This window comes from Triturus cristatus, chromosome 6, assembly GCF_964204655.1.
Source record: "Triturus cristatus chromosome 6, aTriCri1.1, whole genome shotgun sequence".
Taxonomy (NCBI): domain Eukaryota; kingdom Metazoa; phylum Chordata; class Amphibia; order Caudata; family Salamandridae; genus Triturus; species Triturus cristatus.
This window is the reverse complement of record NC_140589.1, coordinates 758,828,078-758,972,256: the sequence shown is the minus strand read 5'-3', so window position 1 is coordinate 758,972,256 and position 144,179 is coordinate 758,828,078. Positions and strand designations below refer to the sequence as shown.

The following is a 144,179-nucleotide window of genomic DNA, read 5'->3' as shown; positions in this document are numbered from 1 at the left end:
TTGATCAGATAGATGAAGTTAAAGATATTTGTCGTTGTACAGTTCGTTTTATGCTTGTGAAAGACTTATATGTACGTAGGAAGCAGTTTCCGTTTTCTCTAGCATATGCTGTAACTATCCACAAGTCTCAAGGATTGACTGTAGATTGTGCATTTGTGAACATTGGTTCAACTGTGTTCAAAGAAGGTATGGCATATGTAGCTTTGTCACGAGTCAAAACATTATCAGGTTTATTCATGATAGACTTTGATGACTCAAAAGTTAGTGCTGATACAAACTGTGTAAAGGAGTATAATAGATTAAGAAGAAGCTATGCTCCTCATTTAGGTCAGTATCCTGTGTTGGAGAAACGTGTAGTTTCTCGTAAAAGGAGAAATGAGAATATCTGTAATGAAGATATAGAGAAGAGGAAAAAAAAGAGGAGTGATGTAATTGCAAGCAAAAAGAAAAAGGACAATGAAGAACAGGTTGTAGGATGTCATTTTGAAAATAGCTCTGGTGTCAACTGCTACGCTAATGTAGTGCTGAATGTTGCATTTTATCTGGAAAGTTTGCAAGAGCAGATAATAGTAAATCAGGGAAAAAGATTCTGTTCAGAGCTGAGTCTCCTTTTTCAAAAGCTGAGTAAAGATAAAACTCAAATAGAAAGTGCTACTGATATTAGAAAACTTTTAGATGTATGTTCAGGACGAACACAGTTTTCTCAAAATGAACAGCAAGATGCACACGAATTTTTGATGTATTTTCTTCAGGTAGTGGAAGAAGAAGGAGTTCCCATTGACATTTTTTTTGGTCTCTCTTATAAATGGGAACATAGTTGTGATAATTGTTATAATATATGTGGCTCTATTGTTGATAATGAAAGGTTTATTTATTTGACATTGCCAGAGAGTAAAACAGTCACTTTTGCAAAATTAGTTAAAGATGCTAATCATAGCATGAAATGTGGTGAGTGTAATTCTGACATGTTTTCAACATTAATTTTAAGGGAATACGGACAGTATGTAATTTTAATGATGCAACGATGTAGAGCTGATGGTTCAAAATTGGATACTTTAATAAAGAAGTTTACAGGACAGCAATTATCAATTTCAGGAAAAACTTTTGTAACTGTTGCAATAATTTTCCATGATGGACCTACTGTTACTTCTGGACATTACACAGTTTATCTAAAATGTGAAAAAGGCTGGACACTGTGTAATGATTCCCAATTGATTTTCAAACAACGTTTGCCTTTTGATTCAGCAAATTCCTATCTAATCTTCCTGAAACCTAAATTTTAGAGAGACTTGGCAAGATCTGGACAAAATAATTTTACCATTTTACTGGATTACCATTGCAATTTTGTAGAAAAAATATTTTTAAAATTATCATTTGGCCTAAAGGAAAGATAACCAATTGTAATGTGGACTTTTTTAATTTTTAATGCAATTTTGAAAAACCAATAATTTATAGATAATCGGTAACTTCTGCACATTTTAAATTTTGGAAAGCTATTGGACTGCCATTGGAAATTTTTTCAAAAATGATTTAAAAAATTACTATTTGGCCATGTGGAAAAGTAAGCAATTCTATTGTGGACTAAATAAATTATTCAAAAAATTTTCGTGAACCAAAATGTTACAGAGAATCGGTGAGATCTGGACAGATTAAACTTTAGAATTTTAATGGATTTCCCTTGGAAATGTATTCCAAAAAAAAAAAAAAAAATACTATTTGGCCTAAAGGAAATGAAATCAGATGTATTTTGGAGTTATTTGAGATATAATATTGTGATTATACTTCTGAAACAAACATATCAGACGGTATTTTAAAGAAATAAGTATTGTTTTTAGATGATATTTTTTTAGAATAATATGCATTTCTGTAATGATAAGTTTAAGTGAGAAGAGATTCTGGGCTTTTTTAATACAATCTTTGAGATTGTTATTTTTTTTTGCCCGCTGTAAAATGATGAATGCAATTGCTTTCACAATTTATAGTGAAATGCAATATATTCTGAAAACAGCAAAAATAAGGCAAAAATATTTTTTTGAAAAAAATGTAAATATGTATACTGTATTATAAATTGTTAAAAAAATATTAATACTTTTTTCTTTTTTTTCAGATCGATATAGAAAATTTTCGAAAACTACAACCATTTTTAAAACTATTTTTTAAAAAAACAAATGAATAAATATTTTTTTGAGTGAGTATGGTAAGTCAATAATAATAATTGTAGTCTCTCAAGGACCTTGTAATGTGATAATTGATTTTTAGTGTTTTTTTTAAAAAATAAAAAAAAGGTACGCGCACCGTACGCGTACGGTAAAAAAAAAAAAAAAAAAGGTTTTAAAAAACATATGTAAAAAAAAGATGAAAGATAAGGTTGGCTCTTAAAAGAACCGTTGTGTTCATGCAGGGACAGAGGAAAGGAAGCATGGGAAAATCATTCAAAGCTACAAATGTGCTGATCTATTTTGTTGTTCACTAGGGAAACACTGGTCTCCCTATGACAAATTAGACCTTTACAAAATGTGCAATGAATATCAACCTTCCGAAATCGAAGGTTCATTTCCAGAGGGCCAGCAAAAGGAGATTCTCCCCCCACAGATGAAGGGCTCACCTGACCTGCAGAAGAAGGAGTCAGCCCTGCAGATGATGGTCCAGGCTGAGCTGCTGTGGATGTACTGGCTCGTCTTTCTGAAGAGTTACCTCCAAAAAGATGACCATGTGTCCTTCTGTGTACATCCTGGAGGTGTCTCTTCATGGTGTGATTCCCAAAGGAATACTTCCTGTTAGGATTACCTCTAGAAAGTACACGCTTACACAGCTTGCAAGTAACTAAGGGTGCATTCACCTTTTGCTGGCCTTCTGGAAAAGTAAAATAATCCCAAACATAAGAAGGCTTTTGTTTCCTCGATCTCTGCCTCAAGACAGTGCTGCTGGTGCTAGCCTCACTCTCAGAAGAGCTCTGCTGTTCTGCCATCGTATCCCAAAGACAAACCAGCTCCTTCTCCCAAGGGATCACAAGCAGAAATGAGGGGAATGGGTGTGGTGTAGGAGAGTTCTAGAACTGAAAGTAGTTTCAACCAATCAAAAGTTGTGTTTCAAGATCACATGACCTACCGTACGCTTACGGTACGCTTACGGTACGCTTACGGCAAAAAGTACGCGTGCGCGTAAAAAAGACACGCGCTTGCGCGCATGCGCATAACAGTCACTCCCCGGCACTTCCGCGTAACGTGCGCGTGTGGCGTAAGCGCGCACGCGTCCCACGCGCAGTACGCGCGGCTACGCAAAGTGCGTAACTATACGCAAGCAGCGTAGATAGATTACGGACGTTGCGTAAACCGTACGCTTACCGTGAGCTTACGGTACGCGTACTATAAAAAAAAAAAAAAAAAAAAAAAAAAAAAAAATCTGGTAATAAATTTTACATGTTTATTTTAAAAAATATATTAAAAAAAAATATTTAAGGATTTTAAAAATTTAAGCATAGTCTTTATAAAATGAAAGAAAATTAAATTAAAAATATGTTTGAAAAAAATGAAGAATAAAAAAAAAAATTAGCATTTAAAAAACCTTGCAAATTCACTGAAAAAACCATGGGTTACACACACGTTATAGTTAGGAATTAGCATTTAAAAAACCTTGCAAATTCACTGAAAAAACCATGGGTTTCACACACGTTATAGTTAGGAATTAGCATTTAAAAAACCTTAGAAATTCACTGAAAAAACCATAGGTTTCACACACGTTATAGTTAGGAATTAGCATTTAAAAAACCTTAGAAATTCAGTGAAAAAACCATAGGTTTCACACATGTTATAGTTAGCTGGACATTTTACTCGTAAAAAACCAATGAAATTGCCCCGTTATAGTTAGTTCAGCTAACTATAACTCACGCGCCCGCAATGCACTGCTGATGACGTCACATATTACATCACTCATGACATGGTCAGTGACATCACTCATGACATCACTGATGACATCTCAAATGACATCACTGATGACATCACTGATGACATCATCCTTGTGATAGAGTGGCAGACCTCCTCTCACCTTAATATAAGCTTTGATACACACATTCAAAAATAGAGACTAAAATTTTCAAAACAATGGACATACCAATACCAGTTACAACAACCTCTTCAGTAATTCTAAGATCCACATACACATCCACTCATTCACCAACAGTCCTATACAGTCACTCATACATGTACTCACTCATCATATGTACTCATACACCTATACATCCTGTTACATAATGCCACTCATCCACAGAGTTACTCACACACATAGTCACTCATGCTAATAAAGAATCAAACATACATTCACCTGCATATACAGTTATACACACACCACCACACTTACTTCTACGGAAACTTACACATACTTAGTCTTTTAAACAATCACTTATAGAAACACATACTTATTCATACAGGAACTCTTTCAATCTCTCCCTCTCACATATACTCACATATATACACCAATAGTCACATATACTAGTTTAAAACATATGTAGTTACTCCTGAAGACACTATTGGGACAGTCATTCACTCACTAACACACCCATACACACACTCATCCACCCATACAGTCCTGCACACATGCTGTCTTCAACACATACAAACAGTGAGTCACTCATTCATGCACCTATGCACTACGTAATACCCCCCACCGAACCATACAGACACTCAGACTGATACTCAAAAAAACAACTACTAACCTATATAGACACCCATGTAGCTACTCACCAACCCATGCAGCCACTTATACACAAAGTGAGAGATACACTTAATCAGTCAGTTACACAATCAATTTTTTAAAAACAAATCATCCATTTAGACACTTATATACCCATTTATTCTTCCATCGACCTTGAGATATACATATATAAAACATATTTAATTTTCAGAAAAACACACATTCACTGGATGATGTCATCAGTGAGGTCATCAGTGATGTCATTTGAGATGTCATCAGTGATGTCATGAGTGATGTCACTGACCATGTCATGAGTGATGTAATATGTGACGTCATCAGCAGTGCATTGCGGGCGCGTGAGTTATAGTTAGCTGAACTAACTATAACGGGGCAATTTCATTGGTTTTTTACGAGTAAAATGTCCAGCTAACTATAACATGTGTGAAACCTATGGTTTTTTCACTGAATTTCTAAGGTTTTTTAAATGCTAATTCCTAACTATAACGTGTGTGAAACCTATGGTTTTTTCAGTGAATATATATATATATATATATATATATATATATATATATATATATATATATATATATTCACTTAAAAAACCATAGGTTTCACACATGTTATAGTTAGCTGGACATTTCCCTCGTAAAAAACCAATGAAGTTCCCCCGTTATAGTTAGTGCAGGCAACTATAACTCACGCGACCGCAATCCTCTGCTGATGACGTCAGATATTACATCACTGATTACATATGTGTCTTTCTGAAAAATAAATATTTGTAATATATGTATAGCTAAAGATTAATGGAAGAAGACATGGGTAAATAGGTGTCTAAATACAGTGATGTAATATCTGACGTCATCAGCAGAGGATTGCGGTCGCGTGAGTTATAGTTGCCTGCACTAACTATAACGGGGGAATTTCATTGGTTTTTTACGAGAGAAATGTCCAGCTAACTATAACATGTGTGAAACCTATGGTTTTTTAAGTGAAAATATATATGTATATATATATGTATGTATGTATGTGTGTGGATATATATAGATATATATATATTACCTACTGGCGGTCGCCAGTAGGTAGTTATAGTTAGGACCACGTTTCCATAGGAAAACCTCAACATTCTATTTTGAATAACTTTGGCGCCGGTCGACGAATCCTCGCGAATTTCTCAAAATAGGTGGGGCGCTACGCTCCGCTCCTACCCTGAAAGTCTCGGGGGGATTCGTCAAGCGGGGGCTGAGATAAAAGGGGGGTCCCAAAACGCGTTTTTCCCATGCATTTTTCCATAGGACCTTTAGAACGAGCTACAGCCCGAACGGCTGAACAGAATTACTAGAAATTTGGCAGAGAGGTAGTCCCTAGGTCAAGGAAGTGCCTTTTGTAGGTTTGGTGTAAATCTGTTCAGTAGATTCTGAGAAAATAGCCTTTAAATCAATATATATATCTGAGCCCGCTTACGGTACGCTTACCGTACGCTTACGGTAAGCGTACGGTGGCGTGCGCGAGCGCGATTCTGATTGGCTCTTAGATCTTAGTAAACATTCGAATCGGCCGAAACCAGGAAGCGGCGTCCGCCATTTTGTCTCTCGCACTGAGTGTTGTTTATCAAACATGATGGCCAAAAACATGTTACGGGGCTGTTTTGACAACTCCCTCCCACATAGTCATGTTGAGGGAGTCCCCAAACATCCCCCAAGAGCAAAAACGGTTTTATTTTTTTTTCGGCAATTTCGCGGGGTACGCTTACCGTACGCTTACCGTACGCTTACCGTAAGCTTACCGTACGCTTACGGTAAAAAAATAAAAATAAAAAAAACACTATCCACACTTACCCCACCCCCTGTGCTTTTGGTGGCCGCAGGCCACCAAATGTGCAGGGCTTATTAATAGAGAAAAAAAACGTAATTTTGGCAACATGAAATTATAAAATCGAAATAATAAAAACACTATCCACATTGACCTCACCCCCTGTGCTTTTGGTGGCCGAAGGCCACCAAATGTACAGGGCTTATTAAAGTTGATAAAAACCGTGCACGGAACGAACTGCGTTAAGTGGGCGCGCACGCCACAAATGGCGTAAAGTAACTTAGCATTTAAAAAACCGTACAAATTCACTGAAAAAACCATAGGTTTCACACACGTTATAGTTAGGAAATAGCATTTAAAAAACCTTGCTAATTCACTGAAAAAACCATAGGTTTCACACATGTTATAGTTAGCTGGACATTTTACTGATAAAAAACCAATGAAATTCCCCCGTTATAGTTACTGTAGGCAACTATAACTCACGCGACCGTAATCCTCTGCTGATGACATATGTGTCTTTATGAAAAAAAAATATTTGTAATATATGTATAGCTAAAATTAAATGGAAGAAGATATGGGCAAATAAGTGTCTAAATACAGTATTAGCATCAGCAGAGGATTGCGGTCGCGTGAGTTATAGTTGCCTACAGTAACTATAACGGGGGAATTTCATTGGTTTTTTATCAGTAAAATGTCCAGCTAACTATAACATGTGTGAAACCTATGGTTTTTTCAGTGAATATATATATATATATTCACTGAAAAAACCATAGGTTTCACACATGTTATAGTTAGCTGTACATTTCACTCGTAAAAAACCAATGAAATTCCCCCGTTATAGTTAGTGCAGGCAACTATAACTCACGCGACCGCAATCCTCTGCTGATGCTAATACTGTATTTAGACACTTATTTGCCCATGTCTTCTTCCATTAAATTTTAGCTATACATATATTACAAATATTTTTTTTTCATAAAGACACATATGTCATCAGCAGAAGATTGCGGTCGCGTGAGTTATAGTTGCCTGCACTAACTATAACGGGGGAATTTCATTGGTTTTTTACGAGTGAAATGTACAGCTAACTATAACATGTGTGAAACCTATGGTTTTTTCAGTGAATTTGCAAGGTTTTTTAAATGCTAATTCCTAACTATAACGTGTGTGAAACCTATGGTTTTTTCAGTGAATTTGTACGGTTTTTTAAATGCTAACTTACTTTACGCCATTCGTGGCGTGCGCGCCCAGTTAACGCAGTTCGTTCCGTGAGCGCACGGTGCGCTTTGCGCACCGTGCGCGCACAGTGAGCACGCGGTGCGCTTTGCGCACCGCGCGCCCACTTTACGCAGTTAGTGCCGTGCACGCACGGTGGTCACGCGGTGCGCTGCGCGCACCGCGTGCCCACGTTATGCGGGATGGGCCATGTACGCACGATGCGCTTCGCGCACCGTGCGCACATGGGGGACATATTATGCGCATCGTTGTGAAATGTATTCTTTTTTATTTTCAATTAATAAGGTCAAGGAAGTGCCTTTTGCAGGTCTGGTGTAAATCTGTTCAGTATTTCCTGAGAAAATAGCATTTAAAAGCATATCAATATCTATACGCGCGCAGGGTGCGCGCACCGTGCGAGCACCCTAACGTGCGCGAGCGTAATTCTGATTGGTGGTTACATGTTAGTCAACGTTCGAATCGGTCGAAATCAGGGAGTGTCGGCCGCCATTTTGTTTGTTTTCAGTGCGAGAGTGAAAAAGGAAGGTGGCGAACGTGAAAAGGGGGCAGGGTAGAGAGTTCCTGACCCCCTAGCCTTTGTCAGGGGGTCCCTGAAGGACCCCGAAGGCAGAATTGTTTTTTTTTTTAAATCGCGGGGGTAAAAACCAAAAAAAAAAAAAAATTATTTTATTTTATTTTTTACAAATTTTTAATACGTAGTTTATTGTAAAATAAATATAATAAAAAAAATAATAATACATAAATAAATTAGCATTTAAAAAAACGTACAAATTCACTGAAAAAACCATAGGAATCTATAAACAAATTTAAACATGATATGCAGAGCAGACTCCACAAATTGGAGGAATCTATCAAATCGAGAAAAGCACAAAAATTTGTGCGAGATAAACTGGATTACGAAAGAGGCCAAATTTACACTTTCGCCAAAAAATTCGATACATTGCGGCGGCAAAAAATGAACATGGGAGGAAGAGATCAAAGCCAGAGCCATTCAGAATTGAGCAGTGTTCCGAGCTCAGAACTCGATACTGACGGTGACGAAGGTCCCAGTGTACGAATTGGCCCTGCACCTACGATACTTGAGAAATTTGGTTTTTTAGAGCAAGAGAGGAGATTCAATCTCCGACCCAGACCACCAACTCAACACGCAAAACCACCAAGAGGAAAAGGCAGAGGCAGAAGAGGAGGAAAAACGCCAAACAACACAGAGGGCGGATCGCTTCCCAAGAACAGGCCGAAATGAATTCAGAAGATAAAACCTCTATCATCAATTTGACGAATATCGTTCTAACCGAGAAAGAACAAAATATTTTGAGACTTGGTCTATCCTTTTGTCCCATAGAGGAGTTTGATTACGTTAAAACGAGAGTTGATACTTTCAAGTTCATCAGATCTTTGAAATTAAAGAAACATTTTGCTAACAAAGAGAACTGCAAACCACCTACCAAGTCAGCCTTAAGATCTGTAGAAAATAATGAGCTAGTGGTTGATGATATGAACCTGATGCTGGACATGTTCCATCTGCAAGAACATTCTGAATCCATTGAATTAGAAAATTCGCAGGAGAACACTAACCAAGCATTTCTCATTGCAGAAGAAGAAGGCATTAACATCATGAGTAATGATCCCACTCCATTCAGGCCCACCTCTAGATTCACACCGATGTCAGGAAGAGATGCCATAGACATTTACAATGATTTAGTAATTAATGACCTTAAGCAATTATGTACGAACACACTATCTTCACATAAAAAATTCCACAAAATCAACGGGATTATTTTGCTTTGGTCAGTAAACTGTCTAAAAACTCAGATTGTATTGTCTGTAATGCTGACAAGGGAGGCAATGTAGTTTTATGGGGTAAACAGCAATACCTCCAAGAGGCTTATAAGCAATTGAGTAACCGGTTGAACTATGTAAAAATATCTGAGTCTGTATTGTTGCACAGTCATGAATTATTCAATATCAAACTAGCGGAATGGCATCTGCAAGGTCTGTTGAAAGATGAGGAATTGGCATTTTTGAAAATCAGTAATCCGGTCACTCCTGTTTTATATCTAATTCCTAAAATTCATAAGGACCAAGTTAATCCTCCAGGGAGACCAATAATTTCGGCTATTAATAGTGCTTTAGCCAATACATCTAAATTTGTTGACTCCTTCTTGTGTCCTTTAGCCAAATGTCTTCCATCTTATATACAAGATACGGGAGATTTTTTGAAACAGGTGTATGATCTACCATGGGAAGAGGACTTTGTGATGGCTTCTATTGATGTAACAACTCTTTACACCAGCATCAAACATTCAGATGGGCTAAATGCAATAAGACACTTCTTGGGCAATAGACCTGTCAAGTTTTGGGCTCATACTCAAATGTTGATTGACATGACATCCTTCTGCCTCAAGAACAACTACTTCCTCTTTAATGGTGAATTGTTTCACCAAATATGCGGTACAGCGATGGGAACCTGCTTCGCCCCCAGCTTTGCGAATCTGCATATGGGCTGGTGGGAGGAGCAGGTGGTCCAGAAGCTGTACCCCAATGAATGGCAAAACAACGTAATGCAATGGAATAGATTCATTGATGACTTATTTGTGGTATGGAAAGGCTCAGAGGAGTCTCTAAAAGAATTTATCATGAGATTACAAAACAACAATCTCAATTTAAAATTTACTAGCACAATCAGCAACTCCGCCATTAACTTTCTAGATTTGACAATTTTTATTAAAGATGGTAAACTTGAAACAGCCCTATACCGCAAACCAACAGCAGGTAACACGTTGTTGCATGCCAAAAGCTTTCATCCTGAGAACTTAATAAGAAGTATCCCCTATGGTGAGAGTCTGAGGACAATTCGCAACTGCAGTAATCAAGAAAGTTGTGATGAAGAACTTTTAAGACTACAGACTCGCTTTAAGGCAAGAGGATACTCAGAACATTGCATTAAAGCAGCAATGTTGAAAGCAAAAAAGAGATCGAGGGAGGAAATCCTTTTTAACAAAAGTAACACCAAAAAGAAAAAAAGAAATTTCTAACAGCAGTGAGTGCAGAATGATAACCCCCTATAATGCCCAACATAAAAAAGTGAGAAGCATCATGTCTAAACATTGGCATCTAGTACGTAGTGACCCAGTTCTGAGCAAAATTGTCCAAAAAAGACCACAGCTGACTTTTAGACGAGCTACTAGTTTCAAACAAATGCTTGTTAGCAATGTTTTAAAAACTCCCCCTACTAAAACGGCAGCTACTATGTGGCTATCAAAAAGAGAAGGTTTTGTTAAATGCATGAAATGTAAAGCTTGTGTACATGGCACCAATACTGCCAATTACACAACTGGATTGTCTGACAAGGCGTTCAAGATCAGAGGACACTATACATGCAAGACTGATCATGCTGTATATGTGTTACAATGTCCTTGTGGACTAAGATATGTGGGCAGTACGATCTTACCTGTTCACAAACGGATACTTCAACATCTGAGAGCCATTAAAAATGGCGACAAAGCCTACCCAGTAGCTCGACACTTCGAGCAATTCCATCAGAAAAATATAACTGGTCTGTCGTATTTTGTAATTGACTCTGTGAAATGCAGCATTAGAGGAGGAAATCAGGAGAAAACACTGAGAAAATTGGAATCCTCATATATAATTAAATTAAACTGCAAAGTACCATCAGGTTTAAATATGGAGGAGGATCTCCATACACATTTGTAGATTATGTAGAGTATGAGAGCTTCTTTCCCTTTACGGTTTTTATCCATTTTGTTTATTTATGTGTGCGATAGCATGACATGAATATTATGTTTATTTAAAACAGATTGTTTTTTACACAGGGTGGAACACACTAGAAGGGTCATATAAATTGTTCATTTAACTACCTTTACGATCAAGCCCACTTGGGCTTTATACCACACGTCACTTACCGATTTGCTAAACAAAGTTTATAACTTTAAACATTTGTGAATGGGTGAAGGCATTGACAATTTACAAAATTATTTGCTCGTTGTTACTTGTGACATTCACATGAGTATAAAATTATATTACTTAATATAAACGAGGACAATAACACGTATAACTTGTATAATGCATTTGTTAATTAATTTGTATTTTTGAAATCGGTTATATTGATGCATTTAAGCATTGAATGTGTGAAAACTACGAGTCTGTTTTCTAATACACTATTGTGGTAGTTTCAATCATGTGACAGGACCCTTCTGTGTTCAAAATGGTGATGAACTTTATTGTAGACTGTTGGTGAACAAGCCTGCAGGTCAGGCGAAACGCGTCCAGCAGCTGACAATTAAAATCGTGTTATTCAGCAAGACACGGCGTCGTCATCTTTTCACTTGGATGAATTGAACTTTTGAGATATATATATATATATTATCTACTGGCGGTCGCCAGTAGATAGTTATAGTTAGGACCGTGTTTCCATAGGAAATCCGCAACATTCTATTTAGAATAACTTTGGCGCCGGTCGACGAATCCTCGCGAAATTTTCAAAACTAATGGGGCGCTACGCTCCGCTCCTACCCTGAAAGTCTCGGGGGGATTCGTCAAGCGGGGGCTGAGAAAAAAGGGGGGTCCCAAAACGCGTTTTCCCCATGCATTTTTCCATAGGACCTTTAGACACAGCTACAGCCCGAACGGCTGAACAGAATTACTTGAAATTTGGCAGAGAGGTAGTCCTCAGGTCAAGGATGTGCCTTTTGTAGGTCTGGTGTAAATCTGTTCAGTAGGTCCTGAGAAAATAGCATTTAAATCAATATATATATATATCTGTAAGCGCGCTCCGTGCGCTTACCGTAAGCTTACCGTACGCGTACGGTGCCGTGCGCGAGCTCAATTCTGATTGGTGGTTACATGACTGTAAACATTCGAATCGGTCGAAATCAGGAAGTGTCGGCCGCCATTTTCTGTCTCTCGCACTGAGAAACAAAGGTGGGGAACGTGAAACGGGGGCAACGAAGAGAGTTGCAGACCCCCTAGTGTTTGTCAGGGGGTCCAAGAAGGACCCAAAAGTACGAAAAATAAATTTAAATTTTTTTTTAAAAAATCGCGGGGTACGCGTACGGTAAGCTTACCGTACGCGCACGGCCAAAAAAAAAAAAAAAAGAAGTAACAATCACATTTATTAAATAAATTAAAGGACCCACAAGGGAGAAAAAAAAAATGTTACTGCGTAAAAAAAGGCGAGGCGCGCACGGCATGGACTGGGCATACGTGGGCGTTCGGTGCTCGAAGTGCACCGAGCGCCCACAGCGCGCGCACGGTGCGCAAAGCGCACCGTGCGCGCAGGGTGTGCGCATAGTGAAAAACCAGAAAAATAAATAAAAAATAAATACATAACTTAGCATTTAAAAAACCCGTACAAATTCACTGAAAAAACCATAGGTTTCACACACGTTATAGCTAGGAATTATCATTTACAACACCTTGCAAATTCACTTAAAAAACCATAGCTTTCACACATGTTATAGTTAGCTGTACATTTCACTCGTAAAAAAACAATGAAATTCCACGTTATAGTTAGATCAGGTAACTATAACTTGCGCGACCGCAATCCACAATGTGTAATTTCAGATGTCATCATTGATGTCATGAGTGATGTCACTGACCATGTCATGAGTGATGTACTATGTGACGTCATCAGCAGTTTATTGTGGGCGCGCAAGTTATAGTTACCTGATCTAACTATAACGTGGAATTTCATTGGTTTTTTACGAGTGAAATGTACAGCTAACTATAACATGTGTGAAACCTATGGTTTTTTAAGTGAATATATATATATATAAATATAAATATATATATATGTATATATTTATATATTATCTACTGGCGGTCGCCAGTAGATAGTTATAGTTAGGACCGTGTTTCCATAAGAAATCTCAAAATTCTATTTTGAATAACTTTGGCACCGGTTGACGAATCCTCGCGAAATTTTCAAAACTAATGGGGCGCTCCGTTCAGCTCCTACCCTGAAAGTCTCGGGGTGATTCGTCAAGCGGGGGCCGAGAAAAAAGACGGGTCCCAAAACGCGTTTTACCCATGCATTGTTCCATAGGACCTTTAGACACAGCTACAGCCCGAACGGCTGAACAGAATTACTTGAAATTTGGCAGAGAGGTAGCCATAAGGTCAAGGAAGTGCCTTTTGCAGGTCTGGTATAAATCTGTTCAGTATTTCCTGAGAAAATAGCATTTAAAAGCATATCAATATCTATACGCGCGCAGGGTGCGTGCACCGTGCGAGCACCCTAACGTGCGCGAGCGTAATTCTGATTGGTGGTTACATGTTAGTCAACGTTCGAATCGGTCGAAATCAGGAAGTGTCGGCCGCCATTTTGTTTGTTTTCAGTGCGAGAGTGAAAAAGGAAGGTGGCGAACGTGAAAAGGGGGCAGGGTAGAGAGTTCCTGACCCCCTAGCCTTTGTCAGGGGGTCCCTGAAGGACCCCGAAGGCAGAATTATTATTTTTTTTAAATTGCGGGGGTAAAAACCAAAAAAATAAATAAATTATTTTATTTTATTTTTTTACAAATTTTTAATACGTAGTTTATTGTAAAATAAATATATAAAAAAAAAATTAAAACATAAATAAATTAGCATTTAAAAAACCGTACAAATTCACCGAAAAAACCTTAGGTTTCACACACGTTATAGTTAGGAATTAGCATTTAAAAAACCTTGCAAATTCACTTAAAAAGCCATAGGTTTCACACATGTTATAGTTAGGTGGATATTTCACTCGTAAAAAACCAATGAAATTCCCCCGTTATAGTTAGTTCAGATAACTATAACTCGCGCGACCGCCACTCTATCACAAGGATGATGTCATCAGTGATGTCATGAGTGATGCCACTGACCATGTCATGAGTGATGTAATATGTGACGTCATGAGCAGTGGATTGCGGGCGCGCGAGTTATAGTTATCTGAACTAACTATAACGGGGGAATTTCATTGGTTTTTTACGAGTGAAATATCCACCTAACTATAACATGTGTGAAACGTATGGTTTTTTAAGTGAATATATATATATATCCACACAACACCTCCGAGAAGGGGAGCCTCCAACCCTGCAGGGCAGCTTCGGAACATAGGCAGGCACGGAGTAGCCTGTCGAATTCACACACAAAAGTGCCGAAACCCAGTTCCAGACAACAGTGCATTTATTTTAAGTGCAGAAGGCAGCATGATGCTCTTATTCCTTACGTGTTTCAGCTCCATAATTAGCCTTGATCACAGGTGAGGCAGCTTGCCTGTAAGGAAATCATGTGCTTATTTATTAAAATCAGGCTACCACGTGACTCACATAGTTGCATGGCATACATGTCCCAGAATGCACTATTAATGTAAGGTATTCTGCAAAGTAAATTCAAATACAGCATAATTGCCTCTTAAAACATTCCAGTTGTATATCTCTTGGTTTTGTCCTTTAGTGCAATCATGTGGAAAGTTCCTCCAAATATGCAAAGACACGTGCACTCTCACTTAACCTGGCACAGCATATCGTGATTCTTTCTAACTGGCCTCTTGCTGCCAAAATAATGTCTTAAATTCTGCAAAGCGTCCAGGAAAAGTCAAGAGGAGAGAGGTTTCCCTACTCTGGTATCCCTTTCTCACCTCTGCACTCGTAAATCCGGAAAATCCTTTGGTTGGCAGAAGTGAGCGGGCCCTTACAGGCAAGCTGCCTCACCTGTGATCAAGGCTCATTATGGAGCTGAAACGCGTAAGGAATAAGAGCATGCTGCCTTCTGCACTTGAAATAAATGCACTGTTGTCTGGAACTGGACTTCGGTACATTTGTGTGTATATATATATATATATATATATATATATATATATATATACGCACAAAAGTACCGCAGTCCAGTTCCAGACAACAGTGCATTTATTTCAAGTGCAGAAGGTAGCTACAGTTAGGACCTATTATCCATTGGAAATTCGTAACATTCTTTTTCCAATAACTTTGGCGCCGGATGACGAATCTTTGTGAAATTTTCAAAACTGGTGGGGCGCTCTGGTCAGCTCCTATCCTGAAAATTTGGGGGTGATTCATCAAGCAGGGGGGGTGAGAAAAAAGGGGCGCCCCAAAACGCGTTTTCTCCATGTTATTTCCCATAGGATATTTTGGAAAAGGCTACAGCCCGAACTGCTGAACGGAATTACACCAAATTTTGCAAAAAGGTAGCCCTTGGTTCAGAAAGAGACATTTCTTTTAAATGGTGTAAATGCGTTCAGTAGTTCCTGAGAAATTCAAATAATAGAGGTCAAAAAATCAATTTCCGACAGGAAACTTTAGACACAGTTATAGCAAAAACTGCTGAACGGAATTACACCAACTTTGGCAAAAAGGTACTGCTTTGCTCAGAAAGCGACATTTTAAAAATTTTTGTAAATTCCTTTGAGTCGTTTTTGAGAAATTAAGAAATAAAGATAGTGATATTTATGGCCGCGGTGAATCCGCGCACCCTCCCGATCATGAGCTTCATGCTAATTGCCTGTTAACACTCCAAACCAGGTAGTGATGGCAGCCATCTTGTGCCTCGGTAGAACCGAGGCAAAAGAAAACAGAAAAACAAATGCGCAAAACAGGAAAAGGGGGCAGGGTAGAAACACCATGACCCCCTAGGTCTGCTCAGGGGGTCCCAGAAGGACCCCCAGGCCCAAAAAAAGCATTTGTCTTTTTTTTAAATCGCGGAATGCGCAGAGGATCCGTGGATCCGGCCGAAAACAAAACAAAAAACAAAGTGTGGGCTCCCGGGCTTCGTGTTATTAAAGCCCCCGGGTGGGCCAGGTCCCGGGGGCAGTTGAAAAAAAAGTGTGGGGGGCCCCAATCCCCCCACACTTGCCCCGGGGGCCGCCACCTCCCCGGGGCTTGATGAAATAGGCGCAGGGGCACGCAGCCCCCCCGCAGCCCCGGGGACCGCCACCCCCAGGGCAAATTTTTAAATGTGTGGGGGGCCTCTAAGGCCCCCCAAGCCCCAGGGACCGCCACCCCCGGGCTTTTAATATTTTTTTTTTTACCTGTGTGGGAGGGCTCGAGCCCCCACACACGCCCCGGGGACTGCCACCTCCCCGGGGCACTAATTATTCAAAATAGGGGGTCCGTTACAGTTTGTATTAAGTGGTAGGGGGGCCGCGCGGCCCCCCTCCTTGAGCCAATGATGGCCCTGGGGACCGCCACCCCCAGGGTCGGCTCCTGCAGTGTCCCAGGAATCCCACAACTTAAAATGCGCCACGGGGGGCGTTTGCACAGTGGTGAAGGGAGGGGGGCGGGGCCTGAGGTGATATGTGTGCAAACGCGCCCTGTGGCGCGTCTGAAGTTGGGAAATTAATTCCCCCTCATACTGGAGGTACCTGGTAGGCTAGTTGGCCCCCAGGGACCCTCAGTGTTCAAGGGGAATTAATTCCCCAACTTACAACTTGCCAGGGGGCGCATTTGCACAGTGGTGAAGGAAGGGGGTGGGGCCTGAGGTCACATGTGTGCAAACACGCCCTGTGGTGCGTTTTAATTTGGGGAATTAATTCCCCCTCAATCCTGAGGGTCCCTCGGGGCCAACTAGCCCACCAGGTACCTCCAGTAAGCGCCACAGAGCTGCGTTGCAGAGAGGTGTAAAAAGGGGCGTGGCCTCTGAACACCTCTCTGCAACCATTTAAGACTCGCGGCCCCCGCTTCGCGGGAGCCGCTCGCCGCTGTGACACTGAGGATCGTGCAGCCTGAAACTTGCTGGGATAACTAAATCTGCCACAACGGACCCTGCATGTTCCTTGGGAGCTTGTGTGCGTGGCCCTTCTACCGGCGGGACTGCGAGGACCAGCGTGCATAGCGAGATAATCACCGCTGCACCTGGGGCCTCTTCCCGCCAGCTCCTCCCATCATCACCACCATTTAAGACTCGCGGCCCCCGCTTCGCGGGAGCCGCTCGCCGCTGTGACACTGAGGATCGTGCAGCCTGAAACTTGCTGGGATAACTAAATCTGCCACATCGGACCCTGCCTGTTCCTTGGGAGCTTGTGTGCGTGGCCCTTCTGCCGGCGAGACTGCGAGGACCAGCCTGCATAGCGAGGTAATCACCGCTGCACCTGGGGCCTCTTCCCGCCAGCTCCTCCCATCATCACCACCATTTAAGACTCGCGGCCCCCGCTTCGCGGGAGCCGCTCGCCACTGTGACACTGAGGATCGTGCAGCCTGAAACTTGCTGGGATAACTAAATCTGCCACAACGGACCCTGCCTGTTCCTTGGGAGCTTGTGTGCGTGGCCCTTCTGCCGGCGGGACTGCGAGGACCAGCGTGCATAGCGAGGTAATCACCGCTGCACCTGGGGCCTCTTCCCGCCAACTCCTCCCATCATCACCACCATTTAAGACTCGCGGCCCCCGCTTCGCGGGAGCCGCTCGCCGCTGTGACACTGAGGATCGTGCAGCCTGAAACTTGCTGGGATAACTAAATCTGCCACAACGGACCCTGCCTGTTCCTTGGGAGCTTGTGTGCGTGGCCCTTCTGCCGGCGGGACTGCGAGGACCAGCGTGCATAGCGAGGTAATCACCGCTGCACCTGGGGCCTCTTCCCGCCAGCTCCTCCCATCCTCACCACCATTTAAGACTCGCGGCCCCCGCTTCGCGGGAGCCGCTCGCCGCTGTGACACTGAGGATCGTGCAGCCTGAAACTTGCTGGGATAACTAAATCTGCCACAACGGACCCTGCCTGTTCCTTGGGAGCGTGGCCCTTCTGCCGGCGGGACTGCGAGGACCAGCGTGCATAGCGAGGTAATCACCGCTGCACCTGGGGCCTCTTCCCGCTAGCTCCTCCTCCGCACCTTCCCCCTATTTAACATACCCTGTGCTCACGCGCTAGCGGGACGCGCGCGGGTCAACGCTCGGGGCGAAGACCGGGCAAAGAGCGGGCCGTTTGAGGCCGTTCGAGAACGGACGAGATCGGGCTCGGGCCATCCCCCCCTGCTTGACGATCTTCCTTGTTCTCCTGCACACACCCAATACCACACCTGGAGAATGACCTCAAGAGAGACAAGAAGCAAGGCCACGCTGGCCGCTGGGAAGCCACAAGGTACTTTGGACACTTATTTTGCTAAGGCTGGCTCCCTACTTATTGATGATATTACCACATTAGAACAACGTATTTCCCAAGAAATTGAGTGGGTAAGGAGATGGTCTCTGGGCCCCCTTGCTATCGCAACTACCCCTGAACAAAGACTCGAATGTACATCATCAGCAGACGGGGTTAGGGGAACAGATGATATGCCCGATAAAGCTGGTTTGAGCGGTTCCACTGCACCTGACATTGATTGTGTGATTTCGCCCCCGGTAGATCTCAGTATAATCTACCTCCACTAAGGCCTCCCCTACCCTTAATTGTACCCAATACTACCTTGCCCGTAATGGAGGGAATTATTACTGGGGCTCATAAGTCTTTATTGCCAAGGCAGGGGGAAAGGGAGGGAGCGATCCCAAAAAGCAAGAGGAGGGCACAGAGCCCTCGAGGGGGAAAGCTGAAAACTGCTAAAAACTCCATCCCGAATGAGGGAACCAAAAATGGCACATCTAATAAAAGGCAAACTTCGCCACTAAAAAAAAGGCCACCACCCTCCCATACATTAAGTCAGAAATCCCCCAGTACTAATTTAAACTCTGGGGAAGAGGACATTACCCTCTCTGACATTCGCAGTCTGATGAGGATAATCCTCAAACCTTTGGAAGTGCGATTGGTAAAGATGGAAATTTGCCTGCAGAATATGAAAAGGAAATGGCATATCTATCAGTTGCCCGTACTAAAGACAGCCAACTACCAGGAATAGGGTTGAGCCATAGCGATGAGATGACTAAAATAGCCCCCCCAGCTAAAGAAACGGGCCCTGTGACTAACCCCACACAAATCCAACCCCCTCTACTACAACTTAATCCGCCAGTTCCAGATCATCCAGTAAATACAACTTTGAAGGAGAAGTTGACTGTGACTGGAAATGAGGGCCAGAATAATGGTAATGATAGTAAGCATAGGATAATTAACTTACCACCAGAGGCAATCCCATACACAATCATTCTGGCAGGTATCCCCGAATTAAAACAATCCTCGCGAGAACCAGTGGAAGCCCTTAAAAATAAGGTTATCAATTGGCTTTCTACAAATAGACCCCTCCCTGAAGGAACAAGGAGTGAGGTCCTTATGGTAAGAAGAGCTCCGTGGCTTGGGGGTACTAGGAAATCCATCGCCGGAGACTGTGTCCTGGTTAATTTTAGGGACCCCGTGACTGTTTCCTACATATGTAATTGGCCATACTATGATAAGGGGACTTCAATCCAAGCGCTACCACTATCATTTTTTTATCCACCATTAAGACAAAATCAGGACGAGGAAGGCTGGGAACTAGTACAGAAAAGAAGGGGTAGATGGGGCAACAGAGAAAGTAGAATCCCCTACCCAACTAGAACACAGCAACTTGACTATTTCCCTACCCAGAACAGATACAGCAACTTAGACATGGTAGACTGACATAGTAAGAAGGGGAGTGGGGAGGACAGTGGACACCATGGCTCCAAGGTTTCTAAACCCGGCTCACCTATCCCCGGAGAGAAAGTTAACCTCGAGGAGAATTATATTACGGGTGAGATAGCCAACTGGCTTACTCCCCCTCCCCCCAGCCTTTGTAAGGGAGGTGGAGGTGTCACAAGTCGCCAATACACATACTAACACACTATTGGGGCCGCAACCAAGCAGGGGTCCGCTCTCAAATGTACTAACCGATAGTGTCACCACCCCCTCACTGAAACTACTCTCCTGGAATGTGGCGGGTTTAACTAACAAATTGCTTTGCCTAGAATGGAATTCGTACATTGAGGGCAAAGACATATGCCTGTTCCAGGAAACCTGGGTGCGCGAAGAGGTGACATACTCTGGCTATGCTACATTCTCCATGCATGCGGAATGGGGGGGTAAGGGACGCCCTTCGGGAGGACTCGCCATCTGGGTGGCCACTGATCTGGGATGTAGGGCCGCCCTACTCCCGCTCAGTAAGGAGGACATTCTTGTTGTACTACTGGAATGGCCAAATTCAAATAGGCTCCTGCTGGTAAATGTTTAATCCAGACCAGTAAATATTGGGCAAGAATCCCGTACCATAGAGGAGCTCGCGGAAGTCTTAAGCGAAATTCCAGATGGTACCCCCTTCTTAATCGGAGGCGATTTAAATTGCCACTACGAGCCGCTTTTCGGCTCATTGGACGGTCTGGCTCATGAGGAAGATGCGCTTTGGTCCATACCCCCCTTGGAGGCACCGGGCCCAAGAGCATGGACACCTTTGGCTGTCCAAATCACATCCTTAACTTTAAAATACGGTGTCCGGGCCTGCAACGGCCGGATAAAATCCGACATCCCACCAAAACATACATACAATAGAGGTGGTAGGGAATCAAGATTGGACTATATTCTTGTTCCTCTGGCCTCGTGGTCACTTATCAGAGACTTTCGGGTATTCCCAAGGGCGGATAGTGACCACCACGCTTTGGAAATGGAATATAACCTCCCCGGTCATGAGGCTAGGAGGGAACAGAGGTCGACACCTGAGATGGGATTAGTTCTTTCGAACAACAGACGAAGAGTGAAGTGGGAGAGATTGGTTTCCAACCCAGAAAATTTACCCAGGCTCTATGCCCGGGTCATCCCCACACTCGCAAAAGCCCTCGTATTATTAGAACAAGATAGCACCCACGACACCTATAAATCGTGGGGTACGCTACACGAGGATCTTATTCAAGCAGTGTCTGATATCCTTTTCTCCACCCCAAAAGGTGTTATCGGGCGTTCTCCTTGTCCCTCCTGGTAAAACTGATCTCCTGGCCGCGATAAAGGAGGGGAAGGGGAGTGATGAGATTAGGGCCAGAAGATCGGCCTATAAACGCCTGATCGGTTATGCAAAAAAGGAATGGGAGCATGACAAATGGGAGAAACTCACAACTACCCTGGCACGTGGAGACTCCCGTGCATTCTGGCGCTTCGTGAATACAGGAACTGAAACGCAGACCAACGCAATTGAGCCCAATATCTCAGCCATGGTATGGCAAAATCATTTCCAGTCTTTATACAGTGCCCCTAACGGTTATCGATCCAATTCCATCTACTTTGATAGGGATGAATCGAAAGGGGCCCCATTCACATTAATTGAGGTCCGGGAGGCCATAGGACGGCTGGCACCAGGTAAGGCACCCGGTCTAGATGGACTGCCGGGTGACTTATTTAAACATGAACCTGATGTCTGGGCTCCCTACCTACTGATTTTATTCAATTCTATTCTTGGAGGCATGGAGGTGCCAAATACTTGGTTGGGCGCTGAGATCGTCCCAATATTTAAAAAGGGATCACCCCTGCTCCCATCCAACTATAGACCTATCAGTCTTATCGACGTTCCTCAAAAGCTTTTCGATAGACTGATACTTAACCGCCTCCAGGATTGGATTGAAGAACGGGATATACTGAGCCCGTACCAAGCTGGGTTCAGAGAGGGTGTCTCAACCACAGACCAGATCTTCCGTCTTAATCTTCTATATTGGAAGACTGCGTTAATTGAGGGTGGCACTCTGTATACGGTCTTCGTGGATCTACGAGCGGCGTTCGACCTAGTACCAAGGGATAAACTATGGATTGTTTTAAAGGACTTAGGCGTTCCTGTTGATATCTTATCAATGCTGATGAGATTACACCAGGGCAATTTTGCCAAGGTGAGGTGCGGCAGGGGGGAAGCCCTCTCTGATGGTTTCCCCGTGGACACGGGGGTCAGACAGGGTTGTGTGCTTGCACCGACCCTGTTTTGCCTCTTTGTGGACGGGGTCATTAATCATCTTACGGGGTTAAACAACACTGATGACCCCAAGCTAAATGGCAGCAGGGTGCCTGCAATTATGTTTGCAGATGACACCCTGCTGCTCTCCAAATCCCCTATGGGTATACAACGGGTGTTGGACGCGTTTACGAATTTCTGTGAGAGGCGTGGATTGGAAATCAACGCGTCTAAAACCAAGTACATGATTTTCAACCCACCCCCCTCAACCCGCCCAAACCCCTTGATAGGGTCTGTTAGATTAGAGCGGGTTACCACGTTTGACTATTTGGGGGTAACTCTCAACCAAACTATGACCTGGGAGTCGCACAGAGCCAAGGCAAGCATGAAATTGGCGCAGCTATCGGGTGGTATATGCAGGATGTTAACCAGGTCAACTTACAAACCATTTGGTCCACCCCTCCAAATTTATAAAACTCAGGCTAGAGGAGCAGTAACATATGGGGTGAGATATGGGGGCACACAGCCGACCAGAAATTACAGATAATTGAGAACAATTTTATAAGGCAACTGGCGGCATTACCACCTAGCACCCCACTTCTCCCGTTAAGATTCGACCTGGGCCTAAGACCGATCACGGAGGAGTTGGGACTTAAACCTTTGACTTTTTGGTGCAAAATCTGGAGCTCGCCAGAGTTATCTAGTTATAGGGCTGAACTTGTAGAGATTTTGCGCCTACCCAAAGTGTCACAAATACCATGGTTTAAATACATTAAATATACTTTTGGAATTCTAGGAAGATCGGACCTGTGGCTCAACCCGGAAAATGTTTGTTGCAGGATCTCCCGCAGATCTTTAGCAAAGGCTTACTACGAGTATAAGTTACGGGTTACAACTGAGTCTATATGCCAGGGATCTCTATCTAATCACTTCCTTGCCATTAAAGATTCTTATTGTCTAGAGCCCGTCTTTGATGATGTAGGCCCCCCAATAACAAGGAAGCTATACATGCAGTGGTGTTATGGCACTCTTCCCTTGAGGGCACATACTGAACATTGGTCAAAAATACATTCTACAGTGAACTGCCCAGCATGTGCACATTTGAGAGAGAATGACCTGCATATTATATTTTTCTGCCCAGCTTACAATATACCTCGGAATTATTGGCTTATCCCACTCCTCAAAAATTTAGGTTTTAGGAATTACTACCCAGCATATAGAATCCTAAAGACAGATTTATCCGCCCCAACTGTATTTGCAGTCGCTAAATTTTTAACAGCCATGTGGTTTATCCGCAATCGCTATATTAAGTCTAATCAGATTATATGAATATTCTGAATCATTTTTAACACGACTGTTTTATGGTTTCTTTTATCCATCGAAATGTAATCTTCTTATTGCATAATTTATAACTGTACATTGTTGCATTCTTTTGTGGTCCATAGTGACCGAAATAAAGATTATGATGATGATGAAATATTGATAATCCCTCACAAATAAGACCATACTGAATTGACTTACATGCATAAAACATACACGAAGGAAAAAATGTCCCAATTAAACAGAGGCCATCAAATCCACCAATGTGGCTGTGCCTGGTGATAAATCTCCTAATATGTTGATATTTAAAAAAACTGTTAAAACATATACATGTGCCAAAGATGAAATAGGGCTCATACATGACATAATAGACAATGATTGAGCATGTCACCCCAACCCAAGTCTGTTTTTGATAAAGTGCGAAAAGTGCTTGAACACATAGAGCAATTTCAACGAACATAAAAAATTACGAAATTTAGAGAGGATTGGACCAATCAATTAAATAACATATAATAGCAGTGCATTTGTTTAAAACATCAAAACCGATTATAGACATGTAAAAAAATCCTCACTAGAATTTAGACCCTGTGGCGTCTTTGTATCAAGTTCTAGGATGTATTTCGTTTCAAGGGCTCGTAAACGGGCCTCTCTATTGCCTCCACGTCTGAGAGGCAAGACTGAGTCTATAACAAAATATTGAAGCAATTCACTTTTGTTATTGTGGCATTCCTTGAAATGTCGAGCAACTGGATAGGCTGCATCGTTGCCATTGATTGCCCTAATGTGCTGGAGTATCCGTTTGTGAACCTGCAACTTGGTGCTCCCAACATATTGCAGGCCACATGGACACTCCAGCACATAGATAGCGAACTCAGTTTTGCATGTATACAACCTAGAGATTGGTTTGGGGATTTCACAGAAGGGGGTCTTGTATTCAATTCTGTTCACACCATGCCTGCAAGCTTTACAGCTGGTGCATCTTCTGAAAGCCTTGCTGGAATTGAGCCAAGATTTACTGTTCAATAGCTCTGGGCTGGTTTTTACCAAAGCATTGCTCATGGAGTATGCTTTCCTGAATGTGATATCAGGACTAACTTTCATTGAATCCCCAATAACGGGATCGTTCCGTATCAGACTCCAATTTTTCTTGACGATTTTACGGAGGGCCTGATGCTGACGGTTATAAGTCAGGATTAGTCTGGTGGGCTCCCTGCTTTGTGCTGGCTTGTCAATAGATGTTTTATTTTGCAGAGCCAATGCCCTAGGGACACTATTTGCTTTGGCGATGGCTTTGTCAATCATTGTGTGTGTGTAACCTCTGGCCAAAAATCTAATTTTGCTAGCTTCCTGTGCCAGGTTACACTCAAAAATTATTCCAAACAAAAGGTTCAGAGTATACAAATCAAAGGAAATATCAGAACACAATAAAAGCATAAATTTATAATCAAAAAGAAAAAGAAAGAAAAAAGAGAAGACCCTAATAGAAAAACATACAAAATGTATTCAATAAAACAGCTCAGTGTGTTAAGCTGGTACATATAACATTAAGAACATATACATGACCAGACAAGTGGCAGACAAGGAGAAAAGTACATAACATGGGAGTTTACACTATTTTTCGTAAAACTCCAGTAGACAAAAGAGTGTGTCCTCCAATAGTTGCGGCCACAAACCTTTTGTTTGGAATAATTATTGAATGCCCCTGGTTCAGGTGGTTTGGGCTGCCCTTGTGGTGGTTAAAGGTTACACTCAAAGTCAGTGCTGCAAATACCTCTAATACGCAACATCTCACCATATGGGATGCTGCGTATGAGATGTGCCGGATGGTGGCTGGCGGCATGTAGGACTGTGTTTCCCGCTGTAGGTTTTCTAAACAGACGGGTCTCAATTCTATTATTTGAGACAAAAATCTCTACATCTAAAAAGAAAGCAGATTTCTGACTTAAGTTAGCTGTAAACTGAAGATTGAGATTGTTTACATTGATTGTAGAAATGAAGTCCAAGGCCTGTTGTTCGGTGCCCTGCCAGATTAAAAAGATGTCATCAATATATCGATACCATCGAAAAACATGTCTAGTAAAGATTGAATGATGTGTGCCATAGAGGACTTGCTCCTCCCACATGCCCATATGGAGGCAGGCATAACTCGGGGAGAAGCAAGCCCCCATGGCAACTCCTCTGACCTGTTGATAAAATTGGTTCGAGAACATGAAAAATTTGTTGTTAAGACATGTGGCAATACTGGCAGATAACATTCTGTTGTGGTTAAATAGATGGATGGATCTCTTTCCTAGGTAATAATTGATGGCTTTTAGGCCATCTTGATGGTAGATACTAGTATAGAGGGATGTCACATCCAATGTGATCAACCAATGAGAGGAATCCTAACAAACCCCTTCCAATTTCCTCAGGAAATCACCTGTATCTTGTATATATGAGGGCAAAGCCCTCACATGTTCCTGAAGGAAAGCATCAATGTAGATGGAAGTGTTTTCTAACAATCCCCCGCGTGCCGATATTATGGACCTGCCAGGTGGTTTGTCAGAATTTTTATGAATTTTGGGTATGAAGTAAAGTGCCGGAATGACTGGATGTTCGTTTTTGAGGAATTTCAACTCATCCAAACTAAGCAATCCGGCATTCCTCCAGGCTAGCAACTGTGTATAATAATCAAATTGTGCCTGTTTCACAGTGACAATGTCACACCTCTTATAGCATTGGTTGTCATTCAGTTGAGAATAAGCTTCCTCTAAATACAGATCCCTAGGCCACAAAACCACATTTCCACCTTTGTCTGATTGGCGTATGATTATACTCTCATTGGCCTGTAGCTTTTTCACTAATTGAATATAACAGTTGTTAGCCAATGAATGCGTATGTTTGACATTTGTTGTAGAAATACATAGTTTTTTCAATTCTGCAACCGACAGTTCATGAAATATATCAATATTGTCATAAAGCATTAAGGGTGTAAATGTAGATTTTATTTTGAAGTTGGTGTTGCCAGACATATTCAAATTAATTTGTTCATTAATGTTGTCCGGACCAGAGGTTTCATCATTGAGTGGATGTAGGTCTTGCAGCAACTCTAAGTCATCAGCATTTAATGTGCGTGTGGCATCCGTACTGAGGACTGGAGCGGTCTTCTGTGCCCCTTTATTAGATTCGAAGAATTTTTGAAGTTTCAGTTTGCGCGTAAATTTGTAGAGATCTATCCGTGTGTTTGTGCAGTTGAAATTGCTGGCAGGACTGAATGAAAGCCCCAGGGATAGAACTTGCAATTCAGCTGGACTAAGAGGGATGTTGGTAAGATTAAGTACAGTCAATGGTAACCCATCTTGGCTGATTTCAGCATTTGAAGATCTCATTTCCTGTTCCATCTTCTGTTGGCATTGGTTTTTCTTTTTGATTGCCATCTTTATTTTGCTTTGCGTCGTTGCCTGCGCCTTTTGTTGTTTCTTTGGCGTTGTTTGCATTTATTCTCCTGGGTCGCAAGGTTTCTCGGCGGTCCTGACGCAAGCAATCCACCTCTTGCGCTAGGGATAATTTTGTAAACCCCAACCCAGCCGTCTGTCTGCCTGCTTCAATATCCGACTCGCTATCAGGGAGTGAACTAAGATCGGAAGTTGAGGAGGCCAGTTCAGTAGTTATACTGGCGCTGGCTCCAATAGGTGAACGCTGCATTGGATTGTTAGAGGCTTTAATTGTGTCGAATTTTTTGGCGTAATCAATTTTGTCACGCTGGAATTTGTAAGCCTTTTGTTTTTTTATTATTTCCTCCTCTTTGCGCAATCTGACTAGCATATCTTCTCTATATTTAGCACAGTTAGCTGAAGTCTCCACAGCATTTATCTCATTGGTAAGATCATCTATTTTTGTTTGAAGCACCGCTCGATCACTTTCCACATATTTCACCAGAATGGTTACTAACTTGCGTGAGGACTCTAAGTTGCATTCGGCCCATTCATTCAACATGTTGGGGTCTGGCTGTTCGTAACTGGGCACCAGCATAATACGGAGCCCACGGGGAATTCGCACAACCTCCAGATATAGGGTAAGAGAGCGATGCTCCCACCATTTAGCTTGCTCGGTTTTCATAAGTTTTTCCAATCTTTTAAACATATCGCGCACATTTGGGCTATCGGTTTGAACAATGCTTGGCCGTATACTGCCTGATGACCCACCAGCCGGCGAGTCATCAAACATGTCCATGGCCGCCTCCTCTCTACTTCTCAAACCGTTGGCAGACATTTTGCTGTAACTTATGTAAAAATACGAATGTACTTTCACCAGGACGTCGGACAAGAGAAAAAATATCAATGTCCAAGGTCCGCACACTCCTTCACCGGACAATACAAATAATCCCTACCATAATGAGTAGCTTGGCATCCACGGTCATCCGACTGCAGGCGCCGTTCTCGTTGTCGGTTCCGGGAAAGTGTAGATACGGTCCGGGGGCTGCCGCAGCTAGTCCTGACTGGAACTTCAAAACATATCCGGATCACCGGAAAGGTTGCTTCCTGCTGCTTGGACACGTCAAAAGGATACCGGAGAAGCAGTCCCGGTAGAAAAGTATCAACAAACTTCGCCATCAAGATCCCAAAATTCCTCAAGGATAGAACGAGGACCGGAACAGACGATTACAGACCACGAAATAGGTGCAGGTGAATATTTTAATAAACGATCAGCATGTCTGTCATGACGCGTTTCAGCCTACTAGAGGCCTTGTTCACATGACGCAATGAGAGTAGTATGCTCATATTTAAAGTGCACGGTGCTTAGTAACAACGGACCTGATTGGTCATTCTCAAGGACATAGAAAAAATACAAGTGTACTTTTTGCTCACAATACGAGAAGAGAACATGGGTGACAGAGAGGCACATTATTTAAAATACCCAAAAAAATTTTGTTACAATTGCATTGAAAATCAATAGTAATAAACAGATAATCTGTATTTTTGAGGTAGAAAACAGTTTTTCGCAAAGGGAGATAACTATGATAAAAGTATAGAAAATCCAAACACCAAGAAAGAATGGTCGTGCAATATCTAGAAACATAATAAAGATAACAATATATATATATTCTAGCGATACTCCGGAATGAACCCCCAGCATTTAGCGTGGCAGCACTCAAAAGTCCGATGTATCACCAACAAACCCTACGATAATCTTTCTTAATTAACAAAGTAGAAAGTGTGAACCATACCAAGAGTGGGTTTTTGCTGCAATTTATTTCAGGCAGAAAGAATAATTATTTCTGCCTGAAATAAATTGCAGCAAACACCCACTCGGCGTGGTGCACACTTTCTTAACTAAGAAAGATTATCGCTGGATCTATCTATCTATCTATCTATCTATCTATCTATCTATCTATCTATCTATCTATCTATCTATCTATCTATTTTTTTTTTTAACAGAGTTTTATATAGCGCAAACTTGGCCCGAATCGGGTATCAGAGCGCTTCACATAGCACCAGTTGCATTACTTGAGGACACATTCATTTTTGTTAGGCATCTATCTATCTATCCATCTATCTATCTATCTATCTATCTATCTATCTATCTATCTATCTATCTATCTATCTATCTATCTATCTATCTATCTATCTATCTATCTATCTATCTATCTATCTATCTATCTATCTATCTATCTATCTATCTATCTATCTCTATATTCACTGAAAAAAACAAAAGTTAAAGGGACATTATAGTTAGGTTCAGATTTTATGGCAATCAAGTAACTATAATTCATGCTCTAAGGTAACTATAGCTTGCACCCCCGCCATGCACAGTTTTCTTATCGATACTTTCACTGCAAATGTTGCAGTGATATTATCAATGATGGCATAGAAGATGTTATGAGTGAAGTAAAATGGTTGTGTTTTTCCTGCATGACCCATTGTAGTTTTCCCTATGTTAACCTAACTGTGAACGTTATAGGCAGTATTTTCTTTTCAACCGACGTTACTACATAAACTTGGTTGCTTTGTGCTACAGTGTACTTTAACACGGAAACTTCATCTGTTTTTCGTACTCTGTTCTTTTCCTGGGATTTTTTTCTGAACACCTCATATAAGGTCAAGCAACAAGGTCCCTTCTTATTCTTTCTGGTTAGGCAGTAGCACCTAGACATAACACAAACATGCAGCTGTTGTGTCATCATATAGATGAGTGCAGGAGCCAAAAAACACACTTGGAACAATAGTTCTGAGACAAGAACACTGCATCTGCTGAGATGTAGAATATTTATCTGTGTATGCGAAGGTATGAGGTCCGCCACTAATCCCAGAAATCTTTGATATATAATCATTTAGCTTCAGTAGCAGGGGAGGGGGGTTTAGGCTACTTTGTCCTATATAATGACAGGGCTTTTCATGGTATACGGTTTATCAACAATGCTAACAGTATTTTTAGTATGCATTTGTTTTCTAATTGTGGCACGAATACTACTTTTCAGAGCACAATAGTTTAAATAAATATTCTAAACTGCCTTTGGGTCTCCTGTTTGTCTTATTGTGGATGAGTATAAGTGAGAGAGCGAAAGGATGTGTGCTGTTTCCGCGATCCTTGAGTGGGTTGAGAGTGTTGTGTTCTGTGGTGCCAATTCACTTCTTTCTCTTTTAGGGTTAGAGGAGCAAGTGAGGCACTATAGCTAGTCAGCCTCTGGCTCATAGATACTGAGGTGGTATGGTGGCTGAATCCCTACATACTGGTGTTCTATGGTCCAAAGCATAGTTCTGTTCCAGACCAGAATCTCTGCAACAATATGTGGGGTAATTAGCAGTGCATGGCGAGGGTGTGACTTATAGTTACCTTAGGGCATGAGTTATATGTACTTGAGATAACTATAACTGCTGAACTCCTATGGTTTTGTGTGTGTAAAATCTGAACCTAACTATAACATCCCTGTAACCTTTGTTTTTTTCAGTGAATTTCTAATGTTTTTGAAATTTTATCTCCTAACTATAATGTCCCTGTAACCTTTGTTTTTCTTCACTGAATTTGTATGGTTTTTAATGCCATTTCTTAACTATAACATCCCTGCAACCTGGGTGTGTGAGGGTGGTGTGTGAGTGGCTGTGTGGGAGTGTAAGTGGGTATGTGAGTGTGTGGTGGGTGTAGGTGCATGTGTGACTGGCTGTGTGGGTCTGTGAGTGGGTGTGGGGGTAGCTATGTGGGTCTGCAAGTAGGTGTGTGAGTAGTTGTGTGGGTGTGTGAGTGGTTTTGAGGGTATGAGTGGGTGTGTTAATGGTGTATGGGTGTGTTGTCAGAGTAAAAAAATATGCTTTCGCATTATTTTATGTAAGTTAGCATTCGCTGCACCATTTTGGGCCTGGATGCCATTTTGAATCATGATCGAAACTAATCCTTTGCCATTTCCAAGAAACGGCCTTTTCTAAGTTGTGTTTCTCCAAAGCTGAGGTTTGCTAATGATACACTGTTCTTATTAGCGCATACCTTTCCCTTTAGATATAGGCCTTCTCCCACTTGTCTAGTGGTGGGTACAGGCAGAGTGACGTTAAATAGTAGATAAAGTGTGATCGGCCTCAGAATCTGAAATTACTCCTTTGTAATTTACTGTCCAGCTGCATCTGCTTGGAAAATTCCATGGTGGGTGTGCCTTTATTGGTTTTGAAATGTACATAATGTATCGTTATGCTTGCTGATGTCAGTCCCTCTGCAGCACTCCTAAGAGACTGGCCATTACAAAAATGGGGTAACCCAAGGGAAAAAGGACCTGGGTGGATTAATGGTACCAAAAACAGTGGTCCTTAACCAATGATTAATAAATCTGAGACATAATAGTTCGCTTAGTCAATTAATTCGCTAATCATGAGCCTCAAGGAAATTTTCTTTAAGAACAAAGGCTCGCAATATTCAATAAGTAATTCAATCCAACAAAGGACAACATCCAAAACACTGAGAGCTGGTATACATACGTTTTATTTTTAGCAATTTTTGCAATATTCATAGGACAGAACAGGGTTGCTCCAAGAAGAGACGTGCATCAAAGGAAAGTGATGGAAAAGTGCGTGAATAGGACAAGGAATGGAAGATACATAGTAGTAGGAGTATTTAATCAATTTCAGGCAAAGAGGATCGGTTGTAATTCACCGTCCAGAAGCCAAGTAACCTGGTCACATTCATTGGATACAAAATTAGTATAATTCAGAAAATGACCCCATTGATGGTCTTGCACGAGAGACTGAAAATGTGTCCCAGGTGGTAAAGGGTGGGCGTCGACGTTTCGACGTTTCGTTAAATGGTTTTAATCAGGACAACCTCCTCACACCCCCTTGTTTTAATGTTTCAGGTGGTTCAGTTAAGATCACCTTCCAGTCAGGTTGCCCCCTCTTTGGTCCTGATGAAGACCCGCAAGGCCAAGGCTTAAAATTCCCAAGGCCATCAAGACGGGTCGAAACGTCGACGCCCACCCTTTACCACCTGGGACACATTTTCAGTCTCTCGTGCAAGACCATCAATGGGGTCATTTTCTGAATTATACTATTTTGTATCCAATGAATGTGACCAGGTTACTTGGCTTCTGGACGGTGAATTACAACCGATCCTCTTTGCCTGAAATTGATTAAATACTCCTACTACTATGTATCTTCCATTCCTTGTCCTATTCACGCACTTTTCCATCACTTTCCTTTGATGCACGTCTCTTCTTGGAGCAACCCTGTTCTGTCCTATGAATATTGCAAAAATTGCTAAAAATAAAACGTATGTATACCAGCTCTCAGTGTTTTGGATGTTGTCCTTTGTTGGATTGAAATACTCCTAAGAGACTGGGCAGACTGGGCTCTACTTTGAGTGTACCTGAATAAATAGATATTGGTTTGTATTCTCTACTGTCTGACCGACTCTTCATTTGGTATGGAAGGCTGAGGGGTTGTCGTGAATGACCCGAGTGACCCTATTTAGTCCATTTCCTTCAGTGTGAGTGGTTGTGTGGGTGTGTAAGTGGGTGTGTGAAAGCTGTGTGGGTCTGTGTGAGTATGTGGGAGTGGTGTTGAGGGTCTGGAATTGGGTGTGTGAGTGGCTGCATGGGTGTGTGAGTGGCTGTGTGGGTGTTTAGGTGGGTTTATGAGTTAGTGAGTGGATCTGTGAGTAAGTGTATTTTTTTAATTGAATCAACCCAAATTCTGGAGGAGGCTCCGTGGATCCTCGCGTGGTAAAAATAAAGTAGGGGTTTTGGACAATGTCTTGCCCATGAGGGGTCCCTCACAGACAACTCTATTAGTCACATGAGTTCAGAGTAGCTCTACCCTGACCCCTTCCATCACTTTTTAACTTTATTTTCTTTCCCTGCTGGGAACCGAGTCCCGATGAACATAATGATGGTTGCAACTTTCCTTCCAGGTTGCGGTTAGTCAATCACGGCATTGCTGTCGGTGAGTGGATTCATGAATTCAAGGAGGATTCAAGGAGCATCCATTAGTGGATCCACGTCCCTCAGTGGCGGTGCTGCTATGAGGGCAAAGGAGTGTCGCCCCGCCAGTGAAAGTGAATGGAAACTTGAAAAATAAAATTGTAATAAAACACATGTATTACCTTTTCTTATTCTGGCAAGCAGCTGAGTCTGAAAGGGTGGGGCTGTCAGCAGGGAGGAACAGTGGGCCAAGTGCACTTCAGTTTAAAGTGCGCATGTCACTTTGGCCAGCTGTCTTGCGATGCCCAGCCTGACATGTGCACTTTAAGCACTATCACCCAAGCTTTCTTAGACAGCTGTGTGGAGAGCAAGCACATGCCTCCAGGGACTGAAGGAGCGTCGGACCAAGGCACTCCAGCCACTCCATGCGCTGTTCTCATGCTGCCTGAGCAGCATGAAAGCAATGGCAGGATTCGTAGAGGGGAATTGGAGGAAACTGTGGGAGCTTGCTGTGCTGGAGGAGCCACTGAGTGCTGAGACAAAGAGGAGCAGTGGGTAAGTACATCTTTTATTTCTTTATTTTAATTTGAATTAACTCACCCACCAAGTGAGAGCAAACATGAAGACCTCTCCCAGCTGCCGAAGCTGTAAAAATGCTCCCGCCAGCTGGGAACGGACTTCAGATCTGTATCCCTGCCTGAAGTGATGCAGTCAGGGAAACAGATCTGATTATTGCTCCCGCCCGCACGGAGCAGCCTTTTGTGCTGCTCCCTGAGGGCCGGAGCAATCGCAACTCCTGTGGGATGTGGGCAGTCGGCTGGGGCCTTAGGGGCCTTGGGGCTCCCCTTGCGACCCCCAGACCAGGATATGGAAGTGCCCTGGGTTTGCACCAGGGCACCCACCCTTGTTGGCTGGGCCTGGGACATGGGGTTCCCGGGGCAGAAATCAACCTGAGGAGGGGGGCTGCATGGCCCCTCTCACCCTCTGATCATTGGCCGGGCCCCAGGGGATGGGGTCCCTGGTGGCAGAAATCACCCCATGGAGAGGGGCCACATGGCCTACTTGTCCCTGTAGCAATTGGCTGGGCCCCAGGGATGGGGTCCCTGGGGCCGATATCGGCACAGGGAAGGTGACTGCATGTCCCCTCTCCATTTAAAAAGCTGTTGGGTCACAGAGGATGGGGTCCTGGGGCCAATTTTGACTAAGAAAAAAGAGCTGCATCCCCCTTCCCCCTAGAAGTCATTAGCTGGGTCCAGGGGATGATATCCCCAGGGCAGAAATCGGCCCAGGGAGGCGTCCTCATGGCCCCCACCCTCTTAAGTACTGGGTTGGGCCCCAGGGCCAAAATCAGCATGGGGAAGGGGGCTACATGCCCCCCTTCCCGTTTACAATATCACCGGGCCCCAAGAGATGGGGACCCTGGGGACGAAATTGCCCTGGGAAGGGGGGATGCATGACCCCTTCCCTATAGAGTGGTTAGCCCTGGGGAATTTGGTCCACAGAGCCACAAATGACCTGGGGAGGGGGGAAAAGTACCGCCTCTCCTACAAAAATGTGCCAGGCCCCAGAGGATATATATATGAGATAATTATTACAAAAATCAGATAAAAAAATTAGAATTGGAGCTGTAAAATTCACTATTCCCACTCCAACCTAAGCAAAAGTAAGGAAAGTGTTGGACTTTGGAGGGTTCAGATTTACTAATTCTACTCCAAAATAACAATGCACATTAGTTAAAAGATAATAAAACTATTACATTAAAAAACTTAAACATGAAATAATCAACTAATATTCAAATTATTAAAAACAACAAAATAATTAACACAATCATTCATTTAACTAAATAACTAGTAAATTAATATATTACCAACATTTTAAGATTATTTGTTAAATAACGAAAAAAGTGCATAATTAGTTAACTATATAGCAAATGAAAACTTATATTTGTTTGATAATCAACCAGAAAATAAATATTTAAAATACTTCCCATTCTATTCCTCATAAGCCCAACAAATCACTCAAAAATGTAATAAAATTTACAGAAAATACAAAAAACATTTGAACTGTATTACTAAATTTAAAAAACAGTAAAAATAAACATACTTCACGTTAAAAGAATAACAACTTCTAACACAAAACTATTTTATCTGAATGAGATAATGAGAGAACAATATTATGTAAAACTCCATTTAAAAAAAACAATATAAAATACCTAAAAAAGAATATTCTTACCTTTTATATTCTGTCCTACGTTTTTTTTGACATCACAATATTGTTTGATTTACTGAAAACCTCTTCAAGGCTCATGGTTGGGACATGTGATTAAAGGCTTTGTATCTCTACCAGAGGTTTCAGGGAAAGACTCACGTTTCTCCTAGATGTTGGTCCAATTCTTTAAAATGTAATTCCAAAAGATGTTCAGTAAGTCTACTCAAAGTTGATTGGGTTCAGTAGAGGACTACTTCAATGCTACTGGGTCAGATATTTCCTGCAAGAGGTAAACAATTTTCTAATGTGCTGTGAGGTTTGATTGATTCGGATCACATAGTGCATCTTCTTTACTTTCTGGATGGCTTTTTGATTATTTCTCATGTGGACTTTTTATGTTTTTATATCCACGGGATCCTTCAATTTCCTCCACAGTTGCTCCATTTTGAAGCCTTATATTGTAGTTGAGTCAAGTTTGATTTAAACTTCTTATAGCTAATCTTGTTCATTTTTGTTTTTGAAGACTGCAACATCATTGAGGGCCTAGGTTATATTAAGATGGAGGCATTTAAGTGTAGAAGTTGGATTAGTTTCATCTGAGCTAGTAGGCTGAACTTGTTTAATGCTTCTAAGAATCATGTCAGATTAACCTTCCAAATAGTACAATTGGATGCTTTAAGAATGTTAGCACTCTAATGTTTCCATCCTCTTTCTACCTTGAAGGCAACCAAATTAATGGTCTTACTAGAAAGTTGGCATAACAGCTAGTCCTTGGGTATTAAACCCATGGCAAATTCTTAATGAGTGTGTGTCCAACTGTGTGGTCTTGAATTAAGAATGACTGAGTGACCACTAGGCCTCTGGATTTTACACAACATGTTAGCTTGATTAACCAGAGTTTGAAACCTCCTAGTCGCAGATTCTTTTTCCATATATTTTGGACTGATGGAATTAAATCTTGGTCTCCCTGAAGGAATGTTGAGCAACATCATTGTGTCCAGTACATCAGTGTCAGAATGCAGGATGAGTTATGAAGGCTGAGAAATGAGTTGTGTGTATTCAAGGGAAAAGTTGTTCATTTTTTAGATCTCGTTGCGCATAAGTGATTCATGGTAAATGATGTCTAAGACTCTACCTCTGCCATTTGCTCCTTTTTTCAATAAGAGAACTAGTTTGGTGGGAGCAAGATTTCTATGGAGGTTAGGGTGTGACATGTGAATCATGTTTCTGTGAACCCTAGAATCGCATAATTCTATTCTTCAATTAGGTTATGAATTTCCATTGAGTGCTTAGCCAGAGAATGGGCATTTATGAAGCCTGTATTGAATGGTATGCATCTGAAATTATTGTAACTGGGTTGGGGAGGGTCACTTTAGTAAGTTTCAGAACATGAAGTTGGGGACAGATTGTGTGTCTCAATGTTGCAAGGAGGTTGGAAGGGTGAGTGACATATGTACTCAATGTACATTTAATCTAGGAAATTTCTGGCCTGTCGAGGACCATATGACTGAAGAATTTATGGGTCTGATTCCCAAAGGTAAACTTACACTTTCGTGTAAGTTTACAATTTTTCCATCCACAAAGCAATTTTATGAGTAGTATCTTTAGGACTGCAGTCTCCACACTCTTTGCGGAGGCTCCGCACATAAAAATATAGGACGTTGCCAAGATACTAATTGTAAACGTGCTTTGTGAATTGCAAAAAACGCAAACTTACACAAAAGTGTAGGTTTGCCTTTTTGAATCAGGCACTAGATTTTCAGATTTAAGTGAAGGACATCAGGAGTGGGTACATGAGTCATAAGCCTATGGGCAGAGGAGGAATAATTTATTAATATTGTCGAAATGTTAGGATCATGACTGCTGGACTCTTATTAGGGGTACTGGTGAGTTGTGTTTTGTGTTTTCAGGTAGTGGTAGTATGAGTCAAAGGAGGTTAGGTGTTTTGACCTATTTGAAGGAAGCACATCGTATAAATAGATGTAACATAACATAAAATGGTCAAAGGCCCTTAAGTGGGAATGGCAACACTGGAATAGAGGTCTAAAGTATTGGAATTGCAATAAGAAGCACCAGGAAAAGATGCCTTGCTGTGGTTAATGAAACTGGAGATTAATGCAATCAGGGAGACTACAGAGTGGGAATTTTGCTTTTTCTACACCAAGATGATGGCAGTCCCTGCAGTTGGGAAGAGTGGTTAGGTTGTACACGGGCCTGATTGAGGATGTCTGATTATAAACTACTAGACATACTTGGTGCCAGGACTGTGGACTTGTGTTAACACAAGAGAGTGACAAATGATCTTCGGAGGGGGACCTAATTGTAAATTATCATGGGCATTGTTTCCCGGCCCTGGGCGTTTCACTTACAAATTATTGTTATTGGGTGTGTTTGTCTGAATAGCTCAAAATAAGCAAACCAAGACTACAACACCCAGAATGTATTAGGTTATCAGTCATAAACTCAGGAAAGGAAATAGCTATGTCTAAAGAAATGGAGTAACAATTCTAAACTGTATAAGATTCAGCTTGTCAACCTACTACAAATGGTCTCAATATTGAACAGTTTAGTTAGCAGGGGATGCTGCTCTGAACTGACAGAGAGTTCAGGAATGCCAAAATATGCCATTATCTTCAGCAGCTGCATCACTCCAGTTGTTCTTCTTTTGTCCCAAAGCTCCCCTATCATTTTTGCTTTTTGGCAAAGTGTGTTGGGCTTATTATCCTTAGGGACCATTCAAACTGCAAATGTTAAACTCTTCAGGAGCTCCCTAGGGTGTGACCGATGGAATGTCTCCCCATTCTGTGGTGTTCATTCATACAGCAAGCATATATAGTCTCTGAACTTCAAGACGCTGTCCCTATTTGTATGTGTGCCTTATTGACCCTGTAGCTTTGGACCACCGAGAGATAATGTCTGACAGATGGCTGTCATGTACTCTGCTGAGCAAAAAACAAAAAGACACAATTCATTAATAAATGAAAAATATAAGGCGTGAAAGTGGTTATTGGCACTCGAAATGTGGCTATTTTATAAATAATCCCGAGATAAAGGTAGTAACGCTGGATGACTAGAGAATCTCTAATAATTCCACTCTTGAAGCCAGATAACAGCACGTATTTCTGTAATTCCTACTGCCGGTTATGACTCATTATTTGTGAATGTGGAGTTGTAAGGTGCTGACTTTAGCTAGTTTATAGATTACTTTCAATACTGGATGAGTTGATATTGGCTGATTATTCTGGATTCATCTCCAGTGGGTGTACCTTGCTGAATCCAGAATGTTCTTTACAACACCTCATTATGTCAATCCAGATAGAGGTTGTTTTGTCTCCGATCGATACTAGGAAGGCCATTTCTCAGTGGAGTGCCCATTCTTCATAGACATCTTAATGAGAATAGCAGTAAGGGAGTCCTTCCATTGGATGGCTTTGCATTCTTAAGAGGCACAAGGCAGGGATGCTCCCTCTCCCTGTTACTATGCCCGGTAGCAGGAGAGCCACTGAAATGCATCCTCCACAAAAACATTTGCAAAAGGCGATCATCCTCAAGAGCAATACCACTCTACTGAGTGTGTATCCTAATAACATGCTAGAATATATAGCATTAATCTTTGTTCCCTAGTGGAATATGTGGAGAAATGTGGAAGTCTTTCTCGCTAGCTAATCAATGAAAGCAAACCTGAGTGACATCAGCAGATTGCATGACCTTCACCAGTGATCAAGAATTGGGATTCAGTGGCACATTGTAGAAGCTAAATATCTTGTGGGTGCTGTAAACATGATCTCCAAATGTTTGGTCAGAAGCAGATTTCTATGCAGAAAAAAGTGTGTGTCTGGTTGGACAACATCCTAGGGTGACTTGGCACATAATGGTCTGCTTGTATGGAAAGGGTTGCTTTCAATATCAGACCTTGAAATTTACTGCCCGTACAACAAGGATAATATGTTTTGTTCTGGTTCTATGCCATGGCACTGAACCCTAAACTACACACAGAATGTGCTCCACCATTCCCTGCTGCCCTGGGGCATATTATTCTTTGGAGAGTGCTTATAGCATTAACAGAGATCAATGAGTGGACTATTGTGGAATAGGCCTGGAAGCACTCGGGAGAAGGGCAGGACTGGAAATAGTAAGCTCACCCCAGATGATGTTTGTTGATATACCCGCAATGCCAGTAATGTTTGGAAAGGGATATAAGTGGTTATTAGCCGCTGGCACGGAAACCTATTCTTTAATAATTCTTTAGTTCAATCTGTAACACGCAATAGGGGTCTCTAACTCCGCATCAAAATCTTCTCTGCAATGGATTTTTGATACCATTTTAGAATGGAGCATCAATAAAAAAAATCTCTATAGACATCATCAATTTAGTCATTTAGTTCAGTCAATGATGAGAGTTTTGGATCAGTTTGTAAACCTTTATTTATCAATAAAAGTTTAGTATTTGTTTTGTCTTTTTATTTAAATCAGATAAATTGGTTAACAGAAATATCAAGGAAAGTCATTGTTAAACTCAATCAAGTAAATTACAGCATGTTCCAAAAAGGAAATGAATCCCCATTCTACTCTAAGTGGATTCTAACATACCTACCTTTTGGAAAAGAGCAAGATTGAAAGGAGCATTGAAATAGAATCAGATTGAGGCCGTACTCCTCATGAAGAGTAAATCCAGAAACTCATCCAAGTCTTTTCTCTTAAATCAGTATCAGCAAACAATCGCTGTAACAACTGTTCAAAGTTAAGCTAAAAGAATAGTCACACCAGTAACCATAACCATTAAAGCAAATAGACACCAAGAAAGTAGTAGGCGACAAAGATCACCGTCAGCAGTACCTCACAGCGAATAAGGTAAAAGTGCTAAGGTAGAAAGGGATGGTAGCAGAAGAATGGCCTGGACCAGCCTGGACTGGACTAGACTGCTTTAATTCAAACTAGGGGTGGGTGGAATTTGCGTAGTCGTGCTACGCAAAGCTCCACAAAACGGTAAAAAATCTCCGCGAGCACGCAAAAGTTCAGCGAACACACGGAATTTCTTGTTGCGCTCGTTCGCGATGCTTTTTTCCTGTTCACGAACGCTGTTTGCATGCTCGCGGAGAAATATCTTGCATACACGCATTTCAAAAGCACGAACAAGCAAAAAATTCCGCAAAGTCGCGGATCGCGGAATTCTGGGCAATTCCACGTTCTCTGCGGAACGCGAAATGACCCAAATTCCGCAACTTCTGCGAACGGAACGGAATTTACTGCCCAGGCCTACTAGGAACAAAACATATGTAACAATCCATACTGGTGTTAGGTCATCTTAAGCCAATGGGAAAAGATCATGCCATGGTCTGCTGCTTCTTCCTTCATTCCCATGGTAAATGTATGAAGTTGGCAAGGGGTTATCTACAAGTGTCAACTTAGTTGCTAAACATTCATGTGCATTAGCTTCACTCTGAGTTCCTACGAGAACCCTGCAGTCTAAACTAATAGCTATTCAGTATTCCACTGTATAACAATGAATTATTCTAAAGGCTGAAACATTCTAGTTGTAACCTACGATATTAAGTCATGAGATTCACGTCTTCATGTAAATATTATTGTTTTAATACACTACTCAGCATTGTGAATATGTGGCAGCTAGAAATCTAAATACAATGAGAACATGTAGCTAAGGAAAAGAAGAAATTTATTTTTTTAATTCAGCACATTCTAAAAGAGATGATACGTTTAAACAAGTCAAATGTGAATCATTTATGAAATCATATTGCATAGTTCAGCATTTCCTAAAAGCATGTATTCATCAGAGAAGAAAATTAGCTGAAAGGTAGAAAGCGTAAGAGGCCTAGTCTGCCTAGTAGTGTAATTACAATCGGATTGAGTGCTTACCGCAACAATCATGCTACGTTAATTTTGCACGTTTAAGAAAAGGCACATTTTCCTACATGTCATTCTATTAAGCATTTTCGTGTTAATGTCTAGTGTAGATTATAGCATTTATTTAACCTGAATTCTTCTACTCTATCAATGGTTTAGCTTCACATTAAAAGACTAGTGAGTTTTTATGTCCCACTAGGAGTCAGCTTTCAGCTGTCTGTTGTTGAACATCCATTGTGTACAATGCCTATACTTACAGTGGACTTTCGTTTACTTCACTGCTTACTATTGGTTGGCTTACCTGTCAATCTCATTTGTGTTACCTCGTATTCAATGCCTTTCCTTCCATTTCTACTGTTTATCCCTCCCCTGGAGCCTACCTTCATAGGCAGGGACCATGCCCAGTGCACAGTAATGCAGGCAATCGACTGTTGTTATGTTTTATATAGAGGCCCTAATATAGGCATGACTCTAGATGTCCTAATATAGACATGATTCTAGATGCCCTTATATAGACATGATCTTTCACCTACATTAGTTCCCTACACTACACAATAACGAGCTCTGAGGATTGAACCTTAGCTAGTTTCAGTTCTGGGTGCAGAAGGAGGGTTTTTCCCTAAACAAAGGCCTTCTATAACATCTCCAATGGGCTCATACATTATGTATGAGTATTCATGAGGGTTCTTGGAAACGAAGCAGACACTACATTACCTGCATAATATCTATGTACAAGGTTCATTCCTTACGTTTTCCTCAGTTCGACAATGACCCATACAAAACATATAAGGGACAAAAAAGCCCTAGATACTTTTGGGTATAAATACACCACATCTTGCCAAGATAAGGCAGAGGGAACCGATACTTCCAGGCGGCTGACACACTGACCAGAGACGCGGAGGCTCCTGCATGCAGACACTCCAGCTGACAGCAGTCTAAACATCCCTTGCGGGGTGTCCAACTTGAGACCAAGAGGGGCTCCTACATTCTCACACTTCAGGTAATGGGGTTCGACTAAAACCTAGAGGGATTCTTGGCTACACACTTACTCACATGCTAGGTACACTTAGGTACATCTAGATAGGCATTGTAGGAGTATTCGAACTTTTATCATGCATTTTATATTCATGTATTTATTCATGCTTATTGCAAAATGGTAGAACTGCACTATCCTTTTATATTCATAATACTGCTAATCATATATCTCTGCTACTGTCTAATGGTTGTTGCAACTCATATATTTTACACAAGAATAACAACTGTTCAATAAATTCTTATTTAAACGCCCAGACTGTTTATTCGGTGTACCTCTGAGATAAACTAAATGAGGACAAGTGACTGAGCGAAACGTAGTACATTGTTTCTACAATCTTGAGGGATCAGGGTTGTCATGTTCTAAGGTGGCCAGAAACTAATCTCTCCCTGATAAGAGGAGACACTAGTAGCACTGCGAGCTAGCTCATATGCAAACAGGCTAACATTTCTCGGTGGGGATGTAATAACCAGTCTGCCACGAATCCCACAGTTTATGTTATCCAAACGCACAGGTCCTGCATGGGTACTAAAGGAACTACACGACATGGCGCCACCAAAGTTGGTTTGGTACTTATTTAACAGTAGAATCTGAGTAGTTCAGTTGGCTTATTCTCAGAGACCCCTACTCACATACACCAGAGACGTCTAGAGTGTGTGGGCACAAAACTCCACCACAGCTGAGTAGGCGAAGTATCCTATTTATTGGCTGCTGGTTAATCAAGCTTGAAGGACATAGTGTTCCTAAATTGTGCATAACACCTTATCTTAGTTCCCTTGAACAAACTTCTTTGTTTCAAAATGACTGAGCACGCAACACTCCAGGATAACCCGGTGGTGGCTAGGTGCCTCTCAGCAGATAATGAAGAGGTGGATGAAATTCTCATTCCACCTAAATTCAGACAAACTATCACCCTGAAACTACTAGAACATGGTTTAACACCTAGGGGTGGCTTAGTAGCTTTTGTGATTGAGGCACACAAATCACACAAAACAGATGTATTCTATTCGTGGGTTGCATTCCCAGAAGCAGATGCTAGAACACATACATTTCACTTTTACACAGAGGGAGATGCACCAGCGGAATACGGTCCCTGCGAGGACATAGAAGTTCCACTCACTTACCAGGAACATTTTTTCTGGTTTAAATGCGCCCTACCCCACTTAAGACACAGAATAAGATTAGGCCTGCTCTGAGAAGATGGGGCAATATGGCTAATATTAGCGGCTTGCACACCGCATCCTTACATTGAAACAATGCCACAGCCAGAATTACTCATACAACACAAAGTTTTAATTTAAATCATCTACAGAAACCTGACGCAATTCGTCATGCGGGCTTTCACAGTCCAACCAACAACCATTGCAACAAATGGAACTCAATCACAGGGTACAGCAACTAAAATAACTCCACAAACATTACACACGGCCCACGAAACGTGAACAAATACCATTCTGGGTAGCTCAGAAAATAACTCTGCTCGAGGCAGTATTCCCAAATATTCCCAAATAGTACCACGTTTGAAAAACACAGAATGCTAACAATCTGCTTGCCCATAGGGATAACACCACCACTAGAGGATTGCACCTCTGGGGTACAGTCTTTGCTGCCATATATACCAGAACACATGGGGGTATATTCACAAGAACGTGTGATAACTACCGCAAGAGTAGCGAAACGCAACTTTCAATATCGCAGCTCATTGCAGAAAAATAACCCTGTGTAAACGTGGAATTCACAACACGGAGGTAGCATGCGATAGTCCGCTGAAAACGCGGCCAATGTCCGCGATACAACCACCCCGACGGAGACAAAAACACAAAACACAACACCAGAAAACTTGCGATGAGCCTATCTGTGAGGATGAAATCAGGGATAAGCACCGCCTGGACCGCGAAATACACGGCAGGCGGGAATAAGCACAACCAAAGCCTGAAAAAGTAAGACAGACCAAACAGAAAACAACAGCCAACCACAATGGAGGCAACTCGAGCCAGCAGACAACCCCACCAAACCCATTGGCCACAAAACATTGTACATGGCAGCCCAACGTGGACAAGATGAATGCATCCTGAGAGCGGAGGAGGTCAACGGCACAAAACCAGAACACCAGCAATGATGCGAAAGGCACAAACAAGCAGAAACACGCCAACAACAATAAGGCAGCAATGCACACCGGAGGTGAGAGTCCAGCGCCACACCAGGAGCTGGATGAAATGGAGGAAATGGTGTACACCACATCAGTCTGGAGATGGTGGCAGGAAACTGCACCAAACAACAGACACAACAGCAACAGGGAAAGGAACCAGCAGGGACTGGGGGACGGGGGACATGGGCACAATGGTACACATGCACAACTAAGCACAGCACAACAGCAGACAAACCATGCCCACAAGCAACAACAACAACCAGGTGCACAAGTCACACAACCAGGCAATGTCACACCACTGAACAGGCACAGAAGTGAACACAACACCGCCTGAAAGGGAGATGGGTGAGCCAAATCAGAGCTGAAGGGACATCTCACACACAATGCAGCACACACACACAGGAAGCAGAGCACCTCAACACCCAAAACAATGTGGTACAAACACCAACTTGCGCACAACCAAACATAGCACACAAGTGCACCCGCCTGTTGCCGGTAAACGGCCATACACATCTGGCAAAGCACGAAACAGGGACATGATAATGCACATGTACAAACACACAGTCCTGATGGGGTAGCAATGCACGGATGGCAAGGAGCCAGAGAGTCCGTGACACACATTGGCATGCAAATCAAGACACAACACAGTTGGAGATAATTGAAATTGCAGAAACTTTATCAACAAGTGCGAGTCAGTACGGACAAGAGAAGTGCCAAGACATGCAGAGCAATGCAGCAGCATGTCCGAATGAGGAACGTAGGAAAGCGCCCATGTCCATCTCAGGGGAGTCCCTCACCAACACAAATCAGTGCCAACCCGCGTTGGTTGTCTCCGCCTGAAACATGAGTCCTGGCCAATGTAGCCATGTCCACTGACGTCTCTGGACTGGTGACCACATCTACAACATGCAACCATGTGCCGTGACAAGGGCAATCACTCACATCCAGTTGTGTCAGCAAGTACTTTGTCACTCGTCCATGAACGCGAGTGCAGCTGCATAGGCCAACATCTCCAATGAGCGATCGTCGTCCACCACATCTGACATGTCGACGTAATCCATCAGCTGACCAGGACAGATGTGCTGACTCCAACCAGTGGACCCAATGTGCACCAAAGCCCAATCGGGTAGTGGCTCCATGTGCTCACTGCACACAACGATTCCTGCAATCTGCCAGGTCCAGTTTCCAGCCTGCATGCCGAACATCGATGCATGCCATAAGTGGTCATCCTGGTGACACCCCTGGTCGTGGTCCAACAGGGGGGCGCACACACACGCTGAAATCCATGTGAGCTACCGTTACGTTGGAGAGGCAGACATCCATGGACCACTCGAATATGCACGAGCGACAATGCAACACAGGCTGCACGCAGGTGACGTGCGCAAGGCGGAAGCTCAACTGGTAACTGATCCACAGCACTGCCAATGGCAGTGCCCCCAGTACATGCAGCAGATGTGCACGGTACAGCTCCACATGACTGGAGTAGACCATGTGTCCAGGATGGTCTGCCATTGCATCAGTAGCTCTGCTTGAAGCGGCACTGGCTTGCCCTGAGACAGTCCGGAGGGTGAGGCTGCACAGCTCGGTGCAATGAGCAGTGTCTGTGTGCAACGGGTGCAGGCCTTGGGTGGGGTGGGAGTACGTGCGAAGGCCATATCTTGCACACCAACTACGACCAAGGATCACTGCATGTGGGATGTTATGTTATGTTAGGTTAATTTTGTAAGGCGCACAGCTACCCAACAACCATTTCCCAGCACCGGCCTGAAGAAACAGAAGCAGTAGAGATGAAAAATTACTGATTAAACAATCAAGTTTTTAAAAGTTTACGAAAGTTTGCATATGTTGTTTCACTGCGAAGTGTTATGGAGAGAGAGTTACACAGGGAAGGACCCAAGTAGGAAAATGAGCGACCCCCAGTCCTCGTAAGCTTGACTCTGGGAATCGAGAATTTTCCCTGGATAGAAGAGCGTAACGAACGAGAGGGTCGGTAGGGATCAACCAGATTTTGCAGACATTGTGGGGCTGTCCCGGCCTTGATCTTGAACATATATGCCAAGGTTTTAAACTTGGTACGGCTTTCGATCCTAAGCCAATGCAGATCTCTCAGGGCACAAGAGGTGGGAGATGTTTTAGGAATCTGGCAGAGCAATCTTACAGCTGAATTTTGAACCACCTGAAGCTTCCGTATTACATCCTTATTAGCCCCCAAAAAGAGGATGTTCCCGTAGTCCAGTCTGGCGGTCACAAGCGCCTGGACAAAGTTTTTTTGGGTATGGCTGGGATGATTTTTTTCAACCATTTCAGAATGGTAAAGCAGGTGGCTGCCACCTTCACCGACTGCTGTTTCATCGATAATTTGTCATCGATGATAAAACCTAAATTGCGGACTTGATGGGTGGGCTGGGGAAGGGTACCCATTTCGGTAGGCCAGTGCTGGGGGCCCCAGAGATCTTTATTTTTGCCCAGAAGCAGGACCTCGATTTTTTCTCCGTTAAGTTGAGTAAGGTAGCTTGCATCCTACATGCAATGTTACTCAAACCGGCCTGAAGAACCAAAGTCCAGGTGACTTCTCCGTAGTAAGGGAGAAGATGATTTGGGTGTCGTCCATGTAAGAATAAAGGGACAGCCCAGCCTCCTCTGCGATCACTGCTAGAGGTTTAACATAAATATTAGGGCATAAGCAAAAGACACACAATTGATTGACGGAATGCAGAACAAATCAAAACATTCTCCCCCAGTCAAGAGATCTGGGTTAAATCCATCATTCTTTTGTTCACCATGCCACCCCAGTTTAAATCTGGCCATATGCAAATCAGTCTTGACCCTGTGCCTCATGGAAACAGTCCAGCCCTAACTGCCAAGCCAGGTCCTCCCTGGACCGGAAACAAGCATCCTAGGACCGGTTTCGGGGTTTCACCCTTCTTCAGCCAGGATAGCTTGAATCCAGTGGCACAGTGAGCCCGGGACCTATGTCTAGGCATACCCGGCGCACTTAGGGCGATAAAGCAAAAGACACACAGTTGATGGACGGAATGCAGAATAAATCAAAACATTCTCCTCCAGTCAAGAGATCTGGGTTAAATCCATCATTCTTTTGCTCACCATGCCACCCCAGTTTAGACCTGGCCATATGCAAATCAGTCTTGACCCTGTGCCTCAAAATCGATGGATTTAGGCCCAGATCTCTGTACTGGGGTGAATGTATGACATTGTTCTGCATTCTGTCCATCAACTGTTGTTTTTGCATTTGTCACCCCGAGTGGGAAGGGTATGCCCAGACGTGGGGCCCATGCTCTCCATGTCACTGGAATCAAGCTATCCTAGCTGAAGAGGGGTAAAACCCCGAAACCGGTACTAGGATGCTTGTTTCCAGTCCAGGGAGGACCTGCCTTGGCAGTACGGGCTGGACTGTTCCCATGAGGCACAGGGTCAAGTCTGATTTGCATATGGCTGGGTTAAAACTAGAACGGCATGGTGAACAAAAAAACGATGGATTTAGGCCCAGATCTCTGTACTGGGGTGAATGTATGACATTGTTCTGCATTCTGTCCATCAACTGTTGCTTTTGCATTTGTCACCCCGAGTGTGAAGGGTATGCCCAGACGTGGGCCCCGTGCTCTCCATGCCACTGGAATCAAGCTATCCTGGCTGAAGAGGGGTGAAACCGCGAAACCGGTCCTAGGATGTTTGTTTCCAGTGTAGGGAGGACCTGGCTTGGCAGTTTGGGCTGGACTGTTCCCATTAGGCACAGGGTCAAGACTGATTTGCATATGGCTGGGTTCAAACTGGACTGGCATGGTGAGCAAAAAAACAATGGATTTAGGCCCAGATCTCTGTACTGGGGTGAATGTATGACATTTTTCTGCATTCTGTCCATCAACTGTTGTTTTAACATAAATATTAAACAGGAGGGGGCTTAGGATGGAGCCCTGGGGTACCCCGTTTGGGGAAACATAAGTTTTGGAAGTAGCCTTAGATGAAAAGACTTGAAATGTCCGCTTGGCGTGAAAGGATGAAAGCCAACCAAGTGCAGGACCAGAAATGCCAAGGGACTGCAGGTATTTGATTTACACGGTGTGAGTTACCGTGTCAAACGCCGCGCTCCGATTGAGCAATATGAGGGCCACCGTGTCCCCAGTGTCCAGGCGTTGTCGTATCATTTCAGTGACTCCAAGGAGGGCTGTCTCAGTGGAAAAACTGTCTCTGAAGCCAGATGGAGAAAGATGGGGAGAGGAGTTGGCCTAACGGCTAGGGCGCTCGACCTCGGACCTTGGGAACTGGGTTTGAGTCTCGGTAATGACGCTGAACATCCTGTGATTCTGGGCAAATCACTTAATCTCCCCATGCCTAACAAAGAATGAATGTGTGTCCTAATGTAACGTAACTGGTGCTATGTAAAGCGCTCTGATACCTGATTGGATTCGGGTCAAGTTTGCGTTATATAAAACTCTGCAAAAAAAAAAAATGTAAAAGCTGGAGGATTCAGTAAACTGGATGAGTTGTAGGTTTATGTGCTTTTCCAAACTTTTTGAGTAAATAGGGAGCAAAGAAATAGGCCTGAAATTTGATGGCTGGGCAGGATCGGCATTAGCTTTCTTCAAGAGGGGAAGGACCATGGCATGTTTCCAATCGGCCAGAACAATCACCTCTTGTATAGAAGCATTGAGTAGCTCAATGATTAGCATCAAGGATGGTAATTCAAGCTGTTGTAGTATGGAGGCAGGAAGGAGATCACAAGGGGAGCCTGATTTAAGGCTGCTTAGGATATTTTTAAAAGAGTTAATATCCAAAGGCAACCAGGATTCGAGACTGGTGGTAGATTCAGCCATGCTGGTAAATCCAGAAGCAGAGGTCATTGGAGGAGAGGCCGTTAACTGGGTTTTTCTCAGTGAAGAATGTATTTGTTCCACTTTGGTAACAAAAAAGTTGGCAAGATTGTCACATTGTGATTCATCTCAAATAGGAGATGTGGGCTGTGTGTCGGATCCAGCTAAGTTTTTTACCATTGTGAATAGGGTGCGTGAACAATTCTTCGCATTGGAAATAGTGGAGAAAAGATGCACCGACCGAGTATATTTGCATCGGGCTTGATAGTCTTTTAAAGCTTTTTTGTAATTCAGTTTATAATCAGGTAAATAGTTCCTCCTCTAGTGTCTTCCAGAGCTTTGCACTTGGTTTTCTCAGCTTTTAGAGACTCCGTGAACCAAGGAGCGGGCGGACAATGATTATAAGATTTTTTAGTAGTAAGTGGAAGACAGTGATCAATGGCATTAAGAATCTAGTTATGTATGGTCGCCAAGGAGGTGATTGATATTTGATCTATCGTGGGGACACTATCCGATAAACGCTTATTAAAAGCATTCATATCTAATTTATCTCATTTCCTGGAGTTAGGTTTGATTCCAGGTGCAGTTCTGATCGAATTCACTGGAACTGAGCATTGAAATTTAACTGCATAATGGTCGGACCGGGATAGAGGGAGGGCAGAAAAGCAATGAACATAGGATAGGTTAGAAAATATGGGGTCAAGAAAGTGACCTGCTGTATGCGTCGGGCCGTTAATACAGAGTAGCAAATTCATTGCCACAAGGTCAGAAATCAGTGTGCTGCTGATTGAACATTCAGGGTTTTCAAGGTGAAGATTAAAATCACCTAGAATGGTAAAATTGGCCGCCTTCAGAAGGTAGGGAGTGATTAGATCCGGGAGAGATGACGCCCAGGGGCCTTATGGTCTGCGTGGCCGATACACAAGAACGCCAGAGAATGTAAATTGAGGGGTCAAGGTAAGTTTCAATAAGGCTGCCTCACATTACGTAAAGGGTAGATGTTCCAGTTTACATGAGTAGGATTTGTTAAAAATTACAGCAATGCCACCTCCCCTTCCAAGGTCTCTGTCTTTCCTAGCTATGGCATAATTTGTGGGTAAAGCGGCTGCCACGTCTGGCCCTGAGCTCTTATGCTACCACGTTTCAGTTAGAAAAATGGCATCCGGACGTTCACTGCTTAGGAGATCAAATATATCTGCTTTATGTTTTAGGAGAGAGCGACAATTGATATTCCAGAAAGAGAAAACCTTGTTAGGAAGATTATTACCTAGGGACAAGCGGTGGGCTTGTGACCAAGAAGCAGTGTCAGAAGATAAACTGCTCTGTTTTTTAGAGAGTGTTTTACAAAATGTGAAATTACAACAGGGGCAGCTAGTGGTATCCTCCTTGGGCTGAAGTAGAATACAGCCGGGATGGGAGGAGCCTCGATGTTCCAATAGTTGTTCAGAAGTATAGCAGAATAGGTTTTGGAGATATGTAGAATTTTAGCCAGAATTCGTGGCACCTGGACCTGTCCGGGTGAGGACGGGCCCAGACGGGCTTGCCTTTGGCGTGCCCGCTGCGCACACGTGGCGCGCCCGCTGCGCGTTCGTTCTGCCATCAGTTTAAATAGGGAATGAGCAACTAGCAAGCTCACCACCCGGAACTGGCTAACAAAACCGGAAGTGTGGAAGAAGCCTGAACACTTCAAACAACCTCCGCGCAATCGGCACTTGCCGTGAAGGACCGGGGTGCGGCGGGAGTCAGTAAGTAAAAATTTACTAAGTGCAAAGTGCAAGGGTTAAGTACCGTATCTTAAAAACGAAGTTAAAAGCAATTTTTCATTCGGCAGAGCTACGGCAGTCCTTCTGCATCGGACTCCGCGTCCGCTCTGTCCTCAGTTTTAATGTGTACACGTCGGTCTCACGCCAGGCAAGGCGTAGTGTGGGATTCACAAGCAAATGCCCTCATACCTGTCAGGGGGTGCTGGGCACATGCAAGTTCCTGCTCGGAGTTGCAGATGTGCCACCGCCTGATATCAAATCAAATCTGGGATATTTATTGAGCACACATATCACCCAAAGGTTTCATGGCGCTGACGGACAACTCTGACTCTCCGGCTAGATAAAAGATCTTGCTGTTTTAATGATCGAACAGCCATGTTTTTAACACACTACAGAAGCAGTTGTGATCAATTGCATTGCGGAGGTGGGAGGGCACTTCGTTCCAGAGGGTAGGCGCCAAGAAGGAAAAAGATTTTCAGCCATTTTTTGCAGTACGGACTCTGAGAGGGGTAAGAAGAGATTTATTACTGGACCTTAATGGCCTGTGAGGCTGGTACCAGCTCAGTCTCTTTGCCAAGTAGCTGGAGCACCTACCGTACATAATCTTGTGTGCTAGGCAGAGAGATTTAAACCTAGTTCTCTTCTTTACTGGAAGCCAGTGAAGGAGTTTTAAGCTAGGTGCTGAGGATGATCTAGACGGGAGATTCAGCACTAGCCGGGCCGCGGAATTTTGCAGAACCTGTAGTCTGGACAGCAGTTCTTCATTTATTGGCATCAGCAAAGCATTCCCATAATCCATCCGGCTGATGATCAATCCCTGTACTAGATGTTTCCTTGTTTCTATCGGGATCCATTTAAAGATTTTGCGCAAACTGCGCATAATGCCGAAGCAGGTGCCTATCGTTTGGTTAACCTGGTTCTTCATTGATAGTTGGTCATCAATTAGAATACCAAGATTATGCACTACCTGCCTAGGAATTAGACAATGGCCCAGTTTGGGAGGCCACCAGTCTTTTGACCAGTACTCATGTGCCTGCCCAAAGAGTATTACCTCGGTCTTGTTACCGTTAAGTTGCAGATGATTAGTGCTCATCCATCTGTCAAAGTGCAGCATGCAATTAGTAAAGCGTGTTTTTGTATCCATGGGATCAGGACCAATGGTGATCAGAATCTGAGTGTCAACGGCATATGACACTACATCAAAACCATATAATCTGATCACCCTGGCCAGTGGGGTTACATAGAGATTGAAAAGCGTTGGGCTCAAAATAGAGCCCTGAGGTACTCCCATCCTTTCTGGTCGACTGCATGAAACCACGTTACCGATCTGGACTGCGGTGGCTCGATCGGTTAAATAACTCTTGAGCCACTTCAATGCCTCACCTCTGACACCGACCTCCCAGATTCGTTGTTATAAAATACTGTGGCAGATGGTGTCGAAGGCAGCCGACAGATCTAGCAGTACAAGGATAGATGATTGCCCCTTATCCAGTGCCTGTCTGATATTGTCCATGGCTTCCACCAACGCTGTTTCGGTGCTGTGTGCAGCCCTAAAACCGGACTGCGATGGATCCAATAGCTTTCAAGATGGATTACAAGTTGTCTGTTGATTAAAGACTCAAGCACTTTCCCAAAATAGGGAAGTAGCGAAATCGGGCGATAGTTGGTCAGAATTTTAGGGTCTGCGGAAGTTTTTTTTAGGATTGGTCTAATTCTAGCAGCATTCCAAATCACTGGGACCGTTGATTGTAATAGTGATCTATTATATAGGTCTGTAAGGTTATCAAGAAAGCAAAGGGGCAATGGTGGAGAGAAAGCGGGCGGCATCGGGTCCACTGGTGAGCCAGATTTGATTTTCGACATGGCCATTATCACATCCTCCAAATAAAACTGGGAAAAATCTACCAGTAGAGGAAGAGGGCTAGTGGAATCGATAACATCCTCTCCAAGAGTGTTTAACGGTTCGGAAGGCAGAAATGAGCAATCGATTGCAGAGATCTTGTCCTCAAAAAAGTCAGAAAGGGAGTCCGTCCAGTCCTGTGAAACAGGGGCACCAGTCTGGACAGGGATAGTCGAAAATTCTTTTAAGATTTTATAAAGTTCCTTATTGGAGTTGGCTGCCTTTTCAATCTGATGTAGGAGAAACAGTTTTTTTAGTTTGGCAAATATTTGCCATATAGCTGCGATGGATACATTTATATATATCATGATCCATCGGTTTTTTACTTTTCCACCATTTCCGTTCTGTAATCCTACATAATAGTTTTTCTGATTTTAGTTGTTCATTAAACTAAGGTGCCGACCTAAGTTTAAGTGTAACCTTAGTGAGAGGGGCAACCATGTTAAATGTTGTAGTTATTGCATCCTCGAAGGTGGTGGCTGCCTGATCTTTACTGACCTTATGGTCTGTGAGAGGAAGCTCCCCCAGAGAAAACTTAAAGTGTGTCAAGAATGAAGAGGGAGTAACTTTCTGCCATGACCTTCTCCATAAAGTTTCCTTTCCAATCTCATTTTTAATAATGTGTACTGGGATGGTAAATTTCCATAGACCGTGATCTGTCCACAAGAGTGAAAGTGGAGGTTTAACCAAGATGTCTTTGGAGTTTGAAAACAACAGGTCCAAAGTATGTCCCGCAGAGTGTTTGAAGCCAGTCACCATTTGGACTATCCCCAGAGTGCACTAGTGATCAATTTATTTGTGTCTGGATAGAATTTCTGCATGGTGATTAAAGTCTCCTATTAAAAGGAAATTCTCTGCGGCAAGTACATGAGGGGCAATTATCTAGAGTAAAATATGTGTAAAATCCTTTCTTGGCCCAGGAGGTCTGTATACTAAGGCTCCTCTCCAGGTGCCCTTGCAGACTCCATCTATTCTAAAAATGCAGAGTTCCAGTTCCTCTCCTCTCATAGATTCCAAGGGGGTAATTTCCAGGCCTGCGACTGTGGCTATGAGAAGACCTCCCCCTCTTCTAGCATTTCATTCTACTCTGGTTATGTTACATTGGGGAGGGAAGGCGTTTACCACATCAGAGGAAGCTTGTTCGTGGAGCCAAGATTCTTTTATCAAACAGATGTCGGGCCTTTCCATATCCAGAAGGCTCCATATTTCAATGGCATGCTTTGGAGTAGAGCGGGCGTTTAAATAGATACCCTTTAACTGATTGGAATTGTTGGTATTTTCCAAATCAGAATTAGTTATAGAATCACATAAAGAAGCAGAGTTTTTTAAACTAGGATTCCCTGATGTCCTGGCAATTCCTATGTCACCCGGTATAATTGCTTTTTCCCCCTGATTATTGTTTACATTTTTGAGCTCTTCACTAGAGTAGTGCAGTGTTGCCATGGCTTGCCACTCACCGTTTCACCCTGAAAAAGCAAAGTCAGACTGGAAAACGGGCAGGGGTACTGGCGCTGGTCGGGGTCTGAGCGGACGGGCGCAGACGGGCTTGCCTTTGGCGCGCCACTGCGCACGTCCGCTCCCTTCCAAACCTTATGTAGGCCTGGGGGGATATCGCGAAAAGACTATTGCGCTGACCTCAATTCCAGTCATGCGCAGGAAAGAGTCAGCCAGGTAAGTTCGCCCTTCCGCACAACCTGCACAAGCTGTGGCAGACCCGGGGCAGCTAGCAGCAGGTAAAAGTAAGTATTTAGAGCGATTGTATACAGCTGTGGCGCGAACAGACATAAAAGTGCAGCAATTCAATTTTACAAAAGGATTGGTTTAAAATGTTTTAAAAACTGTCCGTAAAAATACCCAATGAGTGCACCGACACTCATAGTACATACAAAGCACCTTGCATCCCTACGTTGACTTCGCCAGCTGTATGCATACAGGAGACGTACAGAGGCCGATCGTGGGTGTGATGGGACGTCTGCGACCCTGGGAATCATGGATGATATGCCTAGCACGATGCACATGAGCAGAATCACTGTGTGTCACGTTGCCACACAGCTGCTCCGCCCTACCACGGGCACCCACACTTGTGTGCGCCGCACGGTTGCATCATGTGCACTCCTACGGGACACCATTCCAATGCCTGTCCGCGCATGTCCAGCACCATGCCAACAATACCCCGATGCTGGCCTTCGAAGGTGTGCGCCCATTTGGGTATAGGCCAATGGTCCAGACAGGGCTGACACAGGTGTTCAGCCCATGGCTGGCTGGGACCGCGCAGCGAAAGAGGACAGGTAACCGACTCATGCAACCGCAAGACTGATAACCATCACACCTGGCATGCATGTGCCAAGACCCAGAGCGTTTTAGCACTCCTACATGTCCCCGTACCTGCGGGCCCACCCTCCTGGTACATGCCACATTGCAACATCGTGTACTGTGGCCCTGGTTGCGACAACACCCCAATACAGAGACACACTTACTGCACTTCCTGCACCGGGCCACATCCGGACCACACCCTGCCCGCCTTCCAAAACAGCACATACAGCCTGTGCATGCCGGGGGGCAGGTGCGGGGCTACATGTTCAGGGTCACTGCCAACGCTGAGGTGAAATGGCAACGTCCGCAGAAGACAGCACACTGTGATGTTGCAGGGCCCATGCACATCAAGCTGACACAATGAACACAAGGACACACTTGCTCAGATGATGTGAAAGGCTACAGGCACGTGCGCACGGCCACATTTATTAGCAGGCACACTTACCAAGGGACATCTGTGTTGGATGTGTGTGGGGTGTGTGCACACCAGCCAGCAATGGCTGCCTGGTGTAGTCAGAAATCAACAACATTGTACATTGTAAAAAACACAACCATACAACCATAAGAGCCCCATGATTTGTGCTGCACAGAGTTAGTGGCCCGGATGCACTACGTCCTGCATGGGCCTGCTGCCATGGGCCGCTGACTTGCGGTGCACTGGGGCAGGGTCACGTGTGCAAAGCAGGCTCTCGTAGATGACAGGAGGCTTGTCGCGGAGTGTCTCTGTGGACAGTGGAAGGTGTGCCCCCAGGGCAAGATGAAGAGGGCAGGACCACGCAGAAACAGTCACTATGGCGGAGAAGAATGAAACAGACACATGTCGGACACCAAGTCCGGTCCATCCAGATGAAGATGCAGTAAACCACCAGCCTCTGGATTTAGTCGCCACCAAGGTCCAACCAGATAGTGTCCATGACTCATTGCGCACAGAGTTAGTGGCACTAGTGCCGTTAGGGCATGCCACCTGCGATGAGGTGCGTCCAATGGTGTTGGCTCCTCCACATCTTAGCCAGGACACAGTTCCACATGTGTGACATTCTGGACCGCAGTGTAGGCCTGAGGCAGCGGTCAGCACGGGCCATTCACCGAGTGTTGCCGGCTTAGGTTGGATGGCCCCAAATGCCTGCGTAGTTCAGGTTCGGTGGCACCACGGCTCGCGGACTTGCGGTGAACAGGGTTGATGGCACCAGGTCAGTTGTTGATAGTGTTGGATCACCTCTGTGACTCGGATCCAGGTTTCGTCCGGACTGAGCCGCATCTTCCTCTTACACCTGCCATTCGTGATTCGCGACTAGGTGCTGGATGTGGGACCTACTGGTCGGCAGGGTAGTCCTGGTCCCTCATCCACTAATGCCTAAACTGATACATTAATGGAAGAATTATAGTGCTTACTTTGTATGAAAAATAAGAACCACTGAATGCCAGGGTTGCAGACACCATGGCTGCCCAGTCTTGATTCCACCTCATACTTGGTTCTTCCACCACCCCTCAATGCCTGTCTCTATAAGTCACTTATGCAGGTTTTCACCCAAACTTTCTCCCTTTGTCAGTTTCCTATCAATCGCTTCCTCCTTCTTTCATTCTTTTCAGCAGCAGATGAAAATTTAAGCCTCGTTCCCCAAATATCAGTGCTAGTGCTCCTTACCTACAAAGCCACATCAGTAATTCCTAATTTTCACTGGTTTCAAAAACATTGGGAAAAAAGTACTGTATCAGCATGCCTTTTACTGGGCACTCATTTTCGTACATACCATGACAGTTCATGTTGGTTTCCTACTCAATCACGCAACTTTATTTTTCTGCGTCATTTCTCCCAATCACATTAGAAGTCTGGCGCTTGTGAGGATGCTCGGCACGAGGGCCGCCAGGCGCATCACAGCTCGCGCTCTGCCAGTCAGCCTCGGTAGCCCTGGCAGCCGGATGACAGGGCCCGTCTCAGAGAATGAGCGGGGTCTGTTGACAGCAAGCAGCCTGCCATCCCTCCTGGCAGCCGGCGCTTCCGCCTTGAGTGGAAAAGAAAACATTTTAAATGTTGCCGTTCAGATGTTTATACCGAGCGCGAGCCCCTCTTTGCTTGCAGGGCTCTGCTAACATTTATGAACATGAAATCATCTTTATACGAGGTTAAAACCATCTCTGTATTAGCATCTCTACCATTTCTTTCACACAATATTAATAGCGAATGTCGTCTGCCGAGAATGTTAACCAAGTTAAAAAGCCACAGGCGCTGTCTGGGCCCAGGCTTGACCTCCGATAACCTGTTTCCGGAATCAGCCACCATTTTCAGCATTGCTTATTTCTCTAAAAAGAAAAACGTCATTTCTGCGAGTTCTAAAAAAAAAAAATCCGTGGAATTTATATGTTTTGGAAAGAGTACAGTTTTTCTTATGAAAATGTTTGAAAAGGGGAGTGAAACGGATAATGGTGTCAATAGTACTAGGTGTGCTAGAATTCTAATACTTTGTGTAATATCAGCAAGGCATATGAGGAAATGAAATTTATGCAATGCCATTGAAAATACTTATTACTCAATAAAACATGTTTTTTTGGAATAAGTGAATCAATATACGTATATTCAAGCATTACCTCAGAGTAAATGTCAAATTCCACTTTAGCTCTATGGTGAAGTCTATCTGGAGAAACCACTGCTTACTGCCTCTCGTATTCCATGTTACTACCAGCTTGAAGGCGAAAAAAACTGGCCAATACCCACAAGGCCAGTGAAAGGGATTTATGCCACTGAAAGAATACTGTAAAACACATAGGCAAGGCTGCCTAGAGTAAAACGCTTTTTACTATCTTATTCGATGGAGGGAAGGAGTTTTATACCCCCCTCCCCAAACTCAATTATGATAACAAATAGCATATGCATGCTTTATTTAATAAAAAGCACATATTTTCAAATCTTTGAACCTGTTATGTTGGGATTTAATACCAATCAAGTCATTATAGGTCTGGTTCATCTAATTATTAACTGTGGGGTCAATAATTCTGATGAATTCAAAAGCTTCTATACGCATGGCAATGTCTGAATTGGAAAAATATGTGAAATAAATTGAGTTGGAATGTGAAAGAATCAAGCAGCTGTGGCACCAGGTGACCAGCCGAAGGGGTATAGTGGCTGTGGCAAGGTGATCATGTCAGGCATACAGATAACCCACAATGGAGATGAGGAAGAGATGAGCCCTCACAGGGATCCGTTGCATGATTCATAAAGGGAGATTCTGGGGGGCCTGTGATGTCCGACATGCATGCATCGCCACACGTCTGTGTTTCCCATATGGATTAGATTCTCAAATTGGATGTTATTACATGGTGTCCACTGTGTGTATGTATTTTTTATGCTTATTTTGCCTTCAGATGGCGTTGTCTGTTCTGAATGAATAACACAAATTGCGTAAAACAAATATAAATAGCCACAGTAAATAAAAAGAATGAACCGAAAACCAAGCAGTAGGAGAGTGTTGTAGGCATCCCTTCAAATAGAAACTCTTTAGGAAATATGTCAATGTTTTGTGATGAAAGTCGGTAACAAACAAATTAAAGACACTCGCAAAACTGGTACCTATAGAACCCCTTTCACTTTATGAATTTTAAAAAAGTGTGCTGTGAGGTAAGGAGTTGTCTCAAACAAACTGTTTAAGGAAAATGGGCTGGATTAAAAAAAAAAGTTTATTTAAATGCAATCACAGACATGGGGATCTGCTGATTCCAGCAGGGCACCATCGCTTTGATCTCATCTAATCGGAGTAATTAATTTATGACCTACGTCATTAATACTCAAGGGGTAGATCACATTATGACCCACTCTACATGAGAAATTTGCAACCCGACTTATTAGTACACAGGCCAGTTCGCAAAAATCCATGCTGACAGCAAAAATACTGCTTGCTATTTGCAACCAATATTTTGCGACCGTTTTGTACATCAAGTCCAAAATTATGATGAGTTCTAGATATTGATAATTGGGTCATTGGTCTGGGACACTGACTTTTCTCTCAGTGCCTCCTCATTGTTTATTTTATTGACAGCTAAAAATGTAAACTATTTTTTAACAATTCTTGTCACCTACAGCAGAAGCAAAACCATGATTGTTATTGTTTTAGCTAATCTTGTGAGATAAAGGGATACTACCCCATACAGAGTTATGGCTATAGCAAACTCTGGGGTAGATTTATGAATTTTTAATGCAACGCAGCGCAAGAACCAAATTTGATGTGCTTCATTGCACAAGGAAGAAAGTAAAGCATATAGCCCTATCCATTAAAATGTACCCACAACTGCTTTTTCCCCTGCACTGGCACTCTTAAAGTCTGCCTTACACGACGTATAGCTGCAGAGAAATGAGTGTGCACCATCTTTCATAGGATTGGTACTGAAAGCTTATTCTTCCAGTACAAATCCCTGCCTAGACAAACAGAATCACACCACGGGACCTGTGCTGTGAACTTCAAACCACTTAAAATGAGTGGGTTTTTTTGAGAAATGACAACATTTCTCCTTGTTAGCGCCTCAGTTTTTGACGCAAAGTTGGTCTTAGTAGATCAGGCTTTGTGTCAACAGGCTTTTTGATGCGCCGTGGTGCATTAGTTTTGAAGCACAGGGATGCGACATATTTACAACAATATGTTGCATCTCTTGCTTCCCCCTGTGCTGGTGCACAAACTGCTGCCATGCGCCAACGAAGGCACCCTTGCACCATGGTGCAAGGATGCCTGCGTCTCCGGGATGTGCAGGAAGGGTATTTTACAACTTCTATGTGTGCTGCATTAGCACACATAGAACTTGTAAAACGTCATTGATTTAAAGGATTGTTTATGTACAGGAAGGTTGAAATACAGATAAAAATGACAAATGAACACACAAAAAGAAAGGATGAGAGTGAATATTATTCTCAAAATAAGCGAAATTTTTACTAAATATTGTTCAAGTATTCATACAAAGGGTCAGAGATTACCACGGCGAAACTAAATGAACAAAGGGCTGTCTGGTAATTCAATAGATAAAAACGGCACAAGTGAACGTGATTATAGTGACATAGTGAGTGTAGTGACAAAGTGACTAGATTTGTGTATTTAAACACAAAGGTGAAAGATACTATACATATAGTTACAATGAAGGCATGGCGAAAAAGATCCAATTTCAAATTCAAATACAATCCCCCTTAGCTTAATAATTACATTATATTGTTTTTTTGCTAGAAGGGCATCTTAAGACATGGATGGACAGAAAAAACGTCGACGTTTCGACCCTGACAAACAGCATAGGTTGAAGAAGTCAGAAACGAGTCTTCATCAGGACAGGATGGTGTATTGAACAGCCTGCAGGAGAAATCTGTAGGAGTGTGTGTTTCATATGTAAAAAATGTTTAAATGATACGGGCGCGTTGGAACGGAACTCACCAAATCTTCGATAATTGAAGGACTCCAAGAGGGCAAGCCGAAGGACACTTGAGGTTAGAGGCACCAGAGGGGGCATCCATCTGGACGTGCAGGTTGGAGTATATCCAGTATCTAAGTAAATGACGATGGAGACATGTAAGTGTCTCACACAATTGAAGAAAAACTATTTAAACTACTTGTATGATGAGTCAAACATACCTGAATGTCGAGAAGCTGAATGAAGAGATTAACTGACAGTCAGTGCAGTGAGGACGCATCCAACTGAAAAACAAAAATAAAATAACATGAGCCCTGAGCAATTTGTGCATTTAGGGTGTGTGTTTGAATTAAACCAGGCAAAACTGTTGGTATGATATACCTAGTGGTCCGTATGAGTCTGGGAAAATCACATCAATACGTGGCAATGAATGTCACACACAACGTGTTTGCAAAGGTTTCAAGGCATCATTCCGTATCTTAGGGGGAGAGAAGAAACCCATGACTTGTGAATAATAAACAATCCTTTAAATCAATGACGTTTTACAAGTTCTATGTGTGCTAATGCACTGACTGTCATTTAATCTCTTCATTCAGCTTCTCGACATTCAAGTATGTTTGACTCATCATACAAGCAGTTTAAATAGTTTAACTTCAATTGTGTGAGACACTTACACGTCTCCATCGTCATTTACTTAGATACTGGATTTATTCCAACTTGTACGACCAGATGGATGCCCCCTCTGGTGCCTCTCACCTCTAGGCTCCTTCGGCTTGCCTTCGTGGAGTCCTTCAATTATCGAAGATTTGGTGAGTTCCGTTCCAACACGCCCATATCATTTAAACATTTTTTACATATGTAACACACACTCATACAGATTTCTCCTGCAGGCTGTCCAATACACCATCCTGTCCTGATGAAGACCCGTTTCTGACCTCTTCAACTTATGCTGTTTGTCAGGGTCGAAACATGGACGGTTTTTCTGTCCATCCATGTCTTAAGATGCCCTTCTAGCAAAAAAACAATATCATTTAATTATTAAGCTAAGGGTGATTGTATTTGAATTTGAAACTGGATCTTTTTCGCTAAGCCTTCATTGTAAATATATGTATAATACCTTTCACCTTTGTGTTTAAATACACAAATCTTGTCACTTTGGGCCATATGTAGGTAACATACTATTTACCGATTCATAAATACTGAATTTTACCGATTCAGTATTTATGAATCGGTAAATAGTATGTAGGTAAATAATCGTTAATTATTACCGATTCGGTAAATATCGGTATTTATCAATCGGTATTCACCGAATCGGTAATAATGCATCCCTTCCCATTCATTCCTATGGGCCTGGAGGCCCATAGGAATGAATGGGAAGCCAGTTACTATTACCGATTCAGTAAATACCGAATCGGTAATAGGGGAGGCATTATCATGGGTGACAGGGTGTCACATTGACACCCTGTTGCACCCCTGATTCGTGCATGTGTGCACATGTGGTGCTCATAAATGCCCTAAGGGCATGTATGTCTGTCACATGGCACTTTACAAATAGCACAAAAATGCTTTTTGAAAGGTATTCGTCATTTACCATCAACTTGTAGTTGGTGGTAAATAACGAATCCAGACACCAATAATGCACTCACTTGAGTGCCCCCTACATAGCATTTCTGGATTCGGTAATTTACCGAATCGGTATTTTACCGATTTCTTAAAATTCCGATTCGGTAAATACCGAATCCAGAAATCAGCCACCTACATCTCAAGTGCCTCAATACCGGTCGGTAACGGGATATTTACCGATTTTTGGCCGTTACCGACCGGTATTGAGGTACCTACATGAGGCCCTTTGTCACTACACTCACTATGTCACTATAATCACCCTCACATGCGCCGTTTTTATCTATTGATTTACTGGACAACCCTTTGTTCATTTAGTTTCGTCGTGGTAATTTCTGACCCTTTGTAAGAATAATTGAAAAGTATTTAGTAAAAATGTCACTTATTTTGAGAATAATATTCACTCTCATCCTTTCTTTGTGTGTGTTCATTTGTCACTTGTATCTGTATTTCAATCACCTTTCTAAATATAAGAACTACAAAGAAATTGTTTTCTACCTGACAGAACCAATTGTTGTTTATAGTGTATAGTGTATATGCCCAGGTTCTAAGGTATACTGGGTTACCCCATTGCTTTCCACTATGTACAGGAAGGGACACCTTCCTGCACATAAACAATCATTGGAGATAATTTTGAAAAGAAATACAGTAAATAGCACAGAATACAGAGTGGACCCCAGGGGGAGACCAAACGATATACTAAGAAAGTGGTATAAGAACCATGACTCGGGTCAAGACAATGTCAAGAGGACGAAGTGCTGGGGACCCAAGGAGCCACCCAAGGTAAGTGACTAGGAACCCCACGCAGAGCGTGTGCAGTTTGGGAACATGACCGCTTACTTCATACAAATCAAGTGTAAGTCGCAGTTGGATTTTTAAAGATTAAGGACCCTTCCCAGTGGACCCTGAAGAAACCCTGTGGAAGACAGAAGGTTGGAGAGCCACACCACCTGTGGATACTCTAGTACCCACATTACCTACACAAGGGAAGCTGGGTGCAAAGGTGTGAAGTGGTGTTGGAAACCGCCCTTGAACCCAATGGAAGACCTCCGGAAAGTGCCGCTGCTGAAGGAGGAGAAAGTGTCCGGTGGAATCCGAAGGTGGATTCTAGTTGAGAAGTACCTGCAAGCAGACTGGACAGAGTCTATGTCACTCTGGAGTGACCAGGAGATCTGGAAGACAAATTCCCAGCAATGTCGGGATTTGCAGGATAGCTGATGATGACATTGACTCTGCAACTGTGAGGACCAGGTAATGCTGAGGAAGACCAGGAGCCATGCACAAGCTGTCTCATGTCGGATGTCGAGTGTTGAGCGGGCGGTGTCCGGCAGGAGCACCAACAAGCCTTGGTAAAGGCAACCCACGTAGAAGTCGAAGAAGGTGCAATGTCGGGACCAGCAAGGTCCAGGGGACTCACCACAAGCAGGGGAGTCAGGGCAGGCCCCAAGCAATCAGGGGAACCCAAAGGAAGCACAGATGACTCTCAACAGGACCCACAGGCTGGAGGCACTGGAGTCGCAAGAGGACTTTGAGCAGCTAACCAAAAGATGCAGGCCACGGTGCAAATGATGCAATGTGGATAAAGACTTTGGTCACTGAAGATGCTTGAGGTGGGGGCTACTTGGAGCCGGAAGATCTTGGTAGAAGGAAGCCAACACGCCTTTGCAACTGCAAGTGGACACAGTGCACAGGGGTTCGATTATTGCAGCCCCGATGAGGTGAAAGGGCAGGGGAGGCTTCGAAAGCTGTGGAGAACCACCACCAGTGTTGCAGAACCTTTCAGAGTCTGGAGTAGCTCAGGATCAGCAGAGCAGTCGACTTAGCTGCGGTGCCTGAGAATGCAGGGAAGTGACTCCTTCACTTCAAGGGAGATTCCTTCAGGTGTCTTTGATGCCCACAGGCCTTGGAACGTTACTGTATGGTGCACTGGCACAGACGATGCAGCAGACTGAAAGAGGGACAAAGTCGAGCCTAAACGAAGTCCAGCGAAGTCCAGAGTGCCCAAGCGGTAAAAGTAGAAGTGGTGTCTGTTCTGAATCTTGGCCCACAACGAATCTGGGGACGCACCCTCAGGTAAGCCCTTAAGTACCCTAAGGAAAGGATTGGGATGATTCAGGGGACCCTCCCAGGGGAGGTTCTGGACAGGGTGGCGGTTACTCCCAAGTCCTTTGTCCAGTTTTGCACCAGAGCAGAGTCCAATAGCTCCCAGAGCTGGTTTGAACTGGACTATGCAAGGGGATACCAAATGTGCCCCTCATGCAGACTTAGTTGCGCTGTCAAGCGTACCCACCCGGTCCCAATACACTAAATCCTGTCTGTGACAGGATGCCTATTGTTCTGCCTTCCCCTGCTGGAGCTTGGCTCAGCAGCAGAAGGGCAGAATCGTGTCTCTGGTCAGCAGCAACCAGTGTGTGCTGTCTGGGTCCAGAAGGCTGGCACTGGGAACACTGAGCACCAATCATACCTCCCACACTGTTTCTCATGTGGGGTATGATTCCAACATGTTTGCTACCAAACATGATTGGATTAGTTGCAGCCAATTTCGAGATGGTCATCGCGTAATTACACGGTGCCTCTATATAGTTTATGGCTCCTTCACTTATTTATTTATTTTGAAATCTATAGAGTGCACGGCTACCTCTAATGGAGGTGTCCCGGCGCTAAGGTAGCAGATTCACAAAGAGGCACGGGAGAGGCTCAAGAGAAGGAATAAGTAGGGTTAAAGAGCCAGGTTTTCAAAGCTCTCCTACAGGCCGAGTCTAGTTCCGTCATGCGGAGATGGTGAGGCATGGCATTCCAGAGCTTTGCAGGTCTGACCGCAAATGCTCTGCAGCCTATCCTGGCCTTGCGGAAGCAGGAAGTGCTGAGCAATTTCACATGATTTGATCTCAGGACCCAGTCATGTTGCTAGTTGTGCACTCTAAGTCTCAGGTATACCGGGCCTCGACCCCTGGTGGCTCTGTAGGCCAGAGTAAGTGCCTTAAATTCAATTCTCCTACTGATGGGCAGCCAGTGAAGAGTCCGCAGATGGGGAGAGATGGAATTGCAGAATGGCACATTGCAGATCAGTCTGGCCGCAGCGTTTTGAACTATTTGCAATTTGCAGATCAAATAGGCTGGAAGTCCAAGGTAGAGACTATTAGAGTAGTCCAGACGAGATGTGACCAATGCATAGACTACAGTCCTCCTGAAATCCATCGGGAGGAAGTGGAGGAATTTCCTCAGGGCTCGCAATTTCCAAAAGCATGAGGTGGAGACCTGACGAATCTGGGTCTTATATGAAAGAGCATTATCGAATTTAAACCCTAGTTTTTTCGCCGAATCCACTGGAACCGGTGGGGGATTCAGCTGTTGAAATTAAAATGTTTTTGTTATTTTGCGTGTGTATTATTCTATGTAAGGTTGCATTTGTGGCACGATTTTATGTTTGGCAGCCATTTTGAACCATGATCAAAACAAATTCTTTTTTTCTTCTATGAAAACGGCCTGTAGTAAGTTTCGCTTCTCCAAGGTTGGGCCTTGCTTTGCTAACGAATACACTATTCTCATTAACGCATACCTTTCCCACTAGATAGAGGCCTTCCCCCAATAGTCTAGTGGCGGGCATGGACAGAATGACCTTGAGTACAAGATAATGTGTGCCCGGCATCAGAATCAAAACCTATCTTTTTGTACTTCTTTGTTTAGCTGCATCTGCCTGGAAAATTCCATTATGGGTGTGCTGTCATTGGTACTGAATTGTACATAATGTATCTCCATGTTTGCTGATGTCGGTCCCTCTGCAGCAATCCTAAGACACTGGGAAGGCTGGGCTCTGCTCAAGTGTATCTGAATAAATATATTAGTTTGTATTCTCTACTGTCTGACCAACTTTTCATTTGTATGGAAGGATGAAGGGTGGTCGTGAGTGACCGGGTGACCCTAATTTGGGTCACTTCCTTCAGTTGGCGCCCGAACAGGGACTCCATCGAGTGGGTGACCCATCCCCTCCTGAGGACAGGTGGGGAGGTCAAGGCCATCGTCGGGTCAGACGGATGGATCAGGGACCCCTGCACGAGAGATTTCCTGTACTCGCAGCTGCCACTTCTGTCCTGCCGGACGGTGCCTCCCCCGGCGGTCATCCCAACTGGGGTCCTGAATGGCGAAACCTTTGGATCTGACCGTTTGGTCCGAAGAGTCGACAGTGGAGAATAAATTAGTTTGACCTGCATATATTAGGTGAGTTTGTTTTGGTTTTTTGTGGATATGGGACCATTTTGGCTTGTATTTGATATTGTCTAAGGACCGTCTTTGGAATCAAAGCACTTGCAATTGATTTTCCAGGAAAAATAACGCATTTGGGGTATTTTTTAAAATGCCTGAGATTAGTCGATTCTTGGTTTCTTGTTGTCGTTGTTGTTCAGCAGATGCTCGATTGGAAGAAGCTCATCCGGCGCCTCCAGAAGGCACTCCTAATTTTGATATGTAAGTGAAACATGGTCTTGGCCCTATTATGTTTAGTACATTATGGCACAAATATACGAGGGACAATACCAAGTTGCAATGGCCGTTTATGGGCACTTATGATGAACGAAAAATTGGGTTTTACAGGGAAAATTGTTTGCGAAACAAAGTAGACAGTCTATGTTTGGTTCACTTCGAACTTGGCAGAAGGAGGCTAAACAGAGACGATTAAAGATGGAAAAGGAGGCACAAAAGGGGAGAAGGCAAACATTGACTCAGAAAGCTGTAGCAAATGATAGAGAGAAACAAGAGATAGGGAGCAAACGTGAAGATAGGATGTTTCGATTACAGAATGATAAATCTTATGTGGCCCAAGAAGAAAATGATACTTGCCTCTCTTCCACCAGCTCTTACACCTGCGACGCAGCCAGCAGCGACGTTAGTGCCCATTACTTCCGTTACTACTCCCACTCTGTTTCTTCATACCCTGACATTACTGAGTAGTGGGACACCAGTACATAGATTTGAGGATAGAGACTGCACAAAATTTAGGGAACGTATGGGGCTGTTAGTACGGTCTAATGTTGGAGATGAAGAGAAAAGGTTAATAGCTAATCAGGCTGCCCAGTGGGCTCGTAATCCCATTTACTGTGTGGAGGATGTTTGAGGAACAATGAGAGATTTTGAGCCTTTTATACATCAGCGTGCTCTTAAGCACATGTCGGCGACTTTGATTGGCCTTTGGCAGCAGTGTTTTGAATCAGAAGCGCCTAAATTCTACATGATATTAGAGATCGTGTGTATGCTAGTGACTTGAGCCCAGAACAAGTTTTCAGTAATGTCAGGAAAATAATAGCCTATAGGAGAAGGTTGCATGAGAACAGTCCCAAGACGGTGACTCAGTTGCCGATGCAGTAGGTTCATCGTATATATCACCCCGAAATACCAGAGTTAACGGATCAGCGCGGTGCTGTCACTAGACCGGGTGTGGCGGCCTGTTTCCAAGAACAATGGGTTTATACTCCATGGAAAAGGAGCAAAGTTTTGTATCTTGAGACTCAGTTACCTGATCCTAGGAAAAATCCTACTGCTTATTATAAAGAATTGACTGAAGCTGCCTCTTCAACAGTGATGACTAGCTGATATTGAAATGTTTTTTGGTCTTCTTGTTCTGGTTGATATTTGGAGGCAGGTGCATACTCAGCATCATGTTGCAGAGTTGGGGGGTACATGGGATCAAATTAAAGTATGGGATCAAGAAAGTAAGCCAGGTGATAAGCCTAAGGCAGAGATACATGCTTTGCCAGGCCGCATTATCACATATTAGCATTCTCTTATTCCACTAAGGAAGGTTGATTGGGACAAGTTAACGGCTTGTCGCCAGAAGAGAGATGAGTGTGTCTGATTTTTTCACTTGGTTTGAAGATGTGTTTCTGGATTATAGTGGGCAGGATTTGTCGATGGAGGGAGGTATCTGATTGTTTGTTAATAGATTTGTTTCTAATTTGCTTCCTGAGATTGTGACTCGATTGCAGGCTATCGAAAGCACCTGGTCCACCTCTTCCCCTTCTGTTATTTTGAATATGGCACAGTATTATGAGCATAGGGAAAATAAAGACAAGGAGAGGACAGAAAAGAAGCACAAGGATTTGAAGACAAAGGTGTTGTTACAGCAGGCTTCTAGAGGGAATGGTAAAGGACATGGTGGTTTGGCCCGGCAGCTTCCACGCACTAGCAGGCAGCCGAATACTACACCCTTGGGTCCGAATCAGTGTGCGTATTGTAAAGAGGAGGGACACTGGCGTAGTGAGTGTTCTGTGTTGTTGCAGAAGGTGGCAGTCCCTAGAGGACGAGCTTCTCGTGGACGGGGTCGTGGAGCTAGTGGGGCGGACAGGGCTCAACATGCTGTGGCCTCGCAGGGTAGTTCTGATAATAATTACTTTGATGACTCTCGGGGCGGACAGTATTATCATGAGGATTATGACACGGATGAGGTGACAGGAATGTCTTACAGTTAGGACAGCCAGAGACAGAGTGAGGGACCAGTTCCGATACCTGTAGATCAACGTGGTCCTTATGTTACTGCAGATTTGCATGGCTCGGCTAAGGAATTTTGGTTGATACAGGTGCAACACACAGTTCTATTTCTCATTCTTTGGTCGCTGGGGCGGCTCTGTCTGGCTATAAAAATGTTTCTGTAGGATTCTCTGGTGTACCGGTTGTAAGCCCCATCTCAAAACCTCATGCATTGACCATTGGTCCTTTCACTGTGGATTCACCATTCTTGCTGGCATCTAATTGTGGTGAGAATTTGATGGGTTTGGATTTATTGAAAAAATCGCATGCAACAATTTATTGTTTTCCGGCAGGTGTTTACATGGCAATGGGTCCAGATGTGGTATGCGCTAAACAGTGTATGTCCAAAGATGTGCCCCTTCCTGTTGAATTTAAGGATGTGCCACCCACTCTGTAGGCAATAGGTGACACAGATGTGGGACTGTTACAGACAGCGCCGGTTTCGATCCAGGTTAAAGACAATGCTAATTTGCCTCGTATCCCTCAGTATAAAATACCGCAGGCAGGAGAGCGAGCCTTATTACAAATTGTACAGGATTTGATTGAGAAAAGAGTGGTTGAGGAGATGACTGCTAATATTTGCAATAGTCCTATTCTTCCCATATTTAAAATGAAACTTTTGGGTTCCTCTGATGACCATGCAGATGTTTATCGTTTTTGTGATTGATTTGCACAAAGTTAATAAAATAGCAGTTCCTCAGTTCCATGTGGTCCCTGAAATTACTACTCTTTTGACAATGATTCCTTCTACTGCAAAATTCTTTTCTGTAATTGACTTGAAAAATGCATTCTTTAATGTTCCTTTCCATCCAGGCAGCAGGTATTTGTCCTGTTTTACACTAGCTGGCAGAAGCTTTAGATTCTGTGGAGCTCCTCAGGGCTATACAAAAAGTCTGAGCATTTATAGTCAAGCATTAAAGAGCCAATTGGATTCCCTTTCACTTCCCCCAGGTAATGTATTGGTGCAGTCCGTTAGCAGCTTGCTCATCGCTTCTGACACAGAACAAGGTTGTAGGGACAGTACAGTTAAGTTGTTGCATTTGGCACACCACGGACATAAAGATTCCCTTTCTAAATATCAGTATTGTCGACAGGAGGTCACCTATTTAGGTCACACACTGTCGAAGGAGGATAGGAGATTGACCCCAGAGCGTATTAGTACCATTGTTCAAATGCCAGTTCCACAAACCCAGAAAGATGTACGCTCCTTTATAGGTATCACCTCCTACTGTCATCAGTGGATACCTAACTTTTCCCTACTAGTTAAGCCCCTGTTTGCACTAACCACGAAAGAAGTGCATGTGCCTTTATCTTGGACGCCTGAATGTCAGCAGTGTTTTGAGCAACTAAAAACTGCGCTTTGTTCGGCTCAAGTGCTTGGTACCCCTAACTATGCCAATTCCTTTGTATTATATGTTCATGAGATGGCTGGTTGTGTGCTTTCTGTTTTAACACAAATTTTGGAGATAAGCAACGGCTGTGTGCTTATTTATCTGCTGTGCTTGACCCTGTCGCATGAGCTCTCCCGAGTTGTCTAAGAGTGGTCACGGCTGTAGCTGTCTCAATAAGGCAATCGTCTGGACTTGTATATTGATACTAATCTCACGGTCATGGCACCCCATACACTTTTGAATAAAACAACGACACAGCACCTAACCAGTGCATGTCTGACTGGCTATGAATTAACATTTTTCGTGAAACATATCACGATCAAACGATGTGCCACTCTGAATCCAGCCACGTTACTGCCCTTCCCTTCTGAGACTGATGAAATTGATGCACGTGATTGTATCTTCCGGACGAAGGAAGAGACGAAGGGATGTGTAGACTTGACTGATGTTCCCTTATCTGACCCTCAAGGGGAACTATAAATCAATGGCTCTAGTTTTAAATTACCTGATGGCACTATAACTGCTGCATATGCTATTACTATGCTTAGTACAGTAGTTGAGACATCGCAAGTTCTCTATCAGTCAGACCAAGCCGAGGAGCTCGCTGTCCTAATACGAGCTTGTGAATTGAGTGAGGGACTGATTGTCAATATTTATACTGACAGTCAGTACGCCTTTGGAGTCGCGCAAAACTTCGGCCGACTCTGGTCAGAGAGAGGGTTTCTTACTTCGCATGGTGCCAGGATTCAACATGGGCACCTTATATTGAGGCTTTTGTCTGCTCTGACGCTCCCTAAGAAATTGGCAGTAGTGAAGTGTAGTGCTCACCGTAAAGTCACTGATAATGTAGGTAGGGGAAACGCTTTTGCAGATCAGACAGCTAAGGAAACAGCCCAGCCCAAAATGAAAAGAATGTTTGTAGCAGGTCCAGCTAGGTGAGTGCCTGAAGTCACCATGTTTGTAGATACACTTGAGAACGTGAAGGAGATGCAAAGTGAGCCCACCATAGAGGAATTAGCTATGTGGCAAGAAAGTACAGCACAATTGAACGATGAGGGATGTTGGATTGGTAAGTCAGGGAAACAGAGATGGATGTTACCAGATGCATATGTTCTTCCTGTAGTCACGATGGCTCATGGCCCAGCCCATATTAGTGCTAAGGGTATTTGCAAGTTGTTAGACCCTGTATGGCAGAATGATACCATTTCAAAAACAGCTGCACATTTAGTGAAGTACTGCATGGTGTGCATGAAGGAGAATCCTGGGAAGGGTACTCCTACACCACCCAATAATTTTGCACCACCCACTTTCCCTTTTAAGGTCATCCAGATGGACTATATAGAATTAGATAGGTGCAATAATTTGAAGTATGTTTTGGTGGGTGTGCATTCAGTAAATGGCTTCAGGCTTATCCCACTAAAGATAATACAGCCGTTACGACTGCAAAGGTACTCCTGAAGGAGTTCTTTCCTCGTTTCGGCTGGCCCGTTTGATTTGGAGTGCTAACGAAAGTCATTTTAATGCCAAGGTCATTCAGTTAATCTGTGATGGTTTGCACATAAAATAGAAGTTTCTTGCTACAAACCACCTGCAGTCGGCAGGTTTGGTTGAGAAGTACAATAGTACTCTCAAACAAAATTGACAAAGATTCAGGAGACGACAGGGTTACAGTGGCCAGATGCACTACCATTAGCTCTTTTGTCGACAAGAACAACAGCACATTCTAGGACAGGATTGTCACGGTACGAGGTGATGTTTGGTCACCTGCCAAATGTCTGGTACGTCCCGCGTCGTACACGTTTTTCAGATATTGAATACCCATTATTTATTGACTACCTTTACCAGTTAGCTGAAAATTTGCGTTCTATCCACCAACAGGTCTGCGAGTCCCTGTTAGCTACACCCGAGGGACACAGAGACGACATCCAGCCTGGGGATTATGTGCTAATTGGGAACTTTCAGCCGAAGAAGAGCTTGGAGCCATGCTGGAAGGGACCGACCAGGTCCTTCTGGCTACACGTACTGCAGTCAAGGTCGTTGGCCGCAACAATTGGATGCATGGCAGACATTGCAAAAGGGTGCCTCTGCCTTTGCTTTATGACCAATGGATCAAGGACGGCGTAGGGAACTCTGAGTGTAAGACGGTGCCTCTGTTTGTTCCCTTCAGTGACGCTAAACTGACCTGGATGCAAACGGATGAGGAGAATGATGAAGTGCTGCATGCAGCAGTTCCACCGAAAATACGAGCTAGTAGGGAGCCCCTTTTCACTGATCCTTCTGTGCCTGAAGTCACCAGGTACAATTTATGCTCTCGGCTGAGGAGTAGTGCACAGAAGGAGAAGTCAGATTAGACAGGGATGGACTGTGCAAGTTAGGATGTACTTTGCTGTAGTACCAATGGAGTTAGTTTAGGGTGAAGTAAGATTTGTACACTGTTTTGGCATTGGAAAGGATAGATTGAATTTACTCCCTTGGAGGGGGTACATTATCCTGATCGGCGTGGGATACATCACCAGTTTAGGACCGAGCAAGCTCCACCAACGGTGCTCAAGAGCGCCAACGTTTTGATGAACAATAGGAGCCTGTACCAGTGAGGCTCTGATGGACACTGGAAACACTTACCTTTACTATCATTTTTGTTGCATTTCCTTCCTTGCCTAATTATGCATCCTTTTGGTTGGACTATTGATGAGGAGGAACGGCCATGTGCACCACCACGTTTAACAAGGGGTTGGTCGACAAAGAGTAAAATAATTTGGATATTAATTGTTGTGATTGCACTAGCAACAATATTTGGAATATCCTGGTTTTTAGAGGAGAAATTTCTTGTACATTCCTTGGTTGGCACAACTTCCGCTCCCCCGAGCACATTTTTGTTACTCTAGCCCCACACAAAGAAGCGCATAGGCTGTCCTACACAGACAATGTATTTATACAAATGTTGCATCAGGCTCATAATGTGTCTAATACAACTAACTGTTGGGTTTTTGGGTTGCTCCCTTGGGTCACTCATAAGAACGACAACTTGTTGTCAATGCCACTGTCGTATATTGGCAGCTGTGAGGGTTGGTATGAATTGTTTTGACTGGTGTATTTCCAATTTCGGGTATGACATCCATTGATTCTTACACTGCAAATGAATATTTACTCTTCTAAAAAGGGTTTACCCCTCTAGGACCAGCAGAACAAGGGCATCTAGGGACACTGTCCTCAAAGTCATGTTTAAAAATGTACCATAGTGTGAAGGATGATGACTGGTTTCGAATGGAAATGGCTGATTTCCAATGGTTTAACGTTTCTGAGTATTTGCAATTCTTCTGAGGTCGAAATATTACTAAAGATAAGCCGATACCTGTGTCATTGGTCAATACGACAGCTAGATTTTGTGTCCAGGGGACCGGGGAGATTAAGTTGGGGGAGAGTAAATGTAATTTCACCTACAAGCTGAATTTGTTTAGCAGTCCGCCTTTGATCCTGCCCCATAATGTCTATTTTGTTTGTGGGTCACAAGCTCACGTCTGGCTCCTGAGGGGATGGTCAGGTACATGTTATCTCTCCTTCCTTCTTCTCCCTATATATGTTGCACCGTCTAAGAATCATAAAAATCATCAGCTGCAACGTAGAAGTACCTTCCAGACCTGAGCCAAAAGGGTTGTTCACACAAAGGATATAGATCAGACAGATACCACAGCACAACAATTTGAAGACGCTGTGAAAGGCCTACTACCTTTTTGGGGCCCCATGGCTAATAGCCTTCTAGTTCGTCAGTTAACAAGAGTTGTTGAAGGGGTTATCAATACAACTGCTGGGATAATGACAAATATCACTGCTGAGCTCCAGGCTATGAGATTAGTCACTTTGCAGAACAGAATGGTGCTAGACGTTATCATTGCAGATCGGAGAGGGGCCTGTCGCTTCATAGGCAGTAGCTGTTGTGTTTATATACCTGATCACGCTCCTAATGTTTATTCAGCTATACAAAAATTGCATAGAACATCAGCTGAGGTACACCAAGAAACCGGTACTTGGACTCTGTCGGGTGGTTTTGGAATACGCTAACATCCTGGGGTTGGAAGATCCTCACTTTCTTGGCTAGGGTTGCTGGTATCTTCTTTCCATGTTGCCTCTGCATACAATGTCTCCCAGTTTGTTATTCCTATTGTGTCAATATCCTCACTCCCAAACAGAAAATATCAATTCATGATACTAATACTGCGATACAAAAGGATATTGACTATTTGATGCAGATTGATGAAGGTATTCTTGAGACTACATCTTTTCTTGCAGCCTCCATTCCTGATACTGAATATATGACCTGATCCTAATACTGATGCTCCTTTTGTCCTAAAAAATGTTATATTTTCTTTGATCATTTCCTAAAATAGTTAGCTCATGCTAAAAGGAGGTCTGTTTGAATGAAAATGCTTTCGTTATTTTGCCTTTGCATTATGCTATGTAAATTAGCATTCGCAGCACCATTTTCTGTTTGGTCGCCATTTTGAACCATAATCGAAACTAATCCTTTTTCTCTTCAATGAAAACGGCCTGTAGTAAGTTTTGCTTCCCAAGAGTGGACCTTGCTTTGCTAATGAATACATTGTTCTCATTAACGCATACCTTTCCCACTAGATAGAGGCCTTCTCCCACTAGTCTAATGTCAGACACAGACAGAAGGACCTTGAGTACAAGATAATGTGTGCCCGGCCTAAGAATCAAAACCTATCTTTCTGTACTTCTTTGTTTAGCTGCATCTGCCTGGAAAATTCCATTATGGGTGTGCCTTCACTGGTACTGAATTGTACAGAATGTATCTTCATGTCTGCTGATGTCTGTCCCTCTGCAGCAATCCTAGGAGACTGGGCAGACTGGGCTCCGCTCGATTGTATCTGAATAAATATATTGGTCTGTATTCTCTACTGTCTGACCGACTCTTCATTTGTATGGTAGGCTAATAGTTGGTCATGAGTGACCCAGGTGACCCTAATCGGGTCACTTCTTTCACAGCTCAGATGGCCACCAGAGCTTAGAGGGTGGCGGGACCGGTTGGTTGAAAAAAAACACCTCAGTTTTCCCTGTGTTCAATTTTAAGAAATTGGGAGTCTTCCAGGCCAAGATGTTACTCAGTCACTGTCTAAAGTTGACAAAAGCCACCTCCGATTGCTCTTTGAAAGAGAACATCCGCTGGGTGTCATCAGTGTAGGAGATCACTTTCACACCGACAGTCTCAACCAAGGTCGCAAGTGGGGTGAGGTATACATTGAAGAGTAGAGGACTCAATGCCGATAGCTGTGGAGCCCTGCATACAAGAGTCTTCTGGGAGGAAATAAAGGGGTGCAGAAGACCTCGTTGTGAGTGGTTCTCCCGGAAAGACTGGAGCCAGGACAGAGTAGTACCTAGTACTCCCAGATGTTTAAGTCTCTCCAGCAGTAACGGATGGACCACAGTATAAAATGTTGTGGTCAGGTCAAGCAGCACTAGCATTGCTGCGCTGGTCTACAGTCTCGCGTATGCTCTCCGCAACTACCAGAAGTGCGGTCTCCATGCTATATCCTGCTCTAACGCCAGATTGGGAGTCATGGAACTGATTGTTTGATTTCAGGAATTCAGAGAGTTGTTTCTGAACTACCTGCTCAAGAATTTTAGCCGGTGCTGGCAGAAGATAGATGGGTCTAAAGTTTTTATGTTCTGCAGGGTCGGTATTTCCGCTTCTTGAGGATTGGCAGAAGGAATGCTTGTTTCCATACCGCTGGGTAGATACCCAAACTCAAAGAAGAGTTCCAAATCTGGTTCAGGGGGACATTAAGACAAGGGACCAGTAATTTAAAGAACTTACAACCCGGGAGAATGGACTCAGTAGGCCGTAGGGGTGCCCTGCTCATGCGGCAGCACCCTCACGCTTAGAGCCAAGCACCCTGCTTTCAGGATTGATAAGGCCTGCTATAGGGGTGACATAGGTTTTAAGTGCAGTGACCCTAGGAAACCTATATCTTTAGTAAGTGGTGCGAGCACCAGCTTACACAGGCTGCAATGGCTGGCCTGTATTTCCATTTTGAATGATCTCCCATGGGTGCCATAATACATCATTCAGCCCATGGGGGACCTCTGGGGGACCTATGCCCTGGGTACCTTAGTACCATATACTAGGTACTGATAAGGGTACCTCAGTATCCAATCTTTCATGTACCTAAGTACTGAACATAACAATTTAAGGGAGAAAGCAGAGAGACTGGGGTCCTGATTAGCAGGACCCCAGTCAGATTATTCAAAAGCCAGCATAGCACCAGGCAAAAAGTGGGGGTAACCATGCAGAAGGACCCTACCTTCCTACAGTAAACCATTCACAAAGGGGACGTTATCAAAGGGAAGGCTCCCCCTATTGGATAGCTTCTCAATTGGATACTGCATTAATACATAGATCACATCACAGAATTAACACAGGATTTTTTATCCTTAGGTTTATGTATGTAGAAGAGGTGTCTCTTGAATTTCACAGAGCAATCAATGTTGTTATTCCAAATGTAAATGGTTAAATAAAGAATCAAATAATCCCCTCTCGAGCCATAACTATGTGTCCTAAAATGATCCAGACTGCCATCAGGGTGCTGCATACAAATTTGGTAGACATGTGAATGAGCAGGGTCACTGAGCAAAAATCTAGGCATCATTGGGATGTAATTGCATGTGGGAGATTCAAAGGAGCAGGGTTTGCCACAGCAGGATTAAGAGCTGGGGAACCCAGAGAGTCAGCATCCTTGATGACCACCTTCATTCTTGAGTCTGTGTTTTGCTTTTCCTGCTCACTTGGATGGTCTGGGGGGACATAAAGAGAGAGCCAGAAAGAGACAGACTTTTTTTGTTCTTTCTGTATTGGTATATTTAAAAACAGAGGGGCAGATTTATGACGACTGGCGCATCCCTGCATATCAGCAGGGATGCGCCAGTTATTATGCGCCACAGCTGCGCCACCATGGATGCGCCGCATTTATAATGTGGCGCACCATGGGGCAAAAACGGCACAGATGCGTGACGCATCTGTGCCGAAAAGTGTCGCATTGCTGGAGTTGCGTCGCAAGCGCGACGCAGCTCCAGCAATGATCTGGGGGGCCCTATATGTACAATGCTGCGTCAATCCTTACGCCTGCTTCAAGCAGGCGCAGGGTTTTGATGCAGCATGGGCCTAAAAGTGACTGAGTGAAATCTTGTAGATTTCACTCAGCCACTTTTAGGAGGCGTTCCTGCGCCGGAACGCCCCCACCTGCCCTGGAACGCCTACATGTGGAGCAGGGCTTTACAACGTGACGCATCTGGGAGATGCGTCACGTTTGTAAATGCCCCGCACCATGGCGCAGGATTTGCGCCGCTGCTGCGTCACAAAAGTGACGCAACGGCGGCGCAAAAGTGCCGCAAGTGCAACATAAATCTGCCCCAGATAATTTAGTGCAGAATGCCAAGAAAAAAGGCTTTTACCAATTCCTACTTTTCCCCATTACCAAAGACAATTTTTAATATAAGGTGCAATATGAAAACAATTAAACTATTTAATTGAATCTTGAATTGCTATTTAATGCAATAGACCTTTCAGAAGCCACCTAACGATAGATATACCAGGACTTCACAATTTAACATGAAGATTGAGAGTCTAACATCTTAACCATTAGACCACAAGAAACTCTCTACTGACCTCTTTGAAAACAAGACTATGTGATTCAAACCAGAAATACAAGTCAATGAGGTTCAATAGCCGAGTTTATACTTATAGCTATATAATTTACAGAAGAAGAGCTTGAACACAAAATACCTTGAAAACACAAGACGCGTTTGGCAAAACAGGAACAGTTCATTTAATTAAACAATGTAACCAGGCACTGCCAGTACATATCCATCAGCGTGGAAGTGCACAATTGCATATCCAGAATGTATAGGATTGTGTCACAGTTATCATTCATGCCTAGTGCAAGCGGTCCTTTACCTCTGAAACATAAGGAATACAGTGTAAGTTTCCGAATTTCCATACAATTAGGTGTTGCCCCATCCAATCGTAGATTTCCATTCACAAAGGCTGTGATAGTTGCTGAACAGACTCCATTTGGCCAGGCGACTCTTTGGCAGCGAATAGGTGCAGCAGTACCCAAACTAGACAGAGGGTCTTAAAAGTGCAAAAATGCATAACTTGTAATTGAAAATTGCAAGTCTTTGATATGGATCCAGGGGAGATCTCTGTGATCCTCTGGTTATCGGGTGTGTTTTTTCAGCAGTTCCATCAAAATTTCACAGTGCAGATCGTAAGTTTGATTCACACACTTTAGATCTGCATTGGAGTGATTACTTGGCAGCTGAAAGGTGGTGCACTTGGAGGTTCGATTGTAGACTTGTTTGAAAAGACCTTGATTCATTTGTTATTTCAGAAAAACTTTGCATGTGCGCCATTGTTAATGATCGTTTCTTTGGGTTCCTGTATATCGCTCAGGGGTGTGTTATCCACACTCCATTTACACAATAAAAAATAAAATTGTGGGGCACTGTGAAGGTGGCCCTGGTCATGGTATCTTTTTGATGGTTAAAGCTTAAAGATGACTTATGGGTAATCAGGCGAACAAATCTATTTTATGAGCCTTCATACTAAAGTGAGTGCTTGGATTAGTATTTTATGGAGTGTTCTTGTGATCATAGGAATGGATCTATCATTTTTTATCTAAGTTTTTATGGGTGTCACTAGTTTCCTGACATCCTGTCTCTCCTGATATGTGCCTGGGGGTGCCATTTGGGGCAGGTTGCTTTCAACCTACACATATGCAGGATTGTATGAGGAGTGGGTGTGTCACTGCTAAGTGTTGTTAGGGGTTAAAAAGTGCCGCAAGATCACGTGTGTCGTGGCGTGCAACGTGCCCCTCCCTTGTGGCACCAGATATCTCGGTTCCACCTTTTCTCTAGAGGCTCCTTTTATGGGCTAACGTTGGGCTACATATGTTGGGGTCTGGGCACTTCCCTAGATCTCACGCGACCTGCATTTATCATGAGGCAGAGGGGGTCAGAAAGTCATTCTGTGGCTCCAATGTATCCCTGATCGTGCCATCTTGTGGTGCCCGAGGTCGGGGATTATTGCTTTCGCCGGATGATGTAGGTGAGGCCTGGTGCATTGGTAAATTGCTAGACCTGATATGGGGGTGAACGCATTGTAAGTTCTACTCTCGGCTGGAGCTGTGAGTGTTTTGCGGTCTCCCCTCTCCCAGGCACCCCCTCTCCCTCGGACCACGTCTTCTCTGTCGTGTTTGAATCTGCAGTTCCTGGCTTGTGGCTAGGGACTTCCCACTAGTGGGAGTGCTCCTGTCGCTTGATTTGGAGGTGTATGGCACGGTGACAAGACCTTGGATATTCGAAAAACCCAAAGGAAAGAACAAAAATCATCACTGAAATCATAGGAAAGTCGGGAGTCTGGGGCCAAGGCCAAGAACCCTTGCTGCACTTTTCCTAGGGGATAATGACTCGACCAGAAGGTGCCTCGCAACTCTGGAATGTCTGGCAAACCTGACAAACCTCTTGACCACCTTGGCGCCATGCGGGTGCCTCGCAACTTATTGACTCTTGTACGTGTGCTGTGGAGGTAGTGGGATCTTCAGTATCCCAGGTGTGGGAGGATTCTGGATTCTGCCACTTGAGGACAACTTCGTTTTAAAACTGAAAGGGCCTTCCATCTGGCCAGTAGCTTCTAGTTTTTGGGGACATTGTTGGAACTTCATGCCATGGAAAAAACCTGGGCCCTGGGCTGAATGCCTGAGAATGGGGACCTTTCAATTTGGTAATTGGAACCCGTTCCATTGACATTGGATGCGGGGACCTGGGTGCCTGTTTTTTAAGTCCTTAGTCTAGGAGCCGCCCACCCCCCTAGAGCATGGCCAGCCTACCCAGCCCTCGAGGACCAGCAGCAGCAGAGTGGGGCTTTGGCTCTCGCAGACGCCCTGAATGGCGAACTTTACCCGATCTGCAGAACACATATAGCAGTTCTGAATCCCCAGATGTAAGTAAAAGTTGGTATTCCCAAGGTTGTCTCATTGGTCCTTCTTTTGGCTTTGGTACAGTTAATTCTTGGTATGGGGTGAATGGGTGGTATTTTTTTCTGGGATTTTATCTCACTGCATATTTGGTGTTTGTGAAGGAATTACCTTCCCAGACAGTTACCCTTGTTTGCCGAGGCTGTGGCCCCCAGTCCCTGTTGGGCTGAGTCCCCAGTCTGCAGTTGCTGTTACCACGTGTTTGCCCAACTACCTGGTCCCTGTTGCAGGGATGCGGTGGCTGACTGGCCTCCCTGCGGCTGAATGTAAGGTGTTTTCGGGTTTCCCTTGCCTTGGTTTTGTGGCTTTGGATTTTGTGGTTGCTAACCCTGGCCCATCGGTCTCTGTTCATGGTATGCTTTTACCCTGCATCTGTCTGCCAGGTGGCCCATCCTGTGGCAATAGTAACGTTCCATATGGTCTGGTTGCTGCCAACCTCCCTAGCCTCTGCCACTTTAGCTGGGTTGAAACCCTCTGGGGTTTTGTGATGGAGCCACCTTTAAGACTGGTGCCAGTTGCCACCTGCAGCCAACGTGGGCCCCTCGAGGGCGGTCTTTTTCAGTTTGTGTTGGACTAATTTAGCAGTGTCTCTCTGGGCTTGCTCCAGCTTTTCTCTATCCTTCTCTTGTTTCTTTTTGTGGTAATGCTTGGTGTCTAACCCAACCATGCTGTCCAATACGCTTTGTATCTTGGTGGACAGACCCTTTTTGAGAATATTGTAAAAGAATGTGACTTGTGGGCCCGCGTCAGTCCACGGCTGTCCTGGCTCTTGTCCCCATTGTTCCCTCTTTGTTGGAAATTACCCCTTTTCAGGTTTATCCCCAAACATTTTGCTTCTTCCTCCTATTTTTCCTGACCTGTTGTTGTTGGCTTTAAGACCCTGGGCACTTTACCACTGCTAATCAGTGCTAAAGTGCATATGCTCTCAGTGTAGATTGTGAACATAATTGGTTATCCATGATTGGCATATTCGATTTACTAATAAGCCCCTAGGAAAGTGCCACCCACATAAGTAGCCCTGAAAAGGTATCTCAGACCTGCCACAGTTTTGTTACGTTGTAAGTGTTCATGAGCTGTGTTTAGGGACTGCTTATTTTATTTTATGTTACTGATATTCTGTCACCACGGTGCCTAGCACAGCACCCGGTTTCTTGTTTTTTTTTATCACCATGGCTTCTCGGGCTATCATGCACATAACTTAAATATGCACGGGTGCCACTCTTTATATTTTAGCATAGCGCCAGCTTTAATAATTAATTTTTAATTACTATGCACGGGCACCGAGCTTTATGTTTTAGCATGGCACCCGCATTTATATATATATATATATTTGAGCACGGTGCTTTTATGTTTAAAAAAGCAATAGCTTTATGTCTCGCAAATGAGAGACCTACTGCATTGCAAATGCTTGTTTGGTAAGGAATATGTACCTCTGTCTTTGGAGCCATAAATTAAGGTACTGGATGAGGAATCTAGGTGGGCCTCTTCCTTGTGTGGACACAATGAGGCCAGTGGGTAATGTGCCCAGATATCCGGCATGGGGACCGCTTGATCACTGCGTGTACTGTTTGTGCTGTGTCTTGATGGGCTAAGTGTTCCTAACTTCATGTGAGGCATCTGACTTTATGATGGTTTGGGAAAGAGCAAACGCTTCCTGCCATTCGTGCTTAATTTGGGCCAATTTTCCTTGATAATTGTGGTGTCGCTGCGCCTATCTGTGGGATCGATCTGAGATTTACTCTTTGCTCACTTGTCTGCTTACTACGTGCCACCCCACCTGTGATGTGTCAATCAGTGACCTCAGGCCTGGTTCTCAGGGCCTGCCTAACTACCTATTTTTGAGTCAGGGGTCGACATGGAGTGCACTGCTGTACAGTGCAGCACACATGCAAAGTCATAAAAAGAAGGAGAATTTATACCATTTCTCCATCCTTGCCCCTACTTCAAAAAGGGTCAGTTTTCTGATGCTAAACCCAGCCTACTTTCTTTAGTACATTGGATTTAGCGTCAGAAACCTTGGGTGGTTGCATGGGAATGCCAGTGCTCCACCCATGGTACGCCCCCTTGGCACTAAGTAATGCTTTGCATTACTTTTACGTTATTTCCACTTCTAAAAACAAGTTTAGCGCTGGAAAGAAAATCGTAAAAAAAATATTTGCACCGATATGTGTCACTTTCGCCACACTCTTAGTAAAATCGCCCCCTGAGTCTTTGAATACCGCCAACATATATTTGTAACAGAAACAGCTGAAAAACTATTTAACTGATTTATACCAAACCACAAAAATCTCCTATTTTGAGTAAAGGGCTGTATTTATGCTAACTTTGCTGTAGGTCTGTTCAGCAATGTTTGCTACATTGAAGAGCAAACATTTCAAACAGGCTTAAAATGGAAAATTTACTTTCAGATCACCGAAATAACTTTCTCGCCTTAACAGACATGGAAAACATCTGGAATGAAGAATCTGAGCTGGATGTTGCAAGCCTCTGCCACATTGTGTTACATTCATCAAACAGCACCAAACTTAATAGAAAATCAAAATCCATTCACTATAAAAATCTCAAATAGATTTGTCACGCTTTTGCCAAATGATGTAAAGATTTATCAGATTGCACCCTAGTTATTCTCTCAAAATCCAGTTACTAGGCAACCCTCAATTAAACAATAGCTGTGGCCCTGGCCTAATGCTCATTCCATCCCTTAAAACATTTCAACACTCACCATATTATTCTTAGAGTATCTGTCTAAATTATTTATGTCATGATGTGTTATATGTAAAAGTTATAAACAACGCAATTTATCATTAACCAGAGCACAAGGCGTCAAATCGTTGCCTAAAAACAAGAAACAGGATTTGTGTCTCGGAGATTAGTTGTTTCCTTCGGCAAATTAATTGTAACATAGAATCTGTGAATCAGCAGTGATTTCTTAAACTTGTTTTACCAAACCATAGTATCGAGTGTGGCCTCTGAATCTTAGTAAGAGAATTATGAATATGTGTATCCAAAACCTTAGGCAAATAACATTTTTAGTTGAGTCACATTTATTTCCACTGTCATGGCTATGAAAAATTGAAGGGATAGGAAACCAGCACCTGCCATGAATTTTGAGACAATTAAAAAAAATTGCAGCCTAAAGAATGTCAACAATTGTTTCATTTGAGGCGAAAGACAAAGGATAGATGTTTTCTTTGTGAATTATGATAATAGACACGGCTTAATTTACCTGAAGGTTATGAGGAAGTCTCTGTATTGTTTTGTACAGTGTTTTCGCCATACTGGAATAGAAGGCAACCAGAGAGAAACATTTACTATCAGAGCACAATTATTATGAATGGGTATGTCCTCAAAAACATACTTGTTCTCTTGTCAATGTCTGTGTACATGCTCACATTAAATAGCTGTCACGTAGTGCTATACACAGTTTTTATAAAATTGGAAATTTATAAAGCGCAGATGTTTATTTTCATAAGTTCCGTGAAAATTCTGAGGAATCCATTCTTGTAGAATGTATAATGTGTGGTTAACACACTTACAGAAAGTTCAAATTACAATATGATGTGCTGTTAAAGTGGTGTGCATCATTCTGCGTATTTCCGGAAAGGTATTTTTACATACCATGGATGGTTGTCCATAGGGCCTGTTAGTGCATGCCTTGTAATTGGCTAACATATAGAACCGGATTTATTGACGTAAAATCTTATCAATCAATCAATAAGAGGTCTGTAAAGTGTGCTACTCACCCGTGAGGGTCTGGGAGGGGCGCTGGGAGGAGGGGGGGGAGTAGATCCGGATCAGTCGAAGAGCCAGGTCTTGAGGTCCTTCCTGAATGTGTGCAGGGTCGGGGAGCGTCTGATGTTAACAAAGAGCTCGTTCCAGGTCTTGTCTGCGATGTAGGAGAAGGTTCTCCCGTCGGTTCGGTTTTTATGGATGCGGGGGACCTCTGCCAGGGCGCGGTCGGCGGAGCGGAAGTTCCTCTTGGGTACGTGGAAGCATTCTCTGTCGTTGAGGTATTTGGGTCCGATGTTGTTGAGGGATTTGTAGGCGTGGGTGAGGAGTTTAAAGGTGACCCTCTTCTCGACGGGGAGCCAGTGGAGGCCTTGTAGGTGTTGGGTCATGTGCTCGTGGTGCAGTGTCACTAGGACAACGCAACACGACAGATGAGATATATAGTAGACATCTCACTCAGGTAAAAAATAACAAAACTCTGTTTTTGAATGGTATTCACGTTGCTGATGTCATTAATGTTCACAGAGCCATTACATTTCATACACACCTCAATACCAGTAAATAAGAGCATAATATCTACTTACTGTTTGGGATTTCACAGATATGCTTCATGTTCTGCTTGTTGCAAAAGGATAAGCAAATTAGTACTTAAGATGTCATGGAATATTCAGCACAAGTACATTGATAACTATCTTTACTATGAAAAGCTTATAGGAAACTGTCATATCAATTCAATGGTGCCATCAATGATGTCATGTAACATGTCATTAGTGATGTAATATGTGAGGTAATAAGAAGGGCACGGTGGGGGCGCAATTTAGGTTAGTAAACTTTTTAAATATTATTACGAGCCCTAACTGTAACGTCGTTTTAAGCTTTGGTTTTGAGGGTTTATTTTTAAGGTGAATTTTTAGGGTTTATTTTAAACCTAAGCTACATTTTTATTATCTTGCCTAACTATCACTTTACTTTAATCTTTGTTTTTTCCAATGAAATTCTGTTTTAAGAAAAATCATATTCAGCCAATGAAACAGAGGCCAGACCCTTTGCCAACCCAGTTGAGGCTAATCAACTTTTTCTGCTGTGGCTCATCAATTCCGCTATGGCTGGCTAATCCCCGCTGCTCATGGTCTTTGGCCATGCCCAGCGGGGGCTGGGCAAAGGACATGGCCTCGGCCCAGGACAGTGCCCACTCCCTCGGCAGCCAAACTCTGGCTGAGCACAGCTTTTGGCCATGCACAGCAAGGGGTTGGCTTCAGGGAATGGCCTCTGGCCAACTCCTGTGTAGGGGTTGACTGCAGGGCCCATCCCCGCTGCAGCCTTCCAATCCGCTGCTGCATATGGCATTTGTCTGTTTGCATCAGGCAGAAGGCCACAGGGCCTGGCCTCCATTGTTCAACCCACATTTTTTGCTTTTATTCTTTTTTTTCCAGGTACTGCCGTACAACCACAGGAGCCACCATACATGCTTCATTACCATGGTGGTGCAACACCGGGCAGGTTTCCCTGAGGAAGGTTGTTCTTTACCTACATGGGGATGAAGCTTGAGCAGAAGCTCCCACTGGAGGGCTGCAGTACCTCCCAGGATGGACTCTTCATATCCCACAAGTGTACCAGGTTACCAGTTGAAAAACTTTTGCATATATATTTTTGCCCTTGAGGGGACCCTCTGATTCCCCTCTACAAGTATCAGGGGGTCAGGGTATGCATGGCCTTCCCCCTTGTGCCCTTTTTTTAAAAACAATTTCAGGACATGGGCACTGAATCTCTGTGTTTTGTAATGGCGGCTGCAACATGTTGTGCCCAGCCAATCAAATTGTGCTGTACCGCGGGAAAATATCCGGTCAGAAAAAAATCTCCCTCAGGCAATCAAAAGGCCCTATATTTTTTTAATGTTTGGTACAGCATACTCCCACAGGGCCAATCATTCAAGTATACCTAACATTATTAACTGCTCATGCCCATCCTGTGAACCTCTCTAAAAGCTAATTTCTCGAAAGCTGCTGAATGGAATTACACCGAATCGGAAAAAGCTAACTTTCTTAGTAAAGTCTAAGGGGGATAGTCTCAAGGATCTATCACCAAGTTATCGTCACTTTAGCGCAGCCAAAGTCACGATAAATGTATCGCCCCATTCACAAGCTGGTGCTAACATCCGATATCACTAGTTTTCCGGCGATAGCATCCTCAATTAACATCGCCACGGATGACCCCGGCAACTATCGCTAATGAGATGCAGAGTAGGCGTTCCCGAGCAAAAAGCCGTGACAACACCACTCCACAACATTCTCAACGACCAGTCAGATTGGCGATAAGATCCCAAAACAAGCGATAAGGCGCATTAGCAGCAGGAAATTAACACCTGCTCTGACCTGGTGCAAAGCCGGACGACAACCTGCAGTACAAAAAGGGAACCCAGCCCAGAACCACACCTGAAGAACAACATATACCATGCAGCTACTCATCATGCAGCTCGGAGCCCCAACAGGGCCACAACACCCATCGCCACCACCTCCAGGACCGCCAACCCCCCTGGACTCCCACCTCCCCCCCGGACCACCACAGAGGCAGCACAGACAAAGACAGTGGACCATCAGGAAACGCACCAGCCTCACAGACTTAACACCAGAGCATGTCATTGCTCAATACAGACTCAAAAGGACAACCATCCTCGGCATCCTGAATATCATTTCCCACAGGCTGACGGCACCAACACAGCGGACAACCAACATCACCTCCGCAGACAAAGCTGCTGGCTGTGCAGCACCTGTTGGCCTCTGGGACTTTCCAATCAACTACCGCCAGAGTCGGAGGAGTCTCACAGCCAGCCCTATCCAAGTTCCTCAAACTTGTCCTGGATGCCATCATCAGCTTGGTACCCCAGTACCTATACTTCTCCCACACTGCGCAGAAACAGCTGAAGACCAAGCAAAGCTTCTACGGCCATAGCTGCATTTCCGCACCTGTTGGGAGCAATTGACTGCACACATGTCATACTTGTGCCCCCTGCCGAACACTGCATACAATTACTGCAACAGAAAGCACACGCATTCCATCAATGTACAGGCAATTGTAGACCACCGGGGACTCTTCACCAATGTTGTCGCCAACTACCCTGGAAGTGTGCATGACTCATACATCTTTCGACAGTCCATCATCAACCGGCGCTTCCAGGATGGAACCTACAGAGATGCAGTGCTCGTTGGTAAGTACCAAATGAACACACCACACACCTCAACTCCACAATCATGCAACTCACAACTCTGGCAAAACACACGTTACAAACACACATACAACATGCCAAACAACATGCCCACCCACCAGACATGACAGCACAACTTACTGTGGTAACCTGGGCTAGCAATGTACATTAGCCATCAACGGCATGGAACCACAGTCACGCAATAGCAGGATGTGGGGAGAGGTGGGAACCAGGCATGTGCGAAGGAGGCAACTGACCCATGAATGAGACATGTGCGCAATGCCAAGGGTGGCATGGATGTGCAGTATGCAGACGACAGACATATCCATGTCGACATACAATGCTGGTGGTGGTAGTGTTGTGGACAGTGGACGCAACCATTTCACCCCAGCCAGTGGTGAAGATCACGGAAATGTAGCTTGGTACATCCCCATGTAAGCGTGTGTGGAGTGGGCTGGCCCACCATATACCAGGCTAGCATGGGGGTTTGAAAAAAAAGCACGTAGCTCTGGGTGTGGTTCTCTTCTGGAATGCCCAACATCTCTGCCAGAGCAGTGCCTCTCATCCTGCCACGAGGCCGACGACGTGTGCGGCCGTGCCTGCGATCCTGGGCACCTGCCGCAGCCCAGTCTGCTGCTCCCAGGACCAGTCTCGTCCATCCCTGGGAATTCCAGGCCTCACTGCTCACCTGCCGACACCAGCGTGTCTCCAAGAGTGCCCACCACGTGCCAGTGCAAGCTCCAAGCCAGAGGCCCGCGAACTTGGCGGCCTCCTCAGACCATCACGACCTCCGCGAGCAAAGCCCGCAGTACTCCTTGTTCATTGACGTACTCCACCGGCATGCACAGCGGACAAGTAGGTCACACATTTGGAACTGAGTCTTGTTCACACAATGGCAGAGTACATATTTAAGGCAGAGCTTAAATCCCTATACTCCCTTCGATGTGGTGCCACCAACTCTGTGCATAGCATTCCAACAACATGTGTCTGTGGGCCCCTGAGGAACTCTGACTTAGGCCTACACACCGGTCCAGAAGGCCTCAGACAAATACAATCCAGTCCATCCCAGGTAGGACACGGCATCATTGCAGGGTGCACACCTGCTCAGCTCTGGTGCCCCCACCTCCGTCAACCTGGAATCTTCTCCACACGCCACTCCAACGCCGTGTGTTAGAGATCCAGGAGGAGCTGGCTGCACATTTGTTGCCCCACACTGACCGCTGCCTCCGGCACACACTGCGGTCGAGTAGGACACACACTTGGAACTGAGTCTTTATTTGTTGATTGCAGAGTTGACATCATTGTACAGGCCTCATTGCAGACTGCATTCCCTTCCAGCTCTGGTGCCACTGACTCTGTGCCACGGGAGTCATGGGCACTCTCCAGTTGAACTTTGTTGGCATCTGAGTCTATGGCCTGGGAGTTGTCTTCATCATGTAGCTGATACTGACATGATGGGGAAAAAGGAGACTGTAGCATTCAACTCCTCCATATTGCCTGTTTCTGCTTGCTTCTGCCCTCTGCATCATGCCCTGGATGGACACCTTCCACTGTCCCCCATAACACTCCGCGACATTCTCCTTAGACATCAATGAGGACCCGCTCAGCACTCGTGGCCCTATCTCAGTGCACCACAAGTCACCATCCCTTGCGGGTGTGCCTGTGCCGGCCGCAGGGCATCCGGGACCACTAACTCTGTGCAGCTCACGTCATGGACCCTTGCTGTTTGTACTTTAAATCCTCTGATTGTCTGATCACTGTTGTAGTTGTTGCCAGCACCAACCAACCCCTGAGGGGTTGCTTACACTATCCAACACCCATCCAGCACAGGCATCACTGGACGTGTGACCCTGGCAATAAAAGGGGCCTGGCGCACGTGCTCGTAGCCAGTTCCACAAATTCTCTTTGTTCGTGTGGTCATTATGTATGCATGAGGGCCCCGGGCCATACCATATCACATTGTGCTGTCTACAGTGTGCGCAACCTTGTCACCTCAAACAGTGGGGTAGACCTGGGACATGTAGCTGTGCCGGGCCCCCCTGTGAGTGTAAGTGAGTGGACCAGTGTACAGCAGTGCGGCGTAGGGGTGTGGTCATTCGACACGTGGCTCTGGGTGTCGTTGAGTTTTGGCCTTGACAAGGAGGTAACTGATGCATGTGTCTCTGGTGTAGTGTCTGCGCCAGCCATCACGCAATGAGCAATGTTGCCATGTAGCATGCCCATGGACTGCAGCCTCGGTCGAGGGGTACATGAGGGTGAGCAAGCCCTCCCGGGGTATGGGATCTTACATGCCAACTTCTGTGTGTGTCGCTATTTCCACAGCATAGGTCAAAGGTCTACCCTTAATCGCAGGGCGAGTTCAGCCAGGCATGAACTCTGCATCTGTGTCCGCTCTGTCCTTACCATAGGCCTATACACACGTGGCCACCCACCTTTAGCGCACAACATCACTGTGTCGTTGTCAGGCTTGTGGACATGCGCAGACGGGCATGACAATGGTGTGCCGTAGGGGTGCAAGTGATGCAACCCCACTGCGCACACTAGTGAATAGTCTCGGGGGGAGAGAGGGGCAGCAGTGAGGCTACGTAATACACATTGATGCCGCTCATTTGCAACAAGCAGTACATGTCATACAGGAATCACAAGATCACACATATCACACACAAATGAACCAGTGACCCGGCCAACAAATTATGCAGAACCAACTATTGACTCATGTCTCTCTGCACTGTCACAGGTGACCAAGGATTGTTGCAGGGATTCTGCTTATGCACAGAACTATGCGCAGGAAACCAGGACCTCAGAGAATTGTGGTGTACCAGAAACTTCCCTCAGAACCAAGAACCCCATATCCGACTAGCTTAGTGTCCCATTTGTTAGCCTAGATCTAGCTAGGCGGTCCCAATGTATAGACAACCCAGAACATGCGACTTAGATATTTTCTCAGGAGTGGTGGAAATCCGAAATACCTGTTTGTACTTATTTAGTAGTCCTCAACAGAATAATACAGACACGGTAAAGTTTAAAGAGTTTATTTTATAAACCTCGCGTCCTAAGATGCAGTACTTTGGCTAACACTAGCAGACAAATGGTTAAGATCAGAACCATCAGCATTGTTACAACACCATACACAATGAAAGGAGCAATCATAATAATAATGACAGTGGTAAACGGCCACACTCCTTTCTCTGGTAACTAATAAGTTTATTATACTAATAGAAGGTCTCTTAGGCTAACAAGCGGAACCCCATACCGTATAGATCAGCTTAGTAGAATCACATCACAGGATCAGCTAGGCTCTCTCATGCATCAGCTCTTCTGTTCGAATGAATCTAAAACATTCTGTCCTGCCATATTAAAACCACTTGTCCTTCAGATATTGGCAGCTGCATGTATGATATGTCTAAAAAGTGGTACGATCAATCTGAACACAACACTCTGCACCGTCTAGTGTCCTAGACTTGTTCTTTACATGATGTACAGACGAAGGTCGCAGCACAGTGTTAAGAATGTTAAACAACAAACTGTTATCCTGTAAGAAAAAGTCGAGTAAGCATTTCTAAAATGAATAACATATAACAACAGTGTCGCGTGCAAAGCAGCAGAAACGGCAAGCTGGCTTTCTAACAGTTGGCTCGGTTATGCTAACTTAGTGTTGTAAATAGGGAGTGGCTAACCCACACTACACCCCCCCCCCTACTAACCACTAGGGGCGCACTTATCAAGAACGCAGAGTTCAAGTGATATAGAACAGAACCAAGGGCATGAACTATAAGTCCATATAAGGTAAGTGTAAAGTTCGAGAAAAAAAGAAGAAAAAAATCGTGTAAAACATAAAAACGATGTCCTAGAAAAAAAACTATTAAAAAAAATGTTGATAAAAAATTGACATCTATGGATGCATCCTGTCTTGACTATGTGAAACAGTCAATCCATCAAGGTATATGCACCGTAAGTTGCAACAGCTTCCAAGAGGAAATCATTGGAGCGTTCCGCAAAAGTATCTGCCATCCAATTTAGCAAGGGAAAGGAACACACATGTTCTTCAATTATCGGAGCATCCAGCACCATAACAGGACAACTGTCAGCATCCTCGAGATAACTCCGTTCAAGGAATTTAATAGCGGCCTCTCCGATATCCCAGTTACCAAGGACTCCTTGTGTAGCACCCAAAGCCATAAACCCAATTCCAGAACAAGCAAACTCACGATCCAGTAATGGAGACATTAGTTCATCAAAATCCGGGTCAGGTGACACCAAGTTTGACAGACAAAAGTCCAGAGCCCATTGGAAGGGACAATCTAGGCAATGAAAAACAGGTTGCACACAGGTAAAATAAGCAAACCGGAATGACAATCCATACTTGACGCTTAAGGTCGCCAGATCAACAAGAGGATCCCGGCCCCAAGAGCGAGGAGCAAGGGAAACCCTCCGAAGACACTTGAAAAAATAGAATGTAAAAACGCGGGGATCACACCAAAAGTAGTTTGGAAAGATGTCACGAGGCCTGAGCCGACAATTTTAAAAAAATGAACAAGGCCAGTCGTAGACAAAGCATTAAAGATTGTCTGTATCAACGTTCCAAAATGTAGGGGGAGGTCAGTATTTAAAAGAGCTTGTACTTCAGTGCGTGTGTTTGCTATGTGAAGAAGAAATGTTTCACGGGACGAAGTCAAAGAAGCTTCTTTCTGAGACAAAAGAGCTCTTATTCTACTCATCCTGTTGAACTCTGCGTCCAAGGTTGGAATCGCCGGCCAGATGGATATATCGAGCCGGCTGTGCGGGGGTGGGAAAAGGACGTTATTACAGCAAACCACCCTTTGTGAAACGGTGACTATGTAAGGAATACCCACTAGCATCCCACAGCAAGCTTCACTATTTAAAAGCAAATAACTACCGTTGGCAAGCAGCTTAAAAGAAGACGTTATAACTGGCATTGGAATACCTTTTAGGACACAAGCTAAATTAGGAGCGTGTATATTGCAAGCGCCATGTAATTGTATAAACTTCCTTGCCATCCCTCACGCATCTATATGTGAAAGGAAGTGACCAAACTTCGTGCAGGAAGGCATTACCAAGCTGTTCATATCTGCCTATGGCATAATGCTTCATGCACGAACTGAACTTAAACCGAGAAAAAGGCAACGTGATCAATCCGTGTACAAGCCACACAGCCGAATTCAACTCAGCAATAGAAAAAGGTAAAGGTTCTAGTTTTTCAATGTGCAGTAATGCATAAGTAGCGTCTTTCATGGACATGAACTGCTGTTTATCGGTCAAATTAAAAGGAAGGAATAACAAGGACGTATTCATGTAATCCCAAGGGACTTTTCCTGCTTTTAACGTTTGCAAGGTCCATGCAAACTGCATAATTAAACGCAACTGATTTTGACCATGATATAACACAGACACTTCATCTTGCACAATGTCTACGACAGATGAAACAATATTATCTAATGTATAAATTCTAGAAGACAAGGTGTTAATACTATTATCTATAACAGCCAATACTTTCTCCATATTGGCCTGGTCAATAGCACGTAGCCTGGAAGCAGCTTCAATTTGCGATAACTTCCAAACTTCATTGTAAATAGCATAAACCCATCTCTTGGACCTGCCACTCGCAGGACCCTTAATAAAATCATTCAAATCTATTTTGTCATTTAACCGTGATAAATGAAGCTTAACTGAAGCTAATGTCGAATGTTGCAACCATGACTGGCATAACTTACCTACCGAGTAGGTAGTTACCGTGTGTGACGATGGAAAACGAGGGTCTACCCTAAATTGTGTACACCCTGGTGTCAAATTCAGACACCGACGTTGACAGGAATCTGAACCCGTCTGCCATACCAACCATCCTTCGGGATCTATCGCTGAAATATTGAAGGTGGTGTTGGAGACGAGGGACTGCAACATAGTAAGGGACAGATCTGTGTGATTCGCCCAATTAGGATAAGCACCCAGATCCGGGATTGTGGGGGAATTCAATTTTTTAGATATAGCCAATCCAAAACAGGTGGTCTGAAAAATAGTTGAATTCAAAAATAACATATGATTTGGGATAAGACAGGCACGATGCAAAGCTTCTGTTCCTTGTACCTGCCACGGTTTAGTTCCCCAAACCGATTTAAGATCGACAGTAGCTTTCCAGAGGTTATAACCTCCAATAGCCAATTCATCCATAAAGGATTTGGAATATAATAATTTGGTGTGTGTCAGTCTAACCTTAGAAGCTGGTTCTACCGCCACCTTAAAATAAAAAGAGTTAGGGTGAGACACACTAAAATCCGAAAAGTATGTGAATTTTTTCACTAAAGTGGCAGAACTGCCAGGCATAGGGACAGGACAATGTTCCCACTGAGTGAAATTAACAAAATTCCGAAAGGTATTTGCCCTGTGTAGGAAATGTGTGCCATAATGTTGATAGCAAAATTGTTCATCGTAATTTGCAGTATTTAAATACAAATCTTCAGCATCAAATGCAGCATAATATTTCAAATCAGAAAACAGTATTTCTATCGCTTGCACATCCCAATCATCTGATCGGATGTTCTGTTTAACTACATCACCCATAGAAACACGAAAAACAGTTGGCACATTAATCACTTCGGTGGGACCATGAATTTGAAAGTTCACAGCATCCCAAGCAATTCCATCACGTACAGGCCAGGCGGTTATGTTCACAAAAGTCTGGTCCCTTTTCATGATGTGTGATGAGGAATGGGGGGCTAAAGTTCCATCAATTAATCGAATTGTAGATCGTTCATTCAGGTAGTGTCCATTGATCAATTTAAAAAACACTACCACAAAGCCAATGGACATGAATACAAAAATACTTATTAGCACCAGCCAGATGTAAGTCCAAGGTGCAACCAAAAAATGTCTCTTGAACCAGGCAAAAAATTTAGAAATTTTGGAAGGGGCAGTGGAAGTCAATGATTCAGTTTCAAAGGAAGAATGTGACTGGGCAATTGTTGTTGAACGTAATAGAGGCAAAGGTACTTCTGTTGGATAAGCATACTCAGGATCATCAGGTAAACCACCAGCATTAGATGGCATAGAAGGACCAGTATCTGCGAGCTCAATGGAAACTTCAGGCAAGATGTTAGAGGGTGGCACCACAACAGAGTTTCTCAGCATTGAAGGGCAAGAAACTGAAGGTGTCATACTATGGAGAATCGGCCACCCGCTGTAACTTGACATTGTCAATCGAGATGTACCTGTTATCCTTGCGACCAGGAAGTGGAGGTAAAACAACTGTACGCGTACCCAAGACTCCAAGCACCGGGACCGGTGCACGATAAGAGGGGCCGAACTCCTTCTTGTTCTCCACCTTCTCACGGACCAGGTCACCAACTCGAGGTAGCCAGCCGACTACCGGAATCTGGAGCGTAGCTTCGGATGTAGAGGGTACGTGTCCTTTCGCTAGAGTGTCTCTGGCTTCTTGTAGAGTCTGCAATACAGCACAGTGGTCATCTAGGTCAAAAGGGGAGGCTGCTGCCGCCATGTCTAGACCATCAAGGTCCGGGACAAACATTCTTACTCCAAAGAGCATCATGTACGGGGTCCTCCCACCCAGAGACCTTCTAGGGAGATTATTAAGTGCACGTTGTACGTCATACAAGTGGGAGAGCCAGTTCCGGCCTGTACCTAATACCCTCGCTGTCAAAGATTACTTTAGGTCACGGTTCATCCGCTCCACAACACTATTGCCCTCAGGCTGGTATGGAGACGAAACTGTGACTTGGACCCCCAGTTCTCTCATGGCCTCCTTGTACGCCCTTGAGGCGAACGCAGGACCCTGATCAGAATGAAGGGTACCACATGCAAAACTCCCTATAAAGACACGCAAATCCTTGATGACAGTTCTGGCATCAGCACTCCTTTGTGGCCATACCCACAGGAAACGTGTGCACGAATCAACTGCAACCAAGATATATTTGTACGCAGTATCAGAGGTAATAGGACCGCAGTGATCTAAATAAACGCACGCAAGTGGTTGATTAGATATATGCAACTGTGTTTGTGGTGGACGTGCTGCAGAAGAAAGTTTAATCTGTTGGCAAATGTCACAATTAAGAACGTATGGCCGCGCTTGTTTGTACAAACCGTACCACCAGTAACGTTGCTGCAAAAGAGATATAGTAGCCGACACACCGGCATGCGCAGACGCAACACCCTCGTGGGCAGCTGATATCAAAGATGGTCTGCAGTCCGCGTTGGGAATCAATCTGTCACCAACGTCGTTAATCCTCACTAACGGGACGTTATCAGGACTTAAGCGATAATGGTACCGAGAAGGGAAACCCTTCGGAAAGTTTTTCCCGGTCTCGGAAGCAGCAATAGCCGCCAAGATTTCATCATCGATCTTACTTTTTGATCTTGTAACTGCTGCTACTAGATATGTCGCCACTGCTGTTTTTGCTGCCTCGTCAGCCAGACTGTTACCGACAGCATGGACGCCATCTCGTTGGTGACCAAGAGTGTGAATTACATTCACGAGTGGAAGCAGTTCTTTAAGTGCTGTCACTCGAATCCAAAGCGTTTTATGCTTTATTGTGCTACCTTTGGAATCACGAAAATCATTCTGAATCCAAAAATGTAGATTGTTATTGTAAGATTTAACACAATAGAATGAGTCACACACCACGAGAGTGGGGACTCGAAGGTCAGCATACTCCAGTGCAAGCACTAGAGCACGAACTTCAGCCAACTGCGCGGTACAATCACCCAATGTCTGTTTATGCACAGCTTCAGATTGGAACTCTCCATTCACGAAAGTACCCACAACAATTGCGCAGGCAGCTGAATAGGCGTGCTTCGATCCAGTAGCGGGTTGCGCAGACCCATCAGTGTGAATGACACAACGGTACTCCTCAAGTGGGCGCAATGTCGAAGGAGTCGGATGAACGAATTCATAATCCAAAAACTCCTGAGACTGCAACGCCGCGTCAAAGATATATGTGACGTCTTGCGAAGCTAAGGAAGTTGCCCATTGTATCCACCTTGGATGCAAAGCCTTAGAATTTGGTACACTAGCTTTTGTGACTGCCTCGAGGGCAGGGTACGGTGTTACCACCAGCATGTGCTTTCCTTGTGATAGCGCTCGTTCTTTCAGGATCGCCATCTGAACTGCTGTCAGTACTTTTTCGACAGCGGAAAAGCGCAGCTCAGCTGAAGTGTACAGATGAAATTTGTAAGCAATAGGAACGGTGTCGCCTTCATTGAACGTTACGTACGTGAAACCCACTGTGCCTGGTACAATTCTAATGACCAGGTTAGTGTGGTTATCAGCTGTATGCTCTGGCAGCCAGCATGATTTGGTAAAAGTAGTTTGTACCAAGGCATAAAGTGTCTTGATACGCTGGGCATAATCAGGAATGTAGGTACGAATGAAATTCAGAAAACCCAGCAATGATTGCAATTTTTTCAGCGTTGTAGGAGTACAAAGGCGTGCGCACTTCTCTAGGAATTGCGGAGCCAAGCCGCGACCCTCACTGTTGAGTTCGTACCCCAAGAACAACACTGTAAACTCGGCAATGTGGCACTTCGCAAAATTGAATTTGTAACCGAAGTCTGCAAACATAGTTATTATGTTATCCACGCGAGCAAGGTGTGGAAGCAACTCGTCGTCTGTTAGATAGATGTCATCAACATACGAGTATGCATCCGGGTCCATATACTCTAGGAGCGAGACCACTCGAGCAGCAAAGACCCCAGGGCTGTTCTTATAGCCCATAGGAAGCCTTTTAAACTTTCTTTGTTTACCGCCCGAGGTAAAAGCCGTCCACTCACTACTCTGAGGGGACAGGTTATGGCTGTAAAAGCCATTGGAAATGTTAAGTGTGGTTTTAAACCGTTTTCTCACAAGACTATCAACGAGAGCCGAACTGTGAGTATTCTGTACGGCGCACGTCCGGCAGTGAGAGTTTAAGTGCCGGTAATCCAAAACTAGGCGGTACGAACCGTCAGGCTTCGTCACAGTGAATAAAGGATTATTCATAGGTGACACACAAGTTTCAATTACTCCCTGATATTCCAATTGTTCAAGGATAGTCGCGACGTGAGATCTTGCCTCGCGACGCATGGGATATTGGGGTTGAGGCTGGGGATCAGACCGCAACGGAATCGTATGGTCTGGAGAAATTTTATCCCAGACCACTTGATTGCGATACAACGCAGGCGCTTGCACCTGTGCCCACTCCCCGGCCAACCTGTTAGAATGTTCCATAGGCACTGTGTGCCCAAAGGAGGGGAGGATCACTACCTCCCCTCTAGGAGCATCTAAAATGAAAGCCGGAGGCCAATCCTCCTCCGCTAACAGAATGTCATAAGTGGAGGACAAATTATCCCAAAAAACAACTCTAATTCTACGATGTATGTCACCCACTATTTTAAGGATTATGTCAAACATCCGTTCAGGGGGGGCTACGCGAGTATCAGCAGTTTCAACACTCACATATGTATCAGTTGCTGTCACCTCCAGATACGGACGCAGTGCTTGCCGCACTACTGTAACTTCCGCCGCGCTGTCTAACACCGTTAGAGCCCATGTCCGGTTCTGAAGCAGTGTCCGTACCATCTGAGGCATATTTCGCTGTTAGAGCAGCAACTTTCTTTTTCTGAAACGGAGGTCTTTGACGCGCAGCGTCATCCTGCTTGCCTTTTACGTCAGTCTGGCGGGGTTGCTCACGACCTTGAGCACCCCTTCCTCTTCCACGGTCTCCGCCACCGGATTGTGAAGCCGATGTTTCCTGTGAAGAACGAGGAGAGCGTTCAGAAACCTGAAATCTATCAGGTGACTTAATATTAGAACGATCGCGCAAATCATATTTACGTTCAGTAGACGACTGAACTGGCGAAGCAGAACGCGACCTACGTTTCTGTTGCTGTTTTCCCTGTTTTTTGGTTCACCAACTTTCCTTCGGAAACTTGGGCTTCTCGTCTTTTGTAGACGAACTCACCTTAGTCTGCTGTACAACATCAGGAATCTTAACGATGGGTTTCACGCCTAGGGCGCTACGTCCCACCATTCTGTAGGCTTTTGTAATCATTTTTGCAAATTCCCTGGGCCTGTCGGCAGGATCCACAAGTTCCAGCATATTTCCGACTTGGAACTGCATGGCATCTCCTTTTAGGTTCCCCATCACCATGGAACAAACCACATCGAAGCTGTTGACAAGCCTCATTCCCAATTCAATGGCCGCCTCTGCACCATGATTTTCCTGAACTTTTTTGATGACAGAGGGTAGTACAGACATAGACGGAGTGCCATAGCACTTCGAATAGGTCGCAGCAAAGACCTTGCCCCAATTGTTACAATCGACAATATCAGGTACTAGGTATTTCGGCAAAGTAATGGTGAGTATCCTGTGTTTATCCACAGGAGAAGTGTTTGGAAATACGGCTTCCAGTTGATCAAACTTTTCAGCAAGCCAGTAAGGAAATTCATCCTTACTTTGGGGGCGCTTGCCTACAACCGCATGAACCATCACGGGACTAATGACCACGGCTCGGTGTTCATTCGTGTGACCCGCAACAGCAGGTACCCCCACCTGCACGTTGCGAGACACGTACTGCACTAAAGCCCTATGGACCGTAATCAGGGCAGTGTATAATACCCGTAAGTCTGCCACCCCAACCGTCAAGTAGTTGGGGTGGGGTGTAAAACCGGCCAGCACCGGCCAATCAGCCCCTGCAATTGACAAAGGGCCTAGTCTTGGTGGTGCCACCGTATGGGGAAGGGCGCCATTAAACCAAATGGAATGCTGCCAGGCAGAAATAGGTATTTCTAGTGTCCTATACGGAGCATAAGCTGCAGGTACTTGTGTGGCAGTGTAGGTGTGGAACGTATCATCATCCGCATTCACCTCTGGAAAAGTCACCCAAGAGTAAAACAACTCATAAGGGTGTGCTGCGTCAGCAGCTACCACAAAGACCACAGCCAGCCCATCATCAGGCACTCCATACGTCCTCAAATGCTGACGTAGAGGAACCCGACTATGTGCGGCTATATCGACCGCCATTAGGACACACTAAAGAATAACGACAAGTTCTACAGTAGCACTTGGGTTCAGTAAAAACTAATCTTTTTAATTATCAAGCTTGAACGAACCTTTAGTCGAAACTCAGGTAGATTAAGCCGTCACTCCCGTTATCCGGAAACCAGAGTGAGGGCGTTGTGGACTAATAAAAGTACTATTAAGGCGTATCAGACCATAACCACGTTGGGCGCCATGTTGCAGGGATTCTGCTTATGCACAGAACTATGCGCAGGAAATCAGGACCTCAGAGAATTGTGGTGTACCAGAAACTCCCCTCAGAACCAAGAACCCCATATCCGACTAGCTTAGTGTCCCATTCGTTAGCCTAGATCTAGCTAGGCGGTCCCAATGTATAGACAACCCAGAACATGCGACTTAGATATTTCTCAGGAGTGGTGGGAATCCGAAATACCTGTTTGTACTTATTTAGTAGTCTACAACAGAATAATACAGACACGGCAAAGTTTAAAGAGTTTATTTTCTAAACCTCGCGTCCTAAGATGCAGTACTTTGGCTAACACTAGCAGACAAATGGTTAAGATCAGAACCATCAGCATTGTTACAACACCATACACAATGAAAGGAGCAATCATAATAATAATGACAGTGGTAAACAGCCACACTCCTTTCTCTAGTAACTAATAAGTTTATTATACTAATAGAATGTCTCTTAGGCTAACAGGGGGAACCCCATACCGTATAGATCAGCTTAGTAGAATCACATCACAGGATCAGCTAGGCTCTCTCATGCATCAGCTCTTCTGTTCGAATGAATCTAAAACATTCTGTCCTGCCATATTAAAAGCACTTGTCCTTCAGATATTGGCAGCTGCATGTATGATATGTCTAAAAAGTGGTACGATCAATCTGAACACAACACTCTGCACCGTCTAGTGTCCTAGACTTGTTCTTTACATGATGTACAGACGAAGGTCGTAGCACAGTGTTAAGAATGTTAAACAACAAACTGTTATCCTGTAAGGCAAAGTCGAGTAAGCATTTCTAAAATGAATAACATATAACAACAGTGTCGCGTGCAAAGCAGCAGAAACGGCAAGCTGGCTTTCTAACAGTTGGCTCGGTTATGCTAACTTAGTGTTGTAAATAGGGAGTGGCTAACCCACACTACAGGATATGCACTTGGATTGGATGATGACGCCCCTCGGAGCCCCAAACACAGAGGCCCAGAGGCAGTTCAATGTGGCCCACAAACGCACCAGGGGCATCGTGGAACGCACATTTGGCATGTTGAAGTCATGTTTCAGGTGCCTGGATGTCACAGGTGGAAGGCTCCTGTACAGCCCTGACATCGTGTGCAAGATGATCGTTGCATGTTGTGTGTTGCACAACATATGTGTACGCAGCAAGGTACCATGGATACCAGTTCCAGAGGCACCGGACAATGATGATGAAGAAGAGGCAGGTGGACCACACCCCACTGCAGCCTCAGCAGGAATAGCCCGTAGCAACACAATCATTGCAAATTTCTTCTGATGAACACGTCACATTGTGACAGTCCTTGGCACTCATGGGACAGTACATGATAACCACTGGCACAGGATGTGCAAATAAATGCATTCCAAAATAACATTCCCAAAGTGCATGTCACTCATCTGTGCGGGCACATCACTCAGACAGGTGTGAGTGCGATATGTGTTGATGACGATTTTATGATGTGTTTATAGATGGTGGGTGTGTCACCTCTGTGCAGAGGGGCTGTTTGGGGTATCACGTATTCGAAATGCCAGTTCTGTGTGTCACAGTTAGTAGGGTATCCCACTCTTCGGCGTTTCACGTCATTCCATGTTGGCTGCCATTTGTGACCTACAGGTGAAAACAGGCCTCCTTTTGGGGTCAGTTATATACCACCATGATGCAGGGATGCCCCCTGTGACACAAGTCCCACAACATGGGCAACATGTACATAAGCGGGAGTCACTGCCCCTACATTCGTCCACGCTTCATTGTTGATTGATCATGGCAATGACACGTCTGTGTGCAGGGGGGGTTGCTTGTCCCTCTGTAATGTGAAGGGGAGATGCGATTTCACTGTGTGTTCCATGCATGTGTCTGCATTGGCGCAGTTTACATGCAGACTGCATTTCAATGTACATTGTGACTGTGTGGAGATGCCTATGTGACGGGGACAATAGTCATTTGTCCTACGTCACGGATGTGGGTTTGTGCTCGTACTTTGTCATCTCACCGTTTTTGTACTCTGCTTTTATGGTGTCATTTCCCGCATGACGCGTGGGACTTATAGGCCTCTCGCTGATTATCGATGATTTTTGTTTCGCGATTGGCCTCATCGCAGCTTTTCTTGCGTTCATGTTTCGCATTTTTGCAGCGTCGCATTGGTTTTCACGCGGTCATTTGACGCGTTGTGGTGGGTCTATCGCTTGGTGCCACCGTGTTCAGAATGCCACTGTTATTTTTCCGCAATAGACTGCGATGTGAAGAGTTGTGTTAAGCTACTTTTGCGGTAGTTATCACAAGTTCTTGAGAATATCCCCCTAACTTTCAGCCAGCTTTGGTGTAATCCCAATCAGCCATTTTTTTCTGAATCTAAGAGCAAATTTTTCCTACAGGAATTAACATGGGAAATCAATCCTTAAATTGATGGCACAATAAGTGTTGCAGGCCCACTAACTAGTAGCATTTAATTTACAGAACCTCAGTATATGGTATATTGCCGTATAGGGATGTATAAGTAAATTAACAATGCCAATCAAGTGCAAGCCAATATTACCTTGGTTAGGGGAGTTAGCAGAGGTATTTTAGCACTGGTTAGCAGTGGTAAAGTGCACAGAGTCCTAAGGCCAACAAAAACGAATTCACCAAAAAGTAGGAGGTGTGAATGCAAATGGTTTGGGTGTGGCCCGGCAGAGATGGCTGAGTCTAAACATGTTCTATTCGTTCCATTGGCTAGGAGCCTTTAAGGAATGTGGGGTATTTGTGGCCACATGGCCTACTCTTAATGAGGGATGGATTAGGGGTCTCTCGTTATCTTTACCTACAATCTGAAGATTGATTAAGCCGCCCTTGAATAATGAAATTGGCCTCCCATAACTTGGTTGCAGAGAATGACATGCAATAAAATTAATCTTTTTAAAGGTTTTATAGAGAAGACATTGGTGCTACAACTACATTTATATTGACAATAGGAGGGAAGAGAACAGCACAAAATATGATGTCAAAGGGAGCATTTGTTTTCCCATTTCTCTGTGCCTACAACAAGGCAGCTCAACTGACAACATTTGTGGATCCTAGGTCTCAATTGATGAGGTGACAATGGTCTTAGAATGAAGAGTGTTTGATTACCCATTATTAAATCAGAGATTCTACAGGCTCCCAAAAATAAATCACAAAGAAAGTTTTCACAAACCCACTGTCAAAGGTGAAGTGGGATGTCTGGATTGGTTTCCAGGACCATAACCCCTCTCAAGATTGCCATTCCAATTAAGCTTTCTGGAAGGTTCTTCCTTTATGTTTTTTAAAGTAAGAACAACTAAATTAAGTTCAAATGGTGATGGGATGCTGGTATTGAGGCAGAATGTTTTTCACACGGGCAAAGTGATGATGTTTGAGGATGGGAGGGAGGAGGTGTAGGAAGCTAGGTCCTCATTTAGCAGAAAGTGCCGCAGCACGACAACGCAAGCTCTGGCTGTGCCACGCTACAGCACTTTCAAAGCACAGGGATGTGTCATATCTACAAGGATGTGACGGATCCCTCTGCTCTCCCCTGAGCTGGTTCACAATTAGCTGCCATGTGCCGATGCAGGCACTCTTGCACCATGGTGCAAGGATGCCTGCGTCTTGGGGATGATTGTTTATGTGCAGGAAGGTGTCCCTTCCTGCACATAAACAATCTGAAATGGTGTTTTTCAACTTCTATGTGTGCTGCATTAGCACACATAGAACTTGCAAAACATCATTTTTTTCATGATTGTTTATGTGCAGCAAGGGACACCTTTCTGCACATAAACAATCATGCAGCACGAATAGAAAGAGGAACAAATCGAGGAGAAATTAATACATTTCTCCTCGTTGCACCGCCTTCCCTGGCGGGGTGTAGCATTCTGACGCATTTCCAGGTTTACGAATTCTCGTAAATCTGGAAATGTGTTCGGTTCCATGGGTGCTGGGTGGTAACACGCACAATAACACCCATGGAACGCCCCTTTCACGCAAAGTGCTGCTTGAGAAGGGGCCATATTTACGAGGACACATGAAAATCCGTGCAGGGTGGCTTTTCGTGCCCTTGTAAATATGGGGCAGCAAAAATGTGCCACCGGTGCAACACTAAAAGTGACGCATCAGCAACGCAAGGGGCTTGTAAATAAGTCCCCATGTTCTGTATATAAGAGGTATGCTCTGTAAAGAGTTCAGGCATCCCTTATAAGGGGACAGGGGCTTGCTTTAACAATCCCAAGGTGCTCTATTTGTGGTAGTGGGGTTGAGCAGCCTTAGGCTTATTAGAGGGGAGTGATAGGCATTTGTTGCATACACAGAGTCAATACATTATACATACACTCAAGCAGGAGATCCACACCAATTTAGAAAAAAAATGTATTTCAATGCTAAGAACTTCGTAATTGGGTAAGTACTTCTCAAAATATTACTTTTACAGTTTGTAGCAATGTTAGCAAACAGTGCGCTTTTATATGGATAGACCTTTCCTATGGAGAGAAGAACATTGACTGCATACAGGTATTTGTGATAGGATTTAGAGGGACCCTTTTAAGTTGTGGTGCGTTAGGTGGCCAAGGTCCCAAGTTGCACCAGCAGTTTGGTTTTACCTGTCCTGGTGTGTCCGGATGCAAAGGTGCTGGACGAGCTTGTAGCCTGGTGCGCTACACTGTTGGCAAAGGAGGGGGCCACCCAGAAATAGGCTGCAAATAGGGACTTGGCGACAAGTCCGGGAGTTCCTAACAGGGGGCCCAGTTTGTGAGGGACCTGGGAGCAGGGGGGAGAAGTCGGTGATCACGGACCTGGGCCGGGGAACTCAGGACTGCAGAGCGTTTTGATCAACTGGCCCTCGTTCACGGTTCTCGGTCAGGACCAGAAAAGGGGGACAAAACAGGACATCTGGGCCACTCTCGGTGCTAGCCTCTGCCGAGCTTATGTCTCTTGTTGGCTGGTCAGTCTTCGGATTGTTGTAGTCCGGATTGGACTCTAAGCAAGCATTGTTCATGCCAAGGGATCTGGTTATTGGTGCAGGGAGGCTTGTAGGAGTCATGGCGTCTCTAAACTTGGTAAGGTGACATATCTCACCTCTTTGTGTATGCTGACCTCCTCCTAGGTGGCTACTGCGTTGGTTGTCCCAGTGGCCAGCAGCTTCTTTGAACTGGATGTCGCAGTCAGTGCCTGCAGGATGCAGGAGAGACTCCTTCACTCCAAGTGAGATGTTGGCTGGTTATAGAAGTGCTGGCAAACCCTCCAAGGCTTTTAAAGGATGCACAGCTGCGGGACAATTCAGGTATTTGCAATTGTCAAGTCTGGAGCAGGCAGCCCGGGTCTGGCACCAAAGGTCCACAGCAGTCTTCAGTTCTCTCTTTGATCAGCTTTTCAGTGTCATTTTCTTCTGTAGTCAGTTGAATCTAAAGTTCTGGCATCAGGGGGCTACCTAGATTTTCAATATAGGGCATTAGGGGGGGTGTAGAGTAGTAGCAAATGGGCTACTTACCCTTAGGGTCACTATGCCCCCATATGGCCACTTCCTGTGGGAAGTGGGCATAACCCTATCCCAGTGTTCCTAATTCTGCCATCACCAAGAGGGTGGAATTTTCCTAGAGTGGGTCACATCAGGTAGCTCACCTGTCCTGAGGGTGCTCCACTTCTCCTAGCATAACTAATTTCCCGCCTGTTCCCACCTGTTCTGGTACCAAATGGGCCTCAGGGCAGGGGGTGGCATATCCCAGGTCTGGGGGAAATCATGTGTGATTTAAACTGTGCTTTTACTATTTACTGTTACCGCTGTGACATTCTCAGGATCTTGTCTTCTAATTAGCCGCTTCACCCGCTCACTTCCCAGTCCACCGCAGCTGCTTGTGCTGATTGTGTGGAGGGAGCTACGGGCTGAAGAGAGGATAGGCAGTAAATCCTCACTTCCGGTAGGACACATTAGGCGGGCATTTTTGTGAGAAGACGCTCTAGTCTTCTGCACTTGAGAACTGATCCTGCCTATTTCAGGATCAGATGGTGCCAACGCGCAGCAGATGAGCGTAGCGGATGAGCGCAGCGGGCACGCCAGCGGGTGCGCCAGCGGCGCGCCAAAGGCAAGCCCGTCTGCGCCCATCCGTGCCAGACCGTCACCAGGAACCAGAAACCCTGCCCAACTTCCACCAGATACTATATCCAGACTCTCCTACACGTCCTCACAACTTCGACGGTTGAGGCAGGGTGTGATGCTATGCTCTCATGGTGGTACGCTTAACAATCTTGAAGGTCCGTTTGCCTGTTTGGATTGCCACTATATCTGCGGTGATATTACACCCAACACACGTGGCTTTCACCGGGATAGTGTGACAGGGTAGATGGTGAGATTCTCAGCTCAGCCGGATTTAACACTATGAACCAGTTGCGTACCTGGAAGGGGTTGTTAGCAAACGTACGATCTTCACCGAAACATGCCACTAAACTCTGGGACTTGGTTAGTTCAGAATCTCCGGACCTAGGCTTCTTAACAGAGACCTGGCTAAAATTGACCTCCACGCCTGATATCTCCCTTGCCCTCCCTGAGAACTACCGAATTCTCAGACTTGATAGAGTAGGGAAAGTGGGTGGTGGAGTTGCCATTATCTTTAAAAAGGCGCTGAAAGTTACAATTGCTGACTCCGTTTCGGATAGCCTGATGGAAATGTGTATTTTAAAAATTGAGCTATCTTCACAGGAAATTTTAAAAGGCGCGCTTATTTATCGCCCTCCGGGGCCACTTAATGATTTTAATTTAAAATTAATTGAGAAAATCACCACTCACATTGTTACCTTTAATCACTTTTTGCTGTTAGGGGATTTCAATATCCACAGCTAGGATAAAGAGAACAATGAGACTACTAGCTTCTTAGCTGATATGGCCACCCTGGGACTGGGAAAGATTAATACTGGTCCCTCACATTTGGCCGGCCACACGCTGGATATTATATTCACTAATTCCCCTCTTATAAGCGCTTAACCCCCTGCCCACTTACGTGGTCGGATCATTCCATGATCCCTTTCCTGATCACTAGCTGCATCAGACAGAAATTGGCTGAAGGCGCTCAGACTGTCCCTCAAAGGCGATGACAAAGAGTCACGTATGACTCTTTTAGCAAATTATATACGCCCATGTAATTCAAGTAACACATGGACAGTACAATGAAGCTGAGGGTCTTTAATGACAATGTTAGCACAATAATCGACACGCTGGCCCCTTTGAAACACTGTATGAACAAATCTAGAAAAAAAATGAGAAATGGTACACTGTAGAGTTACGCAGGGAAAAATCCAGATGTAAGGTGCTGGAAAAAAGATGGAATTATATAAAGTTCTTAAGTCTTTCACTAAACCCACAGCCTGTGCCCTACAGATCACCCCCTATCAGATCCCACTGACCTGGGTTCTCAAGTAGTTGAGGAATTAAATGTGGGCCTGGATTGTTTCAAAGCTATCCAGATCTCTCAGGTGGAAGCCATGCTTAGTACGGCGAAATCGGGCTCCCCCCTAGATGTTATGCCAGCATACAAATATGCCCTGCTTGCCCCTCTTCTAGCCGCCCCTATCACGGAGATTCTGAATACCTCCTTATGTGAAGGTATTTTACCGTTTGAATGGAAATCCGCTCAAGCGATTCCTATTAAGAAAAAAGATCAGCTATATGATGACACGCTCTCGAACTAACGTTCTGTTTCGCTCCTCCCGCTGATGAGTAAAATGGTGGAGAGCTATGTCAACACTCAGCTAATTAACTACCTTGATAACCACACTATTTTGGATCCTTCACAATCTGGGTTTAGACCCAACCATTCCACAGAGACAACCCTTATTGGCGTTATGGATCATATCAAAAGGGGTTTGGATGGTAGTAAAGCAGTAATACTGGTCTTATTGGATCTGACAGCAGCCTTCGATACGGTCCCTCATCAGAAACTGATTTTTCAACTGTGAGAGGCCGGGCTACAGAGACAGGCACTCAACTGGCTCATCAGTTTCCTCGACCAGAGCACTCATACCATCAACTTGGGTCCTTTCCGTTCCCAAACCATGAAACTTACTAAGGGGGTGCCTCAGGGCTCTTATCTAAGCCCGACTTTGTTTAATATCTATGCAGCCCCCCTTGCCAAGGTTATCAGGGAGCATGGTTTTACTCCTTTCTCTTACGCTGATGATATCCAGCTGCTTTTGACCTTTGATAAGGACTCAGAGGATTTTGAGCAGCGTTTTGCCTAGGGTATGTTAGCTATATCCGAATGGATGATGGACCATTGTCTTCAGTTAAATGCGTCTAAGACGAAAATCTTGTTGTTTGGCACAGCTCAGACCGTCTGGTCCCCTAGGTGGTGGCCTGCTACATTAGGTCCAACCTCAGTGGCAAAAAACTTGGGGGTTCGCGTAAATGTTATGCTATCCATGAAGGACCAAGTTATGACTACGGCGGGGACCTGTTACCATACCTTAAGCCTCCTGTGAAGAGTGTTTCGCTGGTTGCCACTCTCTGTGCGAAGAACCTTGATTCAGGCATTGATTATTGGTCGCTTGGACTACTGCAATGCTCTGCTGGCATCCGCTAATGAGTCCCTTCTCAGCAGACTGCAGATTGTTCAAAATGTGGCCGGTCGCCTGGCCCTAGAAAAACCTCCTCGTACCTCGGTAGGACCTTTATTAAAACAGCTTCACTGGCTCCCTATCCGCCAGAGAATTAATTTCAAGCTTGGTTGTCTCACCCATAAAGCTCTCTATGGCACGAGCCCCAGCTACCTGGCGGATAAATTCAAAGTCTATTGTGCGAATCGTCATCTTAATGGAAAAGGCTGTTAGTGGTTCCCCGGTTTAAGAAGCTTAGGACTGGCGGCAAAACTGTTGTCCATCTGGCCTCGAAATTTTGGAACACCCTACCTGTGGACCTACGCAAATGCTCCAATCTTTTGCGCTTTAGGAAACCCCTGAAAACGGCATTATTCAGAGTGTAATTTCTATCTGCACATGTTTGTCTGACTTTCCCGTTAAGATAGCGCAGAGATACCCCTCCAGGGGTGATTCCTGAGCTTTATAAATCCGATACATACATACATACATACATACATACAAATCAAAGGCAGTAGAGGCTTTGAAGCCTCTGGTCTTAGTTTGCTGATATACTTGCCATCCTGTTGGAGGAGGTGTAAACACCTCCTACCAGAGCAGGCATTATTCCTTACCTCTGAAAGTGGGGCTATCACCTCCTAGTGGGTCAGAAGCACGTTTGTGGTGGCAGGCTGGTCTGTTACAGTCAGCTATCACACTAGAAGACTGGTAAGGTTCAGGGGGTGCCTCTAAGATACCCTCTGGATGCATACATTAATAAATCCATCACTAGAATCAGTGTGAGTTTATTAATACAGGGTGGTCAACAACCTTTGGTTTCAGTGAAGCCATCATGTATCTGGGAAACTCGTAATCACCAGTGCCCAGTACATATACTTAAGACGGCTTCCCTGTTCACTTGCAATGTTTAAGAATGGACTTAGACATCAGAGAGGATATCTGCTCATGCAGATATGTCCACACATGTAATCAGGGGCGGTTTCTTCAGGGTGAGAAAAGAGCGTCTCCCCACACCCCACTTACCGCTACCATGAGCCACGGCATTTTGAATTTAAAGTTACTACTTATTGTTATTTTTGTTTCCTCTGCGCAGTTCACAGCACTGCTTGGGGCGGGTTTCTGATGCGGGGCGGGCCAATCCAATTCTATTAATTGGCAGGCAGAAAGGCTGCATAATAATGGCTGGTAATAATGGCTGGTGCCATGATATGAAGTATGCATGTCAGGTTGGACAGGCCTCTTACGGTGCCCAGCCTGACATGCACACTTCAGGCAGTTGAACTTGCTTTGCATTAGAAACCCAGTGGGAGCTCATTCCAGTCCCCCAGTCTTCTTTGGAGTGCTGGGTTCACTGTCCCAACCAATCCTGGCTGACCTGTTCCACAGGCAAGAGAACGAGAGAAATATAGAAGATGACCAACCAAAGTATGGCTTTATTTTGAAGCTGCATAGTCATTGGCCATGTTCTATTCAAAGATGATGCAATAGGCTTTCCCTCGCACACAGCACCGCTGGAGAACTGGGTGAGCCCCTCACACCAGACAAGGAACAGCTTGAGATTTCTGAAGGACTCGGTCACTCCATCTGCTGAAAGCCCAGAGAGTGATTTGCTGTGGAATCTTCTTCTGTTATCTACAGGGCAACCACTTTCATTGAGAAATGCCCTCATACATCCAGAGTATGGAAAGGACGGGAAAAAGGTGTCTGAAATCACACGTTTTGGCCAGTGACTGCACTGTGCTTGACGATATAGGAAGAGAAGTCACCTACTTCCAAAGTATGTGATCGGAGGCCCTACATGAGAGGTGCATACCAGGCCTGGCGGGTGTTCTTTTGGGCAGTGACGCTCTTTCCCACATTAAATGTAATACTGCACTGTAATACTAGTTAAACAAAAAAATGCACCTTGATCCGTCACACTAATAGACCTGATTTTATGAGTTGTTATTTGGTGAGTATGTCAGCAGTTTTTATACAGGGCAGCACTTGCTGCAAAAAGTGTATTTTAAAGAGATGATGTGGCATTATCGACAGAGCTACCAACTTTGAGACTGGGAACCACGGTTCGCGTCTTGGCGTCAGCTCATCATCCTGTGATTCTCGGCTTATAACTTAATCTCCTCGTGCCTACAAAAATATAAATGTGTCTTTGTGTAAAGTAACTGGTCCTCGTGTAAAGTGCTTTGGGTCAAGTTCGCACTATATAAAACTGAAAACAAAATTATGAAATCCTTGAATTGAAAGAAACTTTAACATTTTAATGAGTAATGGAAAGATCTGCTTTGTTTACCACTCTTGACACTGGCATCACCTGGCGGTGTGCAGAAGGGGTGTGTGGTATCTTAGGTTACAGAACCTGCAGAATATGAGGTTCTGTAACATTGTGATGATGTGCTGTTCAGAAACCAGCACATCATCACTGGAATGTATAGGATGGAATTGTGTGGGGTCAGTTGAAGGAAGACTGCTTTGGAGCTGCACCTCTCACTGGCTGTGGATTGGGTCTATATGCCTTTATACTTAGTTAAAGAAGTTCAACTTTGCAACATGAAGGTGCTGGAGCAGAGTTTTCATTTAGAAAATTCAGGGGCTTTTGAAGCTCTAGTATGTCTATGTGTTTTATTAATTATTAATAAATAACAAATTAATTATTTGTCTTGTGCAAGTGTGTTTTTATTAATCAATCCGTTTGTCTTAACATAAGAGAAAGTTACACGAGGGTTAGCATGTGTGTGCTGTTTCTGTTTTCTAAAAAATAACGTGCAAGTTTTCATGTTTAAACGTTGCTGTGTGCTGTTTATTTTGAGCACAAAACGCTGTCTGAATTAATGCTTTTTTATGTCGCAAAAGCTAGATAAATGCATACACATAAGGGTATTAGTGGGGTTAACACTGTTTAATCATTATGCTGTAGTAACGTTTATTTTGTCTCTTTAATTAAAGATGGTCTATTGTGGCCTATGGAGATTGTATTAAGATGGCTGAATTTTGAAGCCTGGCCTCGAGTGAATATGTGAGAGACGTGACGAGGGAGACCCCTGCTGGAAATGGTCTTGAAGTTGACTGACCATGGTCCTTCTATGAAACTTTCCATGAGGACAGCAGCAGTTTTTGGGAGTTCTCCAAGAGAAGTGAAAGTGTCCTTGGCAATCTCGAAAGACAAAGGGGCCTTAGAGGAAAACTCTGAACTGTGGCTCGATAGCCGAGGAGAAGCCGGATTAAATGTGATACATGTTTTATTTTCTTGGTTCCTGTTCCGTAGTCTTCGCTATGTGTATTTTTCCTGAGCGGAGGTTCACAAATGTTGCAATATTGCATCCTTTCCTTCTCGCTCTGCTCAGTGATTCAGTGTATTTTGCAAACTTGATGAGTGTTTCCATTGTAATTTTTACTATAAAAATTGTTAGCCTAGGGAGGGCTTTGCCACTTGCCATTTTACCTTTGCTGCGGGAGATTGCGTTGCTGAGGATCGTGCTGAGGACTTCGTCTTGAAAGACTTTACCGAGAGACTTGTCCTGACCCGTTCTGACACTTAGTTAGAATAGGTAACTATGAGAAATGATTTATTCTGATTGATTTTAACTTTGACTAATTTTAGATAAAGCAATATAATTTTAAACATGGTGTTGAATTTTCTTTCTTGTCAATTATTGGGTTTATATTTTTGATCATTATTGTATATGTTGTGTAAATTATGTTATTGATTAGGACAGTCACTAAACCAGATCTGATCGACCTGATATTGATGCAGGATGTTTAGGTGTTTTCTTTCCACAGGTTTATTGCTGGTAGAGTATTTGAGCGTATGTTAGTGAAATGGGCCCCAGCGTATGATGAATGTATGTGCGTGTAACTGTGTGATTACTCTATCCGTGGTAGTGGGCATATTTTAGATACCCTGATCTCTATCAATTTCCTGGTAGCAGAGGATGGTTTTAGATGGTTGTCTTGATCTGATAAGATTGCTTGTACATTGGCTTATTGATTATTGATTTTATTTTGTCAATATTGGTATATGTACTAATATTATATGTTGAAGTCGTCATGTTGAGTTATATGTAGTGCTTCTGGAAATTGGAAGCTGTTGTAGCAGTTCCGTAGTAGGGCAGAGGGAAGTATATGCTGCTCTCGGGAAAGACGGGATTGTAAGGAATAACGTGTGACAATTGAAGTTGCGCGTTCACATTGTCTGGGTTCGGAATCAGTGACATTGTCGTATGTTACTATTAGATATTTCTGGTATGTAAGGAGTGTGTATCGTAGTGAAGGTTATCTTTGAAACTCTGGTCTTAAGTCCCAGGGATCCGTAAGGATTTCCGTTAAAGCTTATCGCGGGAGGAGTAATAGGTATTCTCTGAGCTTGTTTGAGGAACTGGGCGAAGTTGCTTAGTTAATGTATGTTATAATTCTGTAGTGGGACAGATTGTGCGCTGCTTCCCGAGAACAGGATTCTGTGTGCATGTACTATATTTTCGTACATGAATGTGCGTGAATGTTTGTACATTTAATTGATTGTAAGACTCTTTGGACAAGTCCTAGAGGAAACAGTTAATGAATGTATGTTAGAAGGGCAGAGTAGAAGAAGTGCTACTGTGTCAATGAAAGGTTTCTTATGAAAATAGACTCTCTTTTACTATTCTGTGGTTAGCGCAGCAGACAATGGAGATGTTTTTATGTTGTAACTAATAGATTTTGTAGAAATCTTGACACGAAGTCTACTGAAAGATTTTGTAAAGGAGGGGTAGACGAGTGACAGAAGACAGGAGACAAGCGACTGCAGCGACTGTTGACGTCAGAAAGTCCGCGCTCTGATTGGATAGTGGATCAGAATAGGGTTCGCGCTAGGATTGGTGCGTTAGTGTGAGTCGCGCAGGGATTGGAAGAGCTGTTTAGTGACGTAGACGCTCCAGGATTGGTGCGTTAGTGTGAGTCGCGCTGCTATTGGTTGAGAAGCTCGTATTGTATATTTATAATACGGAGAGAGTAGAGAGTTTGGTAAGCGCTAAAATGTATTATCAAGAGGAGAAAAAGAAAAAAACATTCTTTGGGAAAGTTAAAAAGTGGTTTACCAAGGATAAAGAGGTTAAAACGAGAGAGGGTGAGTTGCTACCTCCAGCGAAAACACCTGCATCCTTCATGGTTGCAAAATATGGATTACATACCTGTATATGGTTGCAGAATTGGGTTAGGTATACTAAAGAAGATGGTGTTCTAGCATTTCCAGAACATGGTTCATTTAATTTGGCCGTGTTGAGAAATTTACGGGAAAAGATGGTACGTTTGGACCCAAAGCCGAGACCTACGCAGTTCGAGGCTTTAGTGGAATGGGAAGAGGAAGTTCATGAGCGAGAAAAGCAAAGATCTGGAGGGTATTACAGGAACATGTTTGGGAGGAGACATGATCGTGAAACACATCATGATCGGATGAAAAGATGGCGAGATGTTAATATGTCAGAGGGATTATATCCTATGAGAACAATTGAAGAGGGAGCAGTTGGAGTTAATGAATATGATGATGAGGTCTTAAATGACATGATTTACAAGAGACCACCCCCATATAGACCAGAACCAGATGAGAGTACACCAGTTGTTTCTCCGATAAGAGATACAGTCTGTATTATTGAAAAAGAAAAAGTGACACCTGAATCAAGAAGTAATAGTTCTTTCAGGGAGAGAGAGATTCGAAGTAGTGAGGAAAATGCCAGAAAATTAGCAAAAACGACAACAGAACTGACTGAGAAAATTAGGGAGTTAACGAAGAATCTGGAAGCTGTTACGGTGCCTGTAACAATAGGTCCGGTTATGCCTGTGTTTGACAAACAGAGAGTAGGTGAGAATGGATTAGTGATTCCATATGTTGGGAATAATCTGACAAATTCAGTTGGTCCTTCAGGAGATTCAGATAAAAGAGCAGAAAGAAGTGACCTGAGACAAACAAGACATGATACATGTAGTGAACTATTGGATACTAGTGAACCTGGTTGTTCAGGGATGCCAATTTTAGAACCGCAGAAAAGAGTGGTTCCAGTGAGGAAAACTGCTGAAATAACAGTTGATGATTTGAATGATTGGATGAAGGTTCTTCAGAAAAAGGATAAGGATTCACAAGTTATTGATGTGGCTAGGTTACGTATAGAATTAGAAGAGCTTGTGACAGGAACAGTTCCAATAGAAATACTGAAGAGTCATCATGATGGTGAGCTGTTGTTTATGTGCAAAAGTGTTACCTGGAGAGCAAGGAATACACATGACAGGCTAAGAGCAATAGCAAATGAACAAGGAGTTGACATTGATAAAGTGAAAGCTTTACAGAGAACTTACAGAATGGATTTTACAGAGAAGGACATTGAAAATTTGAATGCTTCTGGTAGAACAGGACAGATTAAAGAAATGGTGGCATTACTGCGAAGATGGGGTGATGTTGAAAAGTGGAAGGATAGGTGGTATAAGAAAAGAGAGGAATCTGTAGATAGAACAACTTATTCGGCATTTCCAGTGAGAGAAAAAGAGAAACCAGTGGATAATTATCCTATGAGAGAAATACCTGGAGGAGGATATGTACATGTTCCATGGACCAGACAGGATATTTTATCATTTACGAATGATTTCCCTCGATTGAGAGAAAAGCCTGTCGAGTGGTATAGGCAGGTAGACAGGTTTGTGAAATTGTCAAAAGTGCTGTGGGTTGACCTGAATAGTCTGTTTGATATAATTGTTCCAGCAGACTTGTGGACTGAGTGTAAAATAGTTGTGAGTTGGCCTACTGAGGAGTATCCAAGAGATCCAAGAACAGGGGCACCAGATCCAGAAGTAATGAGGAAGTATGATCAGGTGATGGTATACCTGAAGAGTAAAGTTCCTCCAAAAGAGACAGACTGGGTTAAGATAGATCGAACACAACAGGAAGCAAAAGAATCAGTTCATGCTTTTTACGAGAGGCTGATACTGGCTTTTAAACAATTCAGTGGAGACGAACACCTGGGTGACAAAGATTTGAGTCACTTTGTATACAGATTTGTATATGGTTTAAGACCTGAAATTGGTGAGAGAATTCGTGAACACACAGTGGATTGGCAGAGTAAAACAGTAGATGAGATTCTGAGACATGCAAAATACTTCAGCGATGAAATTGAAGCAAAACAAAGAAAGCTGAAAGAGAAAGCAATGTGGGCACAAGTGAAAGTTGCAGAAAGACAGGAAGCACAGTTAGTGGAACAGGCGAATAATCCAGGGAATAATGCAGGAAATAGACCCAGATATGCAGGAAAAGGGAAAGGAAGTCTTGAGGAAGCAAAGAAAAAGTTCCCTTGTCACAACTGTGGCCAGCTGGGACATTGGAGATCTGAATGTCCTAATCCACCATTAGTGAGTAATGAGAGTAAACCTTTAAATCAACAGGTGCAGAACCAGAACAAAGGGAATAATCAACAGCAACAACAGAAAGTTGTGAGACAGCAGAGTCAAGAGCCAAAACCGCCCTTGCCGCAGAATAGAGGGGTACAAAAGTATAATCAGGATTCAGGATTCTACAATGATTAGCAGGTAAACAAACCAAGACGTTCTAACAAAGTACAGCAGTACTTGTTAAAGAGTGAAGGGAGTGAGTCTGAGGGTGATTATTGACGGTGCCGAAGAGAGGAGGAAGAGTGCATACTTGGTGCAACTCTAGAAATAGACCAGGCAGGACCATTTGTGGATGGGAAAATAAATGAGGAGAGTGTTACTTTTTTGGTAGACATAGGTGCGACAAGATCAACTGTCAGGTCAACAGATGTTAAAAATCTTCCTCTCTCGGATGAAGCAATCCAAGTAGTTGGTGTAGCCAATACACAAATCAGAACACGTCTTACTGAACTAGTAAGAGTACAGATAGGGAAATTTTCAGACATGCACAGATTTATTGTCTGTGACACAAGTCCAGTGAACCTGTTGGGTAGGGACTTATTGTGTAAGATGAATTGCACAATTTTTTGTACACCAGATGGAATAGCTTTTGAGACACCAGATGATGATGTTTTCTACCGAATGACTCTAGAAAATAGAGAAAGTGAGTTAATTGGTGCATTTGCTGTGTTTAATCCGGAGGATTTGCCTCAAGAGCTGAGAGACACAGTGAAAAGAGCAGTTTGGGATTTTACAGGAGAGGATGTGGGATTGATGAATAATGTAGATCCAGTGAAAATTGCAGTGAAAGAGGGAATTACATATCCTAACATTCCTCAGTACAAAATGACACCAGAAATAATTGAAGGGATAACTCCTATAATTGAGAAAATGATTCAGCAGGGAGTTCTGAGAGAACTACTGAGTAGTCCATGTAATTCACCGATAATGGGACTGAAAAAGCCTAATGGCAAATTTAGAATTGTACAGGATCTGAGAAAAGTTAATCAAATTGTGGTGGCATGTTGTCCTATTGTGCCAAATCCATCAGTGATTCTGTATCAAATTCCACATGATGCTGAGTGGTATACAGTGATTGATTTGTGTCATGCGTTTTTTTCAATTCCATTGCATCATGACAGCCAGCCGATTTTTGCATTTAGGTTTGGCCAGCGTATCTTAGCATGGTGTCGAATCCCACAGGGGTATACAGAGAGTCCTTCGATATTCAATCAGTTATTGAAGAAATCGTTGGAGAGTTTGATTATGCCCGAAAACTCAGTGTTAGTGCAGTACATTGATGACCTACTGGTGGCATCAAAGACACGTGAAGCTTGTAAAGTGGATACCATAGCTATACTGAATCATCTGGCAGATGGAGGGTTAAAGGTATCTCCAGCCAAATTGCAATTTTGCAAGAAAGAGGTTCATTATCTTGGACACAATATTGAAAAAGGTCTGAGAAAAGTGACTACTGACAGAATCAAGATAATCAGAGAAATGAAAGCTCCAAAAACCCAGAGAGAAGTGAGAATGTTCCTGGGTATGGTGGGTTATTGTCGTCAGTGGATAATTAATTTTTCTCTGATAGCAAAGCCACTGATTAAACTGACAAAAAGTGAAATGACAGATCCATTAGATCTGGATGCAGAACAATTGGCAGCATTTGAAGAGCTCAAAAGTAAAATGTGTGAGGCTCCAGCTTTGGGTATGCCTGACTATGAGAAAGAATTCGAGCTGTACTGCAGTGAGAGAAATGGATGTGCACTTTCAGTGTTAATCCAAAAACATGGACAATTGAGAAGGCCTATTGCGTACTTCTCATCAACACTTGACCCTGTAGCTGTGGGTTTACCAGGTTGTCTGAAATCTGTGGCTGCAACATGCAGGAGCCTGGAACAGAGTGAGGGAATCATAATGGGATATCCTGTAAGGGTATTCGTACCTCACAATGTGGCAATTCTTTTGACAAGAAGCAGAACTCAGTACATGTCACATAGTCGGTTGACTAAGTACGAAAAAGTGATACTGGGTGCATCAAATGTGACTCTTGAGAGATGTGTGAATGTGAATCCAGCGACACTCTTGCCAGACATTGAAAATGTGGGTATAAAGATGGAAGATGATCATGATTGTTTGGATGTGCTTGAGTACTGTACGAAACCGAGACCAGACATAAGGGATATTCCCTTACCAGAAAATGACCATGTGTTGTTTGTGGATGGATCATGCTTGAGGAATGATGATGGTGTGCTATGTGCAGCATATGCAGTGTGCAAAGTTTCAGAGGTCATGGAAGCATCACCATTGAAAGGAGTGAAATCTGCGCAAGTTGCTGAATTAATAGCATTGACAAAAGCTTGTGAGATTGGGAAAGATTTGAGGACGACTGTGTTGACTGATAGTCAGTATGGATTTGGAGTGGTGCATGATTTTGGCCAACTTTGGCTACAAAGAGGTTTCTTGACATCGAGTGGAACTCCAATAAAGAATGCTGAAATGATTGGTAAATTGCTTGAGGCGATACAGCTGCCTAAGGAGTTAGCAGTTGTAAAGTGTGCTGCCCATGGTCAGGGGGAGGATTTTATAACGATTGGAAATAGGTACGCCAATGATGTTGCGCAGTACTGTGCCAAGACCAATCAGTCCATTAACAGGGAAAGAGAAAGGGAAATGTCTTTTCTTTCTGTGATGTTTACTAATGTCCTAGAGACCTGGGATGAAGTGAAACAGTTACAAGATGAGGCAGGAGATGAAGAGAAACAAGATTGGATTAAGGCAGGATGTGCTCCAAGAGAAACAGACCATGTTTGGGTCTACAGAGATGGCAGACCAGTGATGCCTAACTCAATCTTGTCGTCAATGGCAAGGATGTATCATGGCCAGGGACATTTGGGGAGAGACGCGATGGTTAGGTCGTTTAAGCAGACCTGGTACAATGCAAAGTTCAGGACAATTGCAGAGAGCATCTGTCAGAGGTGTTTAGTTTGTCAGCAATTTAACACTGGGAAAAAGACAGTGGTAAGTCTGGGAACAATAGGCAGAGAAGGAGGTCCTTTTACAAGAATGCAGATTGATTTCATTGAGATGCCCCAAGTAAACAGACTGAGATATGTTCTAGTGGTAGTCTGTTTGTTTTCAAGGTGGGTGGAAGCTTACCCGACTAGAAGAAATGATGGATTGACAGTGGCAAAGTTACTGTTGAGGGAGTTGATTCCTAGGTACGGGTTTCCAGTAACAGTTGAGTCTGATAGAGGTAGACACTTTCAAAATGAGCTCATGGGTTTGATTTGTGAAGCATTGAAAATACAGCAGAAGCTACATTGTGCATACCGACCAGAGGCTTCTGGTGTGGTTGAGCAGATTAATGGCACGATCAAGAATAGGATTGGAAAAATGTGCTTAGCCACTGGCATGAAATGGCCAGATGTTTTGCCTCTAGTTCTGATGACAATGAGATCTACTCCAGATAGAACTACTGGTTTGAGTCCGCACGAGATAATCATGGGACGTGCTATGCGCCATGCATTCGTGCCTGTCAATAAGTTGGTGACAATAACTGATGACATGATTTTGGATTACTGTAAAGGCCTGGCTGACGCAGTTCATTCTGTGTTTCACCAGGTTGGAGAAGAAGCTACCACACTTGAGAAGAAGCAAGCTCATGATCTGAGTCCAGGAGACTGGGTGAGGATTAAGGTGCACAGAAGAAGAAATTGCTTGATTCCAAGGTGGGGAAGGCCGAGACAAGTCATTCTGACTACAACGACTGCAGTAAAGTGTGCTGGAGTGAAGCACTGGGTACATGCAAGTCATACTCTGAGAGTTCCAAACCCGAAAGAAGGGACTGGTAAAGAGTATTTTGAAGAGTCAGATTCCAGTGATGATGAAGATACTGATGATACGGAATCAGTGAGAAAAGAAGCAGAGAGAGCTTCAAGAGAATCACTGCGAGTATCAGAGAGGAGATCAGATTCTGTAAGAGAGCCTGAAGTTTCAAACAGCAGTGAAGGAAAAAGAAAAGAAAAAAGAAATCACACAGAGACTACTCCTGAATCAGAAGAAGAGGAGATTGAAGAACCACTTGAGATTATACTTGAAGAAGTAGGGTCAGAAGAAGATAGAGAGGGACAGATTGCGGAAGACCCCCGAGGAGGTGTAGGGAACATTCATGAGGAGCTAGGTGAAGGGACAAGTAGACAGCAAGAAGATTGCGTGTCGGAGACCCGAGGAGGGACAGGAGTAGGGAAGTCTCAAACAGTGGTAAAAAAATCTGTGGAAAAGAAGAAAGCTGCTGGAAAACGGAAACAAGAGGCACTTGAAACAGATGATGAGGATGAACAAACAGAGGGTCGAGTTCTGAGAAAAAGAACTTGGATTGGAGAAAGGAGTAATAAAGAAATAAAGCCGAAAAAGGTGTTAAGAGGAGATCGTTGGCCTAACAACAGAGTTAAGAGGCTAAGATACAGAGTAATAAGAGCAAATTCATCGAAAGCTGAACAAGTGAATGAAGTTTCAAGTCAAAGTTCAAAAACTGAAGGAGAAGAATCAAAGGAGTCAAACGAACCAGTGGAAATAAAAAGAGTAAGAAGACCCAACCAAAAGTACAGATCACCGGAATGGTCTTATGTGGCACTGTCTGAAGGAGGAGAAGAAGAAACAGTGACTCGAGATAATCCGGAAGTGGTCTTGAGAGAAGTGGTTGAGGAAGATACTGGTGAAATTCTGAAAGTACTCTTGACTGACATTGGAGAAGAGTCGAGTACTGAGGATCTTGATGTTGGAGATCTGATACAATTTGATGTTGAAGAAATTGAAGTAAAGAATGATAAGTATCCAAACTGAGTGAAAGAAGGATTCACTTGGATCAAGTGAACGAAGAGATCATTTGGATAAACTGAAAGCTGAAGAATTGCTGAAGAATTGAAGAAGTTCAAACAGTAGTGGAATAGTAGAGGCTAAACTAAAATGGCTAACATAGAGGATAATAGAAATAGATGTGCCTTCTTTAAGAGGTGGTGTAGAATGTGCTGCTGTTGTACTGGATTATTAATGCTTCTATGGGGTGTTTTAATTTTATTAGTTACTTTTAGGGTAGAATTTGGAATGAATATAGAGAATGTGACTAATGTAGAGAAGAATTCACAAAAAGTAGTTCCAATTAGAAGTAGTAGTTACATACACAAAGATAGGTCAATTAATAATTTTTCTAGTAATGTTTTTTCTAAACTGTTATATGAATATGTGAAGACAATGGAAGTAAGGGATTGCTACGTCTGTATGCAATTACCTGCATCCGTCTCAGAGGGTGTTACTTATCATCATTTACCAGCTACATATGGTATTTCCTGTAGTATTTTAAGTAGTGTTTTTTATTTGTTAGGGAAAATAGATTATAAGATGTCTAACAGAGATAGTATTTTTGGGCACTTGCCAATGAACAAAGAGCTGAATCCAGCTAAAGAAGCTAACACTTTTGGTGAGATTTTTATTGAAGAAAAAGGATTAACATTAGATTACATTTTTAAGAATAATTTAACTTGCAGTTTGAAAGAAGAGGAGAGAGCTTTCCTGGATATGGTAGAAGAAAGGAGAGTGAACATGCATGAGAAAGGGGGAAATATGAAGTGAGTGAGACAATTTGGGACATTGAGATGGGAAAAGAGTTGAGAAATGGGGCTAGTCCAACTTTAGCTCTAGATGCGCCACAGAAGGGTAAACTTTGCATTACTAGAAGGAAATCCCAATATGATACATATTTTGTGGGAACTAGTGAGTGCCATGATACATACTTCATTGCGACAGGTTGGGGTTTCAGAGGTGGAGAAGATACAATTTTTCCAGGAGTGTACTATGTTTGTGGGAACAAGGCTTATTACAAGTTGCCTGACCATTGGTATGGCACATGTTATGTGGGCCTGGTTTTTCCTAAGATTTTTCATACAGATAAAATAAGAGATGTAGAAGATATTAACTTATTAACACGTTTTAAGAGAGAAACTTGGTCTGAAATTGTGGGTGATATTTTTGGGGTTTTGATTCCAGCAGTGGGAATTTCTTTAAATGCTTATGGAATTCGGAAACTGTCCACAGTGGTTGATCGCTTATCGACAAATACCGCAGGAGGGTTTCTTTTGGTGAATACGGAATTAAGTGCCGTACGTGCCATGTCTATGCAAAATCGACTTGCCCTTGATATTCTATTGGCTAAGGAGGGTGGAGTTTGTGGAATATTGAAAGTTCAACATTGTTGCACTTACATTCCTGACGAAAGTAAAGACCTGAAGGTCTATATTAAAAATATTACTGATTTGCATGAAGAATTAGTACCACTTGAAGCTGGAAGTTTGTGGACTAAAATAGCTAATAAAATGATAGCTGTTAAGGATTTTATTGCAAAAATAGGTAGTACAATTATAGGTAGAATATTGTTTCCCTTGTCTTGTATAATTGTGGCTTTATTAATAATAAGATTGGTGTGTGTGTGTTGTAAAAACAGGGGAGGGAAAAATAAATTGAATAAGGAAAAGAAAAATAAGAAGTTGAAAAGAGAACCTCAAGAAATTGAACTAGAAGAATTGAGGGAGAGTGTTTACTTAGAGACAAAGAGAGATGATGAAAGAGTGACTGGTGTTTAATGTTGTGTAAGGGGAAAAGACATTTCTGATTTCTCCTAAAATGGGACTAAAATTCTCACTAATTTTTTTTTTTGGGGGGTTTATTTGGTGATAAAATCACCAAAGGGGGGATTGCTGGAGCAGAGTTTTCATTTAGAAAATTCAGGGGCTTTTGAAGCTCTAGTATGTCTATGTGTTTTATTAATTATTAATAAATAACAAATTAATTATTTGTCTTGTGCAAGTGTGTTTTTATTAATCAATCCGTTTGTCTTAACATAAGAGAAAGTTACACGAGGGTTAGCATGTGTGTGCTGTTTCTGTTTTCTAAAAAATAACGTGCAAGTTTTCATGTTTAAACGTTGCTGTGTGCTGTTTATTTTGAGCACAAAACGCTGTCTGAATTAATGCTTTTTTATGTCGCAAAAGCTAGATAAATGCATACACATAAGGGTATTAGTGGGGTTAACACTGTTTAATCATTATGCTGTAGTAACGTTTATTTTGTCTCTTTAATTAAAGATGGTCTATTGTGGCCTATGGAGATTGTATTAAGATGGCTGAATTTTGAAGCCTGGCCTCGAGTGAATATGTGAGAGACGTGACGAGGGAGACCCCTGCTGGAAATGGTCTTGAAGTTGACTGACCATGGTGCTTCTATGAAACTTTCCATGAGGACAGCAGCAGTTTTTGGGAGTTCTCCAAGAGAAGTGAAAGTGTCTTTGGCAATCTTGAAAGACAAAGGGGCCTTAGAGGAAAACTCTGAACTGTGGCTCGATGGCCGAGGAGAAGCCGGATTAAATGTGATACATGTTTTATTTTCTTGGTTCCTGTTCCGTAGTCTTCGCTATGTGTATTTTTCCTGAGCGGAGGTTCACAAATGTTGCAATATTGCATCCTTTCCTTCTCGCTCTGCTCAGTGATTCAGTGTATTTTGCAAACTTGATGAGTGTTTCCATTGTAATTTTTACTATAAAAATTGTTAGCCTAGGGAGGGCTTTGCCACTTGCCATTTTACCTTTGCTGCGGGAGATTGCGTTGCTGAGGATCGTGCTGAGGACTTCGTCTTGAAAGACTTTACCGAGAGACTTGTCCTGACCCGTTCTGACACTTAGTTAGAATAGGTAACTATGAGAAATGATTTATTCTGATTGATTTTAACTTTGACTAATTTTAGATAAAGCAATATAATTTTAAACATGGTGTTGAATTTTCTTTCTTGTCAATTATTGGGTTTATATTTTTGATCATTATTGTATATGTTGTGTAAATTATGTTATTGATTAGGACAGTCACTAAACCAGATCTGATCGTCCTGATATTGATGCAGGGTGTTTAGGTGTTTTCTTTCCACAGGTTTATTGCTGGTAGAGTATTTGAGCGTATGTTAGTGAAATGGGCCCCAGCGTATGATGAATGTATGTGCGTGTAACTGTGTGATTACTCTATCCGTGGTAGTGGGCATATTTTAGATACCCTGATCTCTATCAAAGGTGTTGTGATTTTGGTTTACCAGCTTAACAGGGCATTCATGCCATGCCACAGTTTTATTTCTCCTGGCCTCACTCAGTGCCCCACCATCAACCCACCGTTCTCTTGGACCTTTGTCTGGGGAGTAAAAAAGCCGGACTGGCTCCTTAATAGTGATATTAGTTATTTCAGCTGAGCTATGGTCGTCTTCGTGCAGGCAGGTGACATATTCTAGTTCACTCCGAAAGTCAACAGACACCCTTAGAAATCTCAGTGATTTGACTGAGAGTTAGGGGGCATAGCTAGCAACTGACCCATGCACCTGTTTGCAGATGCCTTTTCTGATACTTGGTGATTGAAGTAATAGGTATCCAGACGAATAAGGTAAATTAAGAATGCATGGCTCACACAGAATGCCATACCGACAGTAAGTTACCACCACAGTGATGTATGTAGTTGGCAACTCTGGTGCTGCCAGGGCCATGCACTGCCCCGGTGAAGTGCTTCCCTTTGTTTTGCACCCATTTTCTGCCTCTCCAAGACTGGCCAGCACGTCCCTGAGAACTGTAGGTGAAACCACTGATGGGCCACAGCAGGCCAGTCAAAGCACTGTTGAGAGACAGCAAAGCTCTAGCTGTGCAATTTCTCAGTTATTTATTCAGATGTGAAGGTAAGTGGTGTTCATTCCTTGGTGCCCAGTGCACTCATTATCCTCGATGATTCTGGAAGCAGTTCTGCTGAAACTGGCTCTTCTTTTTCTGCAGCCTCTCATGTATGAACATACCCAGCCCAATGTATTTAAGGCCACGTTCCTTCTTTATGAATTGCTTTCCAGAGGAAAACACTTAGCACTCTTGCTTTTCTTTTTTTTTTCTTTTACCCACTTGTGGTATCAAATGAAAGATTCAATACAGGAGGACAAAATTTGTTTCAGTTCCTAACTGACACATGTCTTTGCGATGGATGGCAGTCGTGGTTTATTCACAACGTTGCCCAGTTTAAATGAAAATGCACAGGGTGACCATTCTCAGACGAGGAGCATGCGAAGGAGTGACATGCGTTTTGCAACTGCTTGACTGCACTATCAAGAACAAGTTCTTCAGAGTGGAGTGAACACGGGATAAACTATAAATTGCTTAAGGCTTGTGAGTAGAGAATGGGCATGGGTGGGCCTAGTGACTCCTTATTGATCTCTACTCAGTAATAGAAAATTCTGGTCAAGAGCTCCAAAAAGACAATGAAAATAATATTTTCTGAAAATATGTACAAGAAAAGTTACATTTTGTGGAGCGACAGCCCACTGTGGAAGATGAACGGGCCTACTGAAATGCATAGCTAAGACTCACTGTTGCAAGCAAATGTGAGCAGTACCTGCCAACCCCTATGCCCTATCTTATGTCTGTTGAATAGTCGTTCAGAATGTACGCTGATCACTTCTAAGCGCATTCAATCATCCACTAGCATGGACTAAATTTTGAGTCTTATACTTTATGTTTTTCGAAAGACACTTGTTCAAAAACCTTGAGCTGGCATATAGTGTACCAATTTTAATGATCTTATTCATTTCAATTATCTATTTAGCCACTTACTACAGATTCTAGCTAAAGCTCATCCCATGCATGCAGTTATCCTTTAATCAACCTCGAAGGTTACCAGCTTGACTTCCTGGTTGCCCATGTGACACAGTGAAGTCATTAATTTATATTAACAATTAGCTAGCATAGTTATTTGTAAGTTAGAGCAGGAACATGTGGTTTCATAGATTCCTAATGGTAGTCTTGGGATTTGGTAAAGACTGCATAATATTTATATAGAACAACCACTAATTTTATGTTGTGCATTAATCAAAATTAGCCTTAATTCTATTAAGTGCCCATCTTTTGCTTTTCCATTTTTTTCCATGGGGAACATCTCACCAATGTCATTAGTTGTCACTTGGGTAAACCAATCTCGCCCCCCCTATTTACGCCCACCACTTTAAAAAGTCACCATCCGTCACTTCATATAATATAATGTACCCTGCCTCAGGGCTGTACGGCATATTGTAGCGGTGGTCTACATATATTGAATGCAGTGCCTGCAGCCATGACACGCAGGATGTATGCCATGTCGTGTTCTCACTTATGTCTGCACAATTTCATGCAGCCTGTAATGGCAGTCTGTGTGAGTGTGATGCTAGGGCCCTTAGGGTGGCACAATACATGCTGCAGCCCTTAGGGACCCTCTTCAGTACTATTTACTAGGGACTTACAGTCGTGACAAAGGTCTTTTGGGGACCAATTGCACAGTTTTAGGGAAAGAGATCTGGCACTGGGGACCTGGATAGCAGGAACCCAGTGCACTTCTGTCAAAATTGCATCAGATACCAGGCAAAAAGTGGGGGTGACCATGTGAAAAAGGGGCACTTTCCTACAGGAGGTGTGTAGACAATTTACACCGATTGTACTTTAATTGATAATTACTGGTTTACACACGATCAGAAAATGGGACGAGAAATGAAGTTGCCAATTTACAGACAAGGAGGTCTTTCACACAATAGCAATAATAGAACTCAATAACCTCAATCATAACCACAAAAGGTGAATTTGTGATCATGATCAAAAAGTTATCCTTAAATTTAGAAAGGACGATGAGATGTATATGGACAGCAAATTTCTAGAAAACTATAGGAAACATTTAGCAATAACACTTAGAACCTGAATTAGAGTTTGGCAGATGGTTTACTCCATCACAAACATGACGGGCATATTGTCTGCCTTATTACAAGTGTATTAACACATAAAAATTAACTGAAGAATATATTTGATTAAGAGTGTGGACTCAAAGACTGAAAAATATTGCTTAGAGAGGCATAAGAAATTTCTTTTTTTGGAAACATGGGAGTGCACTGCCTAAGAAAGGTCTTCTGCGATAGCTCTAAAGGTGATGGCCAGAACAGCAACACAATATTTGCATATTGATAACTTGAGTAATGGGAGATGAAGCTGAAGCACCTGAAGAAAAAACAGAGAGAGTGTAAGTGTGCTGTTTTTCGGTTTGCAAACCAGCTGTGAGCAGAAAGACATTTCTGAGCTGATGAAGATAAAACAATATTGTTTTTACATTCAAATAAGTCAAGGGAATATTTTTGGATACAAATGTGAAAGCAGTTGAGCATAACCAATGTCTACACAGGTAAGAGGGAATGTCTATGGAACAGTCTACCTGGTATAAGGCTGCACAGTTGTGCCAGACTACATGACGAAGGCATCCCCAACAAGCCACTATATGGTCTAATAAAGGACATTGGTGGGTCTGACAGTGACTATAAAAAAAGTATGAAGTGTGCTCTTCTTCATTCCAGACAGAATATGGTAGACGGCTATTGATCTTCGACGACTAACCATTTGGAGTTGGCCTTGAACTTGTCTTGCATATAGTGCAAAAGGTGAAGACACAGCATTATACTAGTCCACAAATCTTCCACTGGGGACAGGGACCAGAACATAGCACTATATCGGCAACACATGATAGAGAATTCTGACAGCCCATTAATGGCTTAGATGCTCTACCCTCTGCGACCCAGATGGAAAGTAGGAGGCAAATCTCTCAAAGGTAAAACTATGAAACAGAAAGGTAAAAAGCTAGGGAATTCCTGAGCAACCATAGTCAGGTGCAAAGCATTTTTCAGAAATAACCATGCACTGAGCATTCCAAGGCCTTCAGGAGGAATTATATTACATCAATGCCAAGAAGAATGGAGAGAAAAAAACCTCTACATTGTTTTTGGTGTTTTGACTTGTTCAAAATAAAGTTCACAGTGGCTGAAGCAACTGAGCTGGAGTTGTATCCACTGTAAGCACTGTAGCTGAGAAGCTCACATATTCAAGTAATTCACATTATCAAAGGGCTGGAATGGCCTCTACAATGTGCATCTCATAAAAGCTACCGTAGTTGTGGATGCCACAAATGTTTATTAACCCAAGGCCAGAAATTCAATGGCCTTATTTTTGGAAAATAGGGATTTGTTGAAAATTAGTCTTTTTCCAAAACCATTTTTTTTGTAGAAAGATGCTGGCTTCAAGGACACAACTAGAGGTTTATGACGCACCCTTACTCTGATGCAAACATTACATCCAAGAGCCTCTTCTCGTTTATACATATTGACCTGAAAAGAAGGAACTTTTGGAATATGGAAGACTAAAACACAACAAATACTACAAACAGACAAACACACTGTTAAATCAAGGTCCGTAGATGATTTAGTAATGAAGTTATCTTTATTCTCAAGAAAACAGGCAGGTACAGCAGCACAACCGGTCAGCAGGCCGTCGGCTAATCTCTCACAAAGTAACCGCTCCCGGCTTCGCGTTCCATGTTCTATGGAACGCGAAGACACCGAGCGTGCAGTAGAACATGTTAGTATACATAACATAACACATCCCCTCCTGAATATAACAAAGAAATAAAAATGAAAAGAAAAAGAAAAATTACAGCATAACATGACATCCCCTTCGTTTTGGAGCGAGAAATAACATTTAGATGAAAATGAGGGAGTTGGCACAAATTAAATTGATACAAGAATAAAATCTAAAACCCCCAAAAAAAAAAATTACAAAGGGAAACTTTCTGAAATATAATCCCCTAACCAGACAGGTGGTCTTTTTTCACGCCTGGAAAACCTTGAATTCAAGTTAAATTCATCTTGAATAGTAACATCTGAACTTCTTGATTCAGTTTCTAAAACAGGTGAATCTGGAATAGGAGAAACAGTTATAGTGTTGTCATTGATGACCACAGGAGAATTTGCACTTGAGTAAGTATCAGAATTATCATTACCTAGCAAATCATCAAAATCATACCAGTAAGGAGCTTTCTCAGTACAAATTGAAGGTGGAGAACATTTTGCTACCCTCTTGAGGTTCCACACTTTCCCATCAGTGAGGCGTACAGCATTATTCATGATTTCAACAACTTGCATAGGTTCATAAAAGCTACTGACTTCTTTAGAAGTCTTACCAGGTTTTTTTTTACTCTAACCCATTGTCCAATGTCAATGTTGGCATATTTAGTACCATGTTTTGAATCATACCACACTTTACTCTTAACCTGAGCAGCATCACCTTTTTCTTTTACTTAGTCCTCAGACCAATGTACAACATTGGATTTAAATAACCAACCAGGAGTGAATTTGGTTCTAGGATTTCTTCCGCGCATAAGGACAAAAGGCGAATATCCAGTGGCATCACATATAGAAACTCTGTTAGCCCAAACCATTTTTAAAACATGAGTTTCCCAATCATTACATTTATTCGACATTTGAATTGTTTTTTTAATAACACGGTTGAAGCGCTCAACCATGCCGCTACTGTTTGGGTTGTACAAAGAAGTAGTTTTGTGTTTAATTCCTAGCTTATTGAAATATTCCTTGTCCTTGGTTGACGTAAATTGAACTCTATTGTCACTTAATAAGACAGAGGGAATACCTTCCATTATAAATGATTGGTCAAGAAAATGAAGGACAGTATCGGTGTCAGCTTTGCTTACAATTTTGACAAAAGGCCATCTAGAATATAAATCCATTAATACCAAAATGTACTTGTGCTCTAAACCAATGGGACCCATGATATCAATTGCAGTATGTTCCCAAGGTGAACTGGGTCTAGTCATGGTACTTAAAGGAGGTTTGAAAGTGACCAATGATTTATCAGCGGCTTTACATGGTTTGCACTCTCTTACAAATGCCTCAATTTCGGAATCCATGCCAGGCCACCAAAACGAAGTCTTGACAGTGCGTTTGGAACGGACAATACCAAAATGTCCTTCATGACACGGCGCTATTATTGATGTACGCAAGCTTTAAGGGGGAATGACTCTTTCACCACACCAAATGCTTTCATCCTGAACGCTAAGATCAAACCTAACTTCCCAGAAAGGTTTTAAAGGATGGTCGCTAGCTACTTTCCTTGGCCAAGATTGTGCAAGGTGTAATTTTACCTGTGATAATTCATCATCATTGGAATATTCTTTCTCCCATTTGTCTTTCATAATGCCAGGATTCCCAGATCTTGTACATAGGCAATTTGAAATGAATTCCAGATTTCATCTTCGCACATATCTAATTGTTTGGGCATTCTCGAAAGAAAGTCTGCAATGCAATTTTTTTTCCCGGGAAGGTACTCTATTTTGTAACAATAATCTTGTAATCTAATTGCTAGTCTAGCCACTCTAGCTGAAGTGTTTATAGTTCCTTCAGTGGTCAGGACTTTAAGTAAAGGTCTATGATCACTGCGCAAAATGAACTGCTTACCCCAAACAAAAACACGAAAATGATCAACAGCCCAAACACACGCTAAGGTCTCTTTCTCAATAGTTGAGTATTTCTCTTCAGTGGGTGATAAGGATCTGGAGGCATAAGCCACAATATTTTCTATACCATTGTGATCAATTTGAGCAAGAACAGCTCCTAAGCCTTTAATGCTAGCATCAGTTGTGATTATGGTTTGAGCATCAGGGTCAAAACTCTTCAAGGAGGCAATTTTAGTGATACAATCCTTAATATCTATAAAATCATGTTCACACTCGGGTGACCAATCAAATTTAGTTTTGTTCTTTAATAGTTGCCTGATGTTGTAGGTTCTAGCAGCAAAATTGGGAATGTACTTTGAGCACAATTCAGCAAGACCTAGGAAAGATCTGACATCATCTTTGCAGTTAGGAGCAGGCGCACATTTTATTGCGTCAACTAGATTAGGCTTAGGTCTAATTCCTTCACTATCTATGACATGACCCAAATAGGTGATGTCATCACTGGCAAAAGTACATTTAGAATACTCAATGGTCAAACCTTTAGATTCCAATATTGATAGGACCGTCTCTAAAGTTTTATTGTGTTCAACTTTGTTTTTACCAAAAACGAGAATATCGTCTTGAAAAAACTTGGTATTTTTTATGTTAGCAAACAATTTATGCATAGGGCGTTGAAAAACGGCCGCAGAAGATGCTAAGCCGAAGGGCATCCATTTGAACTGGAAACATCCGTGTGGGGTGATAAAGGCAGTGAGTTTCTTGCTACTTTTTGAAAGTGGAATCTGATGATATGCGGCTGAAAAATCAATTGTGGTGAACCATTTGGCACCTTCTAATAAAGCTAACATTTCATTAATTTTCGGCAACGGAAATTTATCAACCACAATGTTTTCATTTAAGTTGCGCAAATCAATACACAACCTCAATTTTCCATTACTACGTTTGACTACGACCAAGGGAGAAACCCAAGATGAAGCTTCAACGGGTTCAATTATGTCTGAAGAGACTAGTCTATCAAGTTCTACAGGAACATCATTCCTTAGGATAATTGGAACACTCCTGGCTTTATGAATTTTTGGTACTGCGTTATCTTTCAGGATTATTTTGTGTTCGAAATCCTTTAACATGCCAATATTTTTTTTGAAAACGGAAGGAAACTTTTTCTAAACTTTTTCACCAACCTTTGTTCCCTCATCCATTACCAGTACTTTTTCTACCGAATTGGGGTCAAGAATTATATGTAAATTCCCCTGGTCTTTCGATCCCAAAACGGATGGGCCCTTTTTGGAAATATACAACTTACCATAGGATTGACAATTTTTAAATTCAAATTCCACCGAAAACCGATTATATCAATTTTATCAACGCCATAACCTTCAGGATCGATGTCCGAGGGAAAAAGTTTTGAACCAACCTTGTCAATGAAGTTCTTCTCACAGGTAGGGTCTTGTCATGTTTCTTTTAGGCTCGTGTTAGCTGTACTTTGTACCGCACTAAACTTTCTATGCCAAACCAAGTGTTTGGTTTGATATTCAATTCTTTCAACGGACTTAATGGGCTTACTTATAGGTAGGGTCTTGTCGTATTTCCTTTGGGCGGCTCATGTTAGCTGTTATATTATACCCACGCTAAGCTTTCCATGATATACTTAGTGTCTAGCATTGATATTCGATTCCTTCTACAGACCTAACATTACCAGGACTTCTTGGGAACTTTAATCCCTGGTGCATTTTCCTTCACGATTTACGAGCGCTCACATGTTACTTTTCAGTTAGGTGAGTGGATTTTTTGTGTCTCTGGGTCTAAGGAATTTCTGGTCTAATTTTCTTCTTTGGATAATCACTTACTCGTGCCCTTATTTATTCATAGACTCTATCTACAATAAATGACCCAATACCTGTGAAAAATAGTTCCGTGCATCTACGTTGTAAATTCCATGGTAAGCGACTGTTCCCTCTTTTTTTTTTTTTTCCTTAAGAATCTATCCTATTTTTATTCATTATCTACTGGATTTTCTTTGCATCAGATTTTTGTTCACTTGGTGAAAATCCACAAGGTGCTTCTATCAAGACGTCAGTCTCTTCGTTTTTGTGCTTTCTCTTCTGACATTCTGTCAGGTCACATGGTTGATCCAGTCACTTGTTGGTAATGTGCTAGTTCCGTTTTTCGCACGCTTTTCTCGGGTCACATGGTTCACTAAGTCACTTGACAGTAATTACCTAGCTTTGTCTTCTCCACTCCTCTTTTCCTAAATTGTTGAAACAATTTGCGGTTTCTTCCCTGTTCGTCATAACTTTTTCTCTTTTCTTTTTCTTTATTCCGACTGTCTTTCCTTCAAAACGTCTCTTTTTCTTACTCCTTTTTGTTTTTACTATGTTTTTAAATTAAATGTTTACTTGTATAAATTAAGGATACATTCCATATCTTTGTATGATCCCTAAACAGCCTTGAAAAAGCCCATGTTTGGGTGAAACGCGTTGGCTGTGAATATGGTTGTACCACGTCTTGGAATAAAGAACATCTGAATACTCCAAAATCTTTGTGTGGATCTAACAATTGGTTTTGAACTGTACTATTACAATATACTCATTTTTTGTGTTGCCTCTCATATCTCTTTGAACTTTGGCAAATTTACTCTGCAGGTGAAAGCCATAGCTTCGTAGATAGATGTGATGCTATGCATCAACTAAATAGGTGAGTATATAGGGGTTGAGACTTAAGCACAGAAGGCTCCCCAGTCGAAGAGTTTCACACAACATGGGAGCCCACCTCAACTTCTTGCTGATATCTTGCAGAGTAACGAGCAGATCCAATGGTGAAGCACCTAGTATGTGTGAATGCCAGTGTCCTATAGAGAATGCTGACAGACCATTTTTGGCTTAGGTGGTGTACCCAAATGAAAATGAGACAGCAAATCTCTCAAAGGTAAAGCTGCGAAACTGCATCTAGTGAGGTAAAAAGTTAGGAACTTCCTCAGCAGCCATGGTCAGGTGCAGAGCTTATGCTGAATACTCATAAGAACTTTATGACAATTCCAAAAAGTTGCTTAACTCTAATCACTGCTGTCTGATTCTCTCATGAAGACAGTCTGTTTTGTTTCTGTTTGTAGTATTAGTCACAATTCAGGGACGATGAAAATAACAGACCTTAAATATTTCCCTTTGCTCTTCTCTTGTGATACATATGTAAACAACTACTAACACACATAAAATGTATTATATTTGCCTATTTGGACATATGCCTAGAAGGTCCTAGAACAGTTAAACCAAATACTTGCCCCACCTCCTCCAAGGATCCTGTCTTTGTGATCTGCACTTAAATGGCTTCTGACGTATGTATCCCGTTAGCTATTATGAGCATTTCCTATGTTACCAATAGCAGTCTACCTCCCTTGCTCTTTCATTTTGTATAAGATTATGACATTGTGGTCTTCTTTCGTCGTCTCTCTCTCCAGTTGCCATGGTGTCATTCATATCTTTGTTGATTCATGTTACTCCTGCTTCCATTCATCATGTTTCTAAATTATTCCCCTTTCTTTTTAAGGTCCATTTACCTTGCTCTCAACATGGTGATTGATTCCCTCTGCATAACTTAGCATCCAAGGACTCTAATTGAGCACGGAAACAATGAACAGTATAAATTTATATTCTCTCCATGGTTTGCCCTGTGGTGGAGATTCGAACACTAATGGCACCTCTTGAGGGTACAGCGCGCTACCGTGTACAAGGTCAATGAATGGGCTGAGTTCTCATCCTCTGCTGACAGAAGTACGTACGTGCCCGGTTTTTCTGCTTTAGGCTTTCCTGGTGACTATCCTATGCTCTAAAGGTTTGTTCATTAATGCTGCATCAGTGCCCAAGTTTTCAGTCAAGGTAAGAACAATTTTTAGCACTGAGGGGCATATGTACAAGCCCCTATTGCCACCACAGCGTCACTTTTTATGACGTTGTGGTGGCGATAGGGGCTTTGCCTTATTTACAAGGCAGCGTTAACCCCTTAATGTGGCTTAACACTGCCTTGTAAATAAGGCCCCCTTTCACACTATGCTTAGCGTGAAAGGGGTGGGCATTGGGTGTTGCGGTGGGCGTTCCAAAGCAACACCTATTGATTTTAATGCTGCCCCCTATTTACAAGGGCAGCGTAAATAGGAGGCAGCGCCAAAATTAAGACCAGGGAAAACCTGGTCTTAACTTGGCGAATCAAGGAGAAATGCATTATTTCTCCTCGCTTTAGCTTTTTCCATGTGTGCTGCCTTGTGCAGCATACATGGAAAAAGCAAAATGCCTTGGATTGTTTATGTACAGGAAGGCCCCCCTTGCTGAACATAAATGATCTTTCCCCTGTACGCAGACACCCTTGCACTATTGTGCAAGGGTGCCGCAGTGTAGCGCCAGCGCAGGGGGGAAACGCAAGGCTGCACCATATCCTTGTAAATATGGTGCAGCCTTGCGTTTCTGCAGCGGCGGAGTGAAGCGTTAAGCCATGACGGCTGATGCCTCACTCTGCCACTTCCTTGAACACATCCCCCTGAGTCTGCTACTAAAATTTATCATCAGCCAATGAGGATAAACCCCTTGGTTAAGGTGGCAGCTGATCTTTGTAAACATGGATGCTACGGGTTCAAGGGCCAGATGTACTAAAGGTTTCTATGGTAACAAACAGTCCCTGTTTGTTACACTGCACTACCTCCATTTTAGGAGTCTGTAAAATGATACTAACTCAGAAAATGGGTTTGCAACTCCATACTCAGTTGGTATTTGGAAGGTGTGTGTTGTAGTTGTTGTAGGTGATGTACCAATGTTTTGAGACTGAATACCAGAAAATACCGGCCCCTGAGTAGAGGTAGTAAGCCATTTGCAAAAGGGAAGAGGTCCTAGGGAGTAACAAATAGGTTGTTGGAGAGTAGGTAGAGGACTAGGGAAACACTGCCAAATCTCAATCAAATTTTAAAAAGGTAAACATTCGTTTTTAAACACAGTCACATTTCCTGTAAGGAAAATGGCTTCATTTAAAAAGAAAAATGTTTGCATAATTTAAAGACAGTCAAATGCTAACCCTAGCTGGCCATCATCCTTGTGATGGCGACCAATTCAAGTGAGTCACAAATTCCAACCAACCTCATTATTCATAAGTAGGTTGGATTACGACCCATTCTGAATTAGAATTTCACAAACGTACCTATTGATAAATAGGTTGGTTAGAAAAATTCAATACGGGTCGCAAAAATACTGGGCAGATTTACAAGCTCATTGCGTCATGTTTGCGGCGCCCTTGCTTCACTTTTAGTGAAGCAGCGGCGGCGTAAAAATGCGGCCCATTTACAACATGACGCATCTAGGGAGATGCGTCACGTTGTAAAGCCCAACGTCACATTATACGTGGGTCAGGGTTTCCAGCAGGGGTGTCAGGCAAAATGATTGTATCTCCTCACAGAATCTGGTAACTGGCCCACAAAATGGCACCTAGACAGGCAGCTTTATAGATATATTAATGTCCTTGGCCGAGTGAGCATCCAATATGCCCCACTCCACAGGGCGTATTTGGGCTTTCCCAGCGCTATCTGGTTTCCAGCCAATAACGTGGAAACGTTCTCATTTTGAGGCAGGCGCCATCAGCTGTTGAAATGACACTGAAAACTGAACAATTTTGCTATGTTTACTTTTCCAGCTGGAAAAATGCCATTTCGCACGCTAAATATAGTTTGTCTCTACGCCCACCAGTGGCTAATTGAAAACCGTGGCACATTTACCACAGACAAAGTTTTAAAATGTGAGCTATTGCGAGTGAGCCGATACCGTTTGTTTATGTGGCCGATGCCTGCTTTATGTCAGTAACAGCGCTCATAAAATAAAGGACCGGAAACTAACCCAGAGCTTGCACAAACAGAAAAAAATTTCAAGGGGTGATAAAACTGCCCACTCGTTCCTCTGCTTATGTGACAGGAAATCGATTTAATCACTTCCATACTGTCTCTTACAGAAGTTAAACAAGATAATGTACGTCATGGACGGCACAGCCCGATGTGAATGAGCGTTGCCGCCTCGAGTTTCCATTATTTTCCAAAAACATTAGACCACCGAAGCTTAATCACACAATGGCCTCCTGTGTATTGGCTTTGCTTTTGACAGCCCGTGCTGTGTGCCTCGAATGATGGTTCTCAAACCCGTCTGGCGCCAGGGGTAAAGTAAATCAAATGTAGAGCCGTGGAAGCGCCCTCAACACAGGGCCAGACGTGAAGACGCGCGCGCGCCGGTGGGTGCGAAGGCTGTAATGTTGTTGATGAGCTCTCATAACATACGTGAAGACGCGCGCGCGCCGGTGGGCGGGAAGGCTGTAATATTGTTGATGAGCTCTTATAACATATTGAGCTGTTTCTTCAGATGGCCGGTGGTGATTGCAGTACCTCATAAAGCTACCAGATGTAGTAATGGCTAAAACACCTCTCACTGTTATTGAGTGTAAATTCTGTTTCTATCCCTTGCTCAGTGTGTGGGGCGGCGCTTTAACATGATACATATCTTTATGCATTGACAGTAAATATAAATGTGGCACAATAACACATTATTGAGCCCAATTGTACTAATAAATGCAAATGTACACATTTATCACAACAGTGCAAAGGTCACATTTGAATTTATTGTACACAGTATTTAAAACTGAGAAAAAAACACATTTTACTACCTCACTGATTGCATATAACATATTTTACATAATTACACAACTCTCTAATAGTCACCAACCAATGTGATTTTATCACACTGGACAAATCTAACCCTTTCTATCCTGGTTTTGGTTAAATATCTTTTGGTAAAACAAGCACACATGAAAAACTGCCATGCAATACATTATGGGGCAGATTTATGTTTCCTGGCGCATCCCTGCAAATCAGCAGGGATGCGCCAGGAAAGATGCGTCACGCAAGTTTACCCTTGCGCCACCACAGATGCGCCGCATTTACAATGCAGCGCATCGTGGTGCAAGGATAAACAGATGCGTGACGCATCTGATGGCATAAGGGCGGCGCATTTGCTGGAGTTGTGTTGCAAGCGCGACGCAACTCCAGCAATGCTCAGGGGCCGCCCATATCTAACATGCTGCGTCATGCCTTACGCCTGCTTCAAGCAGGCACAGGGTTTTGACGCAGCAGCGTCGGAAAAGTGACTCAGTGAAATCTTGTAGATTTCACTGCGTCACTTTTCCGAGGTTTTTTCCGACGAAACGCCCACCCTGCATACATTAAACCTGACGCAGGTTTAATGTAGCGCAGGACTTTACAACGTGACGCATCTCCCTAGATGCGTCACGTTGTAAATAAGGCGCAACATGGCGCACGGTTTACGCCGCCACTGCGTCACAGAAGTGACACAACGGCAGTGTAAATGTTTCGCAAGGGGTTTGTAAATCTGCCCCTATATATTTAGCAGAGTATAATATGCTATTTCTTACCATTGTTGAGAGATGGGTCCGGCATCATGATTAACTTGAGGGTTGATCTCTCACGAGTCTTGATTCCCAAACAATGGTAATGAATAGCATATTACAATCTGCAAATCTGTCTATCTATCTAGATGTGTGTGTATTTAGAGAGAGACTATGAAGAGATGAGGGAGGGTAGAAAATCTTATAACTTAGCAAGAAAAAATCAAAAGAAAGAATTGAAAAACCAGGCATGGACGACTCTTCATGATGCATCACTCAGTAAAGATTGTACCCTGTTTTGGCGGGCAGTAAATGCGCCATTTTTTAAACCTAAAGATGTTGCGTCTATCACAATTGCAATAGATGAAAAAGCATGGGTAGATTATTTCTCAAAGGTCTATAGCACACAGGGACATGATGAAATCATTTTTGATTTTTTAACTCCACAGGTGGAAAACCCCATTACTTTTACCCCAATTGAACTACAAATCTCCCTTGATGAGGTAACGAGGCAATAATTTCCAATAGGGGTGGTAAGGCCCCTGGAACAGACGGCCTTCCTATTGATTTATTTAAAACCACCCCTTTACTCTGGTCACCTCTGATAACTAGGGTACTCCAAGCAAGTTGTGCTAACGGCTTTCTGAAAACATGGGCGGAGTCTGTTATCGTCCCGATTTTTAAGAAGGGGGAGCGAGAAAACCCGGCATACTACCACCCGATTTCTTTACTCGACTCCTTGATGAAAGTCATGGGACGAGTTGTCCTGAACAAATAATAACATAATAACATAATAAGTACGTGCAATACGGTTTTAGACAAGGGTTAGGGACAATTGAACAAACTCTGAATTTAAGTATTTTAATCGGGAAGTACACACAGGCAAAGGGTGGGAGACTATGTGGCATTTGTAGATTTAACAGCCGCCTTTGATTGTGTGATACACAATAACCTGTGGAGTATACTCACAAATGTAAAAGTTGACCTGGTACTGATCCAGTATTTAAAACAATTATATTCTGGGGCCACAGCTATGGTGCGCTATGGCACGAACGGGGAATGTACTGCGCCTTTCACCGTGGATAGGGGAGTGCGGCAAGGGTGTGTTCTTGCGCTGTTCCTTTTTAATCTCTATACTAATGCCTTGGAGCAGGAGCTTGAAGGAACGGCGCAGGATCTTCCGTATGTCAATAAACGGCCGATAGTTGCCCTCCTGTACACTGACGACGCAGTCCTCATGGCCCGTACGCAATTAGGTTTGCAGAAAGCACTCTCAATTTATTCTTGCTTCATGGACAAACTAGGCTTGAAATTAAACGCTAAAAAACTTTTGTGATGACCTGCGGGCGAGGGAGAATTAAATGTAACAGCCTTCCCCTGGGGGATAAAAGAGTAGACTCCACCAACTCTTTTACTTACCTTGGTGTATTATTCACTAATACGGGCTCTTGGGGCCCAGCGGTGAAAAGCAGGAGCTTGCTATTTATGAAGGCGACTGCCGCCCTTGTTGATTTCTCCAAGAAAATGGGAAAAAGGCCCCCCGGTATACTCCTTAAAATCTTTCAGGCCAAATGTTTAAGTATTGCAATATAAGGGGCAGGAGTGTGGGGCTTCCACGATGTGTCTATGATTCAACATGTAGAAAACGCATTCTTAAGATTTATTCTAGCTGTACCAGCAAGCTCCCCGGTTTTTAACTGTCATAGCGAGTTAGGCATTCCCTACGTCTCTGATATTATAAAAATGCAACCCGTACTGCTATGGTACCGTGTATGGACATCAAGCAGCACGTGTCTAAATAGAGAGATAATTAAGGATTCTATGAACCTGGACCAGGCTAACAAGATCATGTGGCTGAATTACGTTAAAAGATTCTTGAGTAACATTGTCCACCCAGAGTACTATTTTACCCCTGAGAAAATAAATTTTATCTCCAGGAACGAGCTCAAATTAAATTGTTCCACTCATTTGGAATCACTCAGATTCACCCAGGAGGCAAATAAGGGGATGGTGGTTCAGCATCAAATGACTTTGACCACATATGGTATCCAACCGTATCTACTATGCTGCACGGGGGGATACGATAGATATCTTTTAACTCGTTTTAGGTTCAATTGTTTTCATCGGCTGGTCAGTTACCCAGGAATAAATGACTGATCCAGAGAACTTTCTCTTTGCCCCTGTGATGATGTGTCTTCACAATCCACCATTCACGTGATTTTGTTTTGTAAATTCTATGAAAAGGAAAGAAGAAGATGGATTCTCCCTTTGTTAAAACAGGCAGGCTGGACACAATGTAGACCAGCGTTTTTATACCTACAATTTCTAGATAGTACATTATTAGTATGTGCTATGACTGGTTTTTTGAAAAACATTATGAGAACCAGAAAAAGTGTCAACGCATAATGTCTATTTGTGACTAAAGTCTGGAATGTCCCATCTTGTAGGCTAACTTACCTCCACCTGAACGCACTTTTTGCACTTTGTGATAAGACAATTTTTTTAACTAATGTACATATGAGACTTTTTTAATTTTCTTCTTCTTTTATCAGTTTTTATCTATGTTTGTGCTTTTATGATTTTAAATGTCTAAAATCGAATAAAGCTAATTTTGAATTGAATTGAATTGTGTGTATTTATTTATTTTTAAAGTTTTATATAGCACAAACTTGACCCCAAAGGCATCAGAGCACTTCACAGAGTTTAAACAACAGCATTTACAGGGAGTACATAAGGGCATAACTCGTTGTAAAACTCAACAATACAGAAGAGAGAATGCAGAGTAAAAATATGATGAGATATAAAATATACAAATAAAAAATAGGTTGTGTATTGGATGGGCAAAAGAGTTTAGAGGTAACGATGGTTGGTTGGTATGGGGGTAAGAGAGGTAAATGCCTAATTCTGTCTTTTCAGAAGCAATGATCAGCTCATTGGGGGTGGGGGAAGACGTGTATCCACGAGCGCTGATTGATTTAGGAGGTAGGGTTCAGGTATTTGTTGAAGAGAAGTAGATTGAGGTTTTTTCTAAAGTATAGGAAATATTGAGTGGTACGTTGATCTTGTGGCAGGGCATTCTAAATTCTCTGTGCGTTCCCAGAGAACGAACGGGTGATTGAGATTTCTTTCTTGAATTTGGGTAGAATCAGGAGTAGGATGTTTAAACTTCGCAAAGGTCTCTTTTGGCAAGCTTTTGAAAGATTGTTTGCGAGGTAGATATGTTTTTTCAGTGTAGAGAGCTTTGTGGGTTATGCAGGCTACTTTGAATATACTTTGATTGGTAGCAGTTGAGTTTTTTAAGCTAGGAGTGATGTGGACATAGCGGCTCTCCCCGGAGAGGAGTCTGGCTGCTGCATTAAGTGTGGATTTCATCGAGATAAGGAAGGTTTTTTTGGGTGCAAGTGATCATTGCATTTCCATAGCCTATCTTGGAGAGGACTAGGGATGGCACTACAGTCTTTAAGTCTTCTGGCAGGATGAAGGGTTTGATTATTTTAGGAGTTTTAGCATGAAGAAGGCTTTTTTTGCTGTACCAAAGACAAGAATTTTCCTTCTGTGCAAATCAAGTTTATGTATAACCAACACTTATATCCTATCACCCAGTATGGGTGCACCATACATATGTCTAAATTAATGATAAATAAAACTAAATGTTGCTTTGTCTCCTTATCAAAAATTGCATTTTTTTTATTGTTATCACCAAAATTCACATATAATAACATGTAAGTATTAAAAAATACACCACAGTTAAAAACGCTCAAAGTACTGCACCTTAAAAAACCTATGTTATGTACAATATGTGCACCATATAGTCATATTTGCATTAACCATCACATTAATAGACATCCTTATCCCAGTTGTTCTATCCCATCCAAATTTTTAAATAAGGATTCCACAAGCAAAGTAGAGACAAGAATAATCGGTTCGGTTCAATATCTTTATTCGATTCATACAAAGAATCATAAAAGCACAAAATTAAAAAGCATAAAATACATAGTTAAAATGAGCCATTAAAGAAACAGAATTTTAGTTGAGAGACCGTCATACATTATAAGTACAAAAAACCCAATGGGAGATTACAGATCTAAACTAGAGTATCCATAACGTTTCCTAATCCGGAGCGACACTCGTATGAAGTTCAACATAGCACAACAAACTTCAGCAGAAGATAGTGACAACAGATAGTCATAGCCTTCATTATAGGTACGTGGTTGCCGCCCCTTCAGGATAGGCTTAATGAATCTAATCCTAGGTTCCTGGTATAAAGAACAAAAAAGGACAATGTGTATGGTACTTTGACTGACTCTATTATTACAAGGACAGGGGGGTAGCCTCTCACACCAACCCCCTTGTTTAGGGAAGGCAAAAAGGAAGTGGAGTGTGTTTAGCCTAAGCCTTGTGAGATAAAACCGCCATTGGACATTAGTCGAAAAAGTTAAATAAAACTGATGCTGAACCTTAGATGCATGACTTGTTGGGCCTCCCAAACTAGGTGTATCTAAGAATTTCCAATAACATGCTTTAATTTGGGTTTTTATGTTTCCCTGAATGTTTTCAGGATTTTCATAAACATGGCCCAAACCTATCTTATGCAACATGTCACTAACATATAACAGCCAAGGAATCTGTTTTACATTATCCAGGCTCATACAATATCAGTCACTTTGGTCATTCCCATTTCATTGTGGCAGAAGGTGTTTGATGAACCCGATGGAATCAATAATACCCGTTTTAAAAATTTGTTTAACATCACCTGTATAACTGAAGGATTCTCAGTCCCCCATACTCCTGCCCCATAGGTGGCCACAGATAGACATTTAGATGTGTATAGGGTTTTGAGATGCGCAACAGGTTTTTGACCCAACTTGCAACAAAAACGGAAAAGACCTTCTATAGAGCGAGTAGTATTCTGGACTCGAGTCTTCATTAATGGGGCCCAACTTAATTTGTTGTTGAAGAGATTTCCCAGGTAGTTAAAGTTATCCACCTTTTCAATGGTGAAGTTATTCACCACAAATTTCCTAGATTTTGACCCTTTTGGGCCACAGACCATAGCAAAGGATTTTACAAAATTTACCTTTAGGTCAAGGTCCAACATGAAGGTGTTAAATGCATCTAAGCATGTCTGCATGCTATTTCCAGTAAGGGTCATTAAAACAGTGTCATCTGCATATGACAATATGGGGAAACTCCTACCATTTACCTTTGGGAAATCACAACAATGGTCCAGCAAATACTTCTCCAATCCATTTGTATACACCAAGAATAAAAAAGGTGCCAAGATGCACCCTTGACGGACGCCCTCAGTTGAGGGAATCGGTTTTGTTATTTCACCCCCAGGTCCAAACCTTATGGCCACGGATGTTGCAGCATGTAATCTGCGGAGCAGCGTAACCAAAGGTTCTTCAAAGCCCATACTATCCATCATCTGCCATAGCTTACTTCTGCAAACAGTGTCAAACGCGCTAGACAAGTCCATGAATGCAAGGTAAATTGCAGAGTTCCTTGCCTTCATGTACTTGCCAATAATCAGCGCCAAATGTAAACACTGTTCGACCGTCCCCTTCCCACTTCTAAATCCATACTGGGAGTTCACAATTAGACCAACAGAATCAGCCCACGTTTCCAGTCTGGCCAAAATGACCCTTCCTAATAACTTACATGATGCATCAATCAAGGATATAGGTCGATAGCATCGGGGGTCACACCTATCGCCCTTCTTAAAGATCGGCACCACCACTGCCTTCTTCCATGATACAGGAATGCTACCAACAATCACAGCCCTGAAAACATTTAACAGCAACGGGGCCCATACTTCCATATTGTGCTTGAAAAGGTCCAAAGGAACAGCATCAGGGCCCGGAGCTTTTAATGATGTACCTTTCCTCAGAGCTTCTTCAACCTCCTCCAGTGTAAGCGAGGAGCTAAGAAGCGAAGCTGTAGGTGGTACTACCAAAATTCCTGGGTCATCCAACAAATCTAAGGGTGATAATCCCTTGGGATTAAAAATTTTACCAAAGTGAACTTCCCAGGATTCACCAGAAACCTGCATCACTATGCTTTCCTTGGTGTCACTTTTAAACAGGGGACGATTTACTACGTCCCAAAAGAGCCTACTATCTTTTAGCTCAGAGGCCTTTTCTAAATCCTCCCAGGCACAGTTTTTTAACTCCAGCTTCCTCTTTATGATAGCCTCTTTATAGGCCTTCCTAGTTGATCTTACCAAGTCTTTATTCCTTGGTTTTTGCATAAGGGCCGCTTTTAGGGATTTATGTGAGGCGGAGCATGCGGAGTCGAACCATCTGAAGCACTTTATATTCATTTTCCCTGCTGGTTTTGTGAGATACTCAGCCACATGCCCACATAATTTTTCAAAGCTCTCAATGACCTTTTCTGGGTCTAATATTGACTTTTGACATAAGTCGATTTCAGTCTTACAGTCATTAAAGATCTTCGCCTCTAGACCTACAGCATCTATTTTACTCCACTTCATGGTAACACCCTGATTCTTATTATATTTTATTGGCTGGTCCCAGACCGAGTGTTTCCCACTAGCAGGAATACACAAAGATAGCTTTAAGGGGTTATGGTCGCTTGCAGCATTAACTATTATCTCAAGTTTATTGACATAAAGCAGGAAGTTACTGAACACAAAAATAAAATCAATAGTGCTTGTTGCACCTCTTGATCCGTGAAAGGTTGGTATTGGCAAAATATCTGGGGCTACCCAGGGCTCTACCATACATAAATCATTTAGAACGATAATATTATTTAAGGCATCCCCAAGAATAATCATAATCCTTGTTATGAAAAGTAATAACATTCAGTCCTTAATCTTTTTTAAAAAAAACTTTCTTAAAACAATATTATTATTGTTGTCTCTACTTTGCTTGTGCAACCCTTGAAAGGGTGACTCTTCTTAGTTTGAAATGGAGGCACTTTTTGTTGTGGCATCAATATGGTCTTTCATGTTCAGGTTTCTGTCTAGACTAATCCCAAGAGAGCTAAAGA

General features: G+C 43.2%; 1 protein-coding gene across 1 annotated transcript; it reads right to left on the bottom strand.

Annotated features, from left to right (window-relative positions):
- Positions 1 to 76,844: 76,844 nt before the first annotated feature.
- Positions 76,845 to 143,661, bottom strand: LOC146817820 (uncharacterized). The gene is made up of 3 exons (XM_085609692.1): positions 142,984 to 143,661; positions 95,276 to 96,530; positions 76,845 to 76,993 (listed from the first exon to the last, which is right to left on the bottom strand). Exons 1-3 carry the CDS (start codon positions 143,659 to 143,661, stop codon positions 76,845 to 76,847), a joined length of 2,082 nt encoding a protein of 693 aa, XP_085465818.1.
- Between the last annotated feature and the right edge of the window lie 518 nt (positions 143,662 to 144,179).

Bases quoted from the DNA above. Each gene is read 5' to 3' on its own strand.
- LOC146817820 (XM_085609692.1), bottom strand. From the start codon at position 143,661: ATGAAGTGGAGTAAAATAGATGCTGTAGGTCTAGAGGCGAAGATCTTT. The intron at 96,531-142,983 runs GTATGGGCCCCG...GATTATGCCCAG, and splicing joins TTTTCAAGCACAATATGGAA to CGTATCAAGACACTTTATGC. The intron at 76,994-95,275 runs GTTTGTACAAAC...ATGTCCCCCCAG, and splicing joins GCAACGTTACTGGTGGTACG to ACCATCCAAGTGAGCAGGAA.